This window comes from Salmo trutta, chromosome 7 (assembly GCF_901001165.1).
Source record: "Salmo trutta chromosome 7, fSalTru1.1, whole genome shotgun sequence".
Taxonomy (NCBI): domain Eukaryota; kingdom Metazoa; phylum Chordata; class Actinopteri; order Salmoniformes; family Salmonidae; genus Salmo; species Salmo trutta.
The window spans coordinates 28236352-28380530 of record NC_042963.1 but is presented as its reverse complement, the minus strand read 5'-3'; the positions used below and the strand labels follow the sequence as shown (position 1 = coordinate 28380530).

Sequence of the window (144179 nt, the reverse complement as noted above, 5' to 3'; positions counted from 1 at the left end):
TCTGGGTGAGTCTGGTGCCTACTCACCTGGGGTGACACGACAGTGCCCTGCCTGCTGCCTCGACTCCCTGAGGAACCTCCCCAGCACCGACCAGCAGTGTGCACTCTGCGGCCACAGATGGTGCAGGAAATGGCCCCCCTCCGGTCACCCTAAGAGCAGCACCACCTAGCTCCATAGGTGTCGGAGCGGAGGTGCTGGGGAATGGAACTGATGGACCCCGATCCGGACGTCCGCGGGTGGCCAACAGGTTATCCAGCCGGATGGACAGGTCCACCAGCTGGTCAAATGTAAGGGTGGTGTCCCTGCAGGCCAGCTCCCGACCGACGTCCTCGCGCAGACTGCACCGATAATGGTCGATCAGGGCCCTGTCATTCCATCCCGCTCCGGCGGCCAGGGTTCGGAAGTCCAAAGCAAAGTCCTGTGCGCTCCTAGTCCCCTGTCTTAGGTGAAACAAGTGTTCCCCTGCCGCTCTACCCTCAGGCGGATGATCGAAAACCGCCCGGAAGCGGTGGGTGAAATCCTCATAGTGGTCCAACGCCGCGTCATCCTCTCCCCATACGGCGTTGGCCCACTCCAGAGCCTTCCCGGATAGACAGGAGACGAGGACGGACATGCTCTTCCGTCCCGAAGGAGCCGGGTGGACGATCGCCAGGTAGAGCTCCAGCTGGAATAGGAACCCCTGGCACCCGGCAGCCGTCCCATCATATTCCCTCGGGAGCGCGAGCCGAATCCCACTGGGACCAGGTGAAGGTGGGGTGGACAGTGGTGTGGGTTGTTGTGATGATGATGGGGGCGCTGGACAACCTCCTCTCTCCCATCGCTCCATTGTTTGCAGCACGCGATCTATGGCTATGCCGAGACTTGAAAACCGGTGACGTCGACCGCCGAACACCGCCCGAACAAGGAGAGGGACCAACTTTGGCGGAAGTCGTGACAGGTGAGCTCATCGTTGATCGAAATAATTGAGTAAAAGACTTTCTAGAAATCGAAAGTAATGTGGCAATGGGTAGTTTGTGCGTGCTGCCATGTGTTTTTTCGTGTTAACCTTTGTCTGTTTTCAGTATGCATGTTGAGGGTGTGTGTCATCTACCATCATTCACATCCCATCATTCACTTCCGGAAGTTTACTCGAAAGATGACTGAATCCTCCCACACCTCATTTTGTTATAACATCTTTGGTTTGACAGATGTTTAGGTGAGACCCAGAGTGCATTGTAAAATGTCAACAAAAATGGCACCACACATAGCTGGCAAATAGCTTAGCATTATCTCATTATAATCAGTACAACCTTCAAAAAAGTGTTTTACAGACACATCATATGTGCCCATTACAATCTATGCAAGAATCGGAATGCATGATTTGTCACCAGAACTTGAAAATGTGAATTAAACAGTAAATTAATTAATTAATTACCACACCAAACGTTTTCAGATAGTGATATATTGATACAAGTGGTGTGTGCCGGCAGTCAATCATGTAAACTCTGACACCCACTCTGAGCCATTCAGAGTTGTTGTTTTATGTACACTACCGTTCAAAAGTTTGGGGTCACTTAGAAATGACCTTGTTTTTGAAAGAAAAGCACATTTTTTGGACATTTAAATAACATCGAATTGATCAGAAATACAGTGTAGACATTGTTAGTGTTGTAAATGACTACTGTAGCTGGAAACGGCAGATTTTTTATGGAATATTTACATAGGCGTATAGAGGCCCATTATCAGCAACCATCACTCCTGTGTTCCAATGGCACGTTGTGTTAGCTAATCCAAGTTTATAATTTTAAAAGGCTAAATGATCATTAGAAAACCCTTTTGCAATTGTGTTAGCACAGCTGAAAACTGTTGTGCTAATTAAGCAATAAAACTGGCCTTCTATAGATTAGTTGAGTATCTGGAGCGTCAGCATTTGTGGGTTCAATTGCAGGCTCAAAATGGCCAGAAACAAAGCACTTTCTTCTAAAACTCTTCAGTCTATTCTTGTTCTGAGAAGTTAAGGTTATTCCTTGCGAGAAATTGCCAAGAAACTGAAAATCTCGTACAACGCTGTGTACTACTCCCTTCACAGAGCAGCGCGAACTGGCTCTAACCAGAATAGAAAGAGGAGTGGGAGGCCCCGGTGCACAACTGAGCAAGAGGACAAGTACATTAGCGTGCCTAGTTTGAGAAACAGATGCCTCAAGTCCTCAACTGGCAGCATCATTAAATAGAACCCGCAAAACACCAGTCTCAATGTCAACAGTGAAGAGGCGAACTACCAGTAGGAATGGAATTGTCTCCAGACAGGTGTTTAAGCCTTTTTTTCGATAAACACCAGTCTCAACGTCAACAGTGAAGAGGCAACTCTGGGATGCTGGCCTTCTAGGCAGAGTTCCTCTGTCCAGTGTCTGTGTTCTTTTGCCCATCTTAATCTTTTATTTTTATTGGCCAGTCTGAGATATGGCTTTTTCTTCACAACTCTTCCAAGAAGGCCACCATCCCGGAGTCGCCTCTTCACTATTGACGTAGAGACTGGTGTTTCTCGGTGGAAAAAAAAGCTTAAACACCTGTCTGGAGACAGATCCATTCCTACTGGTAGTTCTATTGCAGTTTTTCTCAATCGCATCAAAAAATATTTGGAACAATGTTGTAAATTTTTTAAACAGAGTCCACAAGACACAGCCTTTTGCAAAATAGTAAATGCATTTTCAATATGTAGTTGCCTTCTTAAAAACATAAATACATTAGTCAAAACTGTATTATACTGTCAAAAATGTATAACGTCACAATGTTGGAGATGACTTTGGAGTAACCCAAAGTTAGGCAAGTTTACTCTTTTAGTATTTTTTTTTTACCCCTTTTTCTCTCCAATTTCGTGGTATTCAATTGGTAGTTACAGTCTTGTCCCATTGCTGCAACTCCTGTACGGACTCGGGAGAGGCTAAGATCGAGAACCGCGTGTCCTCCGAAACACAACCCAGCCAAGCTGCACTGCTTCTTGACACACTGCTCACTTAACCCGGAAGCCAGGCCCACCAATGTGTCGGAGGAAACACCATACACCTGGCGACCGTGTCAGCATACAGCGTGCGCTGTGCCCGGCCCGCCACAGGAGTCGCTAGTGTGCGATGGGACAAGAACATCCCTGCCGGCAAAACCCTCCCCTAACCCGGACGACACTGGGCCAATTGTGCGCTGCCCTGTGGGTCTCCGGGTGTAACAGAGCCTGGACTCGAACCAGGATCTCTAGTGGCACAGCCTTAGACCACTGCGCCACTCGGGAGGCTCAGGCAAGTTAACTCGGTGGTACTGAATTAACATCACCGCTGTCTAGCCAGCTGTAATTATTACTGTTTGTGTAAAGGCCAGGAAACAGTCTGTGGGCACAGTTTGTTACACACAAACTGATTACATTTTACAAATTTGAATAGGCAAAAAACGGTTATTCTCATATTGATTCAACAGCAGTCTAACCTGCAAATTGTAAACAAAAATGCATTTAGGCCTACCTTAACTCAGATAATTCTGTATTGTGTTTGATATATCTGAAAACAAGGTGGAAGTCTCCATATGTCTATCTATGGAATTTAGCCACTGTCAGCTCAGCTGACACCTTAGGGCCATCTCTTTTCTAAACAGTATTACAATTTCTCCGATGTGCTAACCAGAGATGTAGTAAATTGTAAAAATGTTTAGCTGTTAGGTCGTTAACCTATTGCTTGTTTTCTGTCAGCGCAACCTGTAATTTAGACTGGTTTATATTTAGTTTCATAAAACTGCCTAAATCTTGGTTTTGATTTATGGATAATATTCCTTTGATGCATTGGATTTATTGAGATAGAATTATATTGTGATGCGACTCTTTTCTTTGATGGTTTGAATTGTATTTATCAGACATTTCGTATAGTTTAAATATGGAAATGTCGTTATTTATCATCATATGTATACATTTGTCCTCCACATTTTTGTGGAAGAGTTACATTTCAATATCGACATTTTGATTGATAGTACAATAAAAAAAATGGAGCACGGATGGATAGGTTGACATCATGCATGGTCACACTACCTAGGACACATGAAATGGCAAAACAAATAACATTACCCACACCAGTATCTATAGCAGGAGTTGTGTAAATTAATTAACACAATTTCTCTGTCTGTTCTGTATGTTTGCAATGCATCAGTTCAGCCATTTATGCCATCGATTTATCACCACCAGCCAATCACATCACACCAGAGCTACTTCTCGCCATTCAAACTTCCCACTAGTTAATTTCCAACGCTGCAGCCTACCTTACTCTGCTTTTCGCCTCTATTAGTTTAAAAAAATTGCTCAAAATAAGTGACCAAACTATACTGCTATTCCTGTGACTTGCATTGAGCTATAGGCTACTCGTTCAGCTATTAAGGATAGAGGGAGCAGAGGAGAAGAAAGAGAGGCCAGGGGTTGATGCCAGCAGAGATATGTGAATTGTTCAAGAAGGGAACAGTGAACAGAGAGATTAGAAATAATTAGAAATTAGGATCATTCAAATGTTAATCTATCATTCGGCCTTTGCTGCCATAACACCTGAACATGTGCTATGGAAAACAGAGCCAAAAAACTATTAGCCGGGTGTTAGATAGGCCTATTATAGACAGATTTACATTAGATTTATCATACACACAAATTCAAATGTGGTGTCAGCAATCAGCATAACCACACTAAAATGTCTAATGGTTGTACATTTCACCGTCATCATATGCCAGGTATTGCATAGTTGCCTCCCTATCCCCCTTCAAACTTTCCTTGTCAGTTAATTTGATAGGAAACATTGTTTTAGCATTATCCTATACAGGGGTACAACTTTGGTTTTAAAAGTGTGGAACTGACAGATCAATAACGTTACATTGCTATACTGCTATACTGACCCTAATAAAAACTCATTGCGCTTTCAAAAACCTTAAGAATATTGGTCTTCAATCGTTTGGCCGCTGGTTTCATCGTTTGATTCAGCTAGCTGGCTAACATTAGCCAACTTTTGGCTAGCTCTAATAATACATCAACTGGCGAAAACTAGCCAAGTTAATTTAAAGAAAAGTTTACACAACATTCCCATACACACAAAAGTTGTTAGATACTGCTACCTGACAGATAGCTATATGCTAGAGTTGAACTGGCTATGGTAGCTACGAGCTAGCTAGTTCCTTCACATCAGACAAAACTTCGAGAGGGGATGAAACGTAATGCATTAGCTAACGTTACATGTCAGTTACACCACTAACTCAGCACTGGGAATAAATACTTTTTTTCTGTTAAGTCAAACAGCAGTTACCTTCCTAGCTACATCAGTCAAATAAAGAGTAGCCAGATTCTGCTCTGCTTGCCTTTACACAACATACACAGACAACAGCTGCCTCTGTTCACACTCTATATGGTGTCCACGTGGTCCTAAATCCAGCAGGCTGATACCGCCAAACAGCCTACCCGACTGCTCTGAGGTGTCCGCATGGTCCTAAAGCACACAGATGCCTATTTTTGTATCACAGTGCAACGATAAAACTGGGGGGGACAAAAACACAATTATCCCCCCGTTGAGCCCCTGATCCTATAGGTCTATAGGTTTATAATAGCCAACCTTTTATGGAAAGGAGAAATTTGATTTGCTGTTGTGTGGTTTGAGATGCGCAGGTGGCTTTGATTGATGGGTCCTGTTACAGAATCTCCCTGTCAAGGGCGCTGCGGGACTAATTTGAAGCATGTGTGTTTCTGTTTATGTCTTGCTGGTGCCGCGTAGTCTAGCTCTCCCCTCACGTAAACGATATTGATCACCTCCAGCTCGTGGCTTCAGCCAATCAGACTGTCCCAAAGCACCCCACAATCTGCCCATGCACTGATCATGCATCCTGTGATTGGTCAGATGCTCCTAGCTAGTCCAGCACTGGCCTGTCGGGTCTATTGCATGCTTTCTCAAGCATATAAGTATTGGCCCGGGCCTGAACCACGTTTTTCCAGTCTGAGAAGGTGGGTGGACATTTGTGCATGGGATGCGTAAACAAAGTAAGTTGTTGTCACTGTTGTTATTGCAGTATGTGCTAGAGTAGCAGTATTCTATGTAGTTCTCATTCTTGTTATTATGTTACTTCTGATATTGTCTATATGATTAGTCACTGTTTACTACTTCTTATTTCCCATATATTTAAATACAGTCCTTGCTCTTACATTTATTTTGTGACCACAGTTGTCTAAAGACTTTCTTGCCCTGGGCCCCATAATTGTTTAATCCGGCCCAAATAATTATCTCTGTTGTATATCGGAACAATGTTAATGCTTAGCTTATTGGTTATGTGGTGCATTGGCATGCACACAAACCTGTTGGTGAAAGATTCTTTGCAGAGAAGGGACCAAGTCACAATTTTGCAAGTCCTCAGCAAGTCTCAAGTCTTAACCTTTGGGTCTCGAGTCGAGTCCCAATGTCACGACCGTCGTATGAATAATTGGACCAAGGCGCAGCGTGAGCAGAGTTCCACATTTTAATGATAGTGAAACTTCCAAAACAACAAAGATATAACGATCGTGAAATACGTAGCGCACATAGGCACTCATACAAAACAAAATCCCACCTAGCAGGTGGGAAAAAGGAGACACTAAGTATGATCCCCAATTAGAGGTAACGATATTCAGCTACCTCTAATTTTGAACCATACACACACACTAACATAGAAATATAATACCTAGAAACCCCCCTAGTCACGCCCTGACCTAAAACACCATAGAGAAGCCAGAGGGCTCTTTATGGTCAGGGTGTGACACCCAGGTGGTAATGGGCAAGTCTCAAGTAATGTCCCAAGTTCCACAGCACCGGTCGAGTCAAGTCTCAAGTCTCTATTTTGGGGTTTTGAGTCCTCAAGTCAATGGTTATGTGTTCAAGGCCAATTTCATTGCAATTGCAATGCATCAGGGATTTTGGACCCACATGTTTTACAAACTGCATCCCTTTTTCCCCAACTACCACAGTGTTTGAAATGGAATGCGAACATTTTTGGGACCGATGATGCCCTTATGCAGAGGGGGCACCACAGGTACTAGAGTGGTGGGGGAAATTGTTTTCCCTGGGGCCTGGAGCTTTTCCTAATCTGGTAACCTAACCAGGTATAAATCAGGACCCTATAGGGTCTGAAAGTGATAAATTAGTTGTAAATAGGTTTTGATGGGAGTGGGACCAGATTTACATCTTAGTCATGTGTGACTCACCACCTGGATTCAGTCTTATGTAGCAAAATCTGTAATTGAGTTTTTTACATTGGTAAAAAGTAGAGACTCAGAGCTACAAAATGGTATATCATACACTGCATTTTGTTTAGCGACAATGGGAAAGTAATTCTGCTTTGAAAGTTAATACACTTGTAAACTCACTTTTCAGAAAAGGGCCTTGAATGTTTTGGTACCTACTGGAGAGCTTTCCTTTGTCTACACCCATTCAGCATTGTTCACACCCTCTTAAGCCAGCCCTACCCATCTGGTTAAGGATTCACGTGAGGTCATGTGCTAAACAGTGAGTATGTAGTAAAGATTAAGAATAAAAGTGCTAGTAGCCTACAATAAGGAAAAATTCGAGGTAAACAGAAAGTGTCCAGATGTAAATATACCTTTATAACGAGTGCGCTGAGAGTCAGGAAGCAAGTTCAGGGAGTGTGTATTTTAATAAATAAAAGAAACAATGACCACAAAACACAAACAATGCACTGACATGAAAACAGAGTCAATAACACCTGAGGAAAGAACCAAGGGGAGTACAGAAATAGGGAAGATAATCAAGGAGGTGATGGAGTCCAGGTGAGTGTCATGAGGCGCAGGTGCGCGAAACAATAGTGACAGGTGTGCGGGATAATCAGCAGCCTGATGACCTAGAGGCCTGAGGGGGAGTATACGTGACAATACCCCCTCCCGACGTGCGGCTCAAGCCGCAGGTCGCCGTCAAAGGGGACGAACCCGGGGACCAGGAGCGGACCGGTCACCCCTGCTGATGCGCGAGAACCTGTCACACCAGCTGAGGCATGGGTACCTTGAACCTGACAGATCGGTTGAGGCAGGGGTGCCTGGCGATCCAGCTGAGGCATGAGAACCTGACGAGCCGGTGGAAGCAAGGGAGCCTGGCGATCTGGCTAAGGCATGAAAGCCCGATGAGCCGGCTGAGGCAGGGGAGCATGGCAATCCGGCTAAGGCATGAAAGCCAGACAAGCCGGCTGAGGCATGAGAGCCTGGCGAGCCGGCTGAGGCAGGGGAGCCTGGCGATCTGGTTGAGGCATGAGAGCCTGTAGCAGTTCCCGGACCTGACATCATTACTCTGACACAAAAAAAAAAAAAAAAACTCCCTGATGCTTCCCTTAGGTGACGTGTTATTTTGTAACGAGTACGCTGAGAGTCTGGAAGCAAGGTCAGGGAGTGAGTGTTTTGAAACTTCTTAGGGATAGGGGGCAGTATTTTCACATCTGGATGAAAAGCATGCCCAAAGTAAACTGCCTGCTTCTCAGGCCCAGAAGCTAGGATATGCATACAATTGGTAGATTTGGATAGAAAACACTAAAGTTAAAATGTTAAAATAATGTCTGTGAGTATAACAGAACTGATTTGGCAGGCAAAACCTGAGGACAAACCATCCAGGAAAAAAAAATTGAGGTTACTGTGTTTTCCTATGTTTTCTATGGGAAGCTCTATTTAATAGAAACCTGGTTGCATTTCCTATGGCTTCCACTAGATGTCAACAGTCTTTAGAAATTGGTTGATGTTTTCCTTTCGAGAAATGAGGAAGTAGGGCTGTTCATTGTAAGTGTCAAGCCAAGTGGACTCTTCTGTTTGGGTGCCCTAGAACTGGAACGCGCTTCACGTTGTATTTATCCGGTATTGAACACAATATATTTCGTCTTAAATTTTGTAGATTATTTATTGTTTTAGGGTACCTAAGGTTGGATTAGGAACATTGTTTGAAATGTTTGAACCAAGTTTACAGGTAATGTAGTAGATACTATGTAGGCATGTTAGGCGAGTTGGAACCGGTGTATTTCTGAATCAAACGCACCAAATAAATTGACATTTTTGGGACATAAAGAAGGACATTACTGAACAAAAGGACCATTTGTGATGTTTCTGGGACATTTTGGAGTGCCAACAGAAGAAGATCTTCAAAGGTAAGACATTCATTATAGCACTATTTCTGACTTTTGTCGTGCACCTGCCTGGTTGACATCTGATTTTCATGTGTTTGTGTCTGTCCTCAGATAATCGCATGGTCTGCTTTCGCCGTAAAGCCTTTTTGAAAACTGACACAGTGGCTGGATTAACAAGTTAAGCTTTTTGAATTATTATTATGAGTATTTCTGTTTTTGAATTTGGCGCGCTGTAATTTCACTGGATGTTGTCAAATCAATCCCGTTAACGGGATTCGAGCGGGAAGGGATCACTAAGAAGTGAATAAATAAAAGGAACAATGAACACGAAACACAAACAACGCACCGACATGAAAACAGAGTCAATAACATCTGAGGAAAGAACCAAGGGGAGTGACAGAAATAGGGAAGATAATCAAGGAGGTGATGGAGTCCAGGTGAGTGTCATGAGGCGCAGGTGCCCGACACGATGGTGACAGGTGTGCGGGATAATGAGCAGCCTGATGAGCTAGAGGCCGGAGAGGGAGTATACGTGACAACCTTAATAGAAAATGACTGAAGTAAAAGTAAAAGTGACCCAGTAAAATGCTACTTGAGTAAAAGTCTAAAAGTATTTGGTTTAAAAAAAATACTTAAGTATCAAAAGTCAATGGAATTGCCAAAATGTACTTAAGTATCAAAAGTAAAAGTATAAATCATTTCAAATTCCTTAAACCAGAAGGCAAATTGATCATTAGAAAACCCTTTTGCAATTATGTCATCTATGATTCTCCGAATTATATTTTAAAAGAGGAAGCTCTCACTGAATGAAGATTACGGTAAGGAATTATTTCCAAACAATATAAAAATGGAAAAAAACAAATGTACAGAAAGATCAGTGCGACGGCCAAAATACAGCGGAATAACTTCTTGAGGCTATTAAATCCTTTCAGTCTGGAAAAACCCCAGGGCTTGATGGCATACCGGTAGAGGTATGTCAAGTATTCTTTGATATACCAAAAGCTCCATTGTTAGATCGTTTTAACTACTCCTATAGAAATGGTAGTCTGTCAGGTACTCAGCAGGAAGGTATGATTCCTCTATTATTAAAACAAGACCCAGATGGCAAATATAAAGACCCAGTCTATTTTATTTTTAACTTCTTTGGGATAGGTGGCAGTATTTTCACGGCCGGATAAAAACGTACCCGATTTAATCTGGTTACTACTCCTGCCCAGAAACTAGAATATGCATATAATTAGAAGATCTGGATAGAAAACACCCTAAAGTTTCTAAAACTGTTTGAATGGTGTCTGAGTATAACATAACTCATATGGCAGGCCAAAACCTGAGAAGATTCCATACAGGAAGTGCCCTGTCTGACAATTTGTTGTCCTTCTGTTGCATCTCTATTGAAAATACAGCATCTGTGCTGTAACGTGACATTTTCTAAGGCTTCCATTGGCTCTCTAAAGCCACCAGAACGTGGAATGGGGTGTCTGCTGTCTCTGGGCAAAGAACAGCAGCAGAATTTGTAAGTGGTCAGCCTGGGGACAGTGAGACTGGAGATGCGCAGTCACGAGACTACTCCATTTTTTTCTTTCAGCCTTTGAATGAATACAACGTTGCCCAGTTGGAATATTATCGCTATTTTACGGGAAAAATAGCATAAAAATTGATTTTAAACAGCGTTTGACATGCTTCTAAGTACGGTAATGTAATATTTTGTAATTATTTGTCACGAAATGCGCTCGCGCGTCACCCTTCGGATAGTGACCTGAACGCACGAACAAAACGGAGCTATTTGAATGTAACTATGGATTATTTGGAACCAAAACAACTGTTGTTGAAGTAGAAGTCTTGGGAGTGCATTATGACGAGGAACAGCAAAGATAAACCAATTTTTCTAATAGTAATTCTGAGTTTAGTGAGCCCCAAACTTCGTGGGTGTCAAAATAGCTAGCCGTGATGGCCGAGCCATGTACTCAGAATATTCTAAAATGTGCTTTTGCCGAAAAGCTATTTTAAAATCTGACACCGCGATTGTATAAAGGAGTTCTGTATCTATAATTCTTAAAATAATTGTTATGTATTTTGTGAACGTTTATCATAAGTAATTTAGTAAATTCACCGGAAGTTTTCGGTGGGTATGCTAGTTCTGACCATCACATGCTAATGTAAAAAGCTGTTTTTTGATATAAATATGAACTTGATTGAACAAAACATGCATGTATTGTATAACATAATGTCCTAGGGGTGTCATCTGATGAAGATCATCAAAGGTTAGTGCTGCATTTAGCTGTGGTTTGGGTTTATGTGACATTATATGCTTGCTTGGAAAATGGCTGTGTGATTATTTGTGTCTATGTACTCTCCTGCCATAATTTAATGTTTTGCTTTCACTGTAAAGCCTTTTTGAAATCGGACAATGTGGTTAGATTAATGAGAGTCTTGTCTTTAAAATGGTGTAAAATAGTTGATTGTTTGAGAAAATGTAATTGTGGTAATTTAGTTGGTTTTGTATTTCGCGCCGTGCGATGCCATTGGCTGTTGGCTAGGGGTTCTGCAGGCGAAACGGGGTTCCGCAGGCGAAACGGGGTTCCGCTAGCGGAACGTCTGTCCTCAACAGGTTTTAACCTGTTGGGGATAGGGGGCAGTATTTGCACGGCTGGATAAAAAATGTACCCGATTTAATCTGGTTACTACTCCTGCCCAGTAACTAGAATATGCATATAATTGATTGATTTGGATAGAAAACACCCTAAAGTTTCTAAAACTGTTTGAATGGTGTCTGTGAGTATAACAGAACTCATTTGGCAGGCCAAAACCTGAGAAGATTCCAAACAGGAAGCGCTCTCTCTGACTATTTATTGGCCTTCTTGATCATCTCTAACCAAAACAGGGGATCTCTGGCATAACGTGACATTTTCTAACGCTCCCATAGGCTCTCAGAAGGCGCCAGAACGATGAATGGTGACTTTGCAGGCCATGGCTGAAAAACATTAGCGCATTTGGATAGTGGTCGATCAGAGGACAATGAGACTGGAGGCGCGTGCACGAGCCGACACCATGTTTACTTTCTCTCTCTTTGAACGAAAACAACGACTCCCGGTCGGAATATTATCGCTTTTTTTATGAGAAAAATCGCATAAAAATTGATTTTAAACAGCGTTTGACATGCTTCGAAGTACGGTAATGGAATATTTTGATTTTTTTTGTCACGAAACGCATCGGGCGCGTCACCCTTCTTTACCCTTCGGATAGTGTCTTGAACGCACGAACAAAACGCCGCTATTTGGATATAACTATGGATTATTTGGAACCAAACCAACATTTGTTATTGAAGTAGAAGACCTGGGAGTGCATTCTGACAAAGAACAGCAAAGGTAAACAGACTTTTCTAATAGTAAATCGGAGTTTGGTGAGTACCACACTTGGTGGGTGTCAAAATAGCTAGCCTGTGATGGCCGGGCTATCTACTCAGAATATTGCAAAATGTGCTTTCACCGAAAAGCTATTTTAAAATCGGACATAGCGAGTGCATAAAGGAGTTCTGTATCTATAATTCTTAAAATAATTGTTGTGTTTTTTGTGAACGTTTATCGTGAGTAATTTAGTAAATTCACCGGAAGTGTTTGGTGGGAATGCTAGTCATATGCTAGTCACATGCTAATGTAAAAAGCTGGTTTTTGTTATAACTATGAACTTGATTGAACAAAACATGCATGTATTGTATAACATAATGTCCTAGGATTGTCATCTGATGAAGATCATCAAAGGTTAGTGCTGCATTTAGCTGTGGTTTGGGTTTATGTGACATTATATGCTAGCTTGAAAAATGGGTGTCTGATTATTTCTGGCTGGGTACTCTGCTGACATAATCTAATGTTTTGCTTTCGTTGTAAAGCCTTTTTGAAATCGGACAGTGTGGTTTGATTAACGAGAGTCTTGTCTTTAAAATGGTGTAAAATAGTCATATGTTTGAAAAATTGAAGTAATAGCATTTCTAAGGTATTTGAATATCGCACCACGGGATTACACTGGCTGTTGAGTAGGTGGGACACAAGCGTCCCACCTAGCCCATAGAGGATAAAGGAGTGGTTCTGCAGGTGGGGACCACAGACCACTTCTCAGTTCCTATGCTTCCTGGCTGATGTTTTGGTCACTTTTGAATGCTGGCGGTGCTTTCACTCTAGTGGTAGCATGAGACGGAGTCTACAACCCACACAAGTGGCTCAGGTAGTGCAGCTCATCCAGGATGGCACATCAATGCGAGCTGTGGCAAGAAGGTTTGCTGTGTCTGTCAACGTAGTGTCCAGAGCATGGAGGCGCTACCAGGAGACAGGCCAGTACATCAGGAGACGTGGAGGAGGCCGTAGGAGGGCAACAACCCAGCAGCAGGACCGCTACCTCCGCCTTTGTGCAAGGAGGTAGCACGACGTTTGGCATTTGCCAGAGAACACCAAGATCGGCAAATTCGCCACTGATGCCCTGTGCTCTTCACAGATGAAAGCAGGTTCACACTGAGCATGTGACAGACGTGACCGAGTCTGGAGACGCCGTGGAGAACGTTCTGCTGCCTGCAACATCCTCCAGCATGACCGGTTTGGCGGTGGGTCAGTCATGGTGTGGGGTGGCATTTCTTTGGGGGGCCGCACAGCCCTCCATGTGCTCGCCAGAGGTAGCCTGACTGCCATTAGGTACCGAGATGAGATCCTCAGACCTCGTGAGACCATATGCTGGTGCGGTTGGCCCTGGGTTCCTCCTAATGCAAGACAATGCTAGACCTCATGTGGCTGGAGTGTGTCAGCAGTTCCTGCGAGAGGAAAGCATTGATGCTATGGACTGGCCCGCCCGTTCCCCAGATCTGAATCCAATTGAGCACATCTGGGACATCATGTCTCGCTCCATCCACCAACGCCACATTGCACCACAGACTGTCCAGGAGTTGGCGGATGCTTTAGTCCAGGTCTGGGAGAAGATCCCTCAGGAGACCATCCACCACCTCATCAGGAGCATGCCCAGGCATTGTAGGGAGGTCATACAGGCACGTGGAGGCCACACACACTACTGAGCCTCATTTTGTAGTGTGGTTTTCCACTTTAATTTTGAGTGTGACTCCAAATCCAGACCTCCATGGGTTGATAAATTGGATTTCCATTGATTATTTTTGTGTGATTTTGTTGTCAGCACATTCAACTATGTAAAGAAAAAAGTATTTAATAAGATTATTTCTTTCATTCAGATCTAGGATGTGTTGTTTAAGTGTTCCCTTTATTTTTTTGAGCAGTATATAAAGATCCAGGCCTCTTACACTTCAGTGTAGTGATGCAAAAATTCTATCTAAATGCTTAGCGCATAGAATTAAAAAGGTTTTGTCAGATATTATTATTCCTAATCAGACAGGTTATTTACATGAACGATACATTGGAGATAATATAAGACAAGTCCTGGAAAAAATTGAAAACTATGAAATATCAGGGAAACCAGGCCTGGTTTTCATAGATGACTTTGAAAAGGCATTTGATAAAGTACGACTGGAGTTTATGTATAAATGCCTGGAATATTTAAATTTTGGAGAATCTCTTATAATATGGGTTAAAGTTATGTATAGTAACCCTAGGTGTAAAATAGTAAATAATGGCTATTTCTCAGAAAGTTTTAGTAAAATAAGGTTGTCCACTATCGGCATATCTATTTATTATTCCCATCGAAATGTTAACTGTTTTAAAATTAGATCCAACAATAATATTAAGGGATTAGAAATCCATGGCTTAAAAACAAAGGTGTCGTTGTATGCTGATGATTCCAGTTTTCTTTTAAATCCACAATTAGAATCCCTCCACAGCCTCATAGAGGATCTAGATACATTTTCTAACCTCTCTGGATTAAAACCAAATTGTGATGTGTACTATATTATGTATTGGATCACAAAAAAACACAACTTTTATATTACCATGTAGTTTACTAATAAAATGGTCTGACGGAGATGTGGACATACATCCCGAAATAAAGAAATTATCTCACTCCAATAAATTTTAATAGAACGTTAGCAAAAATAGATAAGATCTTGCAACCACGGAAAGGAAAATACCTGTCTATTTGTGAAACTCTTTAGTCATATCCCAGTTTACCTATTTGCTTATGGTTTTGCCTACACCTAGTGACCTGCTTTTTAAATTATATGAGCATAAAATATTCAATTTTATTTGGAATGGCAAGCCAGACAAAATTAAAAAGGCCTATTTATATAATGAATATGAATTCGTAGGGCAGAAATGATTAAATACTAAAGCATTAGACCTCTCACTAAAGGCATCAGGCAGGTAGCCTAGTGGTTAGAGTGTTGGGCCAGTAATTGGAAGGTTGCTGGATTGAATCCCTGAGCTGACAAGGTAAAAATCTGTTGTTCTGCCCCTGAACAAGGCAGCTAACCCACTGTTCTCTGGAAGGCTGTTATTGTAAGAATATTGTTTTTAACTGACTTGCCTCGTTTCAGAGAATTTGGTAGTACATTCAACCTGCCGCAGAACCGCAGGCCACGTGTAACCACACCAGCCTAGGACCTCCACATCTGGCTTTTTCACCTGCGGGATCATCTGAGGAAGGGGGAGTGGGGGCTGAGGAATATTTCTGTCTGTAATAAAGCCCTTTTTTGAAGGAAAAACTCATTCTGATTGGCTGGACCTGGCTCCCCTGTGGGTGGGCCTGGTTCCCAAGTGGGTGGGCCTATGCACGCCCAGACCAACCTATGGCTGCACCCAAGATTCTTGACAAACTTGCATGCTAAAATGAAAAACAATACACTTCCAAACCAAAATATAGCATAAGCATTTATTAAGTGAGTAGTTTGGATCCTGGATTCTGATTGGCTAAAACAGCATCCCACCCATGTGTATATGAGACGATATACCACAGATATGATGCAAAAATACTTGTTTTAAGTGTCACTATGCATCCCACGGCAAATGACAAGAGAAAGGCAATAAGGCTTATATTAACACATTATTTCCCCTTGCTTCTAGCCTAGCATTTGGTTTGCAACAGCGGGGGGTTGTACAAACCTTGCTGTCCACCTCTCCGACCTCGGCAACAATGTTGCAATGTAGACATTTGATCTCCCCTGGCTGTAGCCTACCATAAAGAGTGAACGATGTCCTGATGAGACAGCAGCTTTTCTGACCAGACCCAGGCAAAATAATGCATCAGCATTATTATTATAGAAATATCCAAAGAAAAGTCCACATAAAACAGCTAAAACTAACAGAAATGAAGCTAGTTTGCTGTCATTATATCTGCAAAAGCTATCTAACAAGTCAATGGCTAGCTAGCAAGTGACAGAACGTAAGCCCACAGATGAAAGGTTAGCCAGACTGGATAAGCAACCATTCTTGGATTGCATAGAAAACAGATTTTTGTTCTGAATATTTCCTTTGGTGGAAGGCTGAAATAGTATAAATGTATTTATCAAAATACATTTTCTTATGAAAATACGTAACTCATTGTTTTAATATGTTGGTAACCGGTTTATAAAAGCAATAAGGCACCTTAGGGGCTTGTGGTAAATGGGTAATATACAACTCCGCTTCGCATCATGCATAAGAAGAAAACATGTGGGATATTGGCCAAATAACACCCAAGAATGCCAGTCACAATGGAATAATCTTGCCTTGATAGGAATAACCCCAATAAAACCCCTGATGAAGCAGCCACACTTTAAATATAGTCAAAATTATTTCTGACTTTTTAGTGTGGTTGCAACACTCTAACAGTGTAATTAATACATTTCAGATATGCTTTCGCAAAACAAAATCCATAGGTTGTGTTTATGTCTTAGGTGACATTTAAGTCTTAGGTGACATTAGAATACCAACAAATATATATTTCAAATAATACACTAGCATTTTCATTATTTTAAGTTATTGTGTAAAAAAAACTAAACACAAAAATGTAATTGTTCATTTTTATTGGTGAAGTGCCTTTGTTTCAACTATGAAACAGAAAGCATATGTGTTGGAATGCAGTGACAGCTTCTTTTGTAAAGTCAACAAAATAAATCAAAATAAACACCAAGACACATGGTCAACCAGATGGGGGGGGTCAAATGATGAAAGCACCAGTAGTCTAAACATCATTATAAGCGCCAAGTGTGCTTGATCAATTGTGAAAATCAGTACAAAAGCAATAATGGCATTATAATGACAAATAAAAACTGTCAATTATTGTCAGTTCGTGCTGACATGGTGTGTGTCTCCCCGCAATAGCATCAGTTGGAGCTTGTCCATGTCACATAAAAAAAGCTGGTGAGTGCTTTGCTTATCTAGTTTTTTTGCTTGAGATGTAGGGCCTGCTCTCTGTGACATTTGTGCTGATAATCAGCCTGTAGCATTGTCACCGGATTGTTCTATCCAAACAGTGCTGTCCCTTCTTCTATCCTGTCTCACCGTCTCATTTGGGGGTGGTGTGGGCACCTACTCAGTGTTCTGGCTTTTTTTGTGCTTAGGCCTTGGAGGTGTAGGGTTCAGGTTGAGGCTCAGAATCAGATGAATGAATCATTAGAGATGTCATGATACATTTCTTACCCACCATCTGAGTCGTTTTCGTTCCGATTTTGTAGTCTTCTTGCACTGTCAAATACGCACTATCACTGTGTACTCCAAGTAGGCCAGAGTAGACTGATAAGACTGCTTGGATTCGGTGGACTGATATAATGTAGGGTACATACCATTTTGAGATTGTAATTGGAATAGATCAATACAATAGAATGGCCTGCCCTGTTCTGGTAATTACATAATTGTGCATTGTTCGCATCCACTCGCTCATCAACTCACCCTTTCTCCCCCATCATACTGTCAGGCACCTTCAACTGTCAAGAGAGAGTGGAGCAGGCCCTATTGTCTGGAGGAGCGGCAACGGGGAAAACCATTCCAAACAAATACCTCCTAAAACTGGTTATAATTCCAGTTCTGTTTGTGATATTAAGATTTTAACAAAGACAGTTTGTTACAAAGACTTATTTAGGAAAAGTCAAGGAAGGTGGAAAAGACTCTAAAAATGTTAGCCTAATTAAGTTTTGTATTATTCATGAGCAGATTACTTATTTAGCGGTTGTTATTTAGCCTAATTGCAGCCTAAGACTTACCAACCAGTACATACGGTAGCTACATTTAATAGGCCTATTTAAGACAAAATGTGGGAAAAGTCACGCTAACCACTAGGCTACCTGTATAGCAGCATTTCATTGTAGTAAAGGATGACGCCAAAAAAGTGGAACGCAAACTCTGGAAACAATGAATATGACATACCACTTGAAAACAGTAAGTTAGCCTACTTGTTTTTCTAGTTGCATGCTAAAACATTGACAGGTTTTATACTGCACATTGTTGAAGAAGCGTTTCAAATGAAATCACTCTGCCATATTACACGGTTGAGGGTTTACATTATCTTTTGCATAGATTTGATCAAATACAGTTTACATGGATAATAAAAGAAAGCCAAAGGCTTTAAAACAAATGCTTATTTCTTGAGTGATGATGTTGATAGCAATGTGGACATGGTTTTCATAGAAACCCTTGAATCATAGTGACATGACCCAATATATATATATTTTATTTAACTAGACAAGTCAGTTAAGAACAAATTCTTATTTACAATGACGGGCTAGGAACAGTGGGTTAACTACCTTGGTCAGGGGCAGAACGACAGATTTTTACCTTGTCAGGTCGGGGACTTGATCTAGCAACCTTTCGGTTACTGGCCCAACGCGCTAACCACTAGGCTACCTGCCGCCCCACATTCATGAGTTATTTTGATATCCCAATGACAGAGACACGGTGTCCCTGAGCGTGTGCGTGTAAGATAACAGAGGGAGACTCGTCACATCAGTGTGTGTGTGTGTGTGTAAAATGTACCACTGATTTTAGGGAGCATCCTCAGGGTGTGTGGTCAGCAGGAGTTGCAGGCAAATCTTATCTCCTTTGAATAACAGGCATGTGTTGAAGCCAGTGTGTTTAGCTGAAGAAGCTTCCTCGTAATCCTTTAGCCATTCCTTTCCTCCACACACACACACACACACACACACACACACACACACACACACACACACACACACACACACACACACACACACACACAGCTGTCCTGACACGCCCCTCTTAGCAGGCCTCAGATCAGCCCTGGTACATCGTGGGAGGGCTCCCTGAGCTAAAGTACTTTCCCTATGCATCCATGATCCATAAGTTACCTTATGGCTACAGAGCTTGTCCTAGTAAATACATTGTCTATGTATTATCTAACTTGCCCTATAGATTGATTATCTTTTTTTCTACCATATAGCAACAGCTAAATGTTGATGGATTTTGATGACTCTGCCCTAGACCACTCTCTATGCTCTTGTCACTGTGCTTTTAGTCATTGGGCTTCCTTGAGTCACTTCTGGTAACTCAAGCCAACAACGCTCTCTAGTGGAGATCAGAGGACTAACACAGAGGGACAGTTCTGCAGTTGTCTGTGTGGGCTTCAATAGTTACCCGTGCCACAAAGTCAGAAGGCCCGCCTACTCAACCAATCCGAAGAGAGAGTGTGATGACGCATATGCCAGCTCAGAAGGCCTGCCTACCCGACCAATCAGATGAGGGAGTGTGATGACCTGTATTCCGGTCTGCAGGAAACACTTAACTTTCAAAATGGCATATCTCAAGTTCAAGTTTGAGGTCCAAATAACTAAATACATTCGGGAAAAATAATGGGCAATGTCACTAAAATTCAGAACATTGAGAAAGGACAAAAGTTTTGGGCAAAAGGGTAAGTTGTGTTTTCTTTTTTAGATAACTAGTAGCTAACTTTTGCTACTCTTATCTAAAATGAGCTAGCAAGCATAAGGGATTCCATTCCAAGCACAGAAGAGTTATTCTATTCGATAGAGCACTCTAATAGTAACATATACTATTCTTGACCTTCAACAGATGCACAGCCTTTGGCAGGAAAAACATTCAGTTGGGACAGAAAAAGTCTCCCATTTAAATTGTGTTCCATTTTTAAGACAAAGACACATGAATCCCACCAGAGGAAAGACAGACAAACAAAAGCCAAAGAGAAATATGCTGCTGAAATGAACAAGGCAGTAAGTTCAAAGACAGATCACTGTCATTTATACCATACAATTTGACATTACTTTCATTTTAATAATGTTGAAGTACTAACTTACAATGGAATGTTCCTCAATAAAATGTTAGAAGATGGGACTTTAAATGGGTGTCCCAACTCTGTGGTCAATAAAGATCCCACGGGGCGGGGTGCTTATTGTCCTGTTTTAACTGCATATGTTTATCAAACTGTAAACATTTCAAACAAAGTTACTTTGGTGTAGGATAGGCCAATAAAACAAATATAAATAAAGAGTATGTAAGTGGGGTTAGGGTGGTGAGTTTCCCCTTACACTTTAAAGAGCTTTGGGTGTCTAGAAATGTAACTTCAATCAATTATTATTATTACATGTTTTGCCATCGTCCAGACCATGCCCTTGTAGAGATGGAAACTGGTACGAAATACCAAAAAGGTGTCAAATAAAAATGAAGTGGTTAAAGTGTTTCTGAAATAATTTGATGGTGAAACTTGCATCCAGAGAAGCAAGGCGACACAACTTCTGCATTCTTGAAAGTCAGGACAATCCTTGTTTTGCAGACACATTGTTTTTATAGTTGACATTTTTTATTTAGCAAGCAGTAGGAATTTATAATTAAATGAAGTGGAGTTTTATAGTTACGTGATGACATCAAGGGACCTGCGTACCTTCAATTATTCGCCAATAATTTATTCCAAAAACAGTTTCCATCCTCATTTGTCAGATAAACCTGGGTCTATGGAAACCTGCTTAGTGTCTACTAGCTATGCTGTCTGACTTTCCTTGGAACACTTTATAACCAGACGTGACTTTCAGCACTGACCATTTTGTGGAGAAACTCAATCAAAAGAGCAAGAATGGGTGTCCAGTCAAAATGTCAATGTTTACTGTAGTGCTACAGTATGCAACAGGCATTAACATTTTTTTTTTTTAGCAAAATCATGTTCTTTCATTCTCATATGACAAAAAGATCTGTGTACATGACAGTAGAGTGCAAAACAAAAGAACAAACCGTGAATCAAAGCATTCAAAGTCGAATTCCTACTTCCTTCATCTCCTCTTCCCCATTGGGTGCCTGGACGTTTACACCAACCAATGAGGTTGGTTTTTCAATTTTGACCCTAATGTTTGACTCCTACTTGCCTGACTGTCCGTACGTATGAGTAACATCCCAAGGCTAGATCACAGACCTGGTTCCCCTGGGTCATGTTCAATAGGGTACAACCCATTTTAAAACAGAATGGAAATTAGTGTCAAGTCCAGTGTCCCTTCCTGTTTCAGTCCATTTTCCTGTTTGGTGCCTAATGAACACGGGAGGCAAACTTACACACCTGGGAGAACAAACTTACTCGCGATTGTCACCGCTTGCATCCATCTTCCAAGCGGAGTATGATCCGTAAATCAAGGTAAATCACACAATAAATACATTCTGAATCTCATTGGTAACACAGTGCTTGTGTGTGTGTGTGTGCTCCAGACAAATATATACATATGGGTATATTAACTCCAAGAAATTGTAATTACATCTAGAACAGTTCTTCCAAACAGTGCCGTCTAAAGTACATTACACACCCGACCCATCAACAACCCCATTATCCTATACCTTTAACAGTCTTTCGTTGTTTCCTTTTTTCTCTTCCCCTGTTCTCTACACCTCCAACCATCTGTCCTCTATGACTGATTGTCTACACTAGTGTCATGGTCTACACCAGAGCAGTGCTATAAATCCATTCCCTGATGGCGCTACAGGCATACACAGACAGACACACATCCCTTTTGGCTTTCTAACCTGCCTCTCTCTGCCTACCCGTCGTTTATATATGTCAATATAAACACACACACACACACACAAACCTGTAAACAAGTACTCTTTACCTTTCAGGTTATAAACACTGTTTTGGTAAAATCATCATCATCATTATTAAAGATGCACTACGCAGAAATCATTTCCTGGTTGCAAAAATTCTAATTCGCCAAATTTCAGTTTATGTGACAAAATAAGCAAGTATAGTGTAGAGTACCATCTAAACTGCTGGGAAATATATTTAGTATTTTCAGCTGTTAGAAGCTGGTGTACAAAACCGAAAGCAAAAGATGCAAAAACAAAACTTAATGGTACGCATAGAAATAGAGCACATAGAACATATCTACGGCTTCATAGACTTGCTTTCAATCGGTGACAGATCTATAGCACATATTTCTATATGAATTTGGTCAGATTGCCCAAAAAGTTACATATTATAGATCTACACAAAAAGACAATTGCATTATTGGAAGTTTCTTTTTCTTATCTCGAGTTCACTTTGTTTTGTCGATGTCACATTGTTTTCTCTTCTTTTTTGGCTTTAGCGTTAAGGCCCAAAGTCTGTAGTGAAGGTGGACTATTAAGGACTCCAAGCCGTAGTCCATCAATGCCCATAGGGCCTACTGTACGTACACACAACACACACACACACAATAGTATTGCAGGGGGGAGTATAAAAAGTACACATCCATTAATAAAAGACAGGTGGAACATCTTCTTCTGTAAAACCATAATTCCTTCTCATTCCTATAAAAAAAACTAATTCAGTCCCTATTCTCTCATTCATCTTTTTAAAAACACCCTCAGTCAGTCCACTCTTTCTTTTTTTGATCTTCTCTTTCTGTCGTCGTCTTCTCAGTCCAAAGTGCTTGGGTGCCGTGCTGTCTGGCTACACTGGAGGGCGCTCTGCTCCGCTCTGGTTGGCAGGTGAGTGGTGGCTGTGGGTGGCTGTGTTTATTGCTATGGCACCTGTGGCCCTCCCGTATCAGGAGAACAGGACGAAGCTGCCCCTAGACGCTGATCAAAGGTCAGTGTTGCTTCTTCTCCATCTAATAGTTAAGGTCAGGGTTAATAGGGAGTGTTGAGCTGAACATAGATCCGTGCCTGAGGGGGGTGGGGGGTGGGGTGGGGGGTGTAAGTTCTCCTGTCGCAGGCTATTTCAGGTGAAAATGTAGTTGAGGAAGAGTTGGGAGAGCAGGAGGACACACAGGATGAAACAGTGGCGTCCAGTTAGTGTCACATTGTCCTCAGTCTCCCGGCGACGGCCCAGTTGACGACCCAACGCTATCAGGTTCCTACGGAAGGACAGGCGGGAGTTTCAGTCATCTATCAAAGTTCTAAAATCTTTCCTATCCCAGCATCGGATATGAACGACAACAACTTGAAAACCTGCTAAAACTGAAGGTGCCCAAGTAGACCAGGAGGAGGCAGAGTTGCTCTATCATTTCCATCTTGCAGCGTCCTGTTTATTGAGTGCACAGTGCCTTCGGAAAGAATTCAGACCCCATGACTTTTTCCACATTTTGTTAGGTTACAGCCTTATTCTAATTGATTTAATCGTTTTTTCCCCCTCATCAATCTACACACACACACACACACACAATAACCCATAATGACAAAGCAAAAACAGGTTTTTAGAAAATTTGAAATATCACATTTACATAAGTATTCAGACCCTTCACTCAGTACTTTGTTGAACCTTTGGCAGCGATTACAGCTTTCTTGGGTATGACACTACAAACTTGCCACACCTTAATTTGGGGAGTTTCTCCCATTCTTCTCTGCATATCCTTTCAAGCTCTGTCAGCTTGGATGGGGAGCGTCGCTGCACAGCTATTTTCAGGTCTCTCCAGAGATGTTTGATCGGGTTCAAGTCAAGGCTCTGGCTGGGCCCCTCAAGGACATTCAGAGACTTGTCCCGAAGCCACTTTGCATTGCCTTGGCTGTGTGCTCAGGGTCGTTGTCCTGTTGGAAGGTGAACCTTCGCCCCTTGTCTGAGGTCCTGAGCGCTCTGGAGCAGGTTTTCATCAAGGATCTCTCTGTACTTTGCTCTGTTCATCTTTGCCTTGATCCTGAATAGTCTCCCAGCCCCTGCCGCTGAAAAACATCCCCACAGCATTATGCTGCCACCACCATGCTTCACCGTAGTGATGGTTCCAGGTTTCCTCCAGATGTAACGCTTGGCATTCAGGCCAAAGAGTTCAATCTTTCATCAGACCAGAGAATCTTGTTTCTCATGGTTTGAGAGCTGTCATGTGCCTTTTACTGAGGAGTGGCTTACGTCTGGCCACTACCACCAATGCCTGATTGGTGGAGTGCTGCAGAGATGGTTGTCCTTATGGAAGGTTCTCCCATCTCGACAGAGGAACTCTGGAGCTCTGTCAGAGTGACCATTGGGTTCTTGGTTACCTCCCTGACCAAGGCCCTTCTCCTCCGATTGCTCAGTTTGGCCGGACGGCCAGCTCTAGGAAGAGACTTGGTGGTTCCAAACGTCTTCCATTTAATAATGATGGAGGCCACTGTGTTCTTAGGGACCTTCAATGCTGCAGAAATGTTTTGGTACCCTTCCCAGATCTGTGCCTCGACACAATCCTGTCTCGGAGCTCCATGGACAGTTCCTTCGACCTCATGGCTTGGTTTTTGCTCTGACATGCATTATCAACTGTGGGACCTTATATAGACAGACGTGTTCCTTTCCAAATCATGTCCAATCAATGTCATTTACCACAGGTGAACTCCAATCAAGTTGTAGAAACATCTCAAGGATGATCAATGGAAACAGGATGCACCGGAGCTCAATTTCAAGTCTCATAGCAAAGGGTCTGAATACTTATGTAAATAAGGTAGTTCTGTTTTTATTTTTTACTTGCAAACATTTTCAAAAAATCTGTGGGGTATTGTGTAGATTACTGAATATGTTTTTTTATTTAATCCATTTCAGATTAAGGCTGTAACGTAACAAAATGTCAAAAGTCAAGGGGTCTGAATACTTTCCGAAGACACGGTATGTGTGTCGTTGTGCCCTTGAGCAAGGCACTTTCCCTAATTGCTCCTGTAAGTCCCTCTGGATAAGAGCGTCTGCTAAATGATCTTTTAAGTTTAAAATATGTGTGTGCTCTCTTACCTCTGGATGTCTTGCTGTGTCTTCTGTATGGATGCGATGGAGGCCTCTATGAGGGCGATGTCCTTCACTTCCTTGTTGCACCGTGCACACTGGCTCAGGTACCCTAGTAATGTGACAAGGGAGAGAAAATCTAATGTTTGGTTTACGGATAGTCTGAGGATAACACAAGGTGAGATGTATGGGCATCATGGGTTGTGTTTTTCTGTGTATATGCATGTCTGTGAGCAAGTGGGAGTGTTTTTGACTTTTGTTATCAGAGGACTCGTGTGTAGGTTCTGACGTGGTGAATGTGTGCGTCTTACCTTCATTATCAGAGGACTCGTGTGTAGGTTCAGGTGTAGTGCTGCTGCTCTCAGTGTTCTGGCTGCAGCTAGACGGCTGGCTGCTGCCTTTCCTGTGTTTCCCATTCACCTGGGCCTGAGAGAGACGGGCACGCACGACCACGCCAAACACACACACACACCTGTAATGTCCAATTTTCACAAAACTACACATTGAAGCCAGACTATTGTAAAGCGTATACCCAATTTGGCAACTGGTCCACAAACACCAGAAGACTGCGGCGAGTGTCCAGTCTAATTGCAATTCTATGGTTAGAACTAGTCAGTTTGGCAATGAAACTAAGATGGAAAGAGGGAACATCTGTGTGTCTCTCTCTGTTACCTTCTGCTGGCAAGCCCAGGCTGAGGCGCGGCTGTACGCCAGTCCTTTATGTCGTCTCTGTGATTTTTCCTTGGTCTGGATCACCCCGTGCTTCTCAAACTGCACCAGACAGAGCTCAGGGTCCCACGGCCGCGTGCTGGAGAGGAGGGAGGGAAAGTTCACATACATACCAGAGCTTCTTCAGGTGGGGAAATGTATTCTGGGGTTTGTGTGCCAGTGTGGATGCAATGTCTGTATTAGTTCTGTTATATTTGTAATGCCATTTGGTGTGTGTGTGTGTGTACGCACTCTATCTATCTGTATGTGTGTGTGTGTATGTCCACTTGGTGGTGTGCTGTGTACATACTCTGTGTGTGTGTGTATGTCCACTTGGTGGTGTGCTGTGAACATACTCTGTGTGTGTGTGTGTGTATGTCCACTTGGTGGTGTGCTGTGTACATACTCTGTGTGTGTGTGTGTGTGTGTGTATGTCCACTTGGTGGTGTGCTGTGTACATACTCTGTGTGTGTGTATGTCCACTTGGTGGTGTGCTGTGAACATACTCTGTGTGTGTGTGTGTGTGTGTATGTCCACTTGGTGGTGTGCTGTGTACATACTCTATGTGTATGTATGTCCATTCGTTGGTGACAGAGTCCAGGTTGAAGAGTCTGGGGCGCCAAGGTTGGTCTCCACGGTCTTTGGCCTGATTCCTCTGAGCCTCCTCCAGTACAAACTTCTCCTGGGTTGCCTGGTTCTGGTCACGGTCCACTATAGCACTGGTCACATGCTGCCACAGCCTGCAAGGCACACATAGACAGACAAAGGTCTTAACAAAGCTTCCATCCAATGTATGTAAAAGCCTGCAGACAGAACACTGTGGTGGTGTGTGTCCTTACCTCTCCGACTCAAACTGCCCTTGCTGATCCAGCTGTACCACCTGCCTCTTCAGTCTGGTGCTGCGGACCTCTGGAGTGGGGTTCCACAGGTGCTCCTGCTGCCCTGACTTCTTCTCCTGTAGGAACACCTCACCATCCTGATCACACACACACACACACACCTTTAATATGTTTTGTGCTATTTACACATATGCCTTATTTTTGTACATTGCCAATGCTATTGTATGTTGTCCATCCATCCATCCATCCATCCATCCATCCATCCATCCATCCATCCAATCAGAACACCTCTTGCTGACCTCTCCTCCTGGAGAAACACCTTTCATTCCTGACAACAACACCACACAGGCACTTTCAATGACAAACAGGGGAGAGATGGGGATATAGTGTGTGTGTGTGTGTGTGAGAGAGAGAGAGAGAGAGAGAGAGAGAGAGAGAAAGAAAGAGAGGGATATTGTGATAGCACATGCACATAAGAGAGAGTGAGAGAGAGTGAGGGAGGGAGGGGAGAGAGAGAAGCATGCATGTACTCTTACCCAGTGTCCGTCCACAGTGGCCAGCAGCTCGTCTCCCTGCTGGATCTTTCCCGAGATCACGTTCACACTGCTGGAGCCTCCCAGGAAGGGCTACAATACAGAGAGAGAAGACCGTCCCCTACAGGTAACTAGAGCAAGAACAGAACAACCCTGATCCTAGACCTTATGAGCCAACTTGATCTGAATCTACCGCATGTAATGATATAGTGCCATGTGTCACAGTTAGACCGGGATTTCATCTGATTGCCTTTACAAGCAGCATTGTCTCCATGCATGGATGGAATCCTACCGGGTCATTTTATATATTACACATCCTTTAACAGTATATTTAAATATAATAAAACATTGTAAACAGTACCTTTTGGACGAACCCCATCAATCTCAGTTATAATAACCAACCGTCACAGCACTCACCCCAGTTTTTTTCTTGCCCCTTTACCGATTGTCTTTCTATTTGCTTTCATGCAATGGCTAGTTCATTTAATTCATAAAATATAATTCATAAAATAATGACTTTTGTTTGGTAGAGAAGCTGCCTACAATTGATGCAGTTGTTTTTTTGGAGCCCGGCCGATATGGGTTTTCTTGGGTCTGATACCGATTCCGAATTTTTGGGGACAAAACTTTATCTGCTGATGTACTGTTTTATAGCGGGGAAAATAAAAAGTAAAATTTTCCCACAAAAAGTGCTATCCAAAAAAGCAATTGTCCAAGAAGTATGCTTCAAATGTTGATTTCTTACATTGTGACAATAATGACACCATGGCCACAAGTGTTCAGATAACCAATATTTAAAAAAATAAAAGGTTATCGGTGGAATTATCGGATGATATCGATATATCGTTAAAAGGACAATATCAGCCTATAAAGTCGGTGAAACGATACAGTTGAAGTCAGAAGTTTACATACATTACAAACCGAGTAAAAATTCCCTGTCTTGGGTCAGTTAGGATCACCACTTTATTTTAAGAATGTGAAATGTCAGAATAATAGTAGAGAGAATGATTTATTTCAGCTTTATTTTCTTTCATCACATTCCCAGTGGGTCAGAAGTTTACATACACTCAATTAGTATTTGGTAGCATTGCCTTTAAATTGTTGAACTTGGGTCAAACGTCGTTTCGTGTAGCCTTCCACAAGCTTCCCACAATAAGTTGGGTGAATTTTGGCCCATTCCTCCTGACTGAGCTGGTGTAACTGAGTCAGGTTTGTAGGCCTCCTTGCTCGCACACGCTTTTTCAGTTCTGCCTACAAATGTTCTATAGGATTGAGGACAGGGCTTTGTGATGGCCATTCCAATACCTTGACTTTGTTGTCCTTAAGCCATTTTGCCACAACTTTGGAAGTATGCTTGGGGTCATTGTCCATTTGGAAGACCCATTTGCGTCCAAGCTTTAACTTCTTGACTGATGTCTTGAGATGTTGCTTCAATATATCCACATAATTTTCCTACCTCATGATACCATCTATTTTGTGAATTGCACCATTCCCTCCTGCAGCAAAGCACCCCCACAACATGATGCTGCCAGCCCCATGCTTCACGGTTGGGATGGTGTTCTTCTTCTTTTTGCAAGCCTCCCCCTTTTCCTCCAAACATAGCGATGGTCATTATGGCCAAACAGTTCTAGTTTTGTTTCATCAGACCAGAGGACATTTCTCCAAAAAGTATGATATTTGTCCCCATGTGCAGTTGCAAACCGTAGTCTGTCTTTTTTAATGGCGGTTTTGGAGCAGTGGCTTCTTCCTTGCTGAGCGGCCTTTCAGGTTATGTCGATATAGGACTCGTTTTACTGTGGATATAGATACTTTTGTACCCTTTTCCTCCAGCATCTTCACAAGGTCCTTTGCTGTTGTTCTGGGATTGATTTGCACTTTTCGCACCAAAGTATGTTAATCTCTAGGAGACAGAACACGTCTCCTTCCTGAGCGGTATGATGGCTGCGTGGTCCCATGTACTTGCGTACTATTGTTTGTACAGATGAACGTGGTACCTTCAGGTGTTTGGAAATTGCTCCCAAGGATGAACCAGACTTGTGGAGGTCACATATTTTCTTCTGGGGTCAAGCGCGTGTTTTCTTTTGATTTTCCCATGATGTCAAGCAAAGAGGCACTGAGTTTGAAGGTAGGCCTTGAAATACATCCACAGGTACACCTCCAATTGACTCAAATTATGTCAATTAGCCTATCAGAAGCTTCTAAAGCCATGACATCATTTTCTGGAATTTTCCAAGCTGTTTAAAGGCACAGTCAACTTAGTGTATGTAAACTTCTGACTCACTGGAATTGTGATACAGTTAATTATAAGTTAAATAATCTGTCTGTAAACAATTGTTGGAAAAATTACTTGTGTCATGCACAAAGTAGATGTTCTAACCAACTTGCCAAACCTATAGTTCGTTAACAAGAAATTTGTGGAGTGGTTGAAAAACGAGTTAATGACTCCAACCTATGTGTATGTAAACTTCCGACTTCAACTGTATATGGTCTGCCTCTAGTTTTCTTTTCCCTCTCACTGCACAGTTGTTTCACCAAAGTATGTTTTTATTTATTTTGTATTTATGTTTCTGTACAACATGGAAAAGATGCGAACTTAGGAAGTACACCAACGAAACACACGCATACCTTCAACTTGAACTCCAGTTCTGCCACATATTTGGTTTTCTCACACTCAATAGTGATCTTCCCTCCCAGCTCCAGTGTCATGGTGCCATACAGAATACCTAATATAGAAACAAGGAGCAACATTTACACACACACACACACACACACACACACACACACACACACACACACACACACACGTAGAAACACTCCTATCACGAACGATATAAAAGGTCAGTGAATGCAACAGAGTCAGAACAACAGTGTAAATACAGGAGCTACAAGGCAAGCCACTTCAGACAGAAAGCAATTAGAAAGAAGTATACACTTTAGAAAGTAAGCAGTCAGTAAATGGGCCATGCTCGATTACCCATTTAAATAGTAGGCCTTTTGGATATGCAAAATAAGAACGCTTGATAATTGCAGCTTTTCATCTATTTTGAATTCGCTGCACATTGAGGAAGAGAATCTTATTTTTCAGACCCAGCTGATAATCAGATAAGGGGACTGGGTGTTTAAGCAATAAGGTTATCATGCTATAACTCCTGACTAAGGGCTGTTCTTAGGCCCAAGGCAAAGCCGAGGCCTGGGAACAGAACTTCGGAGGGAATTATCAAACGATAATCCCCGGGTACTCAAGCAATATTGCTTTTAGTAAATGGTTGCCAACATAGTTATACAAATATTACAACAAAAAATTCTCATTAACATTTTAACGAGTAAAATTTTTTGGCATTCTGAATGTGCAAGTCAAGCGGGTTGGTCATTTGTTAATTCGATTAATTTGACGTTGTTATGCTAAACAAATCACTGGAATCTAGCTAGCAGAGATTTAATAATGATGAGACAAGAACTTCCATAAGTAATGATTTAATAAATATCTAATAGGCTTACATAGGCAACAACTATTATGGTTGGCGAGTCCAAGCTAACAAAGCTAGTTTGTGATGTTAATAGTGATGTTTCTGTTGATGGCACACGACGGGAAGAACTGTCCATGGTCTGGTGCTGGTTGGTGACAGCCAGTGCTTGCCTCTTTGGCTGAGAATACATCCCACTCACATCGTAGCCAGCTAAAATGGCACTCTAGCACTTTCGGTTCTCCATGTTAGGGGCTGCCAATAACTTGAGTGAGCTCTCACACTGGCCACTCACTGCCATTATTTCCCCTTGCCTCCAGGCCCACATCGGACAACTTTTTTAAACGCAACATACAACAATTTCAAAGATTTTACTGAGTTACACTTCATAAGGAAATCAGTCAATTGAAAAATTCATTAGGCCCTAACCAATGGATTTCACGACTGGGAATACAGATACGCATCTGTTGGTCACAGATACCTTTAAAAAAAGGTATGGGAGTGGATCAGAAAACCAGTCAGTATCTGGTGTGACCACCATTTGCATCATGCAGCGCAACACATCTCCTTCGCATGGAGTTGATCAGGCTGTTGATTTTGGCCTGTGGAATGTTGTCCCATTCCTCTTCAATGGGTGTGCAAAGTGGCTGGATATTGGCGGGAACTGGAACGCGCTGTTGAACACGTCGATTCAGAGCATCCCAAACATGCTCAATGGGTGGCATGTCTGAGTATGCAGGCCATGGAAGAACTGGGACATTTTCAGTTTCCAGAAATTGTGTACAGATCCTTGCGACATGGGGTCGTGCATTATCATGCTAAATCAAATCAACACTTTCATTATAATGCCATTATTTCTTTTGTGCAGTTTCACTATTTAGCAAGTCCACTTGGTGCTTATAATGATGTTTAGGCTACTGGTGCTTTCATCAATTGACCGTACGTCTTGGTGGTTGGGGTATTTCCATTTTTTCATTATAAAAAGCAGCTGTTACCTTGTTCCATCACATATGCTTTCTGTTTCATAGTTGTAACAAAGGCCCTCCACTAATATTTTTATATATAGCCTACAGTAACAAACGAATAAATGCTACTGTTATTTGAAATAAAATAAAAATCGTATTCTGTCACCCAAGGCCTTCATAAACACAAATCATTTTTACAATAGCATATATGAAATATATTAATTACACTGTTAGAATGCTGCAGTCAGAATGACTTGAAGAGGAGTCCATCGAGGCACAGCAGTTCTAGTGTTAAAACTACAATCCTTGTTGAAACAATAGCAAAGCGGTCAACCCGCCTGTTTTGGTAAAAATTTGAGGGATGGGCCTGGAGAAACGTAGCCACTCAAATTCAGAGACAGAGCTATGGATGCAAGGACTGAGCATCCATGATAACAAAATTATAGTTTTAACCATGTTTTGAGGCCAATCTGTGTAGGCACAAATCTGGCCTGCGGGTGGTTTGAGCAAAAAAACTCAATATACAGTGCCTTCAGAGAGTATTCAGACCCCTTGACCTTTTCCACATTTTGATACATTATTGCCTTATTCTAAAATTGATTAAATTGTTGTTTTTTCCCCTCATCAATCTACACACAATACCCCATAACGACAGAGCAAAAACAGCTTTTTAGAATTTTCATAAGTATTCAAACCCTTTACTCAGCACTTTGTTGAAGCACCGTTGGCAGCGATTACAGCGTTGAGTCTTCTTGGGTATGAAGCTACAAGCTAGGCACACCTGTATTTGGAGAGTTTCTCCCATTCTCCTCTGCAGATCCTCTCAAGCTCTGTCAGGTTGTATGGGGAGCATCACTGCACAGCTATTTTCAGGTCCCTCCAGAGATGTTAGATTGGGTTCAAGTCCAGGCTCTGGCTGGGCCACTCAAGGACATTCAGAGACTTTTCCCAAAGCCACTCCTGCGTTGTCCTGTTGGAAGGTGAACCGTCGCCCCAGTCTGAGGTACTGAGCGCTCTGGAGTAGGTTTTCATCAAGGATCTCTCTGTACTTTGCTCCGTTCATCTTTCCCTCGACCCTGACTAGTCTCCCAGTCCCTGCCGCTGAAAACATCCCCACAGCATGATGCTGCCACCACCATGCTTCACCGTAGGAATGGTGCTAGGTTTCCTCCAGATGTGACGCTTGGCATTCAGGCCAAAGAGTTCAATCTTGGTTTCATCAGACCAAAGATCAGACCATCTTGTTTTTCATGGTCAGAGTCCTTTAGGTTCCTTTTGGAAAACTCCAAGCGGGCTGTCCTGTGCCTTTTACTGAGGAGTGGCTTACGTCTGGCCACTCTACCATAAAGTCCTGATTGGTGGAGTGCCACAGAGATGGTTCTCCTTATGGAAGTTTCTCTCATCTCCACAGAGGAACTCTGGAGCTCTGTCAGAGTGACCATCGGGTTCTAGGTTACCTCCCTGACCAAGGCCCTTCTCCCCCAATTGCTCAGTTTGGCCGCGCGGCCAGCTCTAAGAAGACTTGATGGTTCCAAACGTCTTCCATTTAAGAATGGAGGCCACTGTGTTCTTGGGGACCTTCAATGCTGCAGAAATGTTTTGGTACCCTTCCCCAAATCTGTGCCTTGACACAATCCTGTCTCGGAGCTCTAAGGACAATTCCTTCGACCTCATGGCTTGGTTTTTTGCTCTGACATGCACTGTCAACTGTGGGACCTTAGATAGGCAGGTGTGTGCCTTTCCAAATTATGTCCAATCAATTTAATTTACCACAGGTAGACTCCAATCAAGTTGTAAAAACATCTGAAGGATGATCAATGGAAACAGGATGCACCTGAGCTCAATTTCTAGTCTCATAGCAAAGGGTCTGAATACTTATGTAAATAAGGTATTTGTTTTTTAATTGTAATACATTTGCAAACATTTCTAAAAATGTGTTTTTGCTTTTTCATTATTGGTTATTATGTGTAGATTGATTAAATAAAATATGTTTTTTCATCAATTTTAGAATAGGGCTGTAATGTAACAAAATGTGGAAAAAGTTAAGGGGTCTGAATACTTTCCGAATGCACTGTATTTTTCAAATGACTGAAACCAAATCGACACTGTGTAGAAATGATAACGGACCTACAGTCTTACAGTTTCTTGAATGTGTCCAGCTTGCTAATAAATCACAGAAATGTAAACCTAGACAGTCAGGGAGTATTGACAATTCCAAAAACGATGAATAGAGGACTATCCTTTGCAAATGTTTACGCCGAGGAAATGTTGTAGACTGAATTAGCCCCCCGGGGCAAAATTTGTTTGACACCCCTGCTATACAGTATTTGTTTAGAATGACTTATATTGGGTTCTGATGGGGTACGACTGTTGAACTAAGCTCATGTTCATTGTTTTTATTAACGATATGAATATACATAAAAATGGATGCAGCAATTAAGGATTCAATGTTAAGAGTTGCTCAGAAAACCAGAGATATTTAGATTCCAGAAAGACCGTTGATGGATTTTTAAAAAGTAGTACCTTTACAGTGGGCGTAAGGCATAGTGATGACGTACTCCTCATCCCTGCCCAGCAGCATCAATCTGGCCCTGCCATCCAGTATGGCAGACAGAGAGTTACCTAGAACAGGACATTAGAATTTACACCCAACAACCTGGTCCCAGAGCTGTTCATGCTGTAAAGATCTGTTTCATAGACACCTTTAGGCATAGAGTAGATAAAAACACCATGAAGCTCAATTTAATTCCCGACATAACAGATTGACTGCACAAGAACAAAGATTGTGGTGTGCAAATAAGCCAGCGTACCGTAAAACTTGGACTTGGCCAAGATGCTGCCGCTGATATAGAAGCCGTCCTTCTTGTTGCAGACGTAGAAGGCAGAGATCGGTGGGTGGTGGGAGATCTGAGATAGAAAGATAGGGAGTGTGTTATTTAGGGCAGTGATTCTCAACTGGGGAAGTCACGACCCCCATGGGGGCCGCTGGAGGATTTTAAGGGGTCACACGACTTGTATAAAATAATATAAAACATATATTTTTTTAAGGTAAACGCCGTACCAAAATGTTGATTTTGAAAGGATACCGGATACTGCTTACACAGGTGTGTATGTACTGTGCACCGCTTATTGTTGTTCACTTCACACGTGCAGCGAGTCCGCAGTAGTAAAATGGCTAGTTATGTTCGGACTCTGAGGGTTCTTGCGCTGCACACACTCAATGACCAATACAATAACATTCTCGACATACACACTGATCCAATAAAAATGTAATTCTGCAACATTCTTTTGTTTTAAATGTTACATGTCCAATCAGATAATACAGATATTTTTCTGACAGCTACAGGTGCATGAAAAAGGTTTGTGAACCCTTTAGAATTACCTGGATTTCTGCATTGATTACTCATAAAATATGGTCTGATCTTCATCTAAGTCACAATAACAGACAAACACAATCTGACTCAACTAATAACACACAAACAGTTTTCACATTTTTATTGAAGACATTGAGTAATCATTCACAGTGCAGGCTGGAAAAAGTAAGTGAACCCTTGAATTTAGTAACTTGTAGATCCTCCTTTAGCAGCAACAACCTCCTCCAAACGTTTCCTGTAGCTGCTAATAAAACTTGCACAACATTTTAAACCATTCCTCCCTACAAATCTGTTTAAGTTCATCAATATTTCTGGGTTGTCTTGATTGCACAGCCCTCTTCAGGACATGCCACAGCATCACAATTGGGTTAAGGTCAGGACTATGACTTGGCCATTCTAAAACACAAATCTTCGTTAGTTTTTTTCCTCCACACATAGCGTTGTGGATTTTTCCCAAAAGGTTTAACTTTTGTCTCATCTGTCCACAGCACATTTTCCCGGAAGCATTGTGGAACATCCTGGTGGTCTTGGGAAAACTTGAGAGGTGCCGCAATGTTTTTTTTTTTAAAGACAGCAGTGGTTTCCTTCGTGGTGTCCTTCCATGAACACCATTGTTGTTCAGTGTTTTTCTGATAGTGGACACATGAACACAGACTTTCTTTGCCCTTTGTGCTCTTGGAGTGATCTTCGCAGGACGCCCACTCTGAGGGAGAGTAGCAACAGTCCTGAATCTTCTCCATTTGTAGACAATTTGTCTTACCATGGACTGATGAATAGCAAGGTCTTTAGCAATGCTTTTCTAACATTTTCCAGCTTCGTGCATCTCTATAATGCGTCTTCTAAGGTCCTGTGAAAGTTGTTGGGATCGAGGCATGGTTCAAACTAACCAATCTTTCTGGAGAAGAACAGATTTGTCAGTAACCAGGCTTTGTGTGCCTTTATTTAAAGGGCAGGGCACCTGTGCAACCCACACCTCCAATCTCATCTCCTTAATTGAAACACTTGACTCCAAATAGATTTTGGAATCGTTAACAGAGGATCACTTACTTTTCCCAGCCTGCACTGTGAATGTCTTCAGTAAATGTCACTCAATGTCATCAATAAAAATGTGAAAAGTACAACTGTTTGTGTGTTATTAGTTTAGTCAGATTGTGTTTGTCTATTATTATGACTTAGTTGAAGATCAGACCACAATTTATGAGTAATCAATGCAGAAATCCAGGTAATTCCAAAGGGTTCAAACTTTTTCATGTAACTGTAGCTTGATTGACTGCTAACTATGCAGATGTGTTCTGCAGTCATTGCACATGTGGATAGTTAGCTTTCACTTAAGTCATGTAGGCTAGCTGTCAGAGTAAAATCATGGACACGTTTATAAAACGTGCAGCTCCCTGGTCCCTGTCAAGAAGAGAAAATACGACCCCGACTTCATCAAATATGGTTTTACATATATAGAAAAGGCAGGGTGGGTGTAGACCCTCCAAAATGAAAAGGCACCTGGACACCAAGCATCCAAGCCACAAAGACAGCTGACTTTTTTTTTTTCTCAAGAAAATGTCAATATCTGGAGGCCTCACAAGATTCACTGAAGAACGTATGCACGGTACAAGAAAAGGCACTTCGCACATCGCCTTGTGGCCCAGCGCATTGCTAAGTGCAAAAAAGCCCACACCAGAGCCGAGGATCTCATTCTCCCTGCTGTGATTGATATGTGCACTGAAATCTTGGGAGAGTAAGCCGCCAACAAACTTAACCCCTATCCAATGACACCATTAGGAGGAGAATCCAGGACATGTCTGAGGACATAACGCGCCAGGCAGAGCGCATCAGTGCAAATGGCCATTACGCACTGCAGCTTGATGAATCCACAGATGTGGCTAACCATGTCTATGTCACACACGTCTGGGAAAATAACATTGAGGAGCTGATTTGCCCACCACCACCACCACAGAGTATGTCTTTAACACAATGGATATGTGCCTGGGCTCCGTGGGATTGGCCTGAGATGGGTGCATCGGTGTGACCACTGATGGGGCAGCTGCCATGACGGGAAAGCACTCCGGTGTAGTAAAGCGGATCCTGGAGAGAGTACCGAGTGCGATGTGGAACCATTTACATTTTAGTCATTTGGCAGTCACTCTTATATTGAGTGACTTACAGTAGTGAGTGGGGGTGGGCGGTGTACCGGTATGAACGCGAATACCGCTATGACGTTGTGCCATGATATGGATTTTGCATTGGTCTGGCTTTAAGATATCCGACCTCGACCAACAAACAGTACTGTGTAAGTTGTGTCGACGCATTGTGTTGGTCAAACGTGGAAACACCAGCAAACTGTTTCACCACCTGAAAACCCTGCATGTGCGTGAATGTGAAGTATCTACCAGAATGCATGCAGCAAACCCCTGGAGCAGGACAACTGCAAGCCAGACCCGCACTCAGCTATCACTCAAGGATTCATTCGTTAGTGGTACTGCCTATGACAAGAAGAGCAACAAGTGGAATGAGATAACGAGTGCAATTATGTATCACATAGCGAAATACATAGATTCATACTGTGGAGAAAAGCAGTTTCACAAAGTTGATGAGAACTCTAGACCCAAGATATGAGATCCCGAGCCGTAAATACTTCAGCAAAACATGTCTGCCAGAACTCTACACCGAATGTCGCGACAGAGGTGCCAACGAAATCCGTAACGCTGCATTCTTCTCTATCACTGCCGACTTATGGTCAAGCCGGACCACAGAGCCATACAATAGCCTCACGATTCATTACATTGACGACAACTGGAAGCTGCAAAGCAAATGCCTTCAGACCTTTTACTTCCCAGACGACCACACCGGAAAAATAATTGCAGCCGGGCTGAAGAAGGCACTTTCATCCTGGGGCTTGAAAGAGTCGCGTCAAGTACGTATGACTACTGACAGCGGATGGAACATCGTCAAAGCAATTGGAGCTGAACAAATGCACAAGACATTCAAGACTAGGGTGTTTCAGACACAGGCTACACATTGCTAATGTGTAGCTATTATTATTCAATATCAAAAACACAGAGCTAGGTAGAAAAATGACTTAAAAACAACATAACTTAAAATACAGAATAACTATTGTATTCCTTATCTCCTCTGTTTAAAATGACAGCTGACTACACGGCCTGATCCTTCTTATAAGTTAAGCCCAATATATACAGCTATGCAAATCTATAATATTTGTTAAATGTGTGCAATATCCAAACATTACATGGATTACGTTGCTTTTATTTAGAAATTGATACATTAGCCTATGGTTTCAATATATGAATCTATCCTCTCTCTTTCAATAATAAATAGCCTACTCAATAAATGATCCCGTTTCCGAAAGCAACATAGCTCTCTTAATCACAACAGTTACATGTAAATCGATAGACGGATTCAATTTGTAATCATGTCCAGTGTCCATGTTGTAATTACAGCAGATGAAATGTTATTTCTATTGAATAATTGTGATTAATGTGTCATTCTTTTTCACCTTTTTATTTTTCCAGAGAGGAGTGTCCAAAATGAACCTCGGGTTTCCCGGGCCACAGGAGTGTGCAAGAAAGTGGTCAGCCATTTTCCTACAGTTGGAAGAAGCAGAAGGTCCTGACAAGTACACAAGAAAAACTGCCCCTCAACAAGCTCATCACGGAATCCCCGACAAGGTGGGGATCTCCACTGCAGATGATGGAAACAGTACTGGAGCAGGAAAAGGCCATCACACAAGTCCTGGCAGCAGGCAACAAAAAAACAACACCTTGCAGCCTCCTGGCAGCCTCCTGGCAAGACATTGAGTTCTTTGAATCGATCACGGCAGTACTTAAGCCTCTCCAGGATTTCACAGATGCCCTGTCAGGAGAGACATACGTGAGTGTGTCCCATCTGAAGACGGTCCTCCATGTGTTGAAGACGGAGGTTCTGAAATCAAATGAGGGCGAAGCCAAACTGACCCGAGAGATTAAGATGAGGGTCTTCAATTACCTGAATGACAAATACACCGACCCTGAAACAGATGAGCTGCTCACCATGGCCACCTTTCTGGACTCAAGGTTCAAGACCACCTACATGACCATTGAGAAGCTGGTGGAGGTGAAGGTGAGAGCTGCCTCCAAGACAGAAGCCCTCCTGGTAGGGAACACAGCCATAGGAGACTTCTCTCTTGAAGAGGACTAGAGTAAGAGAGAGAAGGAAGCTGCCACTGCTCCACAATCAGCAAAGAAGTCCAAGAAGAGCCTTGGGAGCTTCTTTAAGAAAGCCAGTAGTGCACCTGCCTTAAGAACCCAGAGACAGGTCATGGAGCAAGAGCTGGACAGCTACACTCTGATGATGGCAGCAGACAGTCAGGCTGATCCTTCGCAGTGGTGGCGAGTTCACGCACCCAACTTCCCATAAGTGGGTTGTCTGACAAAGAAATACTTCTGCATCCCTGCCACAAGTTCACCCTCTGAGAGAGCATTTAGCACTGGGGGTAATGTTGTCACAAGCCACAGGGCAACTTTGAAGCCAGAAACTGTCAATAGGCTGGTGTTCTTGGCACAGAACTTGTGAAGAGGGGGGTAGTGAATTGTTTCATGGTGAACTGGGAAACATACAGAGTGTCTGGTTAATGCTTGAAGAATTTAGTTTGAAATGGTTTACAACTTTAATTCATAATTACCGGTGTTATGCTGAAAAAAGACTGCACTAATAATAAATACACGTTTACATTTTCTTTACATCCTAAGTACTTTAAATATATTTAACTCCTATACCTTTGTTTATGTTTCATGTTTGCACAGGGTTACCACAGAAGTAAACAAATAAATACAAAAATGTGCAATGCCCCCTTTCGGTTTCTATAAGGTTAAAAGCAATATTTCATCATTTATTAACTTTGAAGGGCTCATAAAATGTTTTTTTCTTTTAAAAAGTACAGTATATCGTTATCATCCGGACAGTGGAAAATATGCTGAAGGGTAACATATAACATGTTACCCTTCAGCACAACCTATCAGTGTGAAAATGGCTTCTCTGCAATGGCAATGCTGAAAACTAAAAGCAGAAACAAACTGGTCAGGCAGTGTGACCTCCGAGTTGACCTGTCAACCATCACCCCATACTTCAACAAACTTACCAAACTGAAGAAACACCCCCAGCTTTCCCACTGATAGACCGCTCACACCATAAATGAACGGGTTCATTAATTATTGTTCAATTGTTACTGTTAATTAATTCTGACATTAATATTACATCTTTTAAATTTTATTTTACCTTTATTTAACTAGGCAAGTCAGTTAAGAACAAATTCTTCTTTTCAATAATGGCCTAGGAACAGTGGGTTAACTGCCTTGTTCAGTGGCAGAATGACAGATTTAAACCTTTTCAGCTCAGGGATTCGATCTTGCAACCTTTCGGTTACAAGTCCAACGCTCTAACCACTAGGCAACCTGCCGCTTGAACTGGTTAAAAACTTACACCTTTATAAAAACTTTACGATTGTGAAATGATTCACATGGTAATTGATCATTAAGAATTCCTAATGATTGTCGTTTTTTCTATTTTAACTGGTATGTGTTCCTGTTCATTAACATTATTGGACTGGTGTGTGTTCCTGTTCATTAACATTATAGGACTGGTGTGTGTTCCTGTTCATTAACATTATAGGACTGGTGTGTGTTCCTGTTCATTAACATTATAGGACTGGTGTGTGTTCCTGTTTACATTATTGGTCTGGTGTGTGTTCCTGTTCATTAACATTATAGGACTGGTGTGTGTTCCTGTTAACATTATTGGTCTGGTGTGTGTTCCTGTTCATTAACATTATTGGACTGGTGTGTGTTCCTGTTAACATTATTGGTCTGGTGTGTGTTCCTGTTCATTAACATTATAGGACTGGTGTGTGTTCCTGTTCATTAACATTATAGGACTGGTGTGTGTTCCTGTTAATTAACATTATAGGACTGGTGTGTGTTCCTGTTCATTAACATTATAGGACTGGTGTGTGTTCCTGTTAACATTATTGGTCTGGTGTGTGTCCCTGTTCATTAATATTATTGGACTGGTGTGTGTTCCTGTTCATTAACATTATTGGACTGGTGTGTGTTCCTGTTAACATTATAGGACTGGTGTGTGTTCCTGTTCATTAACATTATTGGACTGGTGTGTGTTCCTGTTCATTAACATTATTGGACTGGTGTGTGTTCCTGTTCATTAACACTATTGGACTGGTGTGTGTTCCTGTTCATTAACATTAAAGGACTGGTGTGTGTTCCTGTTCATTAACATTATTGAACTGGTGTGTGTTCTGTTAACATTATTGGTCTGGTGTGTGTTCCTGTTCATTAACATTATAGGACTGGTGTGTGTTCCTGTTCATTAACATTATATGACTGGTGTGTGTTCCTGTTCATTAACATTATAGGACTGGTGTGTGTTCCTGTTCATTAACATTATAGGACTGGTGTGTGTTCCTGTTCATTAACATTCTGGGTCTGGTGTGTGTTCCTGTTCATTAACATTATAGGACTGGTGTGAGTTCCTGTTAACATTATAGGACAGGTGTGTGTTCCTGTTCATTAACATTATTGGTCTGGTGTGTGTTCCTGTTAACATTATTGACTGGTGTGTGTTCCTGTTCATTAACATTGTAGGACTGGTGTGTGTTCCTGTTCATTAACATTATAGGACTGGTGGGTGTTCCTGTTCATTAACGTTATAGGACTGGTGTGTGTTCCTGTTCATTAACATTATAGGACTGGTGTGTGTTCCTGTTCATTAACATTATAGGACTGGTGTGTGTTCCTGTTCATTAACATTATAGGACTGGTGTGTGTTCCTGTTCATTAACATTATAGGACTGGTGTGTGTTCCTGTTTACATTATTGGTCTGGTGTGTGTTCCTGTTCATTAACATTATAGGACTGGTGTGTGTTCCTGTTCATTAACATTATAGGACTGGTGTGTGTTCCTGTTTACATTATTGGACTGGTGTGTGTTCCTGTTCATTAACATTATAGGACTGGTGTGTGTTCCTGTTCATTAACATTATAGGACTGGTGTTTGTTCCTGTTCATTAACATTATAGGACTGGTGTGTGTTCCTGTTAACATTATTGGTCTGGTGTGTGTTCCTGTTCATTAACATTATTGGACTGGTGTGTGTTCCTGTTCATTAACATTATTGGACTGGTGTGTGTTCCTGTTAACATTATAGGATTGGTGTATGTTCCTGTTAACATTATAGGACTGGTGTGTGTTCCTGTTCATTAACATTATAGGACTGGTGTGTGTTCCTGTTAACATTATTGGACTGGTGTGTGTTCCTGTTCATTAACATTATTGGACTGGTGTGTGTTCCTGTTCATTAACATTATTGGACTGGTGTGTGTTCCTGTTCATTAACATTATTGGACTGGTGTGTGTTCCTGTTCATTAACATTATAGGATTGGTGTGTGTTCCTGTTAACATTATAGGACTGGTGTGTGTTCCTGTTCATTAACATTATTGGACTGGTGTGTGTTCCTGTTAATTAACATTATTGGACTGGTGTGTGTTCCTGTTCATTAACATTATTGGACTGGTGTGTGTTCCTGTTAATTAACATTATTGGACTGTTGTTGATGTCATGTTCGAGTCTGATCATTTATTACACCCTACTTCTGAACTGGTCGTTAATTAAGTTGCTAATTACAAAAATTTATAAATGTTTTCTAATTTAATATGGCTGTGTAATGACTTTTTTTAATATCATAATAGTATCCCATTGAGACAGAGTCTATTTTGCAAGTGAAGCCTGCCCAAGAAGGCAGCTGCAATACAACATTACAAAATGTAATCATCAATAGTCTATAATATTGGGTCATGACTCAATTGTCATTGTCAAATTTGGGTCCCCAGGCAAAACCAGTTGAGAACCACTGATTTATGGGAAACTGAATGATTGAGTGTGTTGGGTCAGATGTGAGGTCATTAAAGGTACCGTCATCTGGGTCGTGTTCATTAGGCACAAAACAGAAGAAAACAGTGTGAAACGGGGACGTAGGCTACTACTTGGACTTGTCCAATACTGGTATTTCAGATACACAACAGTAATATTAAGCAGTAGGGCTGTCAATCAGTTTGGTTAGGAGGGAGCTGAAGTCTGGGGACGAAGCATGTAGATCTGCCACTAACATGGCCTCAGGTCTGAGGCAGCCATTTGCACAATAGCTAGGGTTTAGCTAGCTTCTGGACAAAAGACCTGCAGAGGTATGACAGAGACAGCGGTACACACTTGCTGTGTGTGTGTGTAAGAAGTATATGGGTCGTCTCACCTGCTCTGCGATGTAAAAGGTGCAGCTGTCTGTCTGAGGGTGGAGCCAGCAACAGCGAAACGTCTCTCCTAGGATGGGGTTATAGGGCTTCTTCAGACCCTGTAACACGCACACCCATCCACTACTGTTAAAATCTATCACATGCATGCACACAGCCATACTTTATTTAAATCATCATATCAAAGGATTCAAACAATCAAAAAATCATAGCTGCATGGACACAATGATGGATACAGACACCCATCCACTACTGTTAAAATCTATCACATGCATGCACACAGCCATACTTCATTTAAATCATCGAATCAAAGGATTCAAACATTCAAAAAATCATAGCTGCATGGACACAATGATGGATACAGACACACATACACACTGTTAATATCTATCACATGAATGCACACATTTCAAACTGTGTATCATACAAAATAGTAGGGCTGTTCCCGACTAAACAAACAATATTGGTCGACAGAAAGTTGCCTGTTCTTTCGACCAATCGATTGATCAACATTTTTAAATGTGTATTTTTCCATATATAGACATACTATGTGTTTTAATAAAATCAACTACATGCATTGAGCTTGTCTGATACTTTAAGCTTATGACAAATGCCTCAAGAGGGCTCCAGAAGAAAAAAAATACTTAACCTGACCCAACTATTCTCCTCCCGCTCCTGTTGGCTTCAGCAGATTCTGTCATTACTCTCCTGAAGTTGCCGGTAATAGATTACACGAGGAGTCTCATATTGAATACCAATTTATCCTACCATTCCTATTGATCTGAGTGCCAGTTATGGTTTTCATATGCACATTTTCATGAAACGGTTTCATTTAATTTATAATAACGCCTTCATATCTCAAAATCATTGTCATATGGTTAATCAAAATAATATCAAAATCTAAATGATCAACCTAAAAAGTAACTTCCATTGCTATCCCTGTTCTCTCCCCTCTGCACAGGCCATACAAACGCTTCACACCGCGTGGCCGCTGCCACTCTAACCTGGTGGTCCCAGCGCGCACGACCCACGTGGAGTTCCAGGTCTCCGGCAGCCTCTGGAACTGCCGGTCTGCGGCCAACAAGGCTGAGTTCATCTCAGCCTATGCTACCCTCCAGTCCCTAGACTTCCTGGCGCTAACGGAAACATGGATTACCACAGATAACACTGCTACTCCTACTGCTCTCTCCTCGTCTGCCTACGTGTTCTCGCATACCCCTAGAGCATCGAGCCAGCGGGGTGGTGGCACTGGAATCCTCATCTCTCCCAAGTGGACATTCTCTCTTTCTCCCCTGACCCATCTGTCTATCTCCTCATTTGAATTCCATGCTGTCACAGTTACCAGCCCTTTCAAGCTTAACATCCTTATCATTTATCGCCCTCCAGGTTCCCTTGGAGAGTTCATCAATGAGCTTGATGCCTTGATAAGTTCCTTCCCTGAGGATGGCTCACCTCTCACAGTTCTGGGTGACTTTAACCTCCCCACGTCTACCTTTGACTCATTCCTCTCTGCCTCCTTCTTTCCACTCCTCTCCTCCTTTGACCTCACCCTCTCACCTTCCCCCCCTACTCACAAGGCAGGCAATACGCTTGACCTCATCTTTACTAGATGCTGTTCTTCCACTAATCTCATTGCAACTCCCCTCCAAGTCTCCGACCACTACCTTGTATCCTTTTCCCTCTCGCTCTCATCCAACACTTCTCACTCTGCCCCTACTCGGATGGTATTGCGCCGTCCCAACCTTCGCTCTCTCTCTCCCGCTACTCTCTCCTCTTCCATCCTATCATCTCTTCCCTCTGCTCAAACCTTCTCCAACCTATCTCCTGATTCTGCCTCCTCAACCCTCCTCTCCTCCCTTTCTGCATCCTTCGATTTTCTCTGTCCCCTATCCTCCAGGCCGGCTCGGTCCTCCACTCCTGCGCCGTGGCTCGACGACTCACTGCGAGCTCACAGAACAGGGCTCCGGGCAGCCGAGCGGAAATGGAGGAAAACTCGCCTCCCTGCGGACCTGGCATCCTTTCACGCCCTCCTCTCTACATTTTCCTCTTCTGTCTCTGCTGCTAAAGCCACTTTCTACCACTCTAAATTCCAAGCATCTGCCTCTAACCCTAGGAAGCTCTTTGTTACCTTCTCCTTCCTCCTGAATCCTCCTCCCCCTCCCCCCCCCCTCCTCTCTCTCTGCGGATGACTTCGTCAACCATTTTGAAAAGAAGGCTGATGACATCCGATCCTCGTTTGCTAAGCCAAACGACACCGCTGGTCCTGCTCACACTGCCCTACCCTGTGCTTTGACCTCTTTCTCCCCTCTCTCTCCAGATGAAATCTCGCGTCTCGTGACGGCCGGCCGCCCAACAACCTGCCCACTTGACCCTATCCCCTCCTCTCTTCTCCAGACCATTTCCGGAGACCTTCTCCCCTACCTCACCTCGCTCATCAACTCATCCTTGACCGCTGGCTACGTCCCTTCCTTCTTCAAGAGAGCGAGAGTTGCACCCCTTCTGAAAAAACCTACACTCGATCCCTCCGATATCAACAACTACAGACCAGTATCCCTTCTTTCTTTTCTCTTCAAAACTCTTGAACGTGCCGTCCTTGGCCAGCTCTCCTGCTATCTCTCTCAGAATGACCTTCTTGATCCTAATCAGTCAGGTTTCAAGACTGGGCATTCAACTGAGACTGCTCTTCTCTGTGTCACGGAGGATCTCCGCACTGCTAAAGCTAACTCTCTCTCCTCTGCTCTCATCCTTCTAGACCTATCTGCTGCCTTTGATACCGTGAACCATCAGATCCTCCTCTCCACCCTCTCCGAGCTGGGCATCTCCGGCGCGGCCCACGCTTGGATTGCGTCCTACCTGACTGGTCGCTCCTACCAGGTGGCGTGGCGAGAATCTGTCTCCGCACCACGTGCTCTCACCACTGGTGTCCCCCAGGGCTCTGTTCTAGGCCCTCTCCTATTCTCACTATACACCAAGTAACTTGGCTCGGTCATATCCTCACATGGTCTCTCCTATCATTGCTACGCAGACGACACACAATTAATCTTCTCCTTTCCCCCTTCTGATAACCAGGTGGCGAATCGCATCTCTGCATGTCTGGCAGACATATCAGTGTGGATGACGGCTCACCACCTCAAGCTGAACCTTGGTCAAGACGGAGCTGCTCCTCCTCCCGGGAAGGACTGCCCGTTCCACGATCTCACCATCACGGTTGACAACTCCCTTGTGTCCTCCTCCCAGAGTGCTAAGAACCTTGGCGTGACCCTGGACAACACCCTGTCGTTCTCCACTAACATCAAGGCGGTGACCCGATCCTGTAGGTTCATGCTCTACAACATTCGCAGAGTACGACCCTGCCTCACACAGGAAGCAGCGCAGGTCCTAGTCCAGGCACTTGTCATCTCCCGTCTGGATTACTGCAACTCGCTGTTGGCTGGGCTCCCTGCCTGTGCCATTAAACCCCTACAACTCATCCAGAACGCCGCAGCCCGTCTGGTGTTCAACCTTCCCAAGTTCTCTCACGTCAACCCGCTCCTCCGCTCTCTCCACTGGCTTCCAGTTGAAGCTCGCATCCGCTACAAGTCCATGGTGCTTGCCTACGGAGCTGTGAGGGGAACGGCTCCTCCGTACCTTCAGGCTCTGATCAGGCCCTACACCCAAACAAGGGCACTGCGTTCATCCACCTCTGGCCTGCTCGCCTCCCTACCTCTGAGGAAGCACAGTTCCCGCTCAGCCCAGTCAAAACTGTTCGCTGCTCTGGCACCCCAATGGTGGAACAAGCTCCCTCACGACGCCAGGACAGCGGAGTCAATCACCACCTTCCGGAGACACCTGAAACCCCACCTCTTTAAGGAATACCTGGGATAGGATAAAGTAATCCTTCTAACCCCCCCCCCCAAAAAAATATTTAGATGCACTATTGTAAAGTGGTTGTTCCACTGGATATCTTAAGGTGAATGCACCAATTTGTAAGTCGCTCTGGATAAGAGCGTCTGCTAAATGACTTAAATGTAATGTAAATGTAATGTAAATGCCAACTATGTAAAAATAGCCAACAAATAAACTACCTGCAGGTAGAAAATATCCTGATAAAAATAAATATTCTATAAATCACATTGGCCTGTTTGCAACGAACTTGAAACATTGTATTAACTTGGGTCTGGCCCGAAGCTAGCGAACTTGCTGTTCCTCCTATAGAATCACAGCTCAGAAGTATTGTAGCGCTCCTGCACCTAAATATAAACAGTACCAGCACCCAAAATGAGTACCATAACCTATTTCAGTACAAGTCTAGCACTGATAAGTTGTAATCAGTTAGGCCTATTTTATGACGTTTCCACTGGATCAGAGCATGACATTTTTCCCTTTCATGCTGAGTGGTTATCGAAAGGGAGAGACCTGAAAATATTTTTCAAATACATTGAGGAACTATTGTAATTCTCGATGGATGTAAACACAGACTTTGTTTGCTTGCTGTTTGAGGTTAAGAAAACTACTTTGAGAAGCTCTACAGGTCATTAGTGGTGGTGCATTAAGCCAATCAAAAATACTATCAGATCCCCAAATGGGCACATTTACTATGTGTGTGTGCATATATTTTTGTGTGTGTAGAAGGTCAGCGTCCCGTAGTCACCTCTTCACTGTTGACGTTGAGACTGGTATTTTGCGGGTACTATTTAATGAAGATGCCAGTTGAGGACTTGTGAGGTGTCTGTTTCTCAAACTAGACACTCTAATGTACTTGTCCCCTTGCTCAGTTGTGCACCAGGGCCTCCCACTCCTCATTCTATTCTGGTTAGAGCCAGTTTGTGCTGTTCTATGAAGGGAATAGTACACAGCGTTGTACGAGATCTTCAGTTTCTTGGCAATTTCTCACATAGAATAACCTTAATTTCTTAGAACAAGAATAGACCGATGAATTTCAGAAGAAAGTTATTTGTTTCTGGTCATTTTGAGCCTGTAATCGAACCCACAAATGCTGATGCTCTAGATACTCAACTAGTCTAAAGGCCAGTTCTATTCCTTCTTTAATCAGAACAGTTTTCAGCTGTGCTAACATAATAGCAAAAAGGTTTTCTAATGATCAATTAGCCTAATGACCAAACAATCGACCAGTCAACTAATTGGGGTCAGCACTACAAAATAGATTAAAAGGCAAATACAAAATGAAAGAATAAAAGAGTGACACGTTAAACTAAAATTAAAGCAGCGTTCTACCCCCTCTGTTTGCCACACCCTATCACGTGTCTGTGTTGCTGTGTGTATCAGGTATACCTGGCTTGGAAACCAGCTGAACCTGTAATGCTGGGAGGCCCTGTGGCAGTTACACCAGAGACACTCTAACCTTCTCCCCAGGCAAGCGTATATACGATAGAGTATATAAGCCTGAAAGAACAATGACTCAAATCTAGCCTATATGGGAGTGAAGTAGATGTTTTTTATTTTACCATCTGTGGTATAAATTCTTTACCAAGACCCTGCAGAAATGAAATAACTAACCTAACTCCGCAATCTCCAATTCCACAACCCACACAGTTAACACTATGGAATTTTTGTTTTTCAAATTTTGGCTTGAATATTGGTTGTATGTTCATACAGTGGTACAATCGTAGAATGGAAGTCAGACCAGTCACTCAAAACTACAATTACTCCTCCAGCCAACCCCAGAACTAGGGGAGTGTCACTTTGTATTATTACCCTTATTAAACAGGTGAGTTTACCTTGGGCTTCTTGTAGAAGCCAGACAGGTACCAGCGCACGACCTGCTTTATTCTGCCATATGGACTCTCCTCCCTCGCAGCCCTGGGACCAGAGAGAGAGCAAGAGCGAGAGAGGACATAGAAGAAAAAACGGAAAGTGCGAGAGAGAGGGAGGGAAAGGGAGAGATGGACACAGAGCTTTGTTCAGTTTGAGTGTATCTACTAACTCATTCAGTAGATTGGTGTAGTGCTAGTGACATAGTAGAGATAAAGTAATGGTAATAGTTCAGCTACAAGTGTACTACTAGTCTAGTATTGTCATACTCCGACAGCAGATTAGCATGGTAGTAGTAGTCCGATAGTTTGTCCAGGAAAGAGCGTGGCTCCAGGATGAAGGTGGGCAAGACCACTTTAGACAGGTCCATGCCAGGCCGCAGCTGCTTTAGCAGGGTCCAGATCAGACCCTTGTTCTCCTCAGACACCGTCTCCACCTGGGACGCCTCACCAGCCTGGGAGAAAGGCACACACAGAAGCAGGGTTGGAAAATTAAAGTTTTGATTCATTCGAATAGACTCCTTTCAGTAGAGAAAAACGTATTTCCCATTCCTACAATAAATAGTCATCATGTTTCTTTTTGTCTTTACCCTACAGTCCTGATAACCACGTAGCTGCCCGGTGGTCAAAGCAGGCCCCACGTCACATTTCATGTGGCTCCTGATGTTCACCAATACATTTGATAGATTTAGAATAAATTATCACTGGCTAGCTACGGGCTTTGTAACGTGCCGAACCCCTAATAACCTGTCAGTGTATGTTAGCCGTCTGTGAGTGATGTCCTGTCGTGTTTCACCTCGGCCATCTCCTCCTGGCTCTGCTCGACGTAGGATGTGGCCTGCAGCCCCGGAGACAGCTCGTCCGATTGGTCCATGTCGCTCTCCTCCGTCAGCCGACCTCCATTCTCATTGGCCCCGTTGTCCCAATCCTCCTGGGCATCGTGCTCTGATTTCTCAGAGTAGCCGTCATTCTCCATCTGTTGGTTGGCCAACCTTAAAGAGGAGAAACACACAGATAGGGTTTAATTAGCAGGAGCACACATTAATAAAGTTTGTGTCTGTTACAGAAACATGACGGTACAACGCTGGTATTTATTTAACTTCATGTCCATCTGCACATTGGTAAGCTATTGGGTTTGCATATTTCATTAATAAAACTGTAGCAGAATTTGATTTAAACGGAATAACTTCCGCACGTATATTATATTACCAGTTTCAGGGGCGTACAGGAAATTCTGCCTCAGAACAAAGTCAAGAAAGATGAATAAGGCTGAATTTTGCACCGGTGTCGAAAACAACAGCCTCAGCTCCCGACACCTCAGTTTTTATACCTGTGCAATTAATGGTCACTCGCAGCACACACAAGCTTAGCTTGAAAGCAGGCCAAGTGACATGATTCTCTGGGAGAATTGGATGGAAAGGCATTGTATGCGGTCATCCTGCTCTGAACTGTAATTCACATATAAGTGACGGTACTAAGTCATCCCTCGTCACCCCGATATGAAATGAATCATAATGACGAGATCCTAATAGCTACCGCATCTCATTAACAGCATCTGCACATAATGATGTCACAGCTATGACACAACTCACCGACAAACCGCCTCAAAACTATTGAAGAATCATCACATATTGAAAGGCCTGAAAAATGTAATTTCTCACTCCTAAAGTGTTTTCCCTTCTCCATATTGTGAGAGAGCTGGATATGATTACACAAAGACCAGCAGACAGAGACTAGATCACAGGCTGGTGCCACCTTAACTGTGGAGGACGGGCTCATACTAATGGCTGGAATGGAATGGTATTGACACATCAAACATGGTTTCTTTGTGTTTGATACCAGTCACTTCATTCCAGTCATCATTTTGAGCCACCCTCTCCTCACCAGCCTCCTGTGTACTAGATAGAGGGGTAGGGCCTAATGTCAAAGGACAGGATGCATGTCCAACATCTGTAAGCATTTCACTGTAAGGTCTACACCTGTTGTATTCGGCACATGTGACAAATAACATTTGATTTCATTTGTACAACATGGCTGCCTAAGCAACCACATCCCCCACCGCACGCCTCACTTTCAGTGGCCTGAATGTCACTGTCAATAATGATGTCCCTCAGAGGATGACGCACATGCAGTTGCACACACACAGGACACAGAGCCCAAGAACGATACAGCCCTGGATATAAGAAATACATATCCTACAATATTCACAGCGTGCCCCAGCTATGTGTGGTACTGAATGAGAACCATATTCACATCATATAGTACATCCTGCCATTCAAAAGAACACATTTTGTGAACAACTACCAGACTTAACCTTAAGACAGCCAGTGAGTAGAAAAGCATCAGTGAAATAAAAGAGACAAAAAGACAGAGGAAAAAGGCAGACGGCTAAAGAGGTCCTTAATGGCTGTTAGATTGGAACCATTAACAGCAGACCTTTGTGTGTGGCTCTCCAGTGGACAGATGGACGGAAACACACACAGCTGCCTTCTCACAGATGCACACAGCGGTTTTCCACACAGTACACACTGAACCTGCAGGGCCATAAAGGCCACGCATGTCAAAAGTCATGTGTTGCCTGTCATATGTTCTACCTCACCAGGCAATTGGAAATATTACACAAACACAAATACATTACACCGTTGGCCATAAACTTGGGACGCATGGCCTTTCTTACCTTGTAAGCAAACGGCAATTATCCACCAGATTCCACTTACGCACAACAACAAGCGATTTATATAACATACATCCACAGGCACAAAAAGCCCTTCCCCTCTCCTCTCTTCTCTTCTCTAAATAAAAAGGCACGTGTCTGTTATTTTCACAAATCAGCGACTAAAGCGTAGGGATTTGTTTTCCTGTCTTCTCTGCCACGCCTGCTTCCTGGATGTGTGTCAGAATGTATGTATGTGTGTGTGTGTGTGTTCAGAAAAGAAGAGGCGAAGCAAGAGGATTCACTCTCACCAAAATCTGTCCAAAATAAGCCCAATGCGTTTATATGGGCTTATTTTGGACCTAAGCTCGTCGCCTGCCTGCCTCCCCTTTGGAACAATGACTCCCATTGTTAGGGCGGAAACATGAGTATCTGGTCATTATATACAGATCTCTGGTGTGTAACAGTGTGTGTGGGGGTCTGCTTCACTGGTTGGTAAAATATTTCTTCCTGAGTATCTGCCTCCTGTCACATGACCCACGGGGGCTGTTGTGATTGGCTGAAAGGAGAGAGGGGCTAGAGAGTGCAGTCTAAATAGAGGATACTAGCAAACGCAAACACACACAAACATACACCATGACTCTCAATTACTTAGAGAAATCAATGAAAATTTTGCCCTGACATTATTTGGCATGACAACTCCATTGAAACACAATGAAATTGTGACCACTATTTAGGCACACCTTATTGAATATGTCACTGCTCAGGTGCCCTATTTAATGACCCTACTTATCTTTGAATCAGCAGGTGTGCCCTCTGTTATAACCCCTGACAAAGAAATTCAAGTCGATTTTATACTCTGAGTTTTATGCTAAATGGTATTGTGTATGGTACTGCGAGCTGACTAAGGGATAGTATTCCTCCAATCTTAACTTCTCTTTGAGGTCAGCAAACGATTGTCAACTTCCCAAAATAGCTTCCCAAAATAGCCTATACATACTTCAATCCACAGAGATCCTATTAAATTACGAGGTATAACATGTAATTATATACTTCAATCTAATTTAGACAATGATACAACAAAATCAGAGAAGATCTGTTTCAACTTTGAATTTAAGACTTTGGAAGATAGCTTTTCTTAGGTCCCAATTATAATTATTTTGCTTGGGGAGGGTTGTGTCTTTTTTTCTTCAGGTTTACATTCATTCTTTTGCAAGTTTTATTATATACATTCATTCCACCCAAGCCAAATTTCTTCATCTGCTTGCATGCGCCTCCCCTATATCAAGGTGGTATTTCCTTTGTGCACTATGCTTTTCCGTGCGCTAACTTTTATTATTAACCTGGTGGTTCAAGCCCTGAATGCTGATTGGCTGAAAGCCATGGTATATCAGACCGTATACCAGGGTATTTATTGTTCTAATTACATTGGTAACCAGTTTATAATAGCAATAAGGCACATCGGGGGTTTGTGGTATTTGGCCAATATACCACGACTAAGGGCTGTATCAAGGCACTCCACGTTGCGCCTCAGAACAGCCCTTAGCTGTGGTATATTGGCCCCTCGTGCCTTATTGTTTAACTATACCACAGGTCAATATAACTCTGCGTTGCGTCGTGCCTAAGAACAGCCCTTAGCCATGTTATATTGGCCATATACCACACCCCTCGTGCCATATTGCTTAATCATACCACACACAAACGCATTCAAAGCTTTTAATTTTTTTTTTACATTTTCTATATGAATCCACAAGAACAAATAGGAATAGCTGATAGGCAGCGGAGAGGCCAGGTGCATCACTGCACATGAAGGAACAGTGAAGACACGCAGCTCAAAAAGATCCCCTGTTGATATTGTTTAGGGACAATACAAGTATCCTTCCTAGACTAGCCTTGTAGTGGCATATTTTCTCTATTCCATCCAATAAATATGACCACTGCTCTGGCGAGAGAGGGGCTATTTCGGACACACACTCACCGCAGGCTTTACTGCACATAGAGATGATGGCAGTGTGGCACTTCGGATTGCAAGTTACAAACAAAAGGATGCTTCTTCGTTCAAGCATATAAAACTTACAGACTTTCTAATATAAAAGATGTGAAAATGATCCTTATAATTCCTCTAATTCTAATAACTTACAAGTGCAATAAATGAAGGCTATTGTCTGCAGTAAATTCAAGATATCATGTGAGTAAGTGCGAGCAAGTGCCGTCAAAAAACTATACCGCTCCCCCGTCTAACCAAGACTCCTCGTTGGCCCGACTTCCTCCCTCAAATAACCTTTCCTCCTCCTGTAGCCACCGCACCGGCCGCAAGGGGGCTATTCATCTCCAATAATGGCTTCACACTAATAATTCAACTAAAAATGCTCTGGCTATTGTATACAAATCCAAATTGGCTATTTGGCTCTAACAAGCCTACAACACCACCATGCAATGAATAATTGCATTATTGTTTTCAAATGCTACTCCTGGCTGCAGCGAAAATGTAATATGAATAACGGCACAAAAGCCCTGTGACTTGAATGTTTCATTCCATATGGATCAGTGGTGGGTCTGTCAACTCTCTACAGTTTATAAGGTCTAGAAAGGCACTGTAACAGGCCAGTCTGGCTGTATTTTAACTTCTGATAGTGAGATGCGACGTCTGTTGCGGATCATGATTCTCCCAAATCATCCTATACGTAACTAAAATATAAACGCAACATGCAACAATTTCAGCGATTTTACTTAGTAAGGCCCTAATCTATGGATTTCATGTGAATGGGCAGGGGCACAGCCATGGGTGAGCCTGGGAGGGTATAGGCCCACCTACTTGGGAGCCAGGACCACCCACTGGGAGCCAAGCCTAGCCAATCAGGATTAGTTTTACCCCACAAAAGGGCTTTAATACAGACAGAAATACTCCTCAGTTTCATCAGCTGGCGGGGTGGCTGGTCTCAGATGATCCCGCAGGTGAAGAAGCCGGATGTAGAAGTCCTGCGCTGGCGTGGTTACAAGTGGTCTGCGGTCGTGAGGCTGGTTGAACGTACCGCCAAATTCTCTAAAACGACGTTGGCGGAGTTTATGGTAAAGAAATTAGCATTCAATTCTCTGGCAACAGCTCTGGTGGACATTCCTGAAGTCAGCATGCCAATTGCACACTCCCTCAACACTTGAGACATCTGTGGCATTGTGCTGTGTGACAAAGCTGCAGATTTTAGTGCCATTTTATTGTCCCCAGCACAAGGTGCACATGTGTAATGATCATGCTGTTTAATCAGCTTCTTGATACGCCACACCTGTCAGGTGGATGGATTATCTTGGCAAAGGAGAAATGCTCACTAACAGGGATGTAAACAAATCTGTGTACAACATTTGAGAGAAATAAGCTTTTTATTCGTATGGAACATTTCTGGGATCTTTTATTTCAGCTCATGAAACATGGGACCAACACTTTACATGTTGCGTTTATATTTTTGTTCAGTATATAATAATGTGGCCACATATGCTTCTGGTAGGCCTAGCTATTCAGGAAAACTTAACAGGCCCTCTGCCCCTCCTCCAATCTGACCAGCTATTCCTCACACACCTAGAACCTAATGCTTCAATATAGCTTAAATACTGTATTTGTCATTTAACCTTTAAAAAGTATTTATCACATTTTCTATGTGGCATAAACACAACCATTCAATGTTTTAATCTGATTAGGCTACTTCAAAAGCCTCCTGTAGCATGTGCACGTTCGTCCAAAATATAATTCAGGCATCTTCAAAATGGCTTGACATCAATCAGGTTTCCATCCAACCTTTTAATGCATGTAAAGTACATGTTGGATAAAATATATCATGACATCATGGGAAAGCATGCAGTTTATTAGGCTAAAGACGAAATATTGATGAACTTCACCAGGTGGTGAATGTGCATGGTGATGAGCTTGATGCTCCTTTCAATAAATATTGAGGGTCTTATTCTGGTGACATGATGATCGACGCTTGGCTGCTGTTTGACAAAAATAATCTCGCACTTTTGTTGATAATTTCATCATGTAGGCTATACCCGCACTGTATACCAGAGTGGGCACATTCGCTATACCTACACTTTGTTTTTGTACCAAACCCATCAGTAGGCCCAGAGTTTAATTTTTTTTAATTTGGTACATGAATTTAAGTCATTTTTATGTGCACCACGTATTTACGCACATACTTTTACCAGAAACAAGCCCATTTGTTGGAAACAACTGATGGGAAAATGTGCATATTGGTTTTATGTGGATTTTCATGAAACACTGTCGCTAATTGCATGGAAACCTAGCTATACACACTAAAGCAGGGATCATCAACTAGATTCAAGCGCGGGCCAATTGTTTTATTGAGCAGATGGTCGGAACATAATTACAAATAATTTGTAGACTGCAAATTGACAGCAAAAGCTTATCTAATGTCAAAAATGTGAAGTGTGGTGTACCGCAGGGCAGCTATCTAGGCCCTCTACTCTTTTCTATTTTTACCAATGATCTGCCACTGGCATTAAACAAAGCATGTGTGTCCATGTATCCTGATGATTCAACCATATACGCATCAGCAACCACAGCTAATGAAATCACTGAAACCCTTAACCTGTTGGGGATAGGGGGCAGTATTTACACGGCCGGATAAAAAACGTACCCGATTTAATCTGGTTACTACTCCTGCCCAGTAACTAGAATGTGCATATAATTAGTAGATTTAGATAGAAACTTTAGAGTGTTTTCTAAAACTGTTTGAATGGTTATGGCAGGCCAAAACCTGAGAAGATTCCATGCAGGAAGTGGAAATCTGATTTGTGGAATCACCTTCAACACTTTGCCTATGAGAAACACCGTGAGTTAGGATTCATTTAGCACTTCCTAAGGCTTCCACTAGATGTCAACAGTCTTTACAAAGTGGTTTGAGTCTTCTATGGTAGAAACTGACCCAAAGAGAGGCTTGGGAAGTTGGTCACAGGGGCAGGGCCATTACTACTATGACGCGGGCGCCCATGGGTACTCTCTCATTCCGAAACGTTTAGTAAGACAATGCAATCGTCCGCCTTGAATATTATTGAAGGTCTGGTTGAAAAAGGCCCTAAAGATTTATGTTATACAACATTTGACATGTTTGAACGAACTTAAATATATATTTTTTGCTCTTTCATGGCGACAAGTTCCGCGCGCTACAGTGCATTATGAGTAGCCTTCGGAATGCACTAACAAGGAGCTATTGTGACATAAATTATTAACTTTTTCGAACAAAACTACATTTGTTGTGTACCTGGGAATCCTGGAAGTGCCTTCTGATGAAGATAATCAAAGGTAAGGGAATATTTACAATAGTATATTTGATTTTAGATGGTTCCAAGACGGCACTAATCTGTATCGCCTAGCCTATTTTTCTGAGCATACCACCTCATTTATTGCAAAGTGTGATTTCCCAGTAAAGTTATTTTTAAATCTGGCAATGCGGTTGCATTCACGAGATGTTAATCTATAATTCTTTGAATGACAATATTACATTTTAACAATGTTTTCGAATAGTAATTTTGTAAATTGTAGCGCTGATTCACCGGAAGCATTTGAGGAAAAATATTTTCTGAACGTCACGCGCCGATGTAAAATGCTGTTTTTATATATAAATATGAACTTTATCGAACAAAAAATGCATGTATTGTGTAACATGATGTCATCTAATGTTTTGCTTTTGCTGTAAAGCCTTTTTGAAATCGGACAACGTGGTTCGATTCAGGAGAGGTGTATCTATAAAATGGTGTAAAATCGTCATATGTTTGAGAAATTGATGTTATAGCATTTATGAGGTATTTGTATTTTGCGCGACGCGATTCCACTGGCTGTTGACTAGGGTAGGACGCAAGCGTCCAAGGTTCCCAGACAGGTTAACAAAGAGTTGCAGTCTGTTTTGGAAAGGGTGGCCAGTAATAAACTGGTCCTGAACATCTCTAAAACTAAGAGCATTGTATTTGGTACAAATCATTCCTTAAGTGCTAGACCTCAGATGAATCTGGTAATGAATGGTGTTTCTGTTGAACAAGTTGAGGAGACTAAATTACTTGGCGTTACCTTAGATTGTAAACTGTCATGGTCAAAACAAATAGATTTAATGGTTATAAAGATGGGGAGATTTCTAGCCGTAATAAAGAGATGCTCTGCTTTTTTGACACCACACTCCAAAAAGCAAGTTCTGCAAGCTCTAGATTTGTCTAATCTTGATTATTGTCCAGTCATGTGGTCCAGTGATGCAAGGAATGACGTAGTTAAGCTGCAGCTGGCCCAGAACAGAGTGGCATGTTTTGCTCTTAATTGTAATCAGAGGGCTGATATAAATACTATGCATGCCAGTCTCTCTTGGCTAAGAGTCGAGGAGAGACTGACGGCATCACTTTTTATAAGAAACAGTAATGTGTTGAAAATCCCAAATTGTTTGCATAGTCAACTTACACAGAGCTCTGACACACACATGTATCCCACCAAACATGCCACCAGGGGTCTTTTCACAGTACCCAAATCCAGAACAAATTCAAGAAAGCGTACAGTATTATATAGAGTCCTTATCGCATGGAACTTCCTTCCATCTCATATTGCTCAAATAAACAGCAAACCTGGTTTCAAAAAACAGAAAAAGCAACACCTTGCGGCACAACGCCTCTCCCCTATTTGAACTAGATAGTTTGTGTGTATGCATTGATATGTAACCTGTGTGCCTTTAAAAAAACAATTATGTAGTTCTGTCCTTCAGCTGTTCTTGTCTATCGATGTTCTGCATTATGTCATTCTGTATTATGTTTCATGTTTTGTGTGGACCCCAGGAAGAGTAGCTGCTGCTTTTGCAACAGCTAATGGGGATCCTAATAAAATACAGTGCATTCAGAAAGTATTCAGACCACCTTGACTTTTGACACATTTTCTTACATTACAGCCCTACTCTAAAATGTATTAAATACATACTCATCAAATCAACAAACAATACCCCATAATGACAAAGCAAAAATGTCTGCAGCATTGAAGGTCCCCAAGAACAGTGGCCTCCATAAAATCTAAAATGGAAGAAGTTTGGAACCACCAAGACTCTTCCTAGAGCTGGCCTCCCAGCCAAACTGAGCAATCGGGGGAGAAGGGCCTTGGTTAGGGAGGTGACCAAGAACCTGATGGTCACTCTGACAGAGCTCCAGAGTTCCTCTGTGGAGATGGAAGAACCTTCCAGAAGTAACATCCATCTCTGCAGCACTCCACCAATCAGGCCTTTATGGTAGAGCTGCCAGACGGAAGCCACTCCTCAGTAAAAGGCACAGGACAGACCGCTTGGAGTTTGCCGAAAGGCACCAAAAGAAGATTATCTGGTCTGATGAAACCAAGATTGAACTCTTTGGCCTGAATGCCAAGCGTCACGTCTGGAGGAAACCTGGCACCATCCCTACGGTGAAGCATGGTGGCAGCATCATGTTCGTTGATGTTTTTCAACGGCAGGGACTGGGAGACTAGACAGGATCGAGGAAAAGATGAATGGAGCAAAGTACAGAGAGATCCTTGATGAAAACCTGCTCCAGAGTGCTCAGGACCTCAGACTAGGGCGAAGTTTCACCTTCTAACAGGACAACTGCCCTAAGCGCACAGCCAAGACAATGCAGGAGTGGCTTCGGAACAAGTCTATGAATGTCCTGGCCCAGCCAGAGCCAAGACTTGAATCAAATCAAACATCTCTGAAGAGACCTAAAAAAAAAAGCTGTGCAGCGACGCTCCCCATCCAACCTGACAGAGCTTGAGAGGATCTGCAGAGATTTTTGGAGAAACTCCAAATACGGGTGTGCCAAGCTTTTAGCTCCATTCCCAAGATGACTCGAGGCTGTGAAATCACTGCCAAAGGTGCTTCAACTAAGTACTGAGTAAAGGGTCTGAAAACGTATGTAAATGTGATCTTTTTTATTTATTTTTACATTTGCAAAAATTCCTAAAATTGTTTTTGCTTTGTCATTATGGGGTATTGTGTGTCAATTGATGAGGGGGAAAAAACTATTTAATACATTTTAGAATAAGGCTGTAACGTAACGAAATGTGTAAAAGGTAAAGGGGTCTAAATACTTTCCGAATACACTGTATAATACTTGACTAAAGCATCATTTCAAACCTTGATTACATTTGTATGCGATCACACGTCTCTCTATTATAAGCGGGAATACTTGGGAACAGATTAAAATAAATTGGAGCGGATTTCTTGGTGTTTTTAGTCTTTTATGTCCAACAAGGAAAATAAATATTTTCCTTTTTGTAAAACATATTTACATTTGCTCAGAAAACATAGGGGGCCCATTAAAACCACCTGCGCGCCAAATTCTGCCTGTGGGCTGCCAGTTGGGGAACCCTGTCCTGAAGACCCTGGCAACTGTGAAAGTCCAGTGTCACTTTGATTTTGCCTGCACATCATGGTTCACCAAACATCTAAAGAATAAGCTACAGACCAGCCAAAACAAGCTTGTAAGAATTGTACTTAAACTCCCCCCTCATACTCATCTGGAGATTGAGCATTTTAAGCAGCTAGGCTTGCTAACTTTGGAAAAATGTATTCAACTTGGTCTGGTCCACAGAATTATCACTGACTCAGCCCCCAGGTACCTATCAAGCATAATACCAGAGCCAGAGACTCTAATATTTCACTTTTAAATATAAGAGTCTATCTGGTAAGAACACATTTTTATATACCAGCGCTGTTGAGTGAAACAAACTACCACAGCAATTCAAAGCCATACCAACCATAACCACTTTTTAAAATAATGTCAAAAGCTGGCTAATGTGTGAATAGTATAAACTTTTTTTGCCTCTATGTAAATATTGATAGAGTGTACAAAACATTAGGAACACCTGCTCTTTCCATGAAAGACTGACTAGGTGAATCCAGGTGAAAGCTATGATCCCTTATTAATGTAACCTGTTAAATCCACTTCCAATTAGTGTAGATGTCGGGGAGGAAACAGGTTAAAGAAGGACTTTTAAGCCTTAAGACATGGATTGTGTACGTGTGCCATTCAGAGGGTGAATGGGCAAGACAAAATATTTAAGTGCCTTTGAACGTGGGTATGGTAGCAGGTGCAAGGCGCACCGTTTTGAGCGTGTCAAGAACTGCAACGCTGCTGGGTTTTTCACACTCAACAGTTTCCTGTGTGTATCAAGAATGGTCCATCAACCAAAGGACATCCAGCCAACGGCAAGCCAGTGGTCGAAAACAGGTCATTGATGAAAGAAAACAAAAGGAGGATGACACTAATTGTGCAGAGCAACAGACAGACTAGAGTTAGTCAACTGACTCTGGATAAGAGCGTCTGCTAAATGACTTAAATGTAAACTGACAGTCCAGTAGAACATTGATGCCTAAAGACCAATTAAAGAATGCACAACTCATCGTACCTTGACACGAATGGGGTATGGCAGCCAATGACCTTGCAGAGTTCCACTTTCAGCAAAAAACAAACTATGGTTGCAGTGGGCTAATGAATAAAAACACTGGACACTGGAGAATTGGAAAAACATTGGCTGGTCTGATGAATCCCGGTTCCTGCTGTTTCACGCTGATGGGAGAACTAGGGTATGGCACACATGGCACATATTGGGCCCCTTGATAAAAGTGGAGCAACGTTTGAATGCCACAAGATATCTTAAGATCATTGCCAATGAGGTGTATCCCTTCATAGCAGCAGTGTATCCATCTGCAAATAGACCATGCAACAAGGCTAGGATTGTCCAGGAATGGTTCCATGAAAATGACAGTGAATTCAGCTTACTGCAGTGGCCTGCCCAGTCACCAGATCGTAATCCAATTAAGCATCTGTGGGATGAGATGGAACGAGCTATTCAGAGTAGAGATCCACTACAAGCCAACTTGACACACCTGTGGGAAGCATTGGCGTCAGAATGGGCCAGCATCCCTGTGGAATGCTTTCAAAACCTTGTAGAGTCCATGCTCGACAAATTGAGGCTACTCTGAGGACAAAAGTATGTGTGACTCTATATTAGGAAGGTGTTCCTAATGTTTTGTACACTCAGTATGTTTTTCTGTAAAAAATAGGGACCACAATGGAAATAAGTCCCCAAATTTATTGTGCAATCCCTGTCACTTTAAAAAGTATTTGTACTGTGTGTATATGTATATATTTTTGGACACATTTTTGGACCTTCAACCTTCTGGCCCGTAGCCCTGCGTGGCATCGACTGTGCCTAAAAAAGCATGCTGAAGTGGAAAAGTCGATATCCATGTTTATAAACACAGGGCCGCTACAGTTATTTGTGGTCGCAAACATTATTTAGAGTTAATTCTTTGAGGTGGGAGGGTGTGCAATTTTTGTTACAGTACAGTACATTTTTACAGTACATTGAGTTGGACCAGCGTTTTTAGCCTGCTAGCTACGTTAGCTGCTAACCTTAGCTAGTGTGTTCAGTGTTCAAGCTAACACGGCTACTTAGCTAGCAAGCCAAGATCTGTATTCAGATCTGCTACCAGTAGGAACATGGAGCACCTCATGTCAGTCACTCACAGTTGAGACGAGCACAGGGTCAAGCTGCAGTGCAGTGACCCTGGATGGAGAGCATGTTGTGATGTTAATGGCCTTGCTCAAGGGCCCAACAGTAGGGGAATTTCTTTAGGATTTTAGTCCAGCAGCCCTCCAGTTGCCAGATCAATTCCCTAATTTTTTCCAGCTCCTGGCCCAAGATTCAAAGCAGCTACCTTTCGGTTATTAGGTCCAACTTATTATGGGCTGGGCTCCCTACTGATACTATTTGAATAACTAATACTCCACTCATATGAGGAGTGGAAAAGCCCTATGCATCATAAACATGTCTACTGGAGTTACTTCCTGTCAGAGAGACTGATTAGAGTAGTTATAGACATGAACATACAACTTGAACTACAGAGTAAGGCTGTCTTCAAATAAAAAATGCATACAGTATAACGCATGTCCAACGGGGTGAGAAACACTGCTCTGTTTACAATGGAGACATACGTCTTTGCAACTTTTCTAACGGACGGTGCAACACAATGCTAGGGGCCTCCCCCAACACACTCCTCCCACTGCTGTGTCTAATACACATCCATTTGTCTGATTTGAAGGCCCCTTTATAGTCCTCAATAATCAACTATTTAATACCTGTTACATGTTAATTCTTGCTCTTTCATTCAAGTATATTCAGTACTTCTATCCATCTCTCGACAGGTGCTACAGCAATAGAATATTCCAAGGACCTCCAGAGCCTTCTGACCAACTACCTGCGATCGCTCAAGAGCACAGAGTAGGCTCTGTTCGTAATAGTATACTTATGCACCTTCACTATTGCTGTCTGTGTGTATATAAATCAAGGGTCACTGGTTGGATCTACTGTATTTCAAAACTAATGCTCTCCCCCTCTAAAAGTCTCCCAGACTTTAATACAAACTAACATGGGTCCTTCCCAAAGTCCCCAGGTGAGTCTGCTGGGCTATAGAACTCTAGAGCAGCACATCAACAAAACCTTTACAAATAGTTAGGTTACAAAATAATAACTAATAACTTTTTCATAGACTGTTGGTCTTCCCATTTTTACTAATGCAGACTTTATCAATAAAGACAACACTTAAAGCTTATGATTAAAAAGTTCTAAAAATCAAGTCCAGGGTGAATACATTTTTACTAACGTGTCAACTAAAATACATAAAGACCAGATTGAAGAATGGGACAATAGACAAGTGAATATAAGTCAGTTCTTCCATTTGTATCAATGAGTGGTTACAAGATATGTAGACTTTCCATACACACAGACAGAAGGGTGTTTGACAATCTTTATTTAACAATAGCTAAAAATCCCAAAATATTGAGGAATATTGAGGAACGTTCCGTGGTCCCCCCACGGCAGGCACACTCTGAGGGATCCACTCCAGTGTTCGCAGCAGGCCTCTCCTGGGTGGTGTTGTACTGAGTGAAAGACAAAAAAAAACAGTCAGATCACGCTGGGGCACCGTTGGGCCAAGTACAATAAACCACAACACCTCTCCAAAGAGTACTAAACTAAATCACAAAGCCACAATACAACTAAGGAAAGGAGTATATTAATATCAAAGCAAAAACCAACGATAATGGGAAAATAGGTGGGGTGAAGTAAGGCGGTATGGTCCGGTATGGTGTCCCGGCAAAATAAAGTGTGGGTACGCCGTACCGGTAAAACGTGAGCTTCTCACAATAATGAAAACAAAATGTCAAGAAAACTGTAGGCTATTAAAACATTATCATTAACGTATGTCAGAGGCATGAAACATGTGCAAATGGACTTGAAAACAGGTGGTACAGCCTAAGCTCCAAAATGCGATGCAGTTCGACAAGAACACTGACATTTTGCCAAGGCAGAGATGAGTGGCCTACACTGAGACGCGCAAGGACAGCAGTGGATGCATTCATTCTGGTCTAATGACAAATCACCAAATGTCATTACACTTTAGGTGCTTTGTTGGACAGACGTCTCTTTCCATTCACCACTGGTTGGAGGCTGGAAATGTGTTTTGAATGGATGAACGTGTGCGGGTAGCCTAGTATAGGAGCCTTTTGAAGTGATTGTTTGACAATAAGATTAAAACATAGTTGCATTTATGCCACAATAAATAGTAAATTCAATAAATTCTAAATATAATTCTATGATTAGGCCCCAACACAGCCGACCCACTCATTAGGCAGGATTATGCAGCCGCCTAGACTCACCTCCAACATATAAACACCTCAAATGATTCTGCCCAAAAACAAAGACAATTTCTCTCACCCAGTGGCATGACGGCTATTTAGGTGAGCGCTGATGCCAAACCATGATAAGCAGTGACCACTTAGCCAAAGATAGGGGTAAAAAATAATTAGCTTGTCCATGCCCAGCGCGCCTCTCCAGAGTGCTGTTGGAGAAACGCAGTGCTGCGTCGCTCCATCAAATGAATTGAACAGGAAATTATGTCGCCTACGATAGAAAGAGTAGTACCATATGTGGGTTTTCTGTAGCTCATAGACTGGAGACCAAATGGATTGCAATGTCATGAAACAGACACTTTTTAAATCATTAACTTGCTAATGTGGAGAGAGAGTGCAGAAGAAAGTCAACTAAAAAAGGCAAGCGAGCAGACATCAGCTTTTGAGCGGCTGCGGCGTGAATCAAACAGAGTTGGACAGCAAATGGTGCTGAAAGTAACTAATTTCAACAATTGTCTAGATTTTAATTCAACTTCACTAACAGGGTTTTTTTGGAACCTATTTCTTCCTATTAAAAAAAATAAGAGGTAGGCCTACCTGTTTGACAGACGCAGTTTCTTAAAGAAAAGGGCAACAAGGATATCAATTGTTAGCTTTATAGTTTGAAATAAATACATAAAAAGAATCCAGATAAGATAAAGAGTTCTTAACTCTGATATGCTACAAAAAAGCTTTAAAATGACCACCAAAGCTGTGACTGATTCATATGGGGATATATCGATTAGTCTCTGACATTCTGAAGCTGAACGGTGGCCTTCAATATTGGAGGAGCCCAAAAAAATTAACTGCTAATTCCATCCCTATTAAATGAGCTTTTCTGAAAAGGGAAGATGTTTACACTCACGCAGCTTTTGGGGAAGCACTTCTGTTGTTGGGTTAAGCAACAGACGAGTATCCGGCAGTTGAAGCTTACATTTTTCTGCGTTAGTCGAGCCTCTGTCTGGGTGGAAAGGTAACTTTTGAAAGTGCCATGCTTAGATTCAAAAGGATGTCTAATATATAATTACAAGACACTCTGGTTTGACATTGGAGAAATATGGTAAGAATGTCTATTTCTCTGTCCATTCTTCCCTGAAACTTCTATTTTCATTATCCACCTTTCTCTTTAGACTTTTTCAGAGCGACATTTCTCTTCATTTTCACCAATTAACGCACAAAGAAATATGAAAGACAAATGTAATAGACACATAGGTGATTTTATCAGTGTAATCAGATTGAAAATATTAGGATATGTTATTACATACAGGGACGTTCTGCCACCCATAAATCGTTTTGGTGCACGCGCATGCACACACAGGAGGTCCCGCACCAGGAAGAAATGAAATCTACTTTCACCCCAGGAAAATAGTCAATAGATCTAAACAAACGTGATGGGAAAATCAAAAAGGCTTGATACAGTAATTTAAACCAAAATAAATGGAGGCAGGGGATAGTGGCTCAAGTAACATTACATTATCTGTGAGTCTATACTAGTGCGGATGGAACGAGAGGGGTAGGCTACTTAAAGCCTCCTCTCTGGTTCGATACAATTCACAGTAGGTGCAATGGCATTAACAAGTGTGTAGCACACAAAGCAGTAGAGAATGTCAGCAGGCGAAATGTTGGAAATTAACTATGGAAAGTTACTTAGCTTTAGGAAAGGTGACGTGTTCACCCTCCCAATTTCCCAAAAGGCCCCCTCTCCATTCCTCTAGTTCGCCGGCAGCCATCAACCCGGTCCACAGTGGCTCGTTGATCCGTAGTTCGTCCTCCCAGGTCACACGTCAGCTGAAGGCTCAATGCACAGGCACGCTGGCATTAATGAGTACATAGCAAGCATCACAGAGAATGTCGGCATACAGCTCTATCGGGCATGAAGTTAGAGTTGGATGTAGAGAGGTATATTTAGCTTAGGGAAGGGTGACGTGTTCACCCTACCAATTCACATTAAGGACTTCTTGAAATGGAAACTGATTGGTCTGCTCCAGCAACAGCATGCGCTCTCCTCAGTCGTCTCGGCTCCAGCTCTGCAACCACGCCGATCCCATCTCAACACGACAGCGTGCTGCTTCTGGCTTTCACCTTAAATAAAGAACAGGTGCAAGAAACTCCCAGGTCCAAATCAGTGACTCGTCAATGAATTATTCCCGTGATCAACAGGGGGAAGAGTTAACAGGGGCAAAAGAGGTGCACACCTTATATTTGTCTGGGTGAAACCCATACCAGGTCGATTAAGTTCCGGGCATATAATGCAATGTATGAAGGCAGCTTCTAATAGACACATAGTCACCTCCGTGACATATCTTTCTTTCATCACCAAAGCAGTGTTAGCATTTACTGCACATGTTGCTGAACAATCCAACCCTTTTGTAAGTGCCAATGATGCACAATATTAAGTTCATAAGCATTGACTGTAATACTGCTGCGCAACAACAACTTTCTTCCTGGTCGGTCAGCATGCTCCTTTCTAGTGATCTTACTCCCTCTCTACCTGAAATGCAACAACAAAAACATGAATAGCTGTGTCTACTCAGTCAGTAACTTAGCTTACTAATGAAACACTAACGTGTACATGTACAAGCATATTCTTTATCAGCCAACAGCCTCTGCTACTTTTTCAGTTACCTATTAATAAACAAACAGTCAGGGGAACTAGCTTACTTGTTTGGCAAACATGGTTCAAAGGTCAGTAGCAAGTCTTTAAAATATAGCTAGCAAATATCATTTTTATTTTCTAAAATCATTAGCTAGCTACCTTGATAAACTCAGCTGATGGTGGGAGTTAGGTTGAAACTGCTGGGGAAGAACTATCTAGCTAGCTCATCCAACAGGTCTAAGCTGCAGTGAAACAGAAAAGAGAGCCTGACCCTGATCCTACTGCATTTAAGCTAGCTAACTGGCTAATGGCCTTATCATAATCTTTAAAAGATAATATAAATATATTTGTTTTCCCCTCACGTCTAGCCATGTTAGCTAGCTTAAACATTGAACACTAAGGTTAGCTACTAATGTAGCTAGCAGGCTAAAAACGCAACCAACACTTACCAGTCCATGAGAACAGTGGTCATTATGGTGTCCCTCTGCCAACTTTCAAAATTAATTCCAATGTTTATCTGGTTTCTGGATGGGTCACGAGCAGTCTTTCTTGCTTCTTTTTCTCTTTTGCGGCCAGCTTGATTCAGATCCAAGAACATAGAATTATGCTTGTTGACATTGTCGGCTCTGTTTTGTTTCTGACTTTCACTTCCTCTCAGCTTAGCGCAAAGATGCACCTAGCCCAGAATGCCAGCCCAAGGTGGCTCAGAGCTCAACGCCCTCGTTTTCATTCAAATTTAAAACACTACACAAGACGTAGGGTGGCATAGGGTCGCCCACAACCTACGGATTCCTGATTTCATCTTTTCCTCTCTTGTGCAATATCTTATGAGTCATACATTGGACCTATTTATACCTATTTATACCATGATCAATATTTTGGGCAATTCAGAAGTTGAATTGTATTTCAAATGAATGTTATGATCTGTTTCTCTAAATTGCATTGTGAAAGCCTAACACTAATTTCATGTTTTTATTAGCTAGTCATGTTGGCAATAGAACAAGCTTCAAATGATGCACACTTGACTCAGATTGCGATTTATAATAGACTGTTTTTGGATTGCGTAAACAACATATTGTGTGACAGCAGGGATGCAGGGTTGTGCTTTAAACAAAACAACTACAAGTTGCTTGCTCTAGATCCCCAACGGCATAGCAAGGAGAGCTCCAAAAAAATGACCTTATAGTTGAAGACTTCTTTGTATCACAGAAGTGCATTGAAATTACTTAGGAAATGTTTAAGAGGCGACACACCTCTCCAAAGCGTGAAGACACCAGTTACTCCTCACACCCTTGTAATTTGTTTGTCTTATGTTGCGCCACATTTCCAGGAATAATCTTATCATGTTAATGAATGTAATTTCAGATTTTGTAATCAACAAATGCAGCAAAACGTACAGTAAATGTAAAATGCACATAAAACAACAGTGTAATGTTTGGATTAAATAACTTGTGTCCTCACCTATGGTCTAACATGTTTCCCATGATCTCCAAACTGTTGCCTTTCAATTGCTATGCTTTTCATATTTCTTCTGTAAGAAACATTTGAATTTAACCCTATCCATATAGGCCAAAAGGAAAATGGAAGGAGATGTACACAACAAGTTCACAATAATCACAAGATGAAAGTGGACAGACAGTTCCCAAAGATGGTGTCATTGACTGTGAATGCAAATGTGACAAGACAGTCATTGAAAATATTTACAACAATAGAGATTTCAGCATAGAAATCTATTAGGCATATAATGACTTTACAGTTAAAACTGAGAACATAGTCAACATTCCTGGAGACAATGGCAGAGACTTAAAATCAGTGGTCAAACTATAAAAGCAATAAACTATGATAAGACCATCTCAGGTCTAATTAGGAGATGGAGTGATACAAGCAAAGGCTTTGGCACAGAGCCACTTCATTTCATTGATGGCAATTTCCTTATAGAGCTGTTGCCTGACAATGTATACAGTGCCACTATCAGAAGCTTGAAACTAACCTGAAGATCTTTATGTTCACGAAAGCTATGGTTTTTATGATCATTTCAGCAGTAATGGAACAAATAATTTTTAAAAGAAATGCTCAAAGACGCTTTGTCATGTAATCAAAGGGAATCATAATGAAGTGTCAGATTATGTTATAGGGGAGTGCAATTAAAAATAGTAAAAATCCACACTAGGAGGTCAAAATAACTGAAAATGCGGGAGTGGGACTGTAACCTGGAAGGTTACAAGAAATCCCGCTATGCCCTCCAACGAACCATCAATACAGGACTAAGATTGAATCCTGCAAAACCGGCTCTGACGCTCGGCCAATGTGGCGGACGAAACTATTACAGACTACAAAGGGAAGCACAGCTGCGAGCTGCCCAGTGACACGAGCCTACCAGAGGAGCTTAATTACTCTATGCTCGCATCGAGGCAAGTAACACTGAAAGATGCATGAGAGCACCAGCTGTTCCGGAAGACTGTGATCACACTCTCCGCAGCCGATACTCTGAGCATGCACTGACCAACTGGCAAGTGTCTTCACTGACATTGTCAACCTGTCCCTGTCCGAGTCTGTAACACCAACATGTTGTTTCAAGCAGACCACCATGGTCCCTGTGCCAAAGAACACTAAGGTAACCTACGTAAATGACTACCGACCCATAGCAGTCACATCTGTAGCCATGAAGTGCTTTGAAATGCTGGTCATGGCTCACATCAACACCATTATCCCAGAAACCCTAGACCAAGTCCAATTTGCATACCGCCCCAACAGATTCACAGATGATGCAATCTCTACTGCACTAAACACTGCCCTTTCCCACCTGGACAAAAGGAACACCTATTTGACAATGCTATTTATTGACTACAGCTCAGTTTTCAACACCAGAGTGGCCACAAAGCTCATCACTAAGCTAAGGATCCTGGGACTAAACACCTCCCTCTGCAACTGGATCCTGGACTTCCTGACAGGCCGCCCACAGGTGGTAAGGGTAGGCAACAACACCACGCTGATCCTCAACACGGGGGACCCCCTGGGGTGCGTGCTCAGTCCCCTCCTGTACTCCCTGTTCACTCATGACTGCATGGCCAGTCACGACTTCAACACCATCATCAAGTTTGCCGATGACACAACAACGAGACAGCCTATAGGGAGGAGGTCAGAGACCTGGCCATGTGGTGCCAGGACGACAACAACTTCTCCCTCAATGTGATCCAGACAAAGGAGATGACTGTGGACTACAGGAAAAGGAGGACCGAGCACGCCCCCTTTCTCATTGACGGGGCTGCAGAGGAGCAGGATGAGAGCTTCAAGTTCCTTGGTGTTCACATCACCAACAAACTGTCATGGTCCAAACACACCAAGACAGTCGTGAATAGGGCACGACAAAGCCTATTCCCCCATCAGGAGACTGAAAAGATTTGGCATGGGTCCTCAGATCCTCAAACGGTTCTACAGCTGCACCATTGAGAGCATCCTGACTGGTTTTATCACTGCCTGGTATGGCAACTGCTCAGCCTCTGACCACAAGGTGCTAGAGAGGGTAGTGAAAACGGCCCAGTACATCACTGGGGCCAAGCTTCCTGCCATCCAGGATCTCTATACCAGGCGGTGTCAGAGGAAGGCCCTAAAAATTGTCAAAGACTCCAGCCACCCTAGTCATAGACTGTTGTTCTCTCTGCTACCACACAGCAAGCGGTACCGGAGCACCAAGTCTAGGTTCAAACGGCTTCTTAACAGCTTCTACCCCCAAGCCATAAGACTCCTGAACAGCTAATCAAAGGGCTACCCAGACCCCTCTATTACGCTGCTGTTACTCTCTATGCATAGTCACTTTAAATCTACCTTCATGTACATATTACCTCAATTAACCGGTGCCCCGCACATGGACTCTGTACCACTACCCCCTGTATATCGCCTCGCTATTGCTATTTTACTGCTGTTTAATTATTTGTTACTTTTATTTTTCTATTTTGTACTTAACAGTTTTTTTCTTAACTTCTTATAACATTGTTGGTTAAGGGCTTGTAAGTAAGCGTTTCACTGTAAGGTGTACACCTGTTGTATTTGGTGCATGTGACAAATAAAATTTGATGTTGATTTGAAATTGTGAAAACGATAATGCCATTTTTGTGTAAGAGCGGTTTGAAAAAAATGGCTGGAATTTCAGCCTGTTCAGTTGGGATGGGACCGTTGGCCCACATCATGACCTGATTAAAATAGACCAAATGACTGTTCATCTGGGTAAGGGGGTGGACTATAGACCATCCTATCAGCAAATCAGGGCTGTGTATGTAAATATCTTCAAATGTGTTTCGTAAAGTCCACACAATCAGACTAAGTATTTTAATGGGCAAACAGAGGCTCATAGAATTAAATGATACAAAATATATTTTGGATAGGTTTTCATTAAATAAGCAGTGATTTATTACACATATAGTGATTATCCTTAATAAATGAACAAGATAGCAGGGGGGCACTAAGAATCCTTACGATGCTATTGCAACAACAGCAGTTCATTTCCTCAAAGGTGATCAGAAACCCAGAGATGTTATTTTTCCAACATCCTTATGATTCCGGCTTTCAACACCTGGGAAGACTATACTGATAATCACCCAATGATCAGAGGGGACTCCTGGAAAGGACAAACCCAGAAACTTTGGTCATTGAGCAAGGACCATGCACCAGATCCTGCAGTCACAATTAGTTCTCTCTCTTAGGATTCCCCACATAAGAAACAGAAAGGCCCTGACATGCAGTAGTGTTGTGGCATGCGTATCAACTGTACATTTCAGTAAATACTGTGTAAAACTTGGGGCTAACATGTTAAAAGCAACTCCATAGGCTGATACACTTTATGTGGATCCTATATCATATACCGTAATTTCCGGACTATTAAGCGCACCTGAATATAAGCCGCACCCACAGAATTTGTTTACAATTATTATTTTGAACATAAATAAGCCGCACATGTCTATAAGCCGCAGGTACCTACCGGTACATTGAAACAAATGAACTTTACACAGGCTTTGACGAAACACGGCTTGTAACAAAAATAAATAGGCTTTAACGAAACACGGCTCGTAACAAAAATAAATATGCTTTAACGAAACACAACATGTAACAAAAAATTTAAAATTAGCAGTAAACAGTAACCTACCAAGAAAGTCATTTGTTACTATCTTCCTCCTCCTGTGCACTGAAACCATCTCCTTCGGTGTCGGAGTTGAATAGCCTCAGAATTGCTTCATCCGATATTGGATCGTTTTCATTGTCGCTCTCGTCACTTTCATCCGGAGGCAAATCCCCCGCTGAGCCCTCTTCAACACGCAGCAGTCCAGCCTTTCGAAACCCGTTGATGATAGTGGATTTTTTGACAATGCTCCACGCTGTCAGGACCCACTGGCAGACTTGACCATAAGTTGCTCTTCGCATGCGGCCCGTTTTAGTGAAGGATTTCTCCCCACTTGTCATCCAAGCCTCCCACTGAACACGGAGCGCCACCTTAAATGCACGATTTACACTGATGTCGAGTGGCTGCAAATACTTTGTTGTACCCCAAGGAATCAGGGTGACAAAATGACTACCGTTATCAGAATGATGGGAAGTTTGAGAGCGCTCGATTTAATCTAAACAGTAAACAAAAAAGATGTTTGACCTTAACCCGTTCGGCAATTTCATTGGTCTAATGAAAGCTCCATGCCGCCAAAAAACGGAAAAAAATTGAAAGCGGGAAAAATCCATATATTAGCCGCGTCATTGTTTAAGCCGCGAGGTTGAAAGCCTGGGAAAAAAGTAGCGGCTTATAGTCTGGAAATTACGGTAATTATGTTCATGCCAAAATCACATAAGACATCTGTGTTGAAATAAATAAAGCAGATGTTGTTGACTGCGCTACCAGTTGTGTTTTCACGATACCAGAATTTAGACTTGGATACCAGGTTTACTATCACAATACTCGATACCAAAACTATACCACAAAAAAAAAAGGCGTATTAGACACAGAATGGCACTTGATCCAGATAGAAACTCAGCTACTGCTCTCAGCGCTGTGTTCAATCGTTGGGCATCTTTTGAGCTCAATACAATTAGATTTGAACACTTGTATGTACATTTTTTAGAGATCGCAATAATGCAGTAATGAATCAATTATACAATCAATTTGACTTTGTTTTGACCAATCTAACTACAAAACAATGGTAATTATTTATTTGAATGGTACATCTCTATTGATAAACTGTAAATCAAGATGTAGCCTAAGTCTATTCACAATACAGGTGAATGCATGCATTAAGTTATTGAGTTTGTTTTAGCTGATTTCATGGGGATACAGATGATAAACAATCTCTTCCATTTAGGACTTATTTTAATGGCAACTGCTCAGAGAACATACTACACTGAACAAAAATATAAACACAACATGCAAAGTGTTGGTCCCATGTTTCATGAGCTGAAATAAAAAGATCAAGGAATGTTCCATATGCACAAAAAGCTTCTCTCTCAAATGTTGTGCATCAATTTGTTTACATCCCTGTTAGCGAGCATTTCTCCTTTGCCAAGATAATATCAAGAAGTTAATCAAACAGCATGATCATTACACAGGTGCACCTTGTGCTGGGGAAAATAAAAGGCCACTTGTGAAGTTTAGTCACACACAATGCCAGAGATGTCTCAAGTTTTGAGGGAGCGTGCAAATGACATTATGACTGCAGGAATGTCCACCCGAGCTGTTGCCAGTGGATTGAACGTTAATTTCTCTACCGTAAGCCGCTTCAAACGTCATTTTAGAGAATTTGGCAGTACGTTCAACCAGCCTCACAACCACAGACCACGTGTAACCATGCAAACCCAGGACCTCCACATCCGGCTTCTTCACCTACGGGATCTCCTGAGACCAGCCACCCAGACAGCTGATCAAACTGTGGGTTTGCACAACTGAAGAATTTCTGCACAAACGGTCAGAAATCGTCTCAGGGAAGCTCATCTGCATGCTCATCCTCCTCACCAGGGTCTGACTGCAGTTGGAGTCAAAACCAACTTTGATGGCGATTGGCTGTGCTCATCACGGTTGAATCCCGGTTTCAACTGTACCGAGCAGAGGGCAGACAGTGTGTATGGCTTTGTGTGGGCGAGCGGTTTGCTTATGTCAACACTGTAAACAAAGTTCCCCACGGCAATGGAGTTATGGTATGGGCAGGCATAAGCTACGGACCATGAACACAATTGCATTTTATCGATGGCAATTTGAATGGACCGTGATGAGATCCTGAGACCTATTGTCGTGCCAATCTGCCGCCATCACCTCATGTCTCAGCATGATAATGCACAGCTCCATGTCACAAGGACCTGTACACAACTCCTGGAAGCTGAAAATGTCCCAGTTCTTCCATGGTCTGCATTGTCACCAGACATGTCACCCATTGAGCATGGTCACAACATTCCACAGTCCACAACCAACAGCTTGATCAATTCTATGCGAAGGAGATGTGTCGTGCTGCATGAGGCAAAATGGTGGTCACACTAGATACTGACTGGTTTTCTGATCCTCACCCCTACCTTTTTATTAAGGTTTATGTGACCAACAGATGCATATCTGTTTACGCGGTTATGTGAAATCCATAGATTAGGGTCTAATGAAATGATTTCAATTGACTGATTTACCTACATGAACTGTAACTCAGTAAAATCTTCAAAATTGTAGCATGCTGAGTTTGTAGTTTATTGTACTGATCAACAACATTTGCATAGAAGAAGCAATCTCTTATTTTATAAAAGAGTGTGCTGTCTCTTTAAGAAAGTAATACTGCCATTAGCAAGGCAGAATATGGCTGTGGAATCTAGTGGAAACAAGACGGGAGGAAGGGAGACAAAATTTAGTTTTGGTGGCGAGGGAGATTAAGTGAATTAACGTTTTTGGTGACAATCAGCATATTTTGCATTATGCTTTGCATATTATGACAAACAAAGTACTATGGTAGTGAACTCAGCTGTAAGCCAGCAAAGAACGTTAGCATTCAATTAAAGCTGGAAGCTACCGGTATCGTCTTGCATTGTAAGTGTTCTAGTCTGTATAGACATTGTTTTGCAAACAGTAATGAAAAGTTTTGACATTTCTACATGCCGTGTTGCATTATTCAAGTGTGTTAACTCTTCTGCGCAGCATGACTAGGAAGCTAACAATGCAGATCAGACAGCACTAGCCACAAATGATTAAGTGGAGCGGGCACTGCTCTTCGTGCTATAAAGGGGCTGTGCTGATAGACTTGATCCTTTCAATCACGTGAAACACATCTGACAGAAGTACCGGAACATAACAAAACTTGTAGTACCGAACCACTTGTTTTTAAGTATCGAAAAAGTACCTAAGTGCCAGTATAACGTGCAACACTAGCCACCATTGCCTACGTCTGTGCATGTGTATGTGCTACTCATTGTAGTAGCTCAGTGTCACTACGCGGGTTTTCATTGACAGATTTAGGTTACGTTTTCTCAAGATCAACAACAATGTTATCCATTCGACAGGGGTAGATTTTTCTTTTGGCGAACTTTCTTAAGTGCGACAACTGATGATGTAAACTGTTTTTTTCAAATAAATGATGCTCGCCGAATACTTTTGAAGGTATATTATGTAACTACAAGCTCCACTCCACATTTAATTCTAAGTGCCTACTGCTTGCATAATACTTTTTTTCAATTATACATTTTTTTTCTTTGCAGGACAAGAATTGTCCTGACTTTCAAGAATGCCTGAATTGCGTCCCCTTGCTATTCTGGTTGGCTGGCAAGTTTCTCCATCTAATTATTACAGGTGACAGTTCTGGCTGCTTCGCGTGATGTATTGTTGTCTCTACCGTCTTGCCTTATGTGCTGTTGTCTGTGCCCAATAACGCTTGTACCATGTTTTGTGCTGCTACCATGTTGTCTTGCTACCATGTTGTTGTCATGTTGTATTGCTAACATGCTGTGTTGTCATCTTGGGTCACTCTTTATGTAGTGTTGTGGGGTCTCTTGTCGTGATGTGTGTTTTGTCCTATATTTTTATTTTATTTTTAATCCCCGTCACCACAGGAGACCTTTTGTCTTTTGGTAGGCCATCATTGTAAATAAGAATTTGTTCTTAACTGACTTGCCTAGTTAAATAAAGATTAAATACAATTTTAAAAATGTAAAAACATGGCACGGACCTTGGCGATACGTTGGCACATGAGAACTATTCGAATATGGGAAATATTAGTCAATTATTGCATTCTGTCCATGCTGGCTTTCACGGGCTACCTGAGACAATGTATTCATGTGCAATTTGCCTAAATGGGTAATGGAAACAATTCAACCAATACATTTTTATTCAACACTAGGTTTTTAGCCATTAAAAAAAATAATGTTTATGTGACTTCATTACGTCCAGGTGTTTTTATAGACAAGATAATAAAATGGAAATGCACCCTAGCAGGCAATTGTCACATGTATTTTCTATGCAAACTTTATAAATGTCAACAACAACAACAACAAAAATCACTGGACAAGTTAATGGAAACATAGCTACTGAGAGCAGTCGACTGCAGTAGCTGTAGTAGTATGTATGTGCTACTTACTGTAGTAGCTCAGCATCAGTGAGGGCAGTAGACTGCAGTAGCTGTAGTATATGGGAGGACTCCGAGGAGGTGCTGAGGTCTCCATCTCTCCCTGCTTTAGCTGTCAGCTTGTAGAGGCTGGAGCAGCTCAGAGCTAGCTCCAGAGCATCCATCCAACACCGACCTAGGGTGGAGAGAGGGGGTCAGGGTTCAAAGGTTGTCAGACACCAACAGGTGCTTGCACGCATACACCGATTGTACAGCCACTCAGACAGACACAGCTCTAATACCACTAGGGTTGTTGTGTTCTGATTATAGCGTGAAGGCGAGCATGCACGCACACACGCAAGCAAAAGAACTTCTCACCGTCAGACTCTGACGCAGCTCTGAAGATCAGGTAGTTGCTGGGTAGAGGCTGGGTGATGGAGCCAACATTTTCCCCTTTAGGACCCTTAGGACACCAAAGACAGAGGGGTTAACATTACACTTCCTCATGCTTAATAGTATCACTATGTGGACAATCTTTATACTGCTGTGAATAAAGTTCAGTGAACAAAAATATGAACACAACATGTAAAGTGCTGGCACCATGTTTCATGAGCTGAAATAAAAGATCACAGAAATGTTCCATTCGCACAAAAAGCTTATTAAAATGATGTGCCCAAATTTGTTAACATCCCTGTTAGTGAGCATTTTATCCTTTGTCAAGATAATCCATCCACCTGACAGGTGTGGCATACCAAGAAGCTGATTAAACACATTATCATTACACATGTGCACCTTGTGCTGGGGACAATAAATGGCCACTAAAACGTGCAGTTTTATCACACAACACAATGCCACAGATGTCTCAAGTTTTGAGGGAGTGTGCAATTGGCATGCTGACTGCAGGAATGTCCACCAGAGCTGTTGCCAGAGTATTTTATGTACATTTCTCTACCATAAGCTGCATCCAACGTCATTTTTAGAGAATTGGTAGTACGTCCAATCGGCCTCACAACCGATTGTAACCATGTAACCATGCCAGCCCAGGGTGTATTTCTGTCTGCAATAAATCCCTTCTGTAGGGAAAACTCATTCTGACTGGCTTGGCCCGGCTCCCCATTGGGTGGGCCTATGCCCTCCCAGGCCCACCCATGGCTGAAACCCAACCAAGTCATGTGAAATCCATAGATGAGGGCCTAATGAATTGATTTATTTAAATGTCCTTATATGAACTGTATCTTTTAAATTGTTGCATATTGCTTTCATATTTTTGTTCAGTATAATTATACAACAATTGTAACAAGATGAGACAACACAACCCAAGAGTTCTGAAGCCAGAATGTGGCATTACAAATGCTACAGAAGCCGTTTGTAAAGTACACAAACACAAAAGCAGAAGTCGTACTTCCAACCGGACCTCTCCATGCACTCATGTCATGAGACACAAACTAACAGACAAAAGAAAATGTGGAATATTTTGAAGCTGACAATAATAACAAAGTAATCCAGATACTCTGCCATTGATGAGAGCTCCGTGTCTGACCTTGACAGCCCAGATGGACTTGTCCAGCGGGTGGTAGAGCTTGAAGCAGAAGCCGTCCTTCTTGGAGGGCCTCTCAATCAGCTTGCACGCGTTGAGCAGGAGGGTGCCCACCCAGTGGTCCGATTTAGGGGTCTTATAGATCAGCAGGACCCCCGGCTTCAGGGCACACCACAGCTTGGTCCAGCTCTTTAGCGAACCACGGATCTACCAGGAGTGAGAGTGGAGGAGGCCTCAATACTATTACATTATCAGTGTGTATGACACGTTTTAATGTGTCATGGTAATATAGGAAAAAAACATCCTTGGAAAGCAACAGTGGGTGAGGAGATTTTCCCAAATTACCTTTAGCCAGTTAGCCGTGATGACAACACTGGGGTCCTTCAGAGCGCTTGACAGTTCTTTGGCTGCCCGCTTCTTCTCCTGTCTGTAATTCTTCTTCTGGACCTGCAGCACACACAGACGGAATCTTTAGTATGACTCATTGTTTTGTGACTTGCAAATGAACAAGACAAAACAAGTAGTCAGATACTCACTAGGGGGAGGTACAGTCAAAACAAGTCATACATACACACAGGCAGACTTGTATTTATTATGTGCCTCTAGTTAGGGCAGCAGTGTACGTTAACTAATGATAATAAAAAAAGGGGGCGATATCCCATTCTGTGAATTACAGACGCAACCTCGATTCCTTTTCATTAGTAGTTGTATGTTAGGCAGATACACGTCTTCCAATCCATTCCTTGTGGACACAGCACATTCACATTCCAGCCCTGTACAAACTAGGCTTATTCAACTAATCACACAGCTCTCATTAGTTGAATCAGGTGCGCTAATGCATGGCTGCAATCAAAATGTGCTGACCTAGGCATCCCAGAGAAACCAATTGGGAAACGCTGATCTAAATATATGCAAATCTAAATATTTTCCCCCAAGCATCTTAAAATGCCCATCAATATTTTTCCTGCAAGACATCCCCTCTCTGCGACCCCTTCCCGGCCAGGGAGTGATGAGTTACCTTGAGAGACTCCTTCCGGGCCAGCTTCTCTGTGGGGGAGGAGCAGTCCTCCAGACCGTTATTGAACATCCTGGACTCAGACTGAAGGAGCGAGAGATGGACAGATGAGAGAGTCAATGATAGACACACTCCTCTTCTTGTGAGCTCACCTATAAAACAGCCTCATAAAACTCTGGTCTATCCCATTCATAGATTATATTTAAATAACACACACACACACACACACACATTTATTCAGTGTCTGACCTGAACAGAGTACAGCCATGATACAGTGCCCACTAATATTGGCACCCTTGGTAAAAATGAGCAAAACAAGCTGTAAAAAAAATCTAAATATTCACAAAAATCTAACTTTTAATTCAAGTAAAATAATTGAAAGAAAAAATAAATTCTTAACATGAAACAAATATTTCTCAAATATGTGCGTGCCACAATTATTGCCACCCCTTCATTCAATACTTTGTGTAACCTCTCTTTGCCGAGATAACAGCTCTGAGTCTTCTCCTATAATGAGTAATGAGGTTGGAGAACACATGGCAAGGGATCTGAGACCATTCCACCATACAGAATCTCTCCAGATCCTTCAGATTCCCAGGTCCACGCTTGTGGGCTCTCTTCAGCTCATCCCTCAGGTTTTCTATGGGGTTTATGCCATGGGACTGGGATGGCCATGGCAAAACCTTGATTCTGTGGTCAGTGAACCATTTTTGTGTTGATTTTGATGTGTGCTTTGGATCATTGTCCTGCTGGAAGTTCCAACCAAGGCCCAGTTTAAGCTTCCTAGCAGAGGCAGTAAAGTTTTAATTTAATATCTGCTGCTACTTGATAGAGTCCATGATACTATGTACAGTTGGAGTCGGAAGTTTACATACACCTTAGCCAAATACATTTAAACTCAGTTTTTCACAATTCCTGACATTTAATCCTAGTAAAAATTCCATGTCTTAGGTCAGCTAGGATCACCACTTTATTTTAAGAATGTGAAATGTCAGAATAATAGCAGAGAGAATGATTTCATTTCAGCTTTTATTTCTTTCGATCACATTCCCAGTGGGTCAGAAGTTTACATACACGCAATTAGTATTTGGTAGCATTGTCATTAAATTGTTTAACTTGGGTCAAAAGTTTTAGGTAGCCTTCCACAAGCTTCCCACAATAAGTTGTGAATTTTGGCCCACTCCTCCTGACAGAGCTAGTGTAACTGAGTCAGGTTTGTAGGCCTCCTTGCTCGCACACACTTTTTCAGTTCTGCCCACAAATCTTCTATAGGATTGAGGTCAGGGCTTTGTGATGGCCACTCCAATACCTTGGCTTTGTTGTCCTTAAGCCATTTTGCCACAACTTTGGAAGTATGCTTGGGGTCATTGTCCATTTGGAAGACCCATTTGCGAACAAGCTTTAACTTCCTGACTGATGTCTTGAGATGTTGCTTCAATATATTCACATCATTTTCTTTCCTGATGATGCCGTCTATTTTGTGAAGTGCACCAGTCCCTCCTGCAGCAAAGCACCCCCACAACATGATGCTGCCAGCCCCGTGCTTCACGGTTGGGATGGTGTTCTTCGGCTTGCAAGCCTCCCCCTTTTTCCAAACATAACAATGGTCATTATGGCCAAACAGTTATAGTTTTGTTTCATCAGAACAGAGAACATTTCTCCAAAAAGTACAATCTTTGTCCCCATGTGCAGTTGCAAACCCGTAGTCTGGCTTTTTTATGCCGTTTTTGGAGAAGTGGCTTCTTCCTTGCTGAGTGGCCTTTCAGGTTATGTCGATATACGACTCGTTTTACTGTGGATATAGATACTTCTGCACCTATTTCCTCCAGCATCTTCACAAGGTCCTTTGCTGTTGTTCTGGGATTGATTTGCACTTTTCGCACCAAGTATGTTCATCTCTAGGAGACAGAACGCGTCTCCTTCCTGAGTGGTATGATGGCTGCATGGTCCCATGGTGTTTATACTTGCGTACTATTGTTTGTACAGATGAACGTGGTACCTTCAGGCGTTTGGAAATTGCTCCCAAGGATGAACCAGACTTGTGGAGGTCTACAATGTTTTTCTGAGGTCTTAGCTAATTTCTTTTGATTTTCCCATGATGTCAAGCAAAGAGTCACTGAGTGTGAAGGTAGGCCTTGAAATACATCTACAGGTACACCTCCAATTGACTCAAATAATGTCAATTTACCCATCAGAAGCTTCTAAAGCCATGACATAATTTTCTGGAATTTTCCAAGCCGTTTAAAGGAACAACCAACTTAGTGTATGGATACCTCTGACCCACTGGAATTGTGATACAGTGAATTATAAGTGAAATAATCTGTCTGTAAACAATTGTAGGAAAAAGGACTTGTGTCATGCACAAAGTAGATGTCCTAACCGACTTGCCAAAACTATAGTTTGTTAACAAGAAATTTGTGGAGTTGTTGAAAAACAAGTTTTAATGACTCCAACCTAAGTGTATGTAAACTTCCGACTTCAAATGTATCCTAACAAGTTGTCCAGGGGCTTTGGAAGAAAAACATGCCCACAACATAAAAGATCCACCACCATACCTCAGTGAGGATGAGGTACTTTTCTGCATTGAGATCTTTCTGTCTACGCCAAACCCACCTCTGGTGTTTGTTTCCAAAAAGCTCTATGTTGGTCTCATCTGACAATAGAACCTGGTCCTATTGAAAGTTCCAGTAACGTTTGGCAAACTGTAGGCATGAGTTTGTTGTTTGATGACAGCAAAGGCTTTTTTTTATGGCAACCCTCCCAAACAACTTGTGGTTACGTACAGTGGGGAGAACAAGTATTTGATAACCTGCAAAATCGGCAGTGTTTCCTACTTACAAAGCATGTAGAGGTCTGTCATTTTTATGATAGGTACACTTCAACTGTGAGAGACGGAATCTAAAACAAAAATCCAGAAAAATTACATTGTATGATTTTTAAGTTATTAATTTGCATTTTATTGCATGACATAAGTATTTGATACATCAGAAAAGCAGAACTTAATATTTGGTCCAGAAACCTTTGTTTGCAATTACAGAGATCATACGTTTCCTGTAGTTCTTGACCAGGTTTGCACACACTGCAGCAGGGATTTTGGCCCACTCCTCCATACAGACCTTCTCCAGATCCTTCAGGTTTCGGGGCTGTCGCTGGGCAATACAGACTTTCAGCTCCCTCCAAATATTTTCTATTGGGTTCAGGTCTGGAGACTGGCTAGGCCACTCCAGGACCTTGAGATGCTTCTTACGGAGCCACTCCTTAGTTGCCCTGGTTGTGTGTTTCGGGTCGTTGTCATGCTGGAAGACCCAGCCACGACCCATCTTCAATGCTCTTACTGAGGGAAGGAGGTTGTTGGCCAAGATCTCGCGATACATGGCCCCATCCATCCTCCCCTCAATACGGTGCAGTCATCCTGTCCCCTTTGCAGAAAAGCATCCCCAAAGAATGATGTTTTCACCTCCATGCTTCACGGTTGGGATGGTGTTCTTGGGGTTGTACTCATCCTTCTTCTTCTTCCTCCAAACACAGCGAGTGGAGTTTATTTTTGTCTCATCAGACCACATGACCTTCTCCCATAACTCCTCTGGATCATCCAGATGGTCATTGGCTAACTTCAGACGGGCCTAGACATGCGCTGGCTTGAGCAGGGGGACCTTGCGTGCGCTGCAGGATTTTAATCCATGACGGCGTAATGTGTTACTAATGGTTTTCTTTGAGCCTGTGGTCCCAGCTCTCTTCAGGTCATTGACCAGGTCCTGCCGTGTAGTTCTGGGCTGATCCCTCACCTTCCTCATGATCATTGATGCCCCACGAGGTGAGATCTTGCATGGAGTCCCAGACCGAGGGTGATTGACGTCATCTTGAACTTCTTCCATTTTCTAATAATTGCGCCAACAGTTGTTGCCTTCTCACCAAGCTGCTTGCCTATTGTCCTGTAGCCCATCCCAGCCTTGTGCAGGTCTACAATTTTATCCCTGATGTCCTTACACAGCTCTCTGGTCTTGGCCATTGTGGAGAGGTTGGCGTCTGTTTGATTGAGTGTGTGGACAGGTGTCTTTTATAAAGGTAACGAGTTCAAACAGGTGCAGTTAATACAGGTAATGAGTGGAGAACAGGAGGGCTTCTTAAAGAAAAACTAACAGGTCTGTGAGAGCCGGAATTCTTACTGGTTGGTAGGTGATCAAATACTTATGTCATGCAATAAAATGCAAATGAATTACTTAAAAATCATACAATGTGATTTTCTGGATTTTTGTTTTAGATTCCGTCTCTCACAGTTGAAGTGTACCTATGATAAAAATTACAGACCTCGTCATGCTTTGTAAGTAGGAAAACCTGCCAAATCGGCAGTGTATCAAATACTTGTTCTCCCCACTGTAGGTGGCGTCTGATTGTAGTTGGAGACTTTCTGACCCCAATACGCAAATAACATCTGCAATTCTCCAGCTGTGATCCTTGGAGATGTTTTGACCACTTGAACGATCTTCCTCACTGTGTGTGGGTTCAATATTGGACACACGTCCTCTTCCAGTCCGATTGTTAACATCACCAGTTGCTTTAAACTTTTTAATTATTGTCCTGACAGTGAAAATAGGCATTTTCAACCGTTGAGCTATTTTCTCATAGCCATTTCCTGATTTGCGCAGCTCAACAAACTTTTGTCGCACATCATTACTGTATTCTCAGGTCTTTCCCATAGTAATGGTTGACCATGGGAACTTGGCCTGTATGTCACCTCATATTTATACCCCAGTGAAACAGGAAGTCATGGCTTACCACTTAAGTATTCCTAAACACTCAGGTGAACTTAAAAAATGTAAAATATGAATGGGAATATACTTCAGTTAGATTTTTCTCATAAGAATTTCTAGGGGTGCCAATAATTGTGGCACACATGTTTTGGATAATTTTTTTTATTGAATTTATTTCACATACATTTTTTTCAATCATTTTACTTAAATTAAAGATGAGATTTTTTGTGAATATTTTGAGTGAAAGACCAAGAGGATAAAACAGCAAATACATTTATTTTATAGCCTGTTTTGCTCATATTTACCAAGGGTGCCAATATAAGTGGAAGGCACTGGACCTTTGGTTCTGTCTGAAACAGGAGTGCAGTGTAGTCTTAGTGTAGCGTGAGTACATAGACCAATCCACTCCTGACACTGATCAATAGGAAAATGCTCTACTGTACTGGCCTGCACGTTGAGTTTTACCACAGCAATATAACCATAGGGCTCTGGTCAAAAGTAGAGCACCATGTTGGTAATAGGGTGCCATTTGGGATGTCATACAGTGCCTTCAAAGTATTAACGCCCCTTGACTTTTTCAACATTACGTTGTGTTACAACGTGGGATTAAAATGGATTTAACTGTCATTACAGCGGAGTCTTTCTGGGTAAGTCTCTAAAAGCTTTACACACCTGGATTGACCAAGATTTTCCCATTATTCTTTAAAAAATTCTTCAAGCTTTGTCAAATTTGTTGGTGATCATTGCTAAACAACCATTTTCATTTTTTAAGTCAAAACTTTAACTTGGCCATTCAGTTACATTCACGGTCTTCTTGGTAAGCAACTCAATAGATTTGGCCTTGCATTTTTGGTTATTGTCCTGCTGAAAGGTGAATTCGTATCGCAGTGTCTGATGGAAAGCAGACAACCAGGTTCTCTTCTAGGATTAGCTCCATTCCTTCATAATTACAAGCATCCCCATAACATGATGCTGCCACCACCATGCTAGAAAATATGGAGAGTGGTACTCAGTAATGTTGTATTGGATTTGCCCCAAACACAACACTTTATTTTTTAATACAAAGTGAATTGCTTTGCCACATTTTTTTTGCAGTATTACTGTAGTAAGTTGCTGCAAACAGGATGCATGTTTTGGAATATTTTTTATTCTGTACAGGCCTTCTTTTAACTATCAATTTGATTAGTATTGTGGAGTAAGTAGAATGTTGTTGATCCATCCTCAGTTTTTCCTATCACAGTCATTAACTCTGTACCTGGTTTAAAGTCACCATTGGTTATTATGGTGAAATCGCTGAGTGGCTTCCTACCTCTCTGGCAACTGAGTTTGTAGTGACTGGGTGAACTGATACACCATCAATGTGTAATAAATAACTTCACCATGCCCAAAGGGATAACATTTTTTTATGTATCTACCAATAAGTGCTCTCATTTGTGAGGCATTGGAAAACCTCCCTGGTCTTTGTGGTTGAATCGGTGTTTGAAATTCACTGCTCGACTGAGTGACCTTAGAGATAATTAAATGTGTGAAGTACAGAGATTAGGTATTAATTCAAAAATGTTAAACACTATTATTGCACACAAAGTGATTCCATGCAACTTATTATGTGAATTGTTAAGCAAATGTTGTTTAAAGAGATTGTCAAAGAATTATTGGCACCCCTGTTTTAATACATAACTTCGCAAGAATAATGACGTTGAGCCTTTTTCCAAAAGATTTTATGAGATTGGAAAACATATGATCTTAGATCATTCCGCCATACATTTCCCAGATCGTTGATATCCTTTGTCTGTGCTTATGGACTGGGATTCAAGTCTGGAGAATGAGATGACCATTGAAAAATTTTGATTTTGTGATCAATGAACCATTTCTTTGTGGATTTTGTCCTTGGAGTTATTGTCTTGCTGGAAGATCCAGGCAACCAGGATTTTTGGCTTGAAGTAACTGTCCTGTGTTGAAATACAGTGCATTCGAAAGTCTTTAGACCCATTGACTTTTACCACATTTTGTTACGTTACAGCCTTATACGAAAATGTATTACATAAAAAAAAATTCTGCATCAACCTACACGCAATACCCCATGACAATGCGAAAACAGGTTATTGGAAATGTTTACAATTTATAAAAATTAAGAACAGAAATAACTGATTTACATAAGTATTCAGACCCTTTGCTATGAGACTCGAAATTGAGCTCAGGTTCATCCCGTTTCCATTGATCAAACCTGAGATGTTTCTACAACTTGATTGGAGTCCACCTGTGGTAAATTACATTGATTGGACATGATTTGGAAAGGCACACACCTGTTTATATAAGGTCCCACAGTTGAGTGTAAATGTCAGAGCAAAAACCAAGCCATGAGGTCGAAGGAATTGTTCACAGAGCTCGGAGACAGGATTGTGTCGAGGCACAGATCTGGGGGAAGGGTACCAAAAAAATGTCTGCAGCATTGAAGGTCCCCAAGAACACAGTGGCCTCCATCATTCTAAAATGACTTTTTCTAGAAATGGCTGCCTGGCCAAACTGAGCAATCGGGGGAGAAGGGCCTTGGTCAGGGAGGTGATGGTCACTCTTACAGAGCTCCAGAAGGACAACCATCTCTGCAGCAATCCGCCAAATCAGACCATTATGGTAGAGTGGCCAGACAGAAGCCACTCCTTAGTAAAAGGCACATGACAGCCCGTTTGGAGTTTGCCAAAAGGCACCGAAAGGACTCTCAGACCATGATAAAGAAGATTCTCTGGTCTGATGAAACCAAGATTGAACTCTTTGGCCTGAATGCCAAGAGTCACATCTGGAGGAAACCTGGCATTGCCCAAATACAGGTAGAATTGTAGAATAGTGAAGACTTCAAAACTATGAAATAACACATATGGAATCATGTAGTAAGCAAAAAAGTGTTCAACAAATCAAAATATATTGTATTTTTGAGATTCTTCAAAGTAGCCTTTGCCTTGACAGCTTTGCACACTCTTGGCATTCTCTTAACCAGCTTCACCTGGAATGCTTTTCTAACAGTCTTGAAGGAGTTCCCACATATGCTGAGTACTTGTTGGCTGCTTTTCCTTCAATATGTGGTCCAACTCACTACCGTTCAAAAGTTTGGGGTCACGTAGGAATGTCCTTGTTTTTTGCTCAGTTGTGCACCAGGGCCTCCCACTCGTCTTTCTATTCTGGTTAGAGCCAGTTTGCGCTGTTCTGTGAAGGGAGTAGTACACAGTGTTGTATGAGATCTTCAGTTTCTTGGCAATTTCTCACATGGAACAGCCTTTGTTTCTCAGAACAAGAATAGACTGACGAGTTTCAGAAGAAAGTCCTTTGTTTCTGGCCATTTTGAGCCTGTAATCGAACTCACAAATGCTGATTCTCCAGATACTCAACTAGTCTAAAGGCCAGTTTAATTGCTTTTTTAATCAGCATAAGTTTTCAGCTGTGCTAACATAATTGCAAAAGGGTTTTCTAATGATCATTTAGTCTTTTAAAATGATAAACTTGGATTAGCTAACACAACGCACCATTGGAACACGGGAGTGATGGTTGCTGATAATGGGCCTCTCTACGCCTATGTAGATATTCCATAAAATAAAAATAAAAATCTGCCGTTTCCAGCTACAATAGTCATGTACAAAATTAACAATGTCTACACTATTTCTGATCAATTTGATGTTATTTTAATGGATAAAAATTTCATTTTCTTTCAAAAACAAGGACATTTCTAAGTGAACCCAAACTTTTGAACGGTAGTGTATGAGGGAAATCCTTTAAGACTCTTGGAAAACCATTCCTCATGAAGCTGGTTAAGAGAATGCCAAGAGTGTGCAAAGCTCATCAAGGCAAAGGGTGGCTACTTATAAGAATTTCACTTTTTTGGTTACTACATGATTCCATATGTGTTATTTCATAGTTTTGATGTCTTCACTATTATTCTACAATGTAGAAAATAGTAAAACAAAGAAAAACCCTTGAATGAGTAGGTGTCCAAATGTTTGACTGGTACTGTATATACATTTGCAAAAACTTCTTAAGCTACTTAAAATAACATAATTACCATTTTTTGGAAGTGAAACTATTTCACTCATTTTAATTCATCATAGGTCATATTTCATCAAATCTGGAAACACTGGACAGTTACTTCAAGATAAAAACCTGGTTGCCTCTGCCATGTGGCGGAAACTTGGCAGCAAGTGCATCTTCCAGCACCACAATAACCCCAAGCACACATCAAAATCCACAAAGAAATGGTTAATTGACCACAAAATCAACATTTGCCTAACACAATGCCTATATCAGTCTCCAGACTTGAACTCCATTGAAAACCTGTGGTTTGAATGGAAGAGGGCAGTCCATAAGACCAGACGATGGATATCAAGGATCTAGAAAGATTCTGTATGGAAGAACAGCCTAAGATCCCACCCAATGTGTTCTCCAATCTCATAAAACATTCTAGAAAAAGGATCAGTGTTATCGCAAGGTTTTGAAAAAAGTAGCGGCAATCATTTTAACCCCTATTGGACCTGACTATGTCTGATGTTTATGCATGAATCACATCCACACTGCATTTCTGAAGTGAGCCTTCACACACTGGCACTCGGGAGTGTTTTAGAGTGTTCGGAAGAGAGCTGTGTGTGACTGTGTTGTGTTGAGTCCGCTATTGTCTCTGGAGTTACGAGGGGTGTTGGGTGGGAGATAGGTCAAAGCCCCATAGATATTCAATGTAGTTCGGAATCACTCCATACACAGATCTGTGTGTGTGTGTGTGTGTGTGTGTGTGTGTGTGTGTGTGTGTGTGTGTGTGTGTGTGTGTGTGTGTGTGTGTGTCGGGGGCAATGGGAGAGGACATGACCTTAACCTGGCCACAGTGCTGCTGGAAACGCTTAATTATCCACGGGAACTGCTATCATTGATGAGTCATCACAGAAAAGAAACGCTCGGAATAAGTGCTGTGTTTTGTGCTGATGCAATGTATGATGGATATAGCCTAGAATCAGCGAATGCCACCTACATTAGTTAGACTAAACAATGAATAGCCCTTAATAAAATGAGTCACTTTCTGAGACAAGCATGGCGATTATAAAATCGGGAATTCTAATAACATAATATTTATTTTAAAACATTGTATGTAGGCCTATTTGTAAATTGTCTAAACAAACTTGTGTGCTGAGGTTCATGAAAAGCTTTGCATCTACTGTACACTGAACAAAAATATAAACGCAACATGTAAAGTGTTGGTCCCATGTTCCATGAGCTGAAATAAAAGATCACAGAAATGTTCCGTACGCTTGATTCTCTAAAATGTTGCGCACAAATTTGTTTACATCCCTGTAAATGAGCATTTCTCCTTTGCCAAGATAATCCATCCACCTGACAGTTGTGGCATAACAAGAAGCTGATTAAACAGAATGATCATTATACAGGTGCTCCTTTTCCTGGGGACAATAGAATGCTGCTCTAAAATGTGCAGTTTTGTGACAACACAATGCCACAGAGGGAGAATACAATTAGCATGCTGACTGCAGGAATGTCCACCAGAGCTGTTGCCAGAAAATGTAATGTTAATTTCTCTACCATAAGCCGCCTCCAACGTCGTTTTACAGAATTTGGCAGTACCACATGTATGGCGTTGTGTGGGCGAGGGATTTGTTGATGTCAATGTTGTGAGCCGAGTGCCCATGGTGGCAGTGGGGTTATGGTATGAGCAGGCATAAGCTACGGACGACAAACACAATTGCATTTTATTGATGGCAATTTGAATGTACAGAGATACCGTGCAGTTCCATTCATCTGCCGCCATCCCCTCATGTTTTAGCATGATAATACACGGTCCCATGTCGCAAGGATCTGTACTCAGAAATGCCACCCATTGCACTAATTTGGGATGCTCTGGATCAATGTGTACGACCCCGCCAATATCCAGCAACTTGGAACAGCCATTGAAGAGCAGTGGGACAACATTCCACAGGCCACAGTCAACAGCCAGATCAACTCTATGTGAAAGGAGTTGTGTCGCGGAGTGAGTATCTGTGAACAACAAATGCATATCTGTATTCCCAGTCATGTGAAATCCATAGATTAGGGCTTAATGAATTTATATAAATTGACTGGTTTCCTTATATGAACTGTAACATGCACAACATGCATGTTGTGTTTATATTTTGAACACATTAAAAGGGAGCGCCTCAATATTGGCATATGACGAAGCAGTTTTTCAGAACTGGTCCAGGTTCTCCATTGTATAGTCATATTAAGATTGGAATTTGGAGGCCTCCTGAGTGGCGCAGAATCGCTGTGCTTGAGGCGTCACTACAGACCCGGGTTTGATCCCAGGCTGTGTCACAGCCAGCCGTGACCGGGAGACCCATTAGGCGGTGCACAATTGGCCGAGCGTCGTCCGTGTTAGGGGAGGGTTTGGTTGGGGGGCTTTACTTGTCCCATCGCGCTCTAGCGACTCCTTGTGGTGGGCCCGAGCGCCTGCAAGCTGAGTCAGTCGACAGCTGAACGGTGTTTCCTCCGACACATTGTTACGGCTGGCTTCCGGGTTAAAACGAGCAGTGTGTCAAGAAGCTTGGATGCATGGCTCTCGACCTTCACCTCTCCCGAGTCCGTAGGGGAGTTGCAGCAATGGGACAAGACTGCAACTACCAATTGGATATCACGAAGCAGGGGAGAAAAAATAAATACAAATAAAATAAAAAAAGATTGACACTTGGGTAGAGGAGGCTGATCCCAGAACAGAAAGCATGTGATGTGATTAACAAGGTGGTTTGGGAAAACTGATCACTCATCCTAAAGATCCATCAATATCGGGAAACCCACCTGATATTGTTACACAGAGGTCCAATCAGAAGCGGTCTTCTTACCTTGCTGCTAGGCGACTGGGCGGGGCTGATCTCGTCACTCATCATGGACACACCATTCCCTTCTGATTCCATACCTGCAAACAGGACACATCCACAATCAGACAGACAGAGCAGATTAGAGAGAGCAGACAGATCATGTGTGGTAAACAGGCAGGCATTCGGACAGCCAACTGCAATTTGTGCATGCTCTAAATGTCGTTCCCCAAAAAAACTGGGCAAGTAACTAAAATGTTAATGAAAGTAAAAAATGCTCTCGGCTTGCCAGACAGGCAAAAGTCTGGAAGAGCTTAATGTCAATCCCTGGATAGACTCGTTTACCGTCATTTCTAGTGGTAACCAGCAGGGACTGAAAGGTGACCCCTAGGGTTTATACTTCACCAAACATTCTTCTTAACAATACGTCCCTGGCGCTAGTGTAAAGGTATAACCTCGGTCCCGTGTGGCTCAGTTGGTAGAGCATGGTGTTTGCAACGCCAGGGCTGAGGGTTCGATTTCCACGGTGGACCAGTACGGGGGGGGAAAAAAATGTATGAAATGTATGCATTCACTACTGTAAGTCGCTCTGGATAAGAGCGTCTGCTAAATGACTAAAAATGTAAATGTAAAATAACCTAGTGCAGGCATTAAAATCTCAGTGCGGTGCGTGGTGAAGTCACAAGGTGGATACGGAAATGTCTGGTGGAGTATATATCAAGGGGTGTATTCATTAATGTACAAACGTGGCAAACAAGATTAGGTAGTTCCTCCCCGTTTTGGTGAGTTTGCATCAGTTTGGTTACTAGTGAAAACACACCAGCCTTACCTGGGCTGAGCGGGAAAAGCTCGCTTTCTCCTCCGTAAGACATGTTGCGGGTCAGAGAGCGGTGGTCGATCTTAGGAGGGGAGGGAGAGGTGGCGTTGGGAGACAGAGACATCCTCCGATGAAACAAGTTCTCCTCCTTCATCCTGTCTGCTGCCTACTCTTCCTCTGGGGGGGGGGGGTGGAGAGAGGAGAGAGACTTGTTACTCACTCTGCCCAATCCAGATTACAAAAACAGCCTAGTATGTTGTAAATACTAAAAGTAGTAAATACTAAAATGGTGAAAAATAGTAAAGCACCGCATGAAGAGTAATCCAGACCATTAGATTTCGATCAAATACTCGACTAAAGGTTGGTAATTTTCGAAACCACTACACGAGTACAACATTTTCAAAATACGACTAGACTACTGAGCAGGGGTAACACGAAGACGAGTGTTCCAGTGCGGTGAAAATGTGTTAGGCAAGTCTCATTTTCAGTTGTGCGTTTGTGTGCTGTCCAGACAAACTGATACCCAAAACATCACCTTCAGCCCTGTTTCATATTTTAAAAAGTGAGCCTTCACATGTAGTGCTCTTCTGTCTTTTAGTCTCTTTCATATCTATTCTACAGTTTCTCCCTCATGATGTTTCCTCCCACCTCGCCGTTCTGGACTTTCAGAGAACTCAGCTATGCTACGTCAGCCTGTCCACACAATGTGGCCGTATCACAATGCCGGTCTATGCGACCGACCATCTATACAATTGCCAGTCTGTGACAGACAGGCTCTCCGTCACCGATTCGCTGACATCATCGCCACTCCACATAGAGCATGACAGTCACCAGGCTCACCATGTTTAGAGAGGAAAGGCAGACCTCAGCCTACACAACACACAGAGTCAACTGGCCCAGGGTCTGACCCTTAACGTCCAAAGAGGGTTGGTCAATAAATATGACACTACTCACTCCTTTGTTTGGCTTTAACTGTGACGTAGGGGCGGCAGGTAGCCTAGCGCTTAAGAGCGAAAGGTCGCTGGTTCGAATCACCGAGCCGACAAGGTGAAAAATCTGTCGATGGCACTTAACCCTAATTGCTTCTGTAATTCGCTCTGGATAAGAGCGGCTGCTAAATTACTCAAATGTAAACGTGATGTTATGTAGGAGCAGCAGTTGCATCCCTAGGGATAGTGAGGTCTGCACGTGTATCGATAATGAATGAAACAACGTACCCTCTATCACTCCACTCCCTACCGCTTCCCCTTGGCCCTAAACATTCAATGTTTTCAGATCTGAAAGGTCTGGATAGGTCGGCTAGGCTTGGGCAGTGCAGTGGTATTGCTTCCGCCTTAGCCTTGATTTGCTGTGAACATCAAAAGGGAAGTATAGAGAGCACAATGGGACAGACACGAGCTCACTCTCTCCAGCCCCTCCCTGCTGCTCTTCTTTCTTCCTCCATGTGGCGTTCCACGACGAGTCGAAGAGCTCGTCGTGGAGCTCTTCTATATATATATGCCTAGGCTCGCTGGAGGCCAACAACTCAAGCCGGTCATGGCTCTCTTTTTCCTCTTTCTCAAAGAAAAGGTGCCCTCTACCACTTAATCTCTCAATCCACTCACACGCCCATCCCCTATCTGCACTTCCTCTCTGCCCCCTCACATCCCGCTCTTTCTCGGTCTCTCTCGCTCCGGTCTCTCTCTCTCTCTCTCTGAATGAGAGCACAGTTGTTGAGAAAAGATACATCGAAAGGCCACAGCTACAACACATTCAGAGTAGAAATGTGATCTATAATGTAGATATATGGTGCAACTGCCTGACTACACAGCTTTTGAGCTAGACCATCACACAACTGCTTTTTTGCTGTTCAAACCTTAGCATATAAATGAATGTGTTTTAGTGAGGCAGAGGGGAGAGAGAGAGAAAGACGTGAGGAAGAGGAGAGAAAGATATGAGGAAGAGGAGAGGGACAGCGAGAGCAAATGAAAGAGTGGGAGAATTTAGCCTTCCCCAAATTTCCCCTAGCTGGGTTGGTCTATAAATAGTCTCCTGCTGCTGCTGCAGTGTGTGTATGTGACAGAGGAGAGAGCGAGAGAGAGAGTGTGTAGGGTGGGTTGCAGAGCCGCAGCAGTGCCTGCTATTTCCATTGTTACACAACAGCCCACAGACACGGCGGCAGGCCAACGTCAGACAGAGAGGACAGACCCACTTCCCATGCCAGCCCAGACGCCGAGACCTTTTGGCAGACCCAATCTCGACAGGCAAAAACAGTTGGAGGGCAGGGGAATTATTGTTTGGGTGTGTTTCGTGGCTGTGTCCGTCTGCTTTTCCTCGCTAAGGGGGATTATACAAGCTCATGCTACAGTGGGGGGAAAAAAATACTATACCGACCAATCCCAGCTCTCTCTCACACACACACACACACACACACACCCTCCCCTCCGGGGGCAGAAAACAGTAAATGAGCACACATCTCCCAATCCCAGACCCACGATTAGTGCAGCAACGGTTTGGTTAAGGCCTAGGTCCTGCAAAACCTTTTACACACACACACACACACACACACACACACACACACACACGACTGAAGGTGTTTGAATAACATCACACGGGTTTCTTCACCACAGTAAGACTACCCTCTACCCTCAAGAGTAGCGTTAGATGAACAGGAGAGAGAAGAGGCAGTGAGTACTGACGATGACATGCACTCTTGCATAGTCACTTAGCCTATGTTGCGTTATACGTGCGCTGAGTTATAGGTTGTGTATTAGCTTGTATATGTCTTGAGTGTGAGGGGACAGGGTCTGGCCTTTTGCTGCAGTAACTCTAGTCTGCCTGGGTGTGTAACGGAGACGACTGCAGCGAAGGAGAGACACAACTGGACCTCCGCCACAGGAAGGAACAGACAATTAAACGTCCAAGTACTTTGGGATAGGCACCGTTAGGCATCATGTTCCAACCGTACCAGTAATACTCACACTGCTCACAATCGGAGGGACAGAGGAAGGAGGACACGTGGGAGACGGGCTCGTCAACTATCAATAGTGTCAAATAGGAGGGGAGAGGAGAGACTGAACTATTCTTAGAATGCATAGCTACAGTTTGACGTTTCGAGTCATATGATCCATTGTTTCGACACGGTAACAATCAGCCAATCACATCAAATCAAAGTTTACTGGTCACGTACACAGTTTAGCAGATGTTATAGTGGGTGCAGCGAAATGCTTATGTTACTTGCTCCAAACAATGCAGTAAAATGTCAAACACGTACATTAATAATAAAAATACAAAGAAAATGGCATAACGAATCCAATTAACAACCCAAATTGCATTGTAACAGTAATCCAAATGCAATCTATACATACAGCGCCTTCAGAAAGTATTCACACCCCTGGACTTTTTCCACATTTTGTTGTGTTACAGCCTGACTTTAAATACCCCATAATATCAAAGTGGAATTGTTTTGAGACATTTTTACAAATTAATTAGAAATGAAAAGCTAAAATGTTTTGAGTCAATAAGTATTCAACCCCTTTGTTATGGCAAGACTAAATATGTTCAGGAGTACAATTTTGCTGAACAAGTCAAATAATAAGTTGCATGGAATCACTCTGTGTGCAATAACAGTTTAACATGATTTTTGAATGGCTAAATCATCTCTGTACCCCACAGAAACAATTATCTGGAAGGTCCCGCAGTCGAGCAGTGAATTTCTAACACAGATTCACCCACAAAGACCAGGGAGGTTTTCCAATCCCTCAAAGAAGGGTACCTATTGGTAGATGGGTAAAAAAAAAATAATGTAAAAGCAGACATTGAAAGGCCATGTTTCAAGTTTAAATTAGCCAATATAAATCGAATATACACCCCTTGTAGATGGCAATAATAAAACATTTACAAATCTGTAATTTCTCACACACACAACGCCCCCTCAAGTACATGACGCAGCCTATGATTTTGCCTGTGACACTCGTTCGGGTGAAGACTGTGGAGCTGAATGACATCTGGTGAAGACACCGGTTCTACAAACAAGTAGCTATTACTCTTAGGCTTGGAGTCCTAGAATAAAACTAAAATGATCTGCTTGAAGGTAATACTCTCTTTTCTAAGTGTACATGACTTTTGTTGGTAAAAAAAAAAAAAAAAAGGCAAGAACTTGGAATTGCTAGCTGGCTTCTGACTTATGATACAGCTTGCCAGTTGCTATTAATGTATCAGGCAGCTTTACATGCGAAGAGAAATGGAAAAGCTATATTTGCTAAGCTATCTGATTGATAGTTGATTAAACAAAAAGACATTAGCTAGCTTGAAACTGCTGCAGGTAAGTTAGCTAGCTACCACCATCAGTCTGAGGTCACTACCTTAGCTAAGTGGACTGTAGGTTTCTAGACAATAACAACTTCATTGTATTTGGAAAGTATTCAGACCCCTTAACTTTTTCCACATTTTGTTCTGTTACAGCCTTAATCTAAATGGAATGTTTTTTTCAATCTACACGCAACCCTCAATGACTAAGTGAAAATAGGTTTGTAGACATTTTTGCAAATGTATTACAAAGAAAACTACAGAAATACCTTGACATAAGTATTCAGACCCTTTGCTATGAGACTCGAAATTGAGCTCAGGTACTTCCTGTTTCCATTGATCATCCTTGAGAGGGACTCCAAGTTGTAGAAACACCTGTGGTAAATTCAATTGATTGAACATAATTTGGAAAGGCACACACCTGTCTATATAAGGTCCCACAGTTGACAGTGCATGTCAGAACAAAAAAAACAAGCCATGATGTCGAAGGAATTGTCCATAGAGCTCCGAGACAGGATTGTGTCGAGGCAGATCTGGGGAAGGGTACCAAAACATTTCTGCAGCATTGAAGGTCCCCAAGAACACAGTGGCCTCCATTTTACATTGTTTACAAACACTGCGTATACATAAACAAGCGTATATTTGGGGTTCTGATGGGTTACGACAGTTGAGCTAAACTCATGAGGCATTTATAAGTGATATTCCTCAATAATTAGTGGGTACATATCATTAATGTATATGTCCAAAAATGTACGTAGCAACTGCAGATTGCCCCTTTACTTTTCTACAAAAACACTCACACATAGTAGTAGGTCAAGGTGAAAAATCTTAAGATGTTTATTTGAGTAAGGCACTTCACCCTCATTTGCTCCAGGGGCGCTGTACTACCATGGCTGACCCTGTAAAACAACACATTTCATTGCGCATATCCGTTGTGTGACAATGAAATATATGATTCATTATTATAGGCTAAAGCAAGCAACCACTACTGGTGTGGGCCATCCGCTGATCATAGTGAATGTAGCCTAGATGAATCAGCTAGGTTATTCAACGGCTCACACCACTAGCAGGACTAGGATGGCTATGTTCCTAATGGCACCCTACTTCCTATATAGTGCACTGCTTTTGACCCATAGGGCACTATATAGGGAATTTTGCAACAAATGTGAAATTATGAATGACTTGAAATAGGCTCCATTGTCCACACAATTTTGAGTGGTCTGGTAGGATAAACCCCAAAATACAAAAACAGTTGAGATTGGTGAGTCGGTAGAGCATGAGACTCTTAATCTCAGTGTTGTAGGTTTGTGCCCCATGTTGGGCACTTCCTTTAACTCCCGAGTGGCGTAGCGGTCTAAGGCACTGCATCTCAGTGCTAGAGGCCTCACTACAGACCCTGCCTCGATCCCGGGCTGTATCACAACCGGCCGTGATCGGGAGTCCCACAGGGCGGCGCACAATTGGCCCAGAGTCATCCGGGTTAGGGGAGGGTTTCGCCGTGGTAGGCCGTCATTGTAAAATAAGAATTTGTTCTTTACTGACTTGCCTAGTTAAATGGTTAAATAAACATTTAAAAAGCAGCTGATCCCCTGACATATTGTCCCCGCTGTCTGTCAGTCCTATGACCATCACAACACCACACCGCTGTTAGGGAAAGTATCGTCTGGCACACCCTGATGACATACGACAGATGACTAGCAGCTCAAGCATGTGGCTCTGCAATGTGTGTGTGTGTTCGAGTTTTGAGAGGGAGATGATAAGATTGAATGGTGAGCCAGCTGTTTCTACATGATGGCACAGATTAAGCTCCTCTTGATTTTCTCTCCCTCTCTCCCCCTCCATCCATCCTCCCCCTCCCTCACTATCCATCCCTCTCTCACCTCCCCTCATTCCTCCGACATCAGGATTTCTGGCTGGCCAGATGACCTACATACTGCATTGGTTGGGCTGCAGTCACATCCTCACACATACAAACCAGACTGGGTTCAAATACTATTTGAAATGATTTCAAATACTTTAGCTGGGCTTGATTGAGCTTGCCTGGTGCAAAATCTGCCCATCTACCACTCAGGCAGGCTAAAGCTCAGGTTTGACAGATACTTTATTTTAGTGGCTTTCTGCATCATGCATCTTGGTTACATTTCATAGCCTGGCTACCCAAACTCCTTGCTCCGGCCAAATGCTACGCCACGCCCAGGGACGTTAGTTTTTTCCTCTGCAATGAGTCTGGATCCGAGTATCTACCCGACGATTTCTAGAACGCAAAACACATTCTAACTGTTCTGACAGTCCCATTTTGAGGGACTGAAGTGCAGTATTCAGCGAACATAGAACAGCAGAAGAATTCAGCTTCCGTCGTCATGCAAGTTGCCTTACCCAACCATCTTCAGATGAATTAACTTCCTGTAAATCACTCGATAAGTGTCTGCTAAACAACTCAAATGTAAATGCGATGCATGCATGTGCATCCCCACACAACAAATAGCCCATCTTAAAAGACACACACACGATATGGAGAGCTAAGACAAACAAATGCATATTACATTCGCAGAATATGGAACTATTCAGGAGAGGGGTTAGGAGATGCTGGCTCTTCCTATAACAGAAGGTAGTAGAAGCAGAGAAGAGATAGGCCTACATCAGGGGTGTCAAACTCATTTTGGCCCCGGGGCCGCATTCGGTCTTCAACGGAGGTCCGGAAGGCCGCACTGAAAATTGTTCATATTTCCATCACTGTCAAAATGTGCTAAAAAGTTGTCCTCTATCCATCGTTTTGGGAATATCCGATGCTCCCTGACTGCCTAGCTTTCATTTCAATGATTATTAGCGTGCTGGACACAGTCAAGAAACGGTATGAATGTAGGTCCATTATCATTTCTACTAAGACTGGGAATTGCCAGGGACCTCACGATAGTTAGGCGCCGATACGACATGTATTGCGATTCTCAACATGATATATGTATTGCGATTCTCAACGTGATACATGTATTGCGATTCTCAACGTGATACATGTATTGCGATTCTCAACGTGATACATGTATTGCGATTCTCAACGTGATACATGTATTGCGATTCTCAACGTGATACATGTATTGCGATTCTCAACGTGATACATGTATTGCGATTCTCAACGTGATACATGTATTGCGATTCTCAACGTGATACATGTATTGCGATTCTCAACGTGATACATGTATTGCGATTCTCAACGTGATACATGTATTGCGATTCTCAACGTGATACATGTATTGCGATTCTCAACGTGATACATGTATTGCGATTCTCAACGTGATACATGTATTGCGATTCTCAACGTGATGCATGTATTGCGATTCTCAACGTGATGCATGTATTGCGATTCTCAACGTGATGCATGTATTGCGATTCTCAACGTGATCCATGTATTGCGATTCTCAACGTGATGCATGTATTGCGATTCTCAACGTGATGCATGTATTGCGATTCTCAACGTGATGCATGTATTGCGATTCTCAACGTGATGCATGTATTGCGATTCTCAACGTGATGCATGTATTGCGATTCTCAACGTGATACATGTATTGCGATTCTCAACGTGATACATGTATTGCGATTCTCAACGTGATACATGTATTGCGATTCTCAACGTGATACATGTATTGCGATTCTCAACGTGATACATGTATTGCGATTCTCAACGTGATACATGTATTGCGATTCTCAACGTGATACATGTATTGCGATTCTCAACGTGATACATGTATTGCGATTCTCAACGTGATATATGTATTGCGATTCGATACTGCGATTTTATTGCAATTTAATGTCCCAAAAGATATTGCTCACAATATGTCTGCTGCAGAGAGACAAGAGAGCATGATTCATTCATTTACAAAACTAGTTGTAAGTGGTGAAAGCATGTTGGCTCACTATTTAAAAAGAAGATGGAGAACAACATATAGGATAAAAAATACCTGCGTTTTAGAGCAGGTACAGCCGACTAGCGCTAGCTAAAGCTACCTAGGGAAATAAATGTGGTATTTGGAGTCAAAGTATTGATATAACATTGTCCATAATATTGAGATATGTAACTATCGATTTCTCACTAATTTTGCAAATGTTTCTTGTCAAAGCCGCAGGCCATATATTTGACACCCCTGGCCTACATAAACCTCTCCCAAAGATGTATGCAGCTGTATAGCATTTCAGAGGACTATAAAAAGGAGATGGGATCAATTACGGATTGCATCCCAAATTGCACCGTATTCCCTACATAGTCCGTTTTTACCACAGGCCTATGAACCCTGGTCAAAAGCAGTGTACTTTATAGGGGATAGGGTGGTTTAGCTAACTAGTCACAATAGGGTGGTTTAGCCAGGTCTATTTTAAGAAAGAGAGAATGTCATATGTGTACGTGTGCTTCCGGCTGCAGAATGACAGCTCTATGTTATACTGAGAGTGCTTAGCAGGAGCTAGAGCACGAACTGTGCATTTCTATTTGAAACGCTGGCTGGCTGGGAAAGGGGTGGTGGGGTGCATGGGCTATTCTAGATGCTGGCTGGCTGGCGTGTGTGTGTGTGTGTGTGTGTGTGTGTGTGTGTGTGTGTGTGTGTGTGTGTGTGTGTGTGTGTGTGTGTGTGTGTGTGTGTGTGTGTGTGTGTGTGTGTGAGACTGATCAGGGCTATTTTGGGGAGCTCTCATGGGGAACAGTAAGAGGCCACTGGAGCAGAGCCCTCTGTCAGTGCCTGAGTGGGCAAGCTAGCTGAGGACAACAATCACAATCACTAGAGAGGCTGCTATATTCTAAGCTCCACTCAGTCCTGATGAAGACGAGGCCGTACAGGGACACGACTCCACTCAGTCCTGATGAAGACGAGGCCGTACAGGGACATGACTCCCGGGACTGGACTAGACTCATTTGGCAGAATGGGAACGTCTGTCCCAATCCATCTTTCTTGAATTTGTTTTTTTACAAAAAATGGTTCGTCACATATTGGTGCGTGTCCATTATATTAGTTATGCATCTCATTTACAGCATATAGATACAGAGCCTTTGAGCGGTCAACCTGCCAGACAGCGCGAGAGCTGATGCTACAGCATCTCAAACAGTAAATGCATATGCCACGTTCATGTGCTAGTCAGAACTACGAAACTCTGAAATGTTCAACTTGCCAACTGATTGAATGTGGCACATGTATAACTACAACCAGTTAGCGAATCGAAAAATTCAGAGATTCCTAGTTCTGACAAGCAAATGAACGCAGCAATAGGCAACGGAAGGAAGGCTCCATCAGCGCTTCACAAACCACTTTGCAATGAGCTAGAGGAAGTATGCATTTTGAAAACATACTTACAGTGCACTCGGAAAGTATTCAGACCCCTTTACTTTTTCCACAGTTACGTTACAGCCTTATTCTAAAATGGATTTTAAAAAATGTAAAAATCTCAATCTACACACATTATCAAAATAAAAAAACATACCTTATTTACATATGTATTCAGTACCTGCGCTAGGAGACTCGAAATTGAGCTCAGTTGCATCCTGTTTCCATTGATCATCCTTGATGTTTCTTCAACTTGGAGTCTACCTGTGGTAAATTACATTGATTGGACATGATTTGGAAAGGCACACACATGTCTATCTAAGGTCCCACAATTGACAGTGCATGTTAGAGCAAAAACCAAGCCATTAGGTTGAAGGAATTCTCCAAGACAGGATTGTGTCGAGGCACAGATCTGGGGAAGGGCACCAAAAAAATGTCTGCAGCATTGAAGGTCCCCAAGAACAGTGGCCTCCACCTTCCTTAAATGTAAGAAGTTTGGAACCACCAATACTCTTCCTAGAGCTGGCTGCCCAACCCAGCCAAACTGAGCAATCGGGGGAGAAGGGGCTTGGTCAGGGAGGTGACCAAGAACCCGATGGTCACTCTGACAGTGCCTTCCAGAAGGACAACCATCTCTGCACCACTCCACCAATCAGGCCTCTATGGTAGAGTGGCCAGACGAAAGCCACTCAGTCAAAAGGCACATGACAGCCCGCTTGGAGTTTGCCAAAAAGACACCAAAAGGCCCTCAGACCATGAGAAACAAGATTCTCTGGTCGGATGAAACCAAGATTGATCTCTTTGGCCTGAATGCCAAGCATCACGTCTGGAGGAAACCTGGCACCATCCTTACGGTGAAGCATGGTGGTGGCAGCATCATGTAGAGGGGATGTTTTTCAGAGGCAGAAAGACTAGTCAGGATCGAGGGAAAGATGAACAGAGCAAAGTATAGAGAGATTCTTGATGAAAACCTGCTCCAGACCTCAGACTGGGGCGAAGGCTCACCTTCCAACAGGGCAATGACCCTAAGCACACAGCCAAAACAATGAATGAGTGGCTTTGGGACGAGTCTCTGAATGTCCTTGATTGGCCCAGCCTCTCTGGAGAGGTCTGAAAATAGCTGTGCAGCACTGCTCCCCATCCAACCTGACAGAGCTTGAGAAGATCTGCAGAGAAGAATGGGAGAAACTCCCCAAATACAAGTGTGCCAAGCTTGTAGCATCATACACAAGAAGACTCACTGCTGTAATCGCTGCCAAAGGTGCTTCAACAAAGTACTGAGTAAAGGATCTGAATACTTATGTAAATGTGATATCATTTATTTTTATAAATTAGCAACAATTTCTATACACCTGTTTTTGCTTTGTCATTATGGGGATGTGTCTGTAGATGAGGAGAAAAAAAAGAATTACCAATTTTAGAATAAGGCTTTAACGTAACAAAATGCAGAAAATTGAAGAGGTCTGAATACTTCCCGAATGCACTGTATATACAATTGTTTTCTGTCTACCTGTGGTGAAACTGATGTATTACTGACTGCCTTTGGTAAACATGGCATGAAATATGAAACCTGAAAGGACCTACAGACAAAAGAATGCCATGTAGACTTTTCATTTTGACCCGCATGACTGAAATGCTCCAACTTCGACTGAGTAAAATCCTATCATCAATACTGTCATTTAGTGCTGCAATCGTGCTGAGGCCAAAGTCAGGACATACAGTCCACTCCCGTACATGGCTTGAGACGGTCGTGAATGTGAACAAAGTCAGTGTATAGCTCAAGAAAGAGGAATGCATTTGAATTGGCTACTACACTTATCCTTAGTGTACTTACCAATAGCCAACTGAACAGTAGGACATGACCAGCATAACTGCAATAGCCTACTCCGACTTCAGCAGTGAAATGCCATCAAATGCACGCATTGTTATGTAGAGCTGCAGACTGCAGTAATGCATTATAGAGCTGCAGTAATGCATAGCAGCTCTAGGGTGTCTAGATCTATCTGCGGGTATGCTCTAGGCCGGGGGGCTGTGTGTCCATGTATAGGCCAGGGACAGGCTGGCACTGGGCCCTGCCAAACATGTTCCATGCTGAACCACAGCCAGGGACTTTACAGAGAGAGTCAATCAGTTGGCCAGCTAGCTTTGATAAAAAAGAAAAAGATGATCCAAGTGTTTAAGTCTGGTTTACAATAACCAGAAAATGTAGAGTATGAGCTACTGATAGAGCGTCAGGTGTTTTACAATGCCAAGGAGGGATCCAGGAATGGTGAAAGGTTGTGGGACGGAGGCCTTTGTTCAGCAAAGCTGTGAGAGAAGAAAAAAACAGCACAGTGGGTCTTTTAGAAAGACTTCAGTCCAGGAGTCTATTACAGTCGCTGTCAGAACAGCTGTGCCCGTTCGCTAAAATGTGAGTCACGCTATTATTCCACTTTGAGCCTGCAGCCATGACTTTGAAGTGTATGGTGTCACTTCTGCTGCTCATTTAACTGGCAAGCTTTACTTCTCACACTTTCTTTCCATCCGTCTTCAGCTCTCGGCCGTCCCCCTCTGAGAATCAAGGACAGTCACAGTACAGTTTAGTTCAGAATTACACTAGTGTGGTTGACACGTCAAACCTGACGCCTCGGTGAACCTACAGCACACGCACGCAAACAGGCTCCTCCTCAGAGACGTCATTCAGAGTGTCTGCCAAACACAGGAACATCAGTGACTCTGGGTTAGAAAGGCCTGACCTATAATGCAGTCTGTTCCTTCATTTTGCACTGCTAAGTGAGCCGTGTCTCCTGGACGCCAGTCACCGTGCAGGGTAAACACACAAGTAGTTTGTTTCTTGACTGACCTTATTAAAAAAGGCACATGCAGCAAAGGCATAAGCAAACAATAATCGCATGATATGTTTTTTTCCACTTTGCTTAACTTCCTTTTATGACAGAGGCGAAGTACCCACTCCCTTTTCCTACGTAGCACTATCAGTGTTTTTTCCTGCCCTTACCAATAAAACTGGGCCACAACTAGGCCTGTGCACAGTTCCTTGTGAAAGACGTCTGCTGCATGTGCGCTCTAAATTCAAGACGGTACGAAACAAACCTGTAGGCTAGTCAGTGGCTGCTGGGGTCTCCCGAAGACTGACACAAAAGCACACCACGAAGAAAATATCTAAATAAACACAGGGATTACTAATGCTGGGAAGAAAAGGGACTGATGTATGGGTGGGGGATGGGAGGAAGGAGTGTACAGGGAGACTAGATGAAGGGCACATGGCCACAGACAGAGAGCCGGCTCAAGTGTAGCAAGGGGCATGATGGATAAGGAGATTCACCAAAATACTGTTTGGGACTGTTGTGTCAAAGATAGTTTCTAGGTGACTTAGGCTTCATTTTAAGTCTTGAAGGAGAAAGGAAGCACACAGTAGAGGTCATAAGAACCTCCTTCACAGACAATAGTGATGGAGGGAAAATGACGCAGCCCTACGAATGAGTGACAGTTCCTATAGCTGCCTCCATTGTCTCAAAGTGTTAATGAGAGGGTGAACACGTCCTTCTAGAGCGATCGATTATAATCATCATCATCATCCCAATAAACGGAGTGGCTACATACCCAGGCCTGGACGAACGTTTTGTGCATTCAAACAGATGCCTGCCATGCTTTGGATATCATCTTCACAGTGGCTGGGGACACGTGCCCAACCGTATGGCATTCTCCCACAACAAAAAATCCTAACAGAAAATGGAGAGCTCATGGGGAAAAAGAAGCAGACGAATTTAAAACTAGTACTCACATGGTAGAAGAATGAACCCCAGTCAGTCCACACAACAGATAGCCCGTAGCATTGTCCGTTTACCCTACTCTGAATGTAGCCTAGCTGTAAACGCCATTCCCCTCCATTACGATATACCTCTTGCACTCTCGGGACAAAAGTTACAACTATAAAAAAAACAAAATGGAAAAAAATGAACGTTAGCTAATTTGAGCTGTTTCATGGCAGTTTGAATTATGCATTACGGCTGAGTAAATGAGAATCTCTCCCACCCTCTCACTCCGCAGCAATTCCTATACAGCTACCGTTATATCATGACAACCAATGTTTTTCCTGATCTGAAAACCTCCCAAGCTAAAAATAAGAGAATAATGAGTGGTGGAGGAGCAGCCACTGGAAAGCTGCAGGAGGAGTTTTGAGCTTGTGGCTGATTAGACTTCTGTGTGAAGGGTGTGCTGTGGGGAGAACATGGCAGGTTATAGCCTAGCTCTTCAGAGAGCTGACCTCTCTTTGTCTGACACACATGCCTTCTCTGAAAGAGCCATATAGACCTACCAAAACAGAATGAGAGTTTTAGCAAGGAGGTAAAAGGTAACCATTGATTTTATTTCTTTGTAATTCTATTTCTACGGCGCCAACATAATGTAGCTGCAATGGAATTGCATGATGGACTCTAAGAGGATCGTAATAATGCTACTTTCATAGAGAAACAGCAAGGGTAGCAGCTTAACAATTTGAAATGGGTACTTTAGTGCTGCGTTCCGTTTCAAGGAGCAGAACCAGTGTGTCATTTCACAAAGCACATCAGGGGCTTGGCTTTCAATAGTCCTGTCCTGTGTTCATAGGCAACTGCCCCCCCCCCCCAAAAAAAGAGACCGGAAGAGGAAGTATTTTGAGACTATGGAAAGCGCTTTCACACACACACACACACACACACACACACACACACACACACTAGTAGAAAATCGTCTGCAGTTTGAGCTGAGGGAGGATAGCAAGCCTACATAGAGAAAAACACACTGACCTGTGACCACCAGAACCTCCATGAAACACTACCTCCCACCCTAAACCTCACTTAAGAAGGCAGATAGTGAGGATCTACTTACAGGTCCAGATAAATACGGCTGTTCAACAAAAACAAGACACACTCATGAATGTTTTAAACTGCTGCTAGGGGAAAGTGAGTGAGTAGCCTAATTGGGTCAGGATGATGAAGAGTGAAAGTTCAGCCCTTTGTGTGGGTGGTCATCTGATAGCTTCAAGCTGTCACAACCTGAACTCAGCCACCTCAGTGACTGTCATGGGACACACCGGGATGGGACAGTTATGTCTAAGAAAAGGGAAGTTGGGTTGTTTATCAGCTACAATGTGTCTAAAGCCAAATGCAAGTACGCAACAAAAAATGCCGTTGTGCGTACTTGCGCAGCCCCACAATTTGTAATTTGACACAACTACGCAAGATGGGGTATTCTTAAGGCATTATCCATGATTAAATGGCTTCAGAATCATCATGTCTGCTTGTAAAAGCTGCTTTCAGATCTCTCCACTCCCACATTTAACCCAAACTGGTCTGCACAGTGCATAATGACAAATCTGGCCTGGGATCAGTTGTCTGGGGTTGTCCACCACTACACACACACGTCATCATGACAAAGGCCAACAGTAAGCCCATAAAGGTTTGATTTTAAAGGCAATATAGAATTACGCTCTGCAGTTTCCTGTATTCTACAATTATCTTGCCAGTATAGCAACATAAGGGATATTCTAGAGATGCCAAATGATGCGCTTACTCCAGCAGAACTAAACACTTCAAAAGGGGCCGGTGAAGGCTAAGCACAGTAGTAGGCCTACATTAGTACTAGACTAAAATTTAGAGCTGAAGGATAGAATAAATGTTTGGATACTAATTTATAAACTAACAGGTCTGGATACTATTTTAGATCAACATCAATTTCTGCATGAGAGCTACTTAAAATGTTACGTGTAACAATCCCCCCAAAAATTACAGCTTTCAAATAGGCACATTCTTATTTTCTCCTCTCCCCTGCAACTCTTCCCTGAATGATGGTTAATAAACAACTCTGAAGGGAGCCATATAAAATATGTGATTTTATCCCAAATTATGTTTTATATTTTCCGAAATGGTGTTCTCAGTTGTATTACAATTGCTCAAAAAGAAAGAAAATTCGATGTCAATGCTTAAATCATATCACCAATTTCTTGTCTGGAAGAAAACTAACAAATTGATAATTTTGTGTAATTTCCCTTTTATTTGCAGATCTAGCAAGTGAGGAACGTGCAGTCTAATGTGCCGGGGTGTAGCGATGGTTCTGTAGTGCTGCTGCTAATTTCAAACAACAAATAATATATAGATACCGATTATATACAGTATCAGTCAAACGTTTGGACACACCTACTCATTCAAGGGTTTTTCTTTATTTTTACTATTTTCTACATTGTAGAAGAATAGTGAAGACGTCAAAACTATGAAATAGCACATGGAATCATGTATTAAACAAAAAAAAGTTTAAAACAAAATCAAAATATGTTTTAGATTTGAGATTCTTTGATTCTTCAAAGTAGCCACCCTTTGCCTTGATGACAGCTTTGCACACTCTTGGCATTTTTTATTTTATTTATTTTTATTTTACCGTTATTTTACCAGGTAAGTTGACTGAGAACACATTCTCATTTACAGCAACGACCTGGGGAATAGTTTTCAGGGGAGAGGAGGGGGATGAATGAGCCAATTGTAAGCTGGGGATGATTAGACAGCCGTGATGGTATGAGTGCCAGATTGGGAATTTAGCCAGGACACCGGGGTTAACACCCCTACTCTTACGATAAGTGCAATGGGATCTTTAATGACCTCAGAGAGTCAGGACACCCGTTTAACGTCCCATCCGAAAGACAGCACCCTACATTATCTCAACCAACTTCATGGAATGCATTTCAATTAACAGGTGTGCCTTGTTAAAAGTTAATTTGTGGAATTTCTTTCCTTTTTATTGCATTTGAGCCAATCAGGTATGTTGTGACAAGGTAGGAGTGGTATACAGAAGACAGCCCTATTTGGTAAAAGACCAAGTCCATATTATGGCAAAAAAAGCTCAAACAAGGAAAGAGAAACGACAGTCCATCATTGCTTTAAGACATTGCATTAAGATACGGAGCAGTCGCAAAAACCATCAAGCGCTATGATGAAACTGGCTCTCATGAGGACTGCAACAGGAAAGGAAGACCCAGAGTTCTCTCTGCTGCAGAGGATAAGTTTATTGGAGTTACCAGCCTCAGAAATTGCAGCACAAATAAATTCTTCACAGTTGAAGTAACGGGCACATCTCAACATCAACTGATCAGAGGAGACTGTGTGAATCAGGCCTTCAAGGTCGATTGCTGCAAAGAAACCACTACTAAAGGACAACTATACTACTATAAGAAGAGGAGACTTGCTTGGGCCAAGAAGCACGAACAATGGACATTAGACCAGTGGAAATCTGTCCTTTGGTCTGATGAGTCAAAATTTGAGAATCTTGGTTCCAACCGCTGTGTCTTTGTGAGACGCAGAGTAGGTGAACAGATGATCTCCGCACGTGTGGTTCCCACCGTGAAGCATGGAGAAAGTGTGATTGTGCTTTGCTGGTGACACTGTCAGGGATTTATTTAGAATTCAAGGCACACTTAACCAGCATGGCTACCACAGAATTCTGCAGCGATACACCATCCCATCTGGTTTGTGTTTAGTGGGACTATCATTTGTTTTTCAACAGGACGTTGACCCAACACACACCTAAGCTGTTTAAGGGCTATTTGACCAAGATCGAGAGTGATGGAGTGCTGCATCAGATGACCTGGCCTCCACAATCACCCGACCTCAACCCAGTTGAAATGGTTTGGAATGAGTTAGACCGCAGAGCGAAGGAAAAGCAGCCAACAAGTGCTCAGCATATGTAGGAACTCCTTCAAGACTGTTGGAAAAGCATTCCAGGTGAAGCTGGTTGAGAGAGTGCCAAGAGTGTGCAAAGATGTCAAGGCAAAGGATTGCTACTTTGAAGAATCTAAAATATATCTTGATTTGTTTAACACTTTTTTTAGTTACTACATAATTCCATATGTGTTATTTCATAGTTTTGATTTCTTCACTATTATTCTACAATGTAGAAAATAGTAAAAATTAAGAAAAACCTTTGAATGAGTAGGTGTGTCCAAACTTTTTAATGGTAGTGGACACACCTTCAAAATAGTGGATTTGGCCATTTCAACCACACCTGTTGCTGACCAGTGTATAAAATCGAGTACACAGCCATGCAATCTCCATAGACACATATTGGCCGTAGAATGGCCTTACTGAAGAGCTCAGAGACTTAACCTGGTGCCGTCATAGGATGCCACCTTTCTAAACAAGTCAGTTCAACAAATGTATGCCTTGCTAGAGCTGCCACGGTCAACTAAGTGCTGTTATTGTGAAGTGGCAATGTCTAGCAGTAACAACAGCTCAGCCGCGAAGTGGTAGGCCACACAAGCTCAAAGAACGGGAAGCACGTAAAAAAAAAGAAATGTTTGCCTGTCCTAGGTTGCAAAACTCACTACCGAGTTCCAAACTGCCTATTGAAGCAACGTCAGCACAAGAACCGTTCATACAGAAATGGTTTGTCGAGATTGATGTGGAAGAACTTGACTGGCCTGCAGACCCCTGACCTAAACCCCATTGAACACCTTTGCGATGAATTGGAACGCAGACTGCGAGGCAGGCCTGATCGCGCAACATCAGTGCCCGACCTCACTAATGCTCGAGGCTGAATGGAAGTCCCCACAGCAATGTTCCAACATCTTATGGAAAGACTTCCCAAAAGAGTAGAGGCTGTTATAGCAGCAAAGGGGGAACAACTCCATATAAATGCCCATGATTTTGGAATGAGATGTTCGACGAGCAGGTGTCCACATACTTTTGATAATGTAGTTAACCCCAGCCTAACCTTCCATAACATCAAGGAATCATCAACGCGTAGGTCGATTAAGGCAGCCCCCCCGCACCTCTCGGATTCAGAGGGGTTGGATTAAATGCAGAAGACACATTTCAGTATGAAGGCATTCTGTTGTACAACTGACTAGGTATCCCCCTTTCCTTTCCTTGTATGGCACAAAGACCTGATCAAATGCTGACGTCAGGCTGGTAAGAACATTTCTTATAAACGGGTCATTTAGGTTGGCGGTAGCGTTGTTGATGAAATGCTGGCATCGCATTAGAACTGGGCAGCGGTCTTGGGAAAAGAGGGTGGCAAAGAAGGAAGCTGCAAACATAAGATCTGTGCTCCAGTATTATCTAACGGGAGTTCTTTACCATGCCCATGACAAGGACTGTCACCAGGAAGGTCTCCATTTCACTAATTGCGGTTGTCACCCGTTTAGAGACCACTGAGGGAATTGGACTGACTAGTTTTCATGTAGCCGTTCGAGAGATATCAGATCAAAACACAAACGCACGCATGGACGGACACACAAAAAGCCTCTCTCTCAAACCAAACTATAAAAATGCGCCCTTGACTGAATTAACATTTTAGCATTCCACTCATTAAAAGAGCGCTTTCAAAAGAGAGCTTTCAGTTTTTGCTCTGTAAATAGGCCTCTTCAACTCCCCACACGTTAGACATTTAACATTAAGTAAAACCCAGCATTGACCGATTGCATTTCACACCCTTATCAGAGCTAGAAGTAGCATAGTCTAAAACTGACTCGACGTCAAGGTTATAGGTCAAATGCAGTGCCTAAGATGTGAATTGGCCCAGCGTCGTCCGGGTTAGGGCGGCAGGGATGTCGGCAGGGATGCCGGCAGGGATGCCGGCAGGGATGCCGGCAGGGATGCCGGCAGGGATGCCGGCAGGGATGCCGGCAGGGATGCCGGCAGGGATGCCGGCAGGGATGCCGGCAGGGATGCCGGCAGGGATGCCGGCAGGGATGCCGGCAGGGATGCCGGGCGCATGCACACTGGCTTCGGTCGCCAGCTGAACGGTGTCTCCTCCGACACATTGGTGTGGCTGGCTTCCAGGTTAAGTGAGCAGTGTGTCAAGAAGCAGTGCGGCTTGGCGGGGTCGTGTTTTGGATCTCGATCTTCCCCTCTCCCGAGTCAGGACGGGAGTTGCAGCGATGGGACAAGACTAACTACCATTTGGATATCACAAAATTGGAGAGAAAAAGGGGTAAAAAGTACAACAAATATATATAATAATATATGTGTAAACAATCTGAAATATTTCTACGAGAATTTAAAAAAACATACTTTTGGTCATGTAGTGTATGTGAACGTCTACTAGTCGAAAATCATTAAATATGGAATTGGTCCCTTTGCTGCTATAACAGCCTCCACTCTTCTGGCAAGGCTTTCCACTAGATGTTGGAACATTGCTGCGGGGACTTGCTGCCATTCAGCCACAAGAGCATTAATGAGGTCGGCAACTGATGTTGGGCGATTAGGCCAGGCTTGCAGTCGGCGTTCCAATTCATCCCAAAGGTGTTTGATGGAGTTGAGGTCAGGGCTCTGTACATGCCAGTCAAGTTCTTCCACACCGATATTGACAAACCATTTCTGTATGGACCTCGCTTTGTGCACAGAGGTATTGTCATGCTGAAACAGGAATGGGCCACAAAGTTGGAAGCACAGAATAGTCTAGAATGTCATTGTATGCTGTAGTGTTAAGAGCTTTACACCACTCCAGCCAACACTTGGCATTGCACATGGTGATCTTAAGCTTGTGTGTGGCTGCTCGGCCATGGAAACCAATTTCATGAAGCTCCCAACAAACAGTTCTTGTGCTGACGTTGCTTCCAGAGGCAGTTTGGAACTCAGTAGTGAGTGTTGCAACCAAGGATAGACAATTTTTTTACGCACTACGTGCTTCAGCACTCGGCAGTGCTGTTCTGTGTGCTTGTGGCCTACCACATTGCGGCTGAGCCATTGTTGCTCCTAGATGTCTCCACTTAACTGCACTTACAGTTGACTGGGGCAGCTCTAGCAGGGCATAAATTGGACAAACTGCCTTGTTGGAAAGGTGGCATCCTATGACGGTGCCACGTTGAAAGTCACTGAGCTCTTCAGTAAGGCCATTTTTCTAAAGCCAATGTTTGTCTATGGAGATTTCATGGCTGTGTGCTCGACGTTATACACCTGTCAGCAACGTGTGTAGCTGAAATAGTCGAAACCACTACATTTGAAGGGGTGTCCACATACTTTTGTATATAGAGTATACTTAATGTTTTTCCCCCGCATGACGTACCAATTGTTAAACAAGGGCTTTCTGCAAGAAAACAAAATCAGATTGCAGAAGTTAACATAGCCTGGTCAGCAGTAGGGCCATTGCGTACATAACGCTGTCATCTGCATACAGATGACCGTTACAGGTTTTTGCAAATAGACCAATAAATAGTGAAGAGGAAAGGTCCCAAAAATTGACCTGAGGGACACCTTTAGTAATATACAACAGTGCCCTGTCTGACAAATAGTTCCCAAACCACTTGCAAGACACCTGGTCGAGACCCATTTCAGACAACCTTTGATTGAGTAGAGGATGGCCTTCCCTGTGGCTCAGTTGGTAGAGCATGGTGTTTGCAATGCCAGCATGGTGTGTGCAACGCCAGGGTTGTGGGTTCGATTCCCACGGGGGGCCAGTACAAAAAATGCATGAAATGAAAATGAAATGTATGCATTCACTACTGTAAGTCGCTCTGGATAAGAGCGTCTACTAAATGACTAAAATGTAAAAAAATGGATGCTTGACAGAATCAAAGGCCTTGGATAGGTCTATAAATATGGCAGCACAGTGATTCCTATGATCGAAGCAATTTAACACATAATTTAAGACAAGCGTAGCTGCTGAAACGGGTCCAGGTCTGAAACAGACTGGTGCACATTAACAATATACTGTCATTTGAAGTTTAAAAAAGTTCTTAAAAAAGGCAAGATAGTTCTGAAATTTGGTGATACTTATCTAGGTCAAAAGGAAAGTGCACGTGATCTTGATGCGCCTTTCCAATAAAAAATAAAAAACCATGGTCTTATTCTGATGACATGAGGATCGATGCTTGAAAAACAAACCCTCGCTCTTAACCATAATAATCTTACCAGTCAAAGGTTCGACACACCTACTCATTCAAGGGGTTTTATTGATCTACATAGTAGAATAATAGTGAAGACATCAAAGCTGTTAAAACATATGAAATCATGTAGGGAAAAAAAATAGAAAAAAAAAGTGTTAAACAAATCAAAATATATTTTATATAAAATAGTCCCCCTTTGCCTTGATGACAGCTTTGTACTCTTGGCATTCTCTAAACCAGCTTCATCTGGAATGCTTTTCTAAACAGTCTTGAAGGAGTTCCCACATATGCTGAGCACTTGTTGGCTGCTTTTCCTTCACTCTGCGGTCCAACTCATCCCAAATCATCTCAATTGGGTTGACGTCAGGTGATTGTGGAGGCCAGGTCATCTGATGCAGCACTCCATCACTCTCCTTCTTGGTCAAATAGCCCTTACACAGACGAGGTGTGTGGAGTCACTGTCCTTTTGAAAAACAAATGATAGTGGAACTAAGCTCAAACCAGATGGGATGGCGTATATCTGCAGAATGCTGTGGTAGCCATGCTGGTTAAGTGTGCCTTCAATTCTAAATAAATCACAGTGTCACCAGTCTTTGTGAGACACGGCGGTTGCGATTTTTGTTTCCAAACTTGGACTCCAGACCAAAAGGGCAGATTTCCACCAGTCTAATGTCCATTGCTTGTGTTTCTTGGCCCAAGCAAGTCTCTTCTTCTTATTGGTGTCCTTTAGTAGTGGTTTCTTTGCAGCAATTTGACCATGAAGGCCTGATTCCTGCAGTCTCCTCTGAACAGTTGATTCTGAGATGTGTCTGTTACTTGAACTCTGTGAAGCATTTATTTGGGCTGCAATTTCTGAGGCTGGTAACTCTAATGAACTTAACCTCTGCAGCAGAAGTAACTCTGGGTCTTCCTTTCCTGTGGCAGTCCTCATGAGAGCCAGTTTCATCATAGACCTTGATGGTTTTTGCGACTGCACTTGAAGAAACTTTCAAAGTTCTTGACATTTTCCGGATTTACTGACCTTCATGTCTTAAAAGTAATGGACTGTCGTTTCTCTTGCTTATTTGAGCTGCTCTTTCCATATTATGGACTTGGTTTTTGTATACCACCCCTACCTTGTCACAACAACTGATTGGAATTTCTTTCCTTAATCCATTTGAGCCACAAATTAACTTTTAACAAGGCACACCTGTTAATTGAAATACATTGAACTTTAGATTTTTTTTATTCAGTACATGAAAACTTAAGCAAAAAAAGTATATATTGTGCACTGTGTCATCCCGCACTGATTTTTATCCGCAACAAGTCAGTTTTGTGTAAACACACTACTGGTAGGAAAACTAATTTTTTTAAATTATGCAGATTTTTGAATATTAGCATGAAAATCTGTCACCAACTGGATGGAAACCTAGATAGACAAAAAATGGTTCAAATGAAAAAAGAAAAAAAAGTGTGTGCCTGGAAGTGAATCTCTGCAGTTTAGAGGTGAAAAAAAGAACTCCCTCAAAACCAATTTGAGAGTTAGGAATAGTAGAATAAACAAATTGCTATTTCTAAATTTGGTTATGCATCAGTAGTATATTTCTTATTATGTCAGTCACTAACAGACACTCAGTAAGCCGTATCAGCTAACATTTTTTAGATTTGTAAATTAGTCTAGCAGCCAGCTGTCTAAAAACGTGTAGTAATCTTGGTCGAATTACCCACCAAGGGGGCCACCATCAATTTTGTCCCCTCACTCAGAGATCATGTTAAAAACTGCAAACATTTCTCTACACTATGGCAAAACGTATATACTGAACAAAAATAAATAAAGTGTAAAGTGTTGGTCACATGTTTCATGAGCCTAAATAAAAGGGCCCACAAATGTTCCTAATGAACAAAAAGCTTATTTCTCTCAGATTTTGCAAACAAATTTGTTAACATCCCTGCTTGTGAGCATTTTTCCTTTGTCAAGATAATCCATCCACCTGACAGGTGTGGCATATCAATAAGCTGATTAAACAGCACGAACATTACATTACAAAGGTGCACCTTGTGCTGGGGGAAAAAGGCCACTAAAATGTGCAGTTATGTCACAACACAATGCCACAGATGTCTCAAGTTGAGGGAGCATGCAATTGGTATGCTGTCTGCAGGAATGTCCACCAAAGCGGTTGTCAGAGAACTTAATCTTCATTTCTTTACCATAAGCTGCCTCCAACATCGTTTTAGGTCCAACCGGCCTCACAACCGCAGACCACGTGTAACCACGCCAGCCCAGGACCTCCACATCTGGCTTCTTCACCTGCGGGATCGTCTGAGACCTGCCACTCGGACAGCTGATGAAACTGAGAAGTATTTCTGACTGTAATAAAGCCCTTTTGTGGGGAAAAACTCATTCTGATTGGTTGCCCTGCCAGGCCCACCCATGGCTGTGCCTCTGCCCAGTCATGTGAAATCTATACATTAGAGCATTATGAATTCATGTCAATTGACTGACTTCCTTATATGAACTGTAACTCAGTATAATTGTTGAAATTGTTGCATGTTGAATTTGGTGGCTCTTTTTTTTTCCAATTTGGAGTGCTAGAGGGAATCTCCCAAATTCTGCCATACAGGCTAGGATTGGTGCATTTCTGTGCACACCCCAAAAATTCCAGGTGTAAAATTTCAGTGGGATTTTTATCCCATGATTGTAAAAGGGACACCAACTTTTGCTGCCATATAGAAGGATTGGCGTTATGACAGAGTCAAATAATTTAAGCCAAATTCTTAACTGGTGCGTTAAATTTATACGGGGTCTATCTACTTATAGAAATGTATACAGGGTCACGAGTGGCGCAGCGGTGTAAGGCACTGCATCTCAGTGCTAGAGGCGTCACTACAGACAATAATTGTGTTATCTTGTCGTTAACTTTTACACATTTGTTTTCCTTAAAGATCACATTAATAATATCATAGACCTTGCCTCCTACACCACTTTGAAGCGGACATAATTCATAGCCAGAGAGAGGCCCTGAGAGAGGTAGCATGACTGTGTGTATCTCAGAGCAGCAGGGACACCCCACCAGAGAGCATTTCAGTAGGAAGCCAGAGTCACTAAGGAGGTCACCCCCAGAAAATGAAAGTTAACATAACATTCTAGAGCACCCTGCATGACTGGAGTCGTGTTTTCAATAAGCGCCAGCAGTCGGCTAAATAGCAGAAAACAAACTCATTGTCAGGAGACTACTCCTTTCATTTAAAATATTAACTAGGCTTCTTTTCATTTAAAAATGTCAATTCGGAAGTCAGAAAAGGTCTGTATAGCCTTCCCCACAGTAATTAACAATATGCATCTTCTTGTGATTTATTGATAGGACAGTCACAAAGGGAGCATTGACTAACAATGGCGTCGGAGAAGAAGGCTGACGTTCTACATGTCCCCAACCGATTGCGTCTTTTTATTCATTTATTTGTGTTGTTTGTAAAATATTTTAACTTTGTACATAATGTTGCCGCTATGACCGAAAAAAATAAACTTCTGGACATCAGGACTGCGATTCCTCACCACAAACTGGCAGAATCCTTTTTCTCCTTTAACGAGTCTGACGAGCCCAACACGAATGATATACTGATGCGTTTCTGAATGGACATAATGTTTATAGGCCCAGATCCCCGTGATTTGCGTGAAGAAGAAGCAGAGAAAAAGGGGCCAGAGGAAGGGCTGCCTTCAGAGAATTCGTAGCTGATCGAATAAACCTCCACTTCCTTCCATTCTGCTAGCAAACGTGCAATCTTTGGAGAATAAAATAGATGACCTATGCGGGAAGATTAAACTACCAACGGGACATTCAAAACTGTAATATCTTATGAATCATGAGGTCGTGGCTGGACAACGACACTATCAACATACAGCTGGCTGGTTATACGCTGTGCCGGCAGGATAGAACAGCGGCATCTGGTAAGACAAGGGGCGGCTGACTATGTATTTTTGTAAATAGCAGCTGGTGCACAATATCTAAGGAAGTCTCGAGCTATTACTCACCTGAGGTAGAGTATCTCATGATAAGCTGTAGACCACACCATCTACCTAGAGAGTTTCTGTATTTTTCGTAGCTGTTTACATACCACCAGTCAGAGGCCGGCACTAAGACAGCATTGAATGAGCTGTATTCCGCCATAAGTAAACAAGAAAACGCTCACCCAGAGGCAGCACTCCTAGTAGCCAGGGACTTTAACGCAGGGAAACTTAAATCGTTATATCAAATTTCCATCAACATGTTAAATGTGCAACCAGAGGGAATACAATTTAAAAGACTCCAGACCACATTTACGCCACACACACAAACAGCTCTCCCTCGCCCTCCATTTGGCAAATATGACCATAATTCTATTCTCCTGATACATGCTTACAAGCTAAAATTAAACAGGAAGCACCAGTGACTAGTTCAATAAAAAAAGTGGTTAGATAAAGCAGATGCTAAGCTACAGGACAGTTTTGCTAGCACAGACTGGAATATGTTCCAGGATTCCTCCCTCCGATGGAGTACACCACATCAGTCATTGGATTCATCAATAAGTGTATCGATGACATTGTCCCCAAATTGACAGTACGTACATACCCCAACCAGAAGCCATGGATTACAGGCAACATCTGCACTGAGCTAAAGGCTTGAGCTGCTGCTTTCAAGGAGCGGGACTCTAACCCAGAAGTTTATAAGAAAGCATCAATACAGGACTAAGATCAAATCGTACTACACCGGCTCTGACGCTCCTCGGATGAAACATGCATGAGAGCACCAGCTGTTCCGGAAGACTGTGATCACGCTCTCTGCCGATGTGAGGAAAACCTTTAAACAGGTCAACATTCACAAGGCCACGGGGCCAGACGGATTACCAGGATGTGTACTGCGAGCATGCTCTGACCAACTGGCAAGTGTCTTCACTGACATTTTCAACCTCTCCCTGTCCGAATCTGTAATACCAACAAGTTTTAAGCAGGCCACCATAGTGTCTGTGCCAAAAACACTAAGGTAACCTGCCTAAATGACTACCAACCCGTAGCACTCACATCTGTAGCCATGAACTGCTTTGAAATGCTGGTCATGGCTCACATCAACACCATTATCCCAGAAACCCTAGACCCACGCCAATATGCATACCCCACCAACAGATCCACAGATGATGCAATCTCTATTGCACGCCACACTGCCCTTTGCCACCTGGACAAAAGGAACACCTATGTGTTAATGCTATTCATTGACTACAGCTCAGTTTAACACCAGAGTGGCCTCAAAGCTCATCACTAAGCTAAGTATCCTGGGACTAAACACCTCCCTCTGCAACTGGATCCTGGACTTCCTGACGGGCCGCCCCCAGGGTGTAAGGGTAGGTAACAACACATCGACAACGCTGATCCTCAACACAGGGGCCCCTCAGGGGTGCGTGCTCATTCCCCTCCTGTACTCCCTGTTCACTGACTGCACGGCCAGGCACGACTCCAACACCATCATTAAGTTTGCCAATGACAACAGTGGTAGGCCTGACCACCGACAATGATGAGATAGCTTATAGAGAGGGGGTCAGAGACCTGGCCGTGTGGTGCCAGGACAACAAACTCTCCCTCAACGTGATGAAGACAATGGAGATGATTGTGGACCACAGGACGGGGCTGCAGTGGAGCAGGATGAAATCTTCAAGTTCCTTGTTCCAAGCACACCAAGACAGTCGTGAAGAGGGCACGACAAAACCTATTCCCCCTCAGGAGACTGAAAAGATTTGGTATAGGTCCTCAGATCCTTCAAAAGTTCTACAGCTGCACCATCGAGAGCATCCTGACTGGATGCATCAATGCCTGGTATGGCAACTGCCCGGGATCCAACCGCAAGGCACTACAGATGGCAGTGCAAACAGCCCAGTACATCACTGGGGCCAAGCTTCCTGCCATCCAGAACCGCTATACCAGGCGGTGTCAGAGGAAGGCCCCAAAAATGTTCAAAGACTCCAGCCACCATAGTCAAAGACTGTTCTCTCTGCTACCGCACGGAAAGTGGTAGCAGAGCGCTAAGTCTATGTCCAAGAGGCTTCTAAACAGCTTCTACCCCTAAGCCACAAGACTCCTGAACATATAATCATAGGGTTACCTAGACTATTTGCGCCCCCCCTCTTTTACACTGCTGCTACTCTCTGTTGTTACCATCTATGCACGGTCACTTTAATAACTCGACATGTACAGTTGAAGTCGGAAGTTAACATTCACCTTAGCGAAATACATTTAAACTCAGTTTTTCACAATTCCTGACATTTAATCCTAGTAAAAAATCCCTGTCTTAGGTCAGTTAGGATCACCACCTTATTTTAAGAATGTGAAATGTCAGAATAATAGTAGAGAGAATGATTTATTTCAGCTTTTATTTTGTTTCATCACATTCCCAGTGGGTCAGAAGCTAACATGCACTCAATTAGTATTTGGTAGCATTGCCTTTAAATTGTTTAACTTTGGTCAAACATTTTGGGTAGCCTTCCACAAGCTTCGCACAATAAGTTGTGTGAATTCTGCTAGTTAAGAATTCTGAACTCTGGAGCAGTGGAAACGCGTTCTCTGGAGTGATGATTCACGCTTCACCATCTGGCAGTCCGACAGACAAATCTGGGTTTGGCAGGTCCCAGGAGAATTCTACCTGCCCAAATGCATACTGCCAACTGTAAAGTTTGTTGGAGGATGAATAATAGTCTGGGGCTTTTTTTTATGGTTTCGGGCTAGGCCCCTTAGTTCCAGTGAAGGGAAATCTTGAGCATACAATGACATTGTAGACAATTCTGTGCTTTCAACTTTTTTGGGGAAGGCCGTTTGCTGTTTCAGCATGACAATGCCCCCATGCACAAAGCGAGGGCCATATAGAAATGGTTTGTCGAGATCAGTGTGGAAGAACTTGACTGGCCGGAACAGAGCCCTGACCTCAACCCCATCAAACACCTTTGGGAGGAATTGGAGTGCCGACTGAGAGCCAGGCCTAATCACCCAACCTCAGTGCCCGACCTCACTAATGCTCTTTGTGGCTGAATGGAAGCAAGTCCCTGCAGCAATGTTCCAACATCTAGTGGAAAGCCTTCCCAGAAGAGTGGAGGCTGTTATAGCAGCAAAGGGGATCAACTCCATATTAATGCCCATGATTTTGGAATGAGATGTTCGACGAGGTGTCCACATACTTTTGTTCATGTAGTGTATCTTTTCAGGAGTTATAAATGTTGGTAACGCATTTGTTAATGATCAGTGGATTGACACTTTAAAATAAAGGTATCTTTTAGCAGTTATACATATGGGTAAATCATTTAGAGATTTGAGAGTTCACTCAGACCTTAAACATACTTATAGGGAGTATTGAGTACTCATCACTACATACAAAAGAGACAAATCAACACTTTGTTAAACAATGCAACAAGAAATAATACGAATATAAAGTAAATTACTCGGTAGAATAAACCTTTTTGCAAAAGTATAAAACAGGAAGGCACAATTTATAGTCCAATATTTACACGTTTTGGGAAAGGGGGACAAGTGTTAAGATTTGCAGAATTTAGCTATCATAATAACAGTCTGATAGCAGCAGTTGTGACGTGTGAGTAGCATGAGTGTGTGTGTGTGTGTGTGTGTGTGTATATGTGTGTGTGTGTGTGTGTGTGTGTGCACACAAGCTAAGGGGCAGAGAATCAGGGCTGGTGATCAGTCCAGTTCAAGTGTTCAGCAGTCTGATTGCTTGTTGATAAAAAAATGGTCTCGGAGACTGTTGGTATCAGAACTCATGCTTCGATACAGACTTCCCAACGGTAAGGGAGTGAACAGCTTGTGGCTGGGGTCCTTGATGATGCTGCAGGTCATCCTCAGACACAGCTTTGAGTATATGTCCTGGATGAATGGTAGGACGGTCCCACTGATGTACTGGGCCGTCTTCACCACCCGCTGGAGGGCCTTATGGTGGTGGATGGCGATAGTCCCGTACCAGGCCGTGATGCAACGGGTCAGGACGCTCTTGATGGTGCAGCGGTAGTTTTTGGACAGGACCCAGCTGTCTCAGAATAATCTCAGCTGTGCATAAGTGTTCTAAGCGTAGACTAGGCCTAGTTGACGTGAAATATACAGTTAAATCTCATAACCGTTGGCAGGACTTTCACTCGCCAAGACAAACATGGGAGAGGCAGAATGTAAACATGCTTCCTGCCTGATAAGAGAGGGCGAATCGCTTGCTACATGACTACTTACCTACCATTTCAGCCTGTCCGACATTCTGTCTTTGTGTGTTAGGTCATAGAGCTTGCCATTACTGCTTAATTAGTCCCTTGTATATCTATTTATGGAATAGGTTGTGTTATTTCTATGCATTATTTATAAGTGCCGCACATTGCCTTGTGAATATAATTCGGAGCTGGAGATTTTAATCTGTTAACATCAAGTATTTCAGAGAGTTTGCTGTAGTTTGCGACTTGCTAAATAAATGTTGGACTTAAAAACAGAATAAATACGCATCTCAATCCCAATAACAGCTGAATATTCCCACAGCGGTTTGCTCACATACTCAACGTGGATCACGATGACAACTAGGAAACGACCAGGAAAGCCCACAACCTAAACATCCACTGTGCTAATGAGAGAATACAAAAACGTCTAAATCACCTTTTCATTATAGGGTTTTTCTTATGTATAAAATGTAAACGTTTCCTGCAGGCAAACTGTGTTGCTGTGCTTTCTATAGCAGCCTGGGGTATCATTATAACCATCTGTCCCAGAACAACCTCCCAAACATCTACTCCCTTCAACCTCAGACACACCCTCGCCTGAGGATCCTAGTTCAGTCTTCAGCGGTTCCCTGCTTTATTTCAGAGGACACACCTGACCTGCAGTCAGTTCACTCATGTGGCAATGTCCTCCTCAGGAGAGAATAACTAAGCCAAATCAATAGGTTAGGTGAAGGTTTACTGATTTAGGTTTAATGATTTACATTTTGGTACAAATGACAATAGGTAAAACACTTTAGGCCTATATGAAATGCGGCAAAAGACCATTAAAAAAGTTGCGGCATATAAAGACAATAAAATGCACTATGCACCTTTTGGGACATGCCCCACTTCCAATTTCTGCCTGCGCTCAAACATGACTAACCCTCATAAAACATGCGTGCCATACTGAAACAAGAGTTTTGCTGCCATCAGCTTGGCCCAGAAACTAGCTCTGTTATGCAACACCACACTCCCACTAGTTTATACCAGGTAAACAGGTGTGTACGTGTGTGTGGCACAAAAGCTACATTCTCACTACTGCTAACTAACACACAGACTGATTGTAGCAGTGAGCTCAGCTTACCTTTCACCTGATCAGCACAGGATACCACATCCAGAAGCCTACGTAAGAACAGTCTGCCTTACCTTGGGAGAGAGAGAAGTTTAATTCTGAATCACATGCTCCTTATGAATCACAGGCAGAGGCTGCACGTCCCTCCCACAGACACACACCCTCCATATCACAAAACCAACTCCTAAGCCCCACCCAGTTGTCCTGAAAGAGCAGAAACAGGAAGCATGTATGTCTCCCTGGGTAGATCAAGCTTCCCGTTTACCCTGTTAGTGATGAAAACCACAGTACAGATACAGCACGTCTGATTTGACTGGTCCAAATGCCTCAGCAGCCTTTTATTCTGAATGAAGAAACCTTGAAATAGTCCACTGAAATAGGTTAGTCCATGTTTTGGCAGGAATAATTGTAAAGTGTTGGTCCCATGTTTCATGAGCTGAAATAAAAGGATTCTAGAAATGTTGCATACTGATCAATATTTCTGTCTATAATAAAGCATTGGGTATTGAGTAGAATGATACCCCATTTCATTGATCCCCAATCCTTAGGTAAAGCTATGCAGTGCAATATGAATGTCAACACACAATAGGCTGACCGGGGAGGTGATTTCACACAGTCACAGTCATGCGATAAGAGCTACAATGCTAATATTTGGGTAAACTCTTCACAGTTGTGTTCTGTGGGTGTCACCGAGTAGACTGATACCCCATTTCATTGCTTCACATTCCAATCTTGTTTAACATCATCTAATCTAAATATGGCATGATTCCACCAATTGTAACATTCTGCATCACTTTCAAATAGGTACTTTTATTTTGAAGGAAAACCGCAAATTCCACTATTGTGCCTAATCCTTATTGTGGCTAGCTTCACAAAACATAACCCAGTCCGGTCGAGCGTCACTAGCCAGATGAAGCTAGCTGGCTGCTTATAACTTTAGCTTTGGTCAACAGGGTTCAGTAGCTGGCTAACTATTTACTTTCATGAACTGAAGTTCAATTTCAATAGGCGAACAACAAGTGGCTACCTAGCTAATACTTACTCACAAGGATTCCTAAATCATTGCTAAGAATAATAAATGACAGTTTCTACTGGTCGTTGTTTTCAGGCTGGTTGTATTGGTGCTAGCTAGGTACCACGCTAAAGCTAGCTAGCTACCCCAGAAGTTGCGGTTGAACAAATAATGCTTTATTACCATCACGGGATTGTAAACACATCGTTCGTGGTCGGTGTTTGCAGACTTTTTTGTACAGCTTTGACAGTGCTACTGATCGTAGTGGTGGCGCTTGGCTTGCATGTGCAAATTCAGAACACACAACATTCTATAATAGAACTGTTATTTGACATGTCAAATTAAAAGCTTATTTAAAGCGTCAAAATGTTATTTGACGTGTATCTTTTTTGACACGCAAAGACCCAAACGGCATTCCATAGTATGTCATGTGACGCTATTACTGTGTAACTCCGGTAGGGCAACATGTGTACTGGTGCTCGACCAGTTGGCGAAAGCCAACATCACCCACAACAGAGAACGGTTGATTGTCAACGGCAATGAATTCCATTATCTTGGCATTAATGGATTTCGCCTCGTCTCGAGTTGTCGCCTAAATTTTCTTACTCTTTCAAATGACTGCTCGACTTGTTGACTACTCGATCCACACAGCAGACATTGTGGGCTAGGTTAGGAATGATGTGTTGCACGTGTAGCGCAAAATTTGACGTTGCGTCATTATGTCATGTACCTACGTTATATAGGTATGCACGGTAGCTTTGAAATCGGTGTTAAACTAGACAGACATCGGGCCGATCCCGATGTTGGCATTTTTAGCAAATATCGGAATCTGCCGATATGTTCACCGATATATCGTGCATCACTAAAAATTATACTAAAATATCCTCGACTAAACAAATAACTATTGTTGTTATGTTTTTACATGGATATATTTCCATTATTATTTCTTCGTGCAATTCATGCTTTACAATTGTTTATGCAATATTTATGAAGCGTTGGTGGTTAAAGTGCATTCGGAAAGTATTCAGACCCCTTAAATTTTTCCACGTTACATTACAGCCTTATTCTAAAAAAGATTAATATGTCTTTCATCAATCTAAACACAATACCCTATAATGACGAAGCAAAAACTGTTTTTTGGACATTTAAGCAAACAAATAATATACAAAAAATATAATCACATTTGCATAAGTATTCAGACCCTTTACTCAGTACTTTGTTGAAGCACCTTTGGTAGCGATTACAGCCTCGAGTATTCTTCAGTATGACGCTACAGGTTTGGCACACCTGTATTTGGGGAGTTTCTCCAATTCTTCTCTGCAGATCCTCTCAAGCTCCAGATCCTCTCAAGGTTCCCATCCAGGTTGGATGGGAACCGTAACTGTGGCTAGGCCACTCAAGGACATTCAGAGACTTGACCCGAAGTCCCTCCTGCGTTGTCTTGGCTGTGTGCTTAGGGTCATTGTCCTGTTGGAAAGTGAATGAACCCCAGTCTGAGGTCCTGAGTGCTCTGGAGCAGGTTTTCATCAAGGATCTCTCTATACATTTTTGACTTGATCCTGACAAGTCTCCCAGTCCCTGCCCTGAAAAACATCCACACAGCATGATGCTGCCACCACCATGCTTCACCTTAGCGATAGTGCCAGATTTCCTCCAGATGTGACACTTGGCATTCAGTTCAAAGAGTTCAGTCTTGGTTTAATCAGACCACAGATTGTCAGAGTCCTTTAGATGCCTTTTGGCAAACCCAAAAGGGATGTCATGTGCCTTTTACTGAGGAGTGGCTTCCGTCTGGCCACTCTATCATAAAGGCCTAATTGGTGGAGTGCTGCAGAGATGGTTGTCCTTATGGAAGGTTCTCCCATCTCCACAGAGGAACTCTGGAGCTCTGTCAGAATGACCATCAGGTTTTTGGTCACCTCCCTTACCAAGGCCCTTCTCCCCCGATTGCTCAGTTTAGCCAAGCGGCCAGCTTTAGGGGGTTCCAAACTTCTTCCCTTTAAGAATGATGGAGGCCATTGTGTTCTTGTGGACCTTAAATGTTGCAGGCATGTTTTGGTACCCTTCCCAGATCTGTGCCTTGACACAATTCTGTCTCAGAGCTCTACAGATAATTCCTTCGACCTCATGGCTTGGTTTTTGCGCTGACATGCACTGTCAACTGTGGGACCTTATATAGACAGGTGTGTGCGCACGCCTTTCCAAATCATGTCCAATCCATTGAATTTACCACAGGTGGACTCCAATCAAGCTGTAGAAACATCAAGGATGATCAATGGAAACAGGATGCATCTGAGCTTAATTTCGAGTCTCATAGCAGAGTCCCTGAATATTTATGTAAATAAGGTATTGGTTTCATTTTTAATACATATACAAGAATTTCTAAACCTGTTTTTTCTTTGTCATTATGGGGTATTGTCTGTAGTTTGCTGAGTGTTCATTTTATATTTGTATTCTCTTATGAAAACAAGTCTGACGCTGCGTAATGGGCAGGTCTGTCTCACTGTCTAGAGGTTCTGGCTGCTATGATTGGATAGAGCACAATCAGCTGCATGCTCCATCAGCCCAGCTGCTTTTCAAGTGTTAGCGGGCACTGGGCATGATCGTAATCCATACCCAACCTACCAGTAAGTCATGACAAACTCTTGTACAAAACTCAGTTTTGGACATATTGACTTTATGAACAAAGTTATCAGATTCACACTGTAGTCAGAGTGACACTAGATGATAGTTTTCGGTCTCTTATCGATGCCACATAGGTCATTTTTAAAACAAGTGAAGTTGGTTCTAAAAAGGGAGTTGACCTTTAAATCAGTAGTTTTGAAAAGGCTTATAATTTTGAAAAGGATTATAAACAAACATTGACCTTGTGATATTTCACTGATGAGGGACAAGTTATTTTAATTAAACTAATTTTGAGAGGGCCTGAAGCACTCCACCAATCAGGCATTTATGGTAGAGTGGCCAGACGGAAGCCACTCCTCAGTAAAAAGGCACATGACAGTCAGCTTGGAGTTTGCCAAAAGGCACCTAAAGACTCTCACACCATGAGAAATAAGATTCTCTGCTCTGATGAAATCAAGATTGAACCCTTTGGCCTGAACGCCAAGCGTCACGTCTGGAGGAAACTTGGCACCATCCCTACGGTGAAGCATGGTGGTGGCAGCATCATGCTGTGGGGATACTTTTCAGCAACAGGGACTGGGAGACTAGTCAGGATTGAGAGAAAGATGAGCAGAGCAAAGTACAGAGAGATCCTTGATAGGATCAGAGAAAAGTAGAGAAAAAAACCTGCTCCAGTGTGCTCAGGACCTAAGACTGGGGCGAAGGGTCACCTTCCAACAGGTCAAACACCCGAAGCACACAGCCAAGACAACGCAGAAGTGGCTTCGGGACAAGTCTCTGAATGTCCTTGAGTGGCCCAGCCAGAGCCCGGACTTGAACCCTATCAAACATCTCTGGAGACCTGAAAATAGCTGTGCAGCAACGCTCCCCATCCAACCTGACAGAGCTTGAGAGTATCTGCAGAGAAGAAATGGGAGGTACTTTTCAAATAGAGGTGTGCAAAGCTTGTAAATAGCCAACTTTATTTCAGTTGGAATGCATTGTTTTCAATAGCTATTTTTTGGTAGAACGACTGAGGTTACTTTTTTGGTGAATACATATTTTCTAAAGGACATCCTACTCCAAAATACACTACCAGTTTTAGAACAAATACTCATTCAAGGGTTTTTCTTTATTTTTACTATTTTCTACATTGTAGAATAATAGTGAAGACACCAAAACTATGAAATAACACATATGGAATTATGTAGTAACTAAAAGTGTTAAACAAATCAACATATATTTTAGATTTTAGATTGTTCAAAGTAGCCACCCTTTGCCTTGATGACAGCTTTGCACACTAGGCACTCTCAACCAACTTCACCTGGAATGCTTTTCCAACAGTCTTGAAGGAGTTCACACATATGCTGAGCACTTGTTGGCTGCTTTTCCTCCACTCTGTGGTCCAACTCATCCCAAACCATCTCAACTGGGTTGAGGTCGGGTGATTGTGGAGGCCAGGTCATCTGATGCAGCACTCCATCACTCTCGATCTTGGTCAAATAGCCCTTAAACAGCTTAGGTGTGTGTTGGGTCAACGTCCTGTTGAAAAACAAATGATAGTCCCACTAAACGCAAACCAGATGGGATGGTGTATCGTTTGCAGAATTCTGTGGTTGCCATGCTGGTTAAGTGTGCCTTGAATTGTAAATAAATCAAGTGTCACCAGCAAAGCACCCCCACACCATAACACCACATCCTCCATGATTTAAGGTGGGAAATACACATGCGGAGATCATCCGTTCACCCACACCGCGTCTCACAAAGACATCTCCAATTTGGACTCCAGACCAAAGGACAAATTTCCACCAGTCTAGTTTCTTGGCCCAAGCAAGTCTCTTCTTATTGGTGTCCTTTAGTAGTGGTTTTTTTGCAGCAATTTGACAATGAAGGCCTGATTCACGCAGTCACCTCTGAACAGTTGATTCTGAGATGTGTCTGTTACTTGAACTCTGTGAAGCATTTATTTGGGCTGCAATTTCTGAGGCTGGTAACTCTAATGAACTTAACCTCTGCAGAAGAAGTAACTCTGGGTCTTCCTTTCCTGTGGCAGTCCTCATGAGAGCCAGTTTCATCCTAGTGCTTAATGGTTTTTGCAGCTGCACTTGAAGAAACTCTCAAATTTCTTTAAATGTTCCAGACCTTCAAGTAATGGACTGTCATTTCTCTTTCCTTATTTGAGCTGTTCTTGCCATAATATGGACTTGGTCTTTTACCAAATAGGGCTATTTTCTGTATACCACAAATTAACAAGGCACACCTGTTAATTGAAATGCATTCCAGGTGACTACCTCATGAAGCTGATTGAGAGAATGCCAAGAGTGTGCAAAGCTGTCATCAAGGCAAAGGGTAGCTACTTTGAACAATCTTAAAAATGTACAATATATTTTGATTTAACACTATTTAAGATTCGTCAAAGTAGCTACCCTTTGCCTTGACAGCTTTTTACACTCTTGGCATTCTCTCAATCAGCTTCACCTGCTTTTCCAACAGTCTTGAAGGACTTCCCGCATATGCTGAGCACTTGCTGGCTGATTAACCAACTTTTGACTGGTACTGTGCATTACATTTAGCAGATGCTCTTATCCAGAGTGACTTACAGGAGCAATAAGGGTTAAGTGCCTTGCTCAAGGGTACAGACAGATTTTTCACCTAGTCTGCTCGGGGATTCGAACAAGCGACCTCTCGGTTACTGGCCCAATGCTCTTAACCACTAGGCTACCTGTATCGCTTCAAATGGAAAAAATGATTACATTAACAGGTTTTGTATTTCGGGAATTCATTTTGGAAGTACCCCAAATCCACTGTTTAATGATTGAACCACTTTAACCATTTATTGTTGTCATAGGCTCCCATGCATTTGAAATGAGAGCTTGTCTTGGTGACAGACTCAAGCTTGGTTAGCAACAGTTGCCATCCTCCAGAAAGCTGTAGTTGGTTAGTCAGCAAGTCAATCAAATGCCCACAATTCTAGGACGGGACATGACAATCGGTCAATTGAGATCAACTGTGCATGTGATCTTTTGCCAATATTGATGATTTGAGCCTGCATCTATGGTTTAAGAGATCACCTTGTGGTATTACAGTGGTCATGGGTTCAATTGGTCCATCATGGTGAACTGTGTCTGCAGTTCAGATCAATAATAATAGAAAATAAAGGATCGATGACATAACGTGTAAGTATGTTCACTAGAAGTTGACCGATTAATCGGAATGGTCGATTTTTCATAACAAATCGGTAATCTGCATTTTTGGGCACCGATCGTGGCCGATTACATTGCACTCCACGAGGAGACTGCGTGGCAGGCTGACTACCTGTTATGCGAGTGCAGCAAGGAGCCAAGGTTAGTTGCTAGCTAGCATTAAACGTATCTTATAAAAAAAACAATCAATCTTAACATAATCACTAGTTAACTACACATGGTTGATGATATTACTAGTTTATCTAGCTTGTCCTGCGTTGCATATAATCGTTGCGGTGCCTGTAATTTATCATTGAATCACAGGCTATTTCGCCAAACGGGTGATTTAACAAGCACATTCGCGAAAAAAGCACTGTCGTTGCACCAATGTGTACCTAACCATAAACATCAGCACCTTTCTTAATCAATACACAAGTATATATTTTTAAACCTGCATATTTAGTTAATATTGCCTGCCAACATGAATTTCTATTAACTAGGGAAATTGTGTCACTTATCTTGCGTTCTGTGCAACAGAGTTAGGGTATATGCAGCAGTTTGGGCCGCCTGGCTCGTTGCGAACTGTGTGAAGACTATTTCTTCCTAACAAAGACAGCCAACTTCGCCAAACGGGGGATGATTTAACAAAAGCGCATTTGCGAAAAAAAGCACAATCGCTGCACGAATGTACACATCCATAAACATCAATGCCTTTCTAAAAATGAATACAAAGAAGTATATATTTTTAAACCTGCATATTTAGTTAAAAGAAATTCATGTTAGCAGGCAATATTCAACTAGGGAAATTGTGTCACTTCTCTTGCGTTCATTGCACGCAGAGTCAGGGTATATGCAACAGTTTGGGCCACCTGGCTCTTCGAACTAATTTGCCAGAATTTTACGTAATTATGACCTAGCATTGAAGGTTGTGCAAAGTAATTTAGACTTATGGATGCCACCCGTTAGATAAAATACAGAACGGTTCCGTATTTCACTGAAAGGATAAACGTTTTGTTTTCAAAATTGTTTCCGGATTTGACCATATTAATGACATAAGGCTCGTATTTCTATGTTTTTATTATATTATAATTAAGTCTATGATTTAATAGAGCAGTGTGACTGAGCAGTGGTAGGCAGCAGCAGGCTCGTACGCATTCATTCAAACAGCACTTTCCTGCGTTTGCCAGCAGCTCTTCACAATGCATAAAAGCATTGCGCTGTTTATGACTTCAAGCCTACCAACTCCCGAGATTAGGCTGGCAATACTAAAGTACCTATTAGAATCAAATCAAATCAAAATCAAATGTATTTATATAGCCCTTCGTATATCAGCTGAAATCTCAAAGTGCTGTACAGAAACCCAGCCTAAAACCCCAAACAGCAAGCAATGCATGTGAAAGAAGCACGGTGGCTAGGAAAAACTCCCTAGGAAAAACTCCCTAGAAAGGCCAAAAACCTAGGAAGAAACCTAGAGAGGAACTAGGCTATGAGGGGTGACCAGTCCTCTTCTGGCTGTGCCGGGTGGATATTATAACAGAACATGGTCAAGATGTTAAAATGTTCATAACTGACCAGCATGGTCAAATAATAACATCCAATAGTCAAAGGTATATGAAATACAAATGGTATAGAGCGAAATAGTCCTATAATAACTACAACCTAAAACTTCGTACCTGGGAATATTGAAGACTCATGTTAAAAGGAACCACCAGCTTTCATATGTTCTCATGTTCTGAGCAAGGAACTTAAACATTAGCTTTCTTACATGGCACATTGCACTTTTACTTTCTTCTCCAGCACTGTGTTTTTGCAATATCTAAACCAAATTGAACATGTTTTATTATTTGAGACTAAATTGACTTTATTGATGTATTATATTAAGTTAAAATAAAAGTGATCATTTTTCATTCAGTATTGTTGTAATTGTTATTACAAATATTACAAATATTAAAATTTAAAACAAAGATTTTTAAAAAGATTTAAAAAATGTTAAATAAAATACAAAAAAAGTTGGCCGATTAATCGGTAGCGGCTTTTTATGGTCATTCAATAATCGGTATATGCGTTGAAAAATCATAAATCGGTCGACCTCTAATGTTCACATCCTCCACCGGTCTATAATGGCTGTAGTCAGGTGATTGGGGACTTCCCAGTGGACCAGTCACGTGCTGAAACCAGAGGTCTCCCTAATACGGGCAAAAGTGCAAGCAGGTGTCACAAGTTCTCCTTTAGGTAATCTGACCCACCACTGACTGGCACTTTCCGCTGTTCCTGTTCTGTGTGACACCTCTGAAACCCACACCCCCTCTCCACATAGGGTTGCACGTTAGACTGAAACTTCGGTACTTTTCGATACTACAACATGAAAAAAGGTTTAATACTAAAATTGTAACTTTTGGTTTGTCTATCAAATGTCTCACGTCTGGAAATGAACTAAATGTATTGAACTTAAACTTGGGCAAATTATTTGTCCATCATAAGACATGAACAGAAAGCATCAGTGATTCCCTGAAACTTTCTGAAGAGGCAATGGCATGGCAATGCCACCGTCTGTGTGTGGTGTGTGCATGTATGTCCACCGTTAGCGATGCTATTTATAACCATATTCGGATGAACGGAAAGGCTTTCCCAAAAACTTTCTAAATTAAAAAGTTAGGCTACTTTCTAGTTATGCCTACCGCACCTGCAGAATCATGAGCGTTTGCATCAATCCAGTGGCCATTGGCTTTAAAAAAAGTCCATCACATCTACAGGTGAAGCAGGAAGTTTACATACACCTTAGCGAAATACATTTAAACTCAGTTTTTCACCATTCCTGACATTTAATCAGAGTAAAAATTCCCTGTTTTAGGTCAGTTAGGATCACCACTTTATTTTAAGAATGTGAAATGTCAGAATAATAGTAGAGAAAATTATTTATTTATTTCAGCTTTTATTTATTTCGTCACATTCCCAGTGGGTCAGAAGTTCACATGCACTCAAATAGTATTTGGTAGCATTGCCTTTAAATTGTTGAACTTGGGTCAAACGTCATTTCGGGTAGCCTTCCACAAGCTTCCCACAATAAGTTGGGTGAATTTTGGCCCATTCCTCCTGACAGAGCTGGTGTAACTGAGTCAGGTTTGTAGGCCTCCTTGCTCACACACGCTTTTTCAGTTCTGCCCACAAATTTTCTATGGGATTGAGGTCAGGGCTTGTGATGGCCATACCAATACCTTGACTTTGTTGTCCTTAAGCCATTTTCCCACAACTTTGGAAGTATGCTTGGGGTCATTGTCCATTTGGAAGACCCATTTTCGACAAAGCTTTAACTTCCTGACTGATGTCTATAGATTTTACTTCAACATATCCACATAATTTCCCTTCCTCATGATGCCATCTATTTTGTGAAGTGCACCAGTCCCTCCTGCAGCAAAGCACCCCCATAACATGATGCTGCCACCCCCGTGCTTCACGGTTGGGATGGTGTTCTTCGGCTTGCAAGCCCCCACCTTTTTCCTCCAAACATAACGATGGTCATTATGTCCAAACAGTTGTATTTTTGTTTCATCAGACCAGAGGACATTTCTCCAAAAAGTACAATCTTTGTCCCCACGTGCAGTTGCAAACCGTAGTCTGGCTTTATGGCGGTTTTGGAGCAGTGGCTTCTTCCTTGCTGAGCGTCCTTTCAGGTTATGTCAATATAGGACTCGTTTTACTGTGGATAAAGATACTTTTATACCTGTTTCCTCCAGCATCTTCACAAGGTCCTTTGCTGTTGTTCTGGGATTGATTTGCACTTTTCACACCAAAGTACGTTCATCTCTAAGAGACAGAACGCGTCTCCTTCCTGAGCGGTATGACGGCTGCGTGGACCCATGGTGTTCATACTTGCAAAATATTGTTTGTACAGATGAACGTGGTACCTTCAGGCGTTTGGAAATTGCTCCCAAGGATAAACCAGACTTGTGGAGGTCTACAATTTTTTTCTGAGGTCTTGGCTGATTTCTTTTCATTTTTCCATGATGTCAAGCAAAGATGCACTGAGTTTGAAGGTAGGCCTTGAAATACATCCACAGGTACACCTCCAATTGACTCAAATGATGTCAATTAGCCTATCAGAAGCTTCTAAAGCCATAACATCAAGGCACAGTCAACTTAGTGTATGTAAACTTCTGACCCACTGGAATTGTGATACAGTGAATTATAAATGAAATAATCTGTCTGTAAGCAATTGTTGGAAAAATTACTTGTGTCATGCACAAAGTAGATGTCTTTCCTGACTTGCCAAAACCATAGTTTGTTAACCTGTTATGGATGGGGGCAGTATTTTCACGGCCGGATAAAAAAAATGTACCCGATTCAATCTGGTTATTACTCCTGCCCAGAAACTAGAATATGCATATAATTGATTTGGATAGAAAACACCCTAAAGTTTCTAAAACTGTTTGAATGGTGTCTGTGAGTATAACAGAACTCATATGGCAGGCCAAAACCTGAGAAGATTCCAAACAGGAAGTGCCCTCTCTGACCATTTCTTGGTCTTCTATACCCTCTTTATTGAAAACAGAGGATCTCTGCTGTAACGTGACACTTTCTAAGGCTCCCATAGGCTCTCAGAAGGCGCCAGAACGTTGAATGATGACTTTGCAGTCAATGGCTGAAAAACAGTAGCGCATTTGGATAGTGGTCGATCTGAGAACAATGAGATGGGCGTGCGCATGCACATGAAGAGTCCATTTTGCATTTTCAGTCTTTGAACGAAAACAACGACTCCCGGTCGGAATATTATCGCTATTTTACGAGAAAAATCACATAAAAATTGATTTTAAACAGCGTTTGACATGCTTCGAAGTACGGTAATGGAATATTTTGAAATCTTTTGTCACGAAGCACGCCAGCGCATCACCCTTCGGATAGTGTCTTGAACGCACAAACAAAACGCCGCTATTTGCATATAACTATGGATTATTTGGAACCAAACCAACATTTGTTGTTGAAGTAGAAGTCCTGGGAGTGCATTCTGATGAAGAACAGCAAAGGTAATCCAATTTTTCTTATAGTAAATCTGAGTTTGGTGAGTACCAAACTTGGTGGGTGTCAAAATAGCTAGCCTGTGATGGCCGGGCTATCTACTCAGAATATTGCAAAATGTGCTTTCACCGAAAAGCTATTTTAAAATCGGACACCGCGATTGCATAAAGGAGATCTGTATCTATAATTCTTAAAATAATTGTTATGTTTTTTGTGAACGTTTATCGTGAGTAATTTAGTAAATTCACCGGAAGTGTTCGGGGAATGCTAGTCACATGCTAGTCACATGCTAATGTAAAAAGCTGGTTTTTGATATAAATATGAACTTGATTGAACAAAACATGCATGTATTGTATAACATAATGTCCTAGGAGTGTCATCTGATGAAGATCATCAAAGGTTAGTGCTGCATTTAGCTGTGGTTTTGGTTTTTGTGACATTATATGCTAGCTTGAAAAATGGGTGTTTGATTATTTCTGTCTGGGTACTCTCCTGACATAATCTAAATGTTTTGCTTTCGTTGTAAAGCCTTTTTGAAATCGGACAGTGTGGTTAGATAAAGGAGAGTCTTGTCTTTAAAATGGTGTAAAATAGTCATATGTTTGAAAAATTGAAGTTTTCCGATTTTCGAGGAGTTTGTATTTCGCGCCACGCCCATCATTGGATATTGGAGTGGTGTTCCGCTAGCGGAACGTCTAGATGTAAGAGGTTTTGACCGCTAGCGGAACGTCTAGATGTAAGAGCTTAACAAGAAATTTGTAGTGGTTGAAAAATGAGTTTTAATGACTCCAGCCTAAGTATATGTAAACTTCCGACTTCAACTGTACGCTACAGAAACACTGCTAACCAAAACAATGCGTGTGCACTTGAATTAAACAGCTACACTCAAATCTAAATGTCTTAGACTTTTCTCAGACCTCCAAAGTGGTCCCCTGATGTGGTTTAAGCATTGCTGTGGATTTAGAATGGTTTTCTATTTTGTAAAAATTGCGATATTTTTAATAAATTAACATCCCAGTCTGTCTCGACGCTTTCTTTTTCTGCCCTGTTATTGTTTTGGTATCAAGTGTCGCTATACTAAACCTGGATTCGATGTCCAAATGCTGGTAGTGTGAGACAACACTACTCTCTACTACTCAGAAAAGAATACAAATAGGCTACCTTCAGATTGCTCAATGTGGAAAAACAGTGGACAAACCATGACAGAATTGGCCTAAAACCTTGACTCTTTCATAATCCCTTTCATAATATTCCCTGACACTTCCCACCAATGCTCAAAATCTGTAAATGGTGACAGTGTGTCAAATGACGACAACGACCCATTTCCCTCCACATATATCCGCTCAAACACAAACTGGCAAAACTGCTAAACCAAGAGATTAGTACAGCATACAACATATTGCCAAGAGAGAGAACAGGCAACGCATGGTCTGGAGAAATGACATGGTCACTAAAAGGACAGGCCTACATGCACCGGATGAGGTGCTCGAATAGAGCCAAATATTGTAGTGAACCAGGTACTGGCATTTCAGCTAAACATTCTCACATGATTTAAATTAATGAATATTTATTTAACCTATTGTAAAAATAAAAGGTGTCTATCTTTGTAAAGTTGAAAGCCATTGAGGGTTAAATCCAGCTGAAATGCCAAGCTTCTGAGGTTTGAGAGAAAAGGTCGGGAGATATTGATTTCAGAAACACCACCGTGAGAAAGCTATTCTCCTCCACCCCTTTCCTCTCCTCCTATAAAAGCACCACAATATGAGTCATAATACCCATAAAACATAGCGGTCAAACAGGGAAATGGTTCCAATCATTCATTTTTCACCTTAGGGGATTTCAGAAACACTTGTTTCGTGTACACTCACCCTGGCGTGCCATTTTGATAACCGTGTAACTCTCTAGGACAAGGTCAATTATCAATATATTCGGCTGTATTTACCCACAAAATACTGATGAATCGAGGCAAAGGTAAACATCTCTGGATTAATTAACGTTAGCAAAATGTAGTAATTAACAAATTGGCTACATTTATTTAAATGGACAATTCTGTGAAGTGTCTTGGGCAAGTTTAAAATTGACACTATATCTGTTAGCAAAGGTGCCAGCTAGAGATGACGTGCAGGTGCTTGCAGGGATTTGTAGTTTTGCATGATGTCTACTTTGATGATAAGTAGCATTTTCAAATCAGAGTAATTAGAGCCAAATATATTGGTAAAAGTTACCTTGTCCAAGAGAGTTCCAGTGCATTCGGGAAGTATTCAGACCCATTGACTTTTCCCACATTGTTGCGTTACAGCCTTATTCTAAAATTGACAAAAAAAAAGTTTTCCTCCAATTGATTGGACATGATTTAGAAAGACACATACCTGTCTATATAAGGCCCCACAGTTGACAATGCATGTCAGAGCAAAAACCAAGCCATGAGGTCGAAGGAATAATCCATAGAGCTCCGAGACAGGATTGTGTTGAGGTACAAATCTGGGGAAGGGTACCAAAAAAATGTCTGCAGCATTGAAGGTCTCCAAGAACACAGTGGCCTCCATCATTCTTAAATGGAAGAAGTTTGGAACCACCAAGACTCTTCCTAGAGCTGGCTGCCCGACCAAACTGAGCAATCGGGGGAGAAGGGCCTTGGTCAGGGAGGTAACCAAGAACACAATGGTCACTCTGACAGAGCTCCAGAGTTCCTCTATAGAGATGAGAGAACCTTCCAGAAGGACAACCATTTCTGCAGCACTCCACCGATCAGGCCTTCATGGTAGAGTGGCCAGACGGAAGCCACTCCTCAGTAAAAGGCACATGAAAGCCCACTTGAAGTTTGCCAAAAGGCACCAAAAGCATCTCAGAACATGAGAAACAAGATTCTCTGATTTGATGATACCAAGATTGAACTCTTCGGCCTGAATGCAAAGCATCACATATGGAACAAACCTGGCACCATCCCTAAGGTGAAGCATGGTGGTGGCAGCATCATGCTGTGGGGATGTTTTTCAGCGGCAGGGACTCAAATCAAATTGTATTTGTCACATGTGCCGAACAGGTGTAGGCCTTACAGTCAAATGCTTACTTACAAGCCCTTACCCCCAAAAAAATAAATAACTTAAGTAACAAAATATTGGAAATCATAGTAAGAAATAATTAAACAGCAGCAGTAAAATAAACAATAGCAAGACTATATACAGGGGGTACCGGTACAAAGTAAATTTGTGGGGGCACCGGTTAGGCAAGGTAATATGTACATTAAGGTAGAACTAAAGTGACTATGAATAGATAATGAACAGACCAGCAGCAGCGTAAAAGAGGGGTCTTGGTAGCCCTTTGATTAGATGTTCAGGAGTCTTACGGCTTGGGGGGTAGAAGCTTAGAAGAAGCCTTCTGCAATGCCTTGAGGTAGGAGGCAGAGAAGTTGCCATACCAGGCAGTGATGCAACCAGCCAGGATGCTCTCGATGGTGCAGCTGTAGAACCTTTTGAGGATCTGAGGACCCATGCCAAATCTTTTCAGTCTCCTGAGGGGGAATAGGCTTTGACGTGCCCTATTCACGACTGTCTTGGTGTGCTTGGACCATGATAGTTTGTTGGTGATGTGGACACCAAAGAACTTGAAGCTCTCAACCTGCTCCACTGTAGCCCAATCGATGAGAATGGGGGCGCGCTCTGTCAATTTCCTGTACTGGCAATACTAAAGTGCCTATAAGAACATCCAATAGTCAAAGGTATATGAAATACAAATCGTATAGAGAGAAATAGTCCTATAATTCCTATAATAACTACAACCTAAAACTTCTTACTTGGGAATATTGAAGACTCATGTTGAAAGGAACCACCAGCCTTCATATGTTCCCATGTTCTGAGCAAGGCACTTAAACGTTAGCTTTCTTACATGGCACATATTGCACTTTTACTTTCTTCTCCAACACTTTGTTTTTGCATTATTTAAACCAAATTGAACATGTTTCATTATTTATTTGAGGCTAAATTGATTTTATTGATGTATTATTGTAAGTTAAAATAAGTGTTCATTCAGTATTGTTGTAATTGTCATTATTACAAATACATTTAAAAAAAATAATAAATACATTTCTAAAAATCGTCCGATTAATCGGTATCGGCTTTTTGGTCCTCCAATAATTGGTATCGGCGTTGAAAAATCATAAATCGGTCGACCTCTCATCTCTCTGTACTTTGCTCTATTCATCTTTCCTTCGATCTTGACTAGTCTCCCAGTCCCTGCAGCTGAAAAACATCCCCACAGCATGACGCTGCCACCACGTTTCACAATAGGGATGGTGCCAGGTTTCCTCCAGATGTGATGCTTGGCATTTAGGCCAAAGAGTTCAAACTTAGTTTCATCAGACCAGAGAATCTAGTTTCTCATAGTCTAAGAGGCTTTACGTGCCTTTTGGCAAACTCCAAGCGGGCTGTCATGTGCCTTTTACTGAGGAGTGTCTTTTACTTCCATCTGGCCACTCTACCATAAAGTCCTGATTGGCGGAGTGCTGCAGAGATGGTTGTCCTTCTGGAAGGTTATCTCATCTCCACAGAGGAACTCTATAGCTCTGTCATAGTAAACATCGGGTTCTTGGTCACTGACTAAGGCCCTTCTCAGTTTGGCCAGGGGGACAGCTCTAGGAAGTCTTGGTGGTTCCAAACTTCTTTAATTTAAGAACAATGGAGGCCAATATGTTCTTGGGAGACCTTCAATGCTGGAGGACTGTTTTGGTAAACTTCCCCAGATCTGTGCTTTGACACAATCCTGTCACGGAGCTCTACGGACAATTCCTTTGACCTCATGGCTTAGTTTTTGCTCTGACATGCACTGTCAACTGTGGGACCTTAGATAAACAGGTGTGTTCCTTTCCAAATGATGTCCAATCAATTTAATTTACCACAGGTGAACTCCAATCAAGTTGTAGAAACATCTCAAGGATGATCAATGGAAACAGGATGAACCTGAGCTCAATTTTGAGTCTCATAGCAAAGGGTCTGAATATTTATGCAAATAAGGTATGTTTCTAATTCGTAATAAATTTGCAAAAATGTCCACTAATCTGTTTTCACTTTGTCATTATTGGGTATTGTGTGTAAATTGATGAGGAATGCATTTTTTATATCCGTTTTAGAATAAGGGTCTAACGTAACAAAATGTGATAAAGTCAAGGGGTCTGAATACTTCGATAGGTTTGAATTCTACAGTACTTAAAAAATGTTTCAAGGACAAAATTACATGCATTTAATTCCATGTATTTTTTGTTGTAGTGTGGACAGTAACATTAGTTCTCAAAAAATAAATGACAACCCCTGTAGCCAGCTAGCATTTATTTTGACTTGAATCCCCGTGTAGCTAATTTAGTTAGCTAGCTAATATCTTCAATATACAGTTAGCTGCAAACATAACGGAAACGCCTGAGGAAATAAGGGGGACAAAGTATATTGAAAGCAGGTGCTTCCACACAGGTGTGGATCCTACGTGTATTAAGCAATTAACCATTCCATCATGCTAAGGGCCATGTATAAAAATGCTGGGCATGCCATATTTTGGCTACCATAGTTCTGCCCCTATAGGATAACAATGCCCCCGTCCACAGGTCACTGACTGGTTTGATGAGCATAAACGACGTAAACCATATACCATGCCGTCTCGGTCACCTGATCTCAACCCAATTGAACACTTGTGAAGATTCTGGAACAAGAGCTGAGACAGCATTTTCTAACACCATCACATCAACAAATCACCAATTAAGGAATGTATCGGATCCCTCCAATGGCGATTCAGACACTTGTATAATCTATTCCAAGGTGCCTTGAAGCTGTTCTGGCTCTGGTGGCCCAACACCCAAGAGACACGTTATGTTGGTGTTTCCTTTATTTTGGCAGCTACCTGTAAATCTGCTGTTAACAATGTTAGCTAGCTACTTAGCTAGCTACGTTAGCGTAGCTAAGATGTTAGCTAGTTTAACGTTAACTACCTAGCTAACGTTACATGTTGAAACTTTCAGCACCCTTTGAAGTGCCGTGGACCTTAAAGATATATAGCTACTCCCTTATAAATGTGGCGTAACCTTAGCTTGATAAGCTAGCAAATGTAACAGCTAGCTACTGGGAGAAAAACGACATGTGCTGCAAATGTTGATTTTTCTGAAATGAACAGCTACAAACATCGTAAAGAAACGAGCCATACCTGTTACGCCACCGATCACGCAATTCGATTTCTCACACTTGGCATTCAAAGTCGGATACCGGTACACCAGCACGACTTCTCATCGCATTTTCCTGTATGTTGATATGACTGCAATGGCAGAGAGAGGTGGTTCATGGGTTAGTTCAGTTCACTTCAACGTTTGCTACGTTACGTGACGGTTTGTACTGAACAACAAGTTTCCCAAAAAGGTGCGCACCGTTCTTCAACAACCTTTGAGGTATGTTACTTCGCTCCGGTTTGGTGTGTGTGGCCTGATCATCAATATGGGTGTGACCGGTTCATCTCGATTTAATTTTTGTTACGTTGTGGAACGATGTGCCGAACTACACGTTTCGCCAAAACGTTCTTATTGTATGTTCTTGAACATACTGTTATTTTTTATTATTTACTTAACTAAGCCAGTCAGTTAAGAACAATATCGTTTCCGTTGAGTTAAAAGTTGCACACTGTTTTGTCGTCCTGAACGCAACCCTGTTCAGTTCAACGTTTGCTACGTTGCGTGACGACTTGCATTGAACGATACGTCCCCTTTATGGAGGACCAAACCTGCCATTATTTGAAATCAATAAATGCATACATAAATAGATGAAAAAATAAATAAATCCATGCATAATTAAATAAATGAACAAGGAAAGACAAAAATACTGACTAAAATGGATAAATGTTCTCTACATATCTGTATGTATTTCGTTATCTGCAGTACCAGTCAAAAGTTTGGACACACCTACTCATTCAAGGGTTTTTCTTTATTTGTACTATTTTCTCTAATAGTGAAGACATCAAAATGATGAAATACACATGTTTTTTATATATATATATATATATATATATATATATATGTATGTAAAGAAATGTATGTATGTATATATATATATATATATCTAAAAACACAACTTCAAAACACTCTCCTGCAACCCGCCTCACCAATTAAAGAAAAAAAGGCTTATTTACCTCAAATCTGAAATCCACAACAGAAGCTAGCCAGAAGTTAGCCAGTTTACTAGCTAACGTTAGAATTCAGCTAACCATGGTTGGCGGTCATCAGCTATCCCTTAGCTCGAAAAGCTATCGCCAGTTTTGTACAAGGCGATTCAGACCAGAGCATACCGGGCCTATTTTCTCTCCATATACCCAGATTTCTACCGCAAGCTCTGGACATTTACACCTGGATCTTGCAGCTAGCTAGCTGCTATCCGAGTAACTATTGACTAACGTCGGTCCTGGACCTAACATCAATTATTCCGGAGCTAGCCAGCTGAAGAGTTCCATCAGCCACTCCTGGGCTACAATCACCAATCCAGACCTGTTTTACAGTTGACGCGGAGCCCCATCTGGCCTTCATGACTGGACTACCGACGTTATCTGCCCGAGGGAGTTAGCCAACTAGCCCCTCCGTCGCGACGTAACCTGAACGCCCATCTGCAGCCCGCTAATCGTTAGCTGTCTTATCGGCTGCTATCTGAATCGGTCTATCGGACAATTTTCTTGGGCCACTATAACTATTTTTGCCAATTGGATTGGTCCCCTCTACCACACGGAACCCCACTAATCTACCAACGGAAATGCACGAGGTGGCTAAAAACAGACCATCTTCTGCCAACTTGCTACCCATTAAGGAGAGGCATGCTTAGCTGAGTGATCATAAGGGCCCAGTGAGATTCAGACAGCTAGCTTGGCCATAGGTAGCAAGCCGGCAGAAGATGGGAGGTCTGTTTTTAGCCACCTTGTGCGTTTCCGTCTGTAGATTAGTGGGGTACCATGTGGTAGGGGGGACCACATGGTGGCCAGATGCTCTCGGGGTATGCGAGAACACGTGGTCAGACGAGGAGAGAGCAGTAGGAGTAGCAGTGTTTTCTGTGGTAATCCATGTTTCCGTGAGCGCCAAGAAGTCGAGTGACTGGAGGGTAGCATAGGCTGAGATTAACTCTGCCTTGTTGGCCGCAGACCAGCAGTTCCAGAGGCTGCCGGAGATCTGGAATTCCACGTGGGTCGTGCGCGCTGGGACCACCAGGTTAGAGTGGCAGCGGCCATGCAGTGTGAAGCGTTTGTGTGGCCTGTGCAGAGAGGAGAGAACAGGAATGGACAGACACATGGTTGACAGGCTACAGGAGAGGCTACGCTAATGCAAAGGAGATAGGAATGAAAATTAACTAAACAACTGGGGAAGCAAGAGAGCAGGGCCTCCCTCATTAACCATTCACTGAAACACTCAAATATAACTTTTCCAACTTCCACTTTAGAAATTATAATTGATGTAAACTACAGTGGTTCAATGTTTCCAGGAATAGGCTCAAACTTAGTTTATTCAGCTAGATAACTTGGTACAGTATTCTTCCTGAAACCCACCCAGTGCACCGTGTCCTATGATGCCATAGCTAACTAGCATGCTAGCATCCAATAACACACGGTTAGCACCAATACTTGGTTACAACAAACTACCAATGGATCATTCGTGTCTGTTTCTAGTTCCTTTCGTAACGCAGAAGTAATTAAACGTTGGCTAGCTAACACAGTCAGTCCTGCTAGCTACACAAGTGGACTACACAACTTGAAAGTTCAGAAAGTTAAGCTTACGTTGCAAAAATCTTATTGACTAAAAATGATACAGTACTGGTAGACTTGGCTAGCTAGCAGTGGCTGCGTTTACCTTTATCTTTTATCTTTGATACAGAGACAACTATGTAGCTAGCTAACATTACACTAATCAAATCGTTCCGTTGTAATGTATTTAGTTTCCACAGTACTGCGAATACAGCTGGCTAGCTAACCTTGTTAGTTTCTCAAAGTTAGTTTCTCAAAGCTACACCTACACCTTTAGCTACACCTTTATCTTTGATGCAAAGACAAATATGTAGCTAGCTAGCTAACATTACACTAATCAAATCGTTCCGTTGTTATGTAATGTAATGAAATGTAATACTACCCACGGAGCGAAGTACAGCACGACTACTCACTCCAGCATCAGGTGCTCTAGAGCAGTAGAGGATGCCTGGTTATTTAAAAAATGCCTTCCTCACCATTTTAAATAAGCATGCCACATTAAAGAAATGTAGAACCAGGAACAGATATAGCCCTGGGTTCTCTCCAGACCTGACTGCCCTTAACCAACACAAAAACATCCTGTGGCGTTCTGCATTAGCATCGAACAGCCCCCGTGAAATGCAACTTTTCAGGGAAGTTAGAAACCAATATACACAGGCAGTTAGAAAAGCAAAGGCTAGCTTTTTCAAGCAGAAATGTACTTCCTGCAACACAAACTCAAAAAAGTTCTGGGACACTGTACAGTCCTTGGAAAATAAGAACACCTCCTCCCAGCTGCCCACTGCACTGAGGATAGGAAACTCTGTCACCACCAATAAATCCACTATAATTGAGAATTTCAATAAGCATTTTTCTACGGCTGGCCATACTTTCCACCTGGCTACCCCTACCCCGGTCAACAGCAATGCACCCCTGACAGCAACTCGCCCAAGCCTTCCCCATTTCTCCTTCTCCCAAATCCAGTCAGCTGATGTTCTGAAAGAGCTGCAAAATCTGGACCCCTACAAATCAGCCGGGCTAGACAATCTGGACCCTTTCTTTATCAAATGATCTGCCAAAATTGACCGCCATCGATAAGAAAAAATACTGTGCAGCCGTATTCATTGACCTGGCCAAGGCTTTCGACTCTGTCAATCACCACATCCTCATCGGCAGACTCAATAGCCTTGGTTTCTCAAATGGTTCACCAACTACTTCTCTGATAGAGTTCAGTGTGTCAAATCTGAGGGCCTGTTGTCCGGGTCTCTGGCAGTCTCTATGGGGGTGCCACATTGTTCAATTCTTGGGCCTACTCTTTTCTCTGTATTCATCAATGA

General features: G+C 42.4%; 1 protein-coding gene and 1 long non-coding RNA gene across 6 annotated transcripts; both read right to left on the bottom strand.

The window, feature by feature from the left end:
* Nucleotides 1-22571: 22571 nt before the first annotated feature.
* On the bottom strand, nt 22572-140539 carry osbpl5 (oxysterol binding protein-like 5). 4 transcript variants are annotated; one of them, XM_029758494.1, is made up of 23 exons: nt 140302-140539; nt 122320-122381; nt 91569-91733; nt 90767-90840; nt 79162-79242; nt 78489-78590; nt 78147-78350; nt 76985-77069; nt 76640-76802; nt 49880-50075; nt 49354-49538; nt 49051-49132; nt 43336-43434; nt 34466-34562; nt 34179-34277; nt 29852-29949; nt 27230-27319; nt 26694-26830; nt 26415-26594; nt 25819-25954; nt 25458-25572; nt 25156-25258; nt 22572-23326 (listed from the first exon to the last, which is right to left on the bottom strand). In XM_029758494.1, exons 3-23 carry the CDS (start codon nt 91708-91710, stop codon nt 23191-23193), a joined length of 2604 nt encoding a protein of 867 aa, XP_029614354.1. In that variant the 5' UTR covers nt 91711-91733; nt 122320-122381; nt 140302-140539; the 3' UTR covers nt 22572-23190. The 4 variants fall into 4 exon arrangements, with proteins under 4 accessions (XP_029614354.1, XP_029614355.1, XP_029614356.1 ...); XM_029758495.1 differs by lacking the exon at nt 122320-122381; XM_029758496.1 differs by lacking the exons at nt 122320-122381; nt 140302-140539 and adding an exon at nt 104928-105216.
* LOC115197193 (uncharacterized) lies at nt 63535-69362 on the bottom strand. 2 transcript variants are annotated; one of them, XR_003878979.1, is made up of 4 exons: nt 67517-69362; nt 65337-66553; nt 65030-65049; nt 63535-63682 (listed from the first exon to the last, which is right to left on the bottom strand). It is a non-coding gene; the product is annotated as an uncharacterized LOC115197193 (long non-coding RNA). The 2 variants fall into 2 exon arrangements; XR_003878978.1 differs by having other exon boundaries at nt 65337-69326.
* Nucleotides 140540-144179: the final 3640 nt, after the last annotated feature.

What these genes read in the sequence shown, in the direction of transcription:
- osbpl5 (XM_029758494.1), bottom strand. Translation starts at nt 91,710, where the DNA reads ATGAAGGAGGAGAACTTGTTTCATCGGAGGATGTCTCTGTCTCCCAAC. An exon ending in GCCTTACGCCCACTGTAAAG is followed by an intron (nt 29,950 to 34,178) that starts GTACTACTTTTT and finishes TTTCTATATTAG; the next exon opens with GTATTCTGTATGGCACCATG. An exon ending in CCTGGGCTTGCCAGCAGAAG is followed by an intron (nt 25,573 to 25,818) that starts GTAACAGAGAGA and finishes CGTCTCTCTCAG; the next exon opens with GCCCAGGTGAATGGGAAACA.